Genomic DNA, 127,399 nt, shown 5'->3' with positions numbered 1-127,399 from the left:
TATATTTATCAATTAAAGCCAATCAGGCCGACCAACTTATTCAATTAGAGTCCTGCCTCAGGGACGTTAAGTCCTGGATGTCTATCAACTTATTAATGCTCAACACATCCAAGACTGAGGTTATAATCATAGGTCCTAAAAAGCTCAGGGATAATTTTTCAGATAGTCTGATTACCTTAACTTCTAACAGTGATATTAGGAACCTTGGTGTTATTTTTGATCAGGATCTGTCCTTTATTTCCCATGTTAAACATGTCTCCAGGACAGTTTTCTTCCATCTAAGGAATATTGCAAAAATTAGAAACTTCTTGTCCTTCAAAGATGCAGAAAAAATGATTCATGCCTTTGTGACTTCAAGATTAGATTATTGTAACTCCCTAATGTCAGGATGTCCAAACTCCTCTGTTAGGATCTTCCAGCTAGTGCAGAACGCTGCTGCAGGTTTACTAACCAGAACTGGAAGAAGAGAGCACATCTCCCCAGTCTTAGCATCCTTACACTTGCTTCCAATTAGATCTAGAATAGAATTCAAGATCCTTCTGATCACATACAAAACTCTTCATCAGAAGGCTCCGTCCTATATCGAGAAACTTCTTGAAGTGTCTCACCCTCCACGAGCCCTTGGCTCTGAGGATGCAGGACTGTTGGTAATCCCTAAAGTCCATCAAAGTAAAACAGGAGGAAGGAGTTTCAGCCATATGGCTCCTTTACTCTGGAATCAACTACCAGCCTCGGTCCGAAGGGCCGACGCCATTAGTTTATTTAAGAGTAGACTAAAAACCTTCCTCTTTGATAAAGCTTATCATTAGGAATAAAATAGGACCACTAAGTTGAGCTGCTATAGGCCTAGACTGCTGAGGAGATTTTCTCTCTCCCGTTAAAGGGAGGAACTCTACATTTGGAGCTTCTGTTTCTTGTCTTTCTTTCTTTCTCTCTGTGTAGCCACCAGATACTGCCGCCGTCTGTTTTTCTCCCTGACAGGAGGGGAGCCGGATCCAGGGGATCAGATCCAAGACTCCCAGAGTGGAGTTACCACGGTCCTACTACCCGACCTAACCACAGCACCGTGACCCCACCGCAACGGCACGGCCCTTAAACTCCAGACTGAGATTGGTTCATCATCAGACCAACGCTCATCATAGACTTTTCTTAGTATTTGTACTTATCTTGCCTGTCTGCCACTCTCTCTCTCTCTCTCCCTCTCTAGTCCTCTCTCTCCCTGTCCTATCCCATGTACTTCTCCCCCCAACTGGTCAAGGCGGATGGCCGCCCTTCCAGAGTCTAGGGTCCGCCCCACGGTTTCTTCCTGAAGAGGGAGTTCTTATGAACTTTTCTCCATTCAAGGGAGTTTTTCCTGGCCACTGTTGCTTGTTACATCTGCTTGCTTTGGAAGGGTTTAGTTGGGTTCTGTTGTCCTCTATCATTGTAAGAGTGCTTTGAGATGTTTGTTGATGTGATTTAGCGCTTTATAAATAAAATTGAATTGAATTGAATTCTCAATGGTGCAAAACCGAGCAGCAAAGGTGACATGGTTGTGTATGCTCCGATGACTGAACCAGAGAATACAGACACTTCAAGAAAACAGACCACGTCTGTACCAGAAGAACCTTGTTCAGGTTTCGAGTCAAAGGTCGAGCAACATTCTGCAAAAGCTGATGCTTTCAAATCGCAGAAACGAGGAGATGCATTCATTGAGGTCTTCCACGAATGTCACACGACCTTCACATGGGACTTGCATGAAAGGGGAAGGGGGTCACAGACCTCCACATGGTGCACATCCCCACTGACCCAAAGGCACCGCCATTTTTTGTACACCAGTACATATTCTTGCAAGCTTCCAACATAGTAAAGTGGTTCTGGACCATGAAAGTGGACCAAATTACCCAGTACCAGCTAGTTTCTTCATTCGGCAACGACAAGTCTACCTGGAACCAGTGCCTAATCAGCTACTCAGACCCAACATAGATGTCCATCATCTTTCTCCACAGAACAATGAGCGACGCTCCCTTTTGCGACATCTCATCTATGTGGACGACTTCCTCATGAGTCACTGCACCTTTGAGGAACATTTAGCTGATTTACGACATGTCCGTTTTCAACTTCTGGTAGCTGGAACCAAACTTGCCCTCAGCAGAGTTCAGGGGTGCTGCACCAGAGTTGAACACATCGGGCTCATAGGTGGCGCTGATGGGATTGAACCCTGAGCAGGGAGAGTTCACGCCATTCAAAACCTCAGAGCCCCGACTAACGTGTCAGAACTGAGGTGCCTCCTTGTGGTCTGCAGCTTCTCCTCACAATCAACCAGCGATTGTGTGGTGAGCTCTGGACCCCCCAGAGACCTCCTTAGCGAAGACAAGCTCTGTGAGAGGGAAACTCCTCCAGAAACATCTTTCTGTCTCACAAAAGAAAAACTCAGTTTCCTGTCTGGCCCATAAAGACCAGGACAAAGAGTTTCTCCTCGAGACAGACTTTCCTACTCATAGTCTCAGTGCTGCCCCATGTCGTGGATATTCTGCTGTTGCTGTCGGTGCTGTTTGGAATAAACTGTTAAAGCAGGTTTCTCAGTCAAGAGTATTTTATTGAGGCCTCGAGGCACAGAATCATTGAGTGCAATCAGCGGTCTGCAAGATCAAGTGTGACCCAGGTGGTGTCTGTGGGTCCTAATGAGAACAGCAGGGGAAGGAGGGGTGAGTAGCACAATAGAACAACAGAGAGTTTGGCCACAACCAGTGCCTCACCTTGGAGTTCATAGTTCTTACACAGATAAGGCTGTTGCTGGAAGAAGGAATCTTTGTTAGTTGAAATCCAGCTGGACAAGGGAGTGAGGGAGTCTTCCCTCGTCTAAAGCCAGGAAGATATGAAGCCTACAAAGTATAACGAGTACAAGGCCTATGATGATAAAATATAACGAGTATAAGGCCAAGATATAATTTTACCATGACAATCCTCACTTTTGGTCATAATTTATTATTGACCAACTAAAGAAAATAAAATTATTATACAAGACTGCAATGAAAACATCCATCATGTTTAGGGATGGGAATCGAAAACCGGTTCTGACTTAGAACCGGTTCCAATTGATCAATTCCATCAGAATCATACACCTTATATGTGTTCGATTCTTCTTAACGATTCATTTCCCAGCACGACCTCAAGTCGCATTGCGGTACGTTGCATTACGTCACACTCTGCGACGCAGAGCTCCTTCAACCACGAGACAACATGGAGAGGAAGAAGCGGTGTAAAGTGGGAGACGATAAACGACAAAATAACAGGATACGTTAATACATGTCCACTCACCATGTCCTGAATCCACAGAGTCCCCAGCCTCTCGCCTCACAGCCACAAGGTCCAGTTAAAAAATTAAAAAAGTCTCAGTGCAAAATCCGGCAGGAGCCTTTCTGTGTGGAGTTTTCATGCTCTCTCCGTGTTCTCTCCATGTTCTCTCCTACTAATGAACTCTGCCGTCAACCTGTCCCGTGTAGTGAATGTCTGCTCCAAGGAGCCGACAGCGTAGACATATGCTAGTAGATCTTATCCATATGTGTGAGCCCCTAGTTGTCACAGTATTAAACGATCTACTAGAGTATGTAGATAACATATCTACACAATCTACATATCAATCTATATACACAATCTAGTAGATAACAAATGTATGTCCATGTATTAGATCATTCTGTGTTGAAAATCCCATCACAAAAAGCACCAACACAATATGAAAACACAGCATTCCCTGCAGACCGAGAGAACTCGTTCCTCCTGCTACGTCACTTCCACACTCCTCTCCAGTCTCCGCCTCCCAGAGAGGCTTAACTTGTCAACAGCACAAAATTTGAAAAAGTGTCAATTCCAGGGGGCATCCAATGAAGGCAAATACACATTTGACTGTCTTTTTTAAGGGAAAAATTATAATTAAAGTTTCATGTTTGGAAAAAATGAATTTGTTCCTTTTGGTGCAGAAGACTGTAAAACTACTTTTTTTCCCTTCAAAAAAATACTCAGGAATCATTAGGAGAATTGATTAAATCTGATCAATTCTCACCCCGAGTAATCCACCTGTTAATTCTCCTTTTTATAATAAATAAATAAAATAATAATAATAATAATAATAATAATTAATAATAAAAACAAACAAAAAGAAAATCGATAAGAGAACCGATAAAGAATTGAATCGTTAAACAGAATCGAAAATAGAATCAGAATCAGAAAAATCTTATCAATTCCCATCCCTAATCAGGACATTCAGGTGCGTTGAAGAAGGGAGACATGGAAAACATGCAGGACCTGAGTTTAACTCCCCTGCGCTAGGCTCTCAAACTGCGCCATGGTGGACTCCATCTTGGCTCTGCCAGACGCCCTCAGGGTACGTCCCTCCTATCTCCTGATCTATCGACGTTACCTTAACCCCTTGGATGACGTCACGGGGTTGATTCAATTCAATTCAATTCAATTCAATTTTATTTATAAAGCGCTAAATCACATCAACAAACATCTCAAAGCGCTCTTACAATGATAGAGTACAACAGAACCCAACTAAACCTTTCCAAAGCAAGCAGGTGTAACAAGCAACAGTGGCCAGGAAAAACTCCCTCGCATGGAGAGAAGTTCATAAGAACTCCCTCTTCAGGAAGAAACCGTGGGGCGGACCCTAGACTCTGGAAGGGCGGCCATCCGCCTTGACCGGTTGGGGGGAGAAGTACATGGGATAGGACAGGGAGAGAGAGGAACAGAAGAGGGAGAGAGAGAGGAACAGAAGAGGGAGAGAGAGAGTGGCAGACAGGCCAGAGAAGTACAAATACTAAGAAAAGTCTATGATGAGCGTTGGTCTGATGATGAACCAATCTCAGTCTGGAGTTTAAGGGCCGTGCCATTGCGGTGGGGTCCCGGTGCTGTGGTGGGGTCGGGTAGTAGGACCGTCGTAACTCCACTCTGTGAGTCTTGGGTCTGATCCCCTGGATCCTGCTCCCCTCCTGTCAGGGAGAAAAACAGATGGCGGCAGTGTCTGGTGGCTCCAGTAATGTTGTTACACAGAGAGAAAGAAAGAAAGACAAGAAACAGAACCTCCAAATGTAGAGTTTCTCCCTTTAACGGGAGAGAGAAAATCCCCTCAGCAGTCTAGGCCTAGAGCTGCTCAACTTAGTGGTCCTATTTTATTCCTAATGATAAGCTTTATCAAAGAGGAAGGTTTTTAGTCTACTCTTAAATAAACTAATGGTGTGGGCCCTTCGGACCGAGGCTGGTAGTTGATTCCAGAGTAAAGGAGCCATATGGCTGAAACTCCTTCCTCCTGTTTTACTTTGATGGACTTTAGGGATTACCAACAGTCCTGCATCCTCAGAGCCAAGGGCTCGTGGAGGGTGATACTCTTCTAGAAGTTTCTCCATATAGGACGGAGCCTGGTGATGAAGAGTTTTATATGTGATCAGAAGGATCTTGAATTCTATTCTAGATTTAATTGGAAGCCAGTGTAAGGATGCTAAGACTGGGGGGATGTGCTCTCTTCTTCCAGTTCTGGTTAGTAAACGTGCAGCAGCGTTCTGCACTAGCTGGAAGATCCTAACAGAGGAGTTTGGACATCCTGACATTAGGGAGTTACAATAATCTAATCTTGAAGTCACAAAGGCATGAATCATTTTTTCTGCATCTTTGAAGGACAAGAAGTTTCTAATTTTTGCAATATTCCTTAGATGGAAGAAGGCTGTCCTGGAGACATGTTTAACATGGGAAGTAAAGGACAGATCCTGATCAAAAATAACACCCAGGTTCCTAATATCACTGTTAGAGGTTAAGGTAATATTATCTAAGGTAATCAGACTATCTGAAAAGTAATCCCTGAGCTTTTTAGGACCTACGATTATAACCTCAGTCTTGGATGTGTTGAGCATTAAGAAGTTGATAGACATCCAGGACTTAACGTCCCTGAGGCAGGACTCTAGTTTAACAAGTTGGTCGGCCTGATTGGCTTTAATTGATGAATATAGCTGAGTATCATCTGCATAACAATGAAAGTTAATGTTGTGTTTCCTAATAATATTTCCGAGTGGTAACATATAGAGATTAAACAATATCGGTCCGAGGACGGAGCCTTGTGGTACTCCACACAGGACCCGTTCATGTATTGAAGATTTGTTATTTACATGAACAAATTGAAACCGGTCAGATAAATATGATTTAAACCAGTTTAAGGCAAAGTTTTTAATGCCGACGGCATCTTCTAATCTCCTTAAGAGTATATTATGATGGACAGTATCAAATGCGGCACTAAGGTCCAGAAGAACTAAAACAGATAGAAGACCTCTATCTGAGGCCATTAGAAGGTCATTCGTAACTTTTAGCAGTGCAGTCTCTGTACTGTGGTTCATTCTGAAGCCGGACTGAAGGTCCTCTAACAGATTATTCTCCTGCAGATAATCATTGAGTTGTTTAGCGACTACTTGCTCCAGAACCTTTGACAGGAAAGGAAGGTTGGAGATCAGCCTGTAGTTTGAGAGAAGGCTTGTGTCTAAGTTTGGCTTCTTTATGAGAGGTTTAATAACTGCTAGTTTAAAGGATTGTGGCACATAGCCTATTGTTAGAGACTGGTTAATAATTGTGAGTATAGAATTATTGATTAGTGGCAGTGCCTCTTTCAGAATTCTAGTCGGAATTGGGTCCAACAGGCTAGTAGTTGGTTTAGCAGAAGAATTAAGGGAATTTAGTTGGGCTAGTTGTATTTGCTGAAAGCATTCCAGATGACTGTTAGGTTTAACCAGTTACTCTGTTATGGGGCTAACGGACGGTAGGGTTTGATGGATGTTATCCCTAAGCGTTGTAATTTTATTTTGAAAGAACTTCATGAAGTCCTCACTACATATATTGATAGGAATGGTGGGCTCGACGCTATTTTGGTTCTTGGTCAGTTTGGCTACAGTACTGAAAAGTAACCGAGGGTTGTTTTTGTTTTCCTCTATTAAGGATGAGTAGTAATTAGTTCTACTTCTACTCAGAGCTTTTTTATACGTTTTGAAGCTATCCTTCCAGGCTATATAATCTATGTCTGTTTTTGTTGAACGCCAAGCTCTTTCTAATCTACGGGAGCGTTGTTTAAGCTCGCGGGTTGATGAGTTAAACCATGGGGATGACTTTTCCTGTTTGATCTTCTTGACACTTCTGCTAATGATTGCTGTCGAGTGAGAGTGACGTCACCGTGGTGTTGGTAAAACGGAGTCTTTTTAAACTATTTCCAGGGCATATTTTTTGTGCCCTGCTGAGGGAAATGGTAACTTAAATTGTCTCTTTTGATCCGAAACCGGGATCTTGATGATCAGTCACTTTGATCGTCAGTGGGACGGATCCGAGGTCTGCTTCCCTCGCTTCGTACAGCGTGAGTGCATTGCGGCCTGACAGCTCGGTGTTTGACAGCGTGGGAACTTTTTGAAATCGCCACCAAAACGAGTTCTGACAACCCGGAGTGGCTCGCTTTTTGCCTGGATCCGGGTGTCAGCGGTGAAGACAGCAATATGCCCCCGAGGAAAGCACCGTCGATGGAGGAACTTTCTGCTGTTAGGAAACAGCAGAAGAGCATCATGGATCTGGTCGGGGAAGTAATGCAACTTCGAATACAGAATGCTGAGAAGGATAAGCGCATTCAGCATCTTGAAAGCAGAGTCGCGGACCTGGAACAGTACACCAGGGTGAATGACGTGATCGTCACCGGGCTCAAAATCAAACCCCGGTCATACGCGCGGGCGGTGACCCCGGAGAGCGAGGGGGGGAGCCCGGTGAGCTGGATGTTAGCTCCACGGAGAAGCAAGTGGCTGGGTTTCTACGGTCCAAGGGGATCGAGTTGGACTGTAATAACATCGAGGCCTGCCACCCTCTGACCAGGAGAAACGCCAGTGAGAATCCAGCGGTAATACTCCGGTTCACAAACAGAAAATACAAAATTGCCCTGCTGAAACAAGCTGAAGGGAACCAATGTTTTCATGAATGAGCACCTCTCCAAACACAATTCTGATATAGCCTGGAAAGCACGACAACTCAAAAAACAGAGAAAAATACAAAACACATGGACTTCAAATTGCAAAATATTCATAAAACTGAACGGGACCCCCGAGGAAGCCAGAGTGATCTGCATATGCAGTGTCACTGAACTAGACAAATACCAATGAATGTCTCTGGATTATACTACATCATCATGGCATGGACTGGATTAGGACTGGATTGCACATGGAGGTAACAAACAAAAACTCAAACATGGCTTCACGCACTGACAGAACTAACTGTACACCTGGGGACATGAACCACATCGCACAGAGGATACGTGACTACCAAGAACTGGAGCTGAAAACTTTTGAGTACACCGATTACAACACTCTGGATGTGGAACAGGATCTAGACCCGGACAATAACTTTTTAATGAAGAGATACTCATGCAATGACATCCAATCATACTTCATATACCTCTGATAGCAGTGACCTAGGATTACAGCAAAGAATCTTGGACTATGAGCTCTTTGAGCTGAAAACTTCAGAGTACACCGAACATAATGTATTAGATTTGGAAGATCAGTTAGACCCAGATAACCTGTTCTTAACAGCTAACGCAATTAATTGCAAATACTACACTGAGAATGAATTTAACAACTCTGTTAAAATGGAAGGGAAATTCTCAATTATTCATTTCAATAGTAGAAGCATGTACGCAAATTTTGACGCAATCAAAGAATACGTACAACAGTTTGAGCATCATTTAGTATCATTGCAATATCAGAAACATGGTTTAATGAGGATAAAGGCATTGTTTTTGAGTTAAATAATTATACGTTAAACTATGTAAACAGAACCAATAAAGGGGGAAGAGGAGTTGCTATATACGTCCTCAAGGAATTTAAATTCAAAATATTAGAAAATATGACAGCATCAATAAACAACTTACTTGAATGCTTATCAATAGAAATTATCAATGTAAAAAAGAAAAATATAATAGTTAGTTGTCTCTACAGGTCACCAGGCTCATCCGTGGAAATATTTACAAACTGGGCAGAAAAAACATTCTCAGAATTAAGTAACAAAGTATTATTTATCTGTGGGGATTATAACATTGATTTGATCAATCCAAATAAACATAAGACTACTGATGAGTGTATTAATAGGATGTACAGTTTGAGTTTATACCCGACTGTCACAAGACCTAGCAGAATAACAAAGCACAGTGCTACCCTCATTGACAACATCTTCACTAACAATATGCAGTTCACAAATGTCAGCGGCCTAATGGTTTGTGATATAACGGATCATCTGCCCGTATTTACTGTGTATGATGATAAAGGGTTAGATCAAAAATCACCTCAAAAATATTGTTATAAACGCGCAAAAACTGAGGACTCAATTTATTCACTTTATAGTGACTTAATAAAACAAGATTGGAGAGAGGTATATAACAAGAATGATGTAGATAGTGCTTATGATACTTTCATGGAAATCTTTAGTGTAGTATACAATAAAAACTGTCCAATTCGGCAATTTAGTAAAAACAGCAAAACAATAAAATGACCTTGGTTAACCAAGGGTTTACAAAATGCATGTAAGAAGAAAAATACTCTATATAGACAGTTTATTAGACTAAAAACAGAATACTCTGAAAGAAGATATAAAACATATAAAAATAAACTGACCGATATATTAAGAAATACTAAGAAACTATATTATACCAATCTATTATATAAAAACAAGAACAACATGAAAGGGGTATGGGGAATACTAAACACTATAATCAAAGGTAATGCAAACAATAATTCATATCCAAACTATTTCACTGATGGGAACAATGACAATCATAATATGAAGGATATTGTGGAAAGTTTTAATAGATTTTTTGTAAATGTTGGACCGGATCTGGCAGCAGAGATTCCGGAGTGTAGTAGCAACGAAATGGAGTCATTGATTGACATTAATTGACATTTAGTTTTCTAAAATCTTAGAGAAACTTTATAACAGTAGAATGGACAATTCCATAGAGAAGCATGAACTAATTAATGAAGGTCAGTTTGGGTTTCGAGCAGCAAGGTCAACTTCAATGGCCATCATCGATGCAATAGAAGAGATTACCAATAGCTTAGAGGGAAAGAAACATGCAGCTGGAGTATTTATTGACTTGAAAAAAGCATTTGATACACTTAATCATTCTATATTATTAAAGAAATTAGACAGATATGGCATAAGGGGAGTGGCTTTGAGTTGGATTCAAAGCTATTTAACTGGGAGACAACAGGATGTGAAGATGGGTTAATTTACATCAGGATATTTGGACATTGGTTGTGGGGTCCCACAGGGATCTGTCTTAGGCCCAAAGTTGTTAAATTTATACATTAATGACATTTTTAATGTGTCAACATTATTAAAATTAGTTATTTTCGCAGACGACACAAACATTTTCTATTCTAATGACAATTATAGTAATTCAGTAACTAATCTAAACTGTGAACTAAGGAAATTAAAAACATGGATGGACATTAACAAATTTTCCCTCAACTTAAACAAAACAAAAGTAATGTTTTTCGGTAATTATAATGGAAAACCAGACCCAGTAATTATAGACGGTGTAGTTTTAGATACAGTATCAGAAATTAAATTCTTAGGAGTCACCATTGACAGTAAATTAAGCTGGAAACCACACATAAGTCACATACAAGGTAAAGTCTCCAAAAGCATCTCAATCATTAATAAAGCCAAGTTTTTCTTAAATTACAATGCATTATTTCTATTATATGGTTCGTTAGTTTTGCCATATCTAAATTATTGTGTAGAAGTTTGGGGCAATAACTATAAAAGTTCATTACACCCCCTTGTTATACTCCAAAAACGGGCTGTAAGAATTGTACACAAAGTAGGATATTGTGATCACACTAATATATTATTTTTGCAGTCTAAAATGTTAAAATTGCATGATTTAGTTGAATTCTCTACTGCCCAACTTCTGTTTAAAGAAATTTAATAAAAATGTGCTACCTGCAAGAATACAAATGCGTTTTGCACGCACAGAAGGGGGATATAACCTGAGGGGGTGTGATAACTTTAAGGTTCAAGCAGTGTCTTCCACTAGGAAAAGTATGTGTGTGTCTGTATGTGGAGTTAAACTCTGGAACAAATTGGGAGTAGAGCACAAACAATGTCCAAATATTCATCAATTCAAATCAAGATATAAAAAAATAGTATGGTCAAAATACCAGAAGGAGGATACGGGCACTTGATTACTACTGGGTGTTACAAAGTGATGTATACTTTAATACTTTAATGGTCAGATCTAGCTAATGATGAAGTCTATTGTTGTTATTACTATTATACTATTGCAGTTGTTATTATTGTTATTATTGTTATTGGTATCATTATTTTTTAATCATTATGGTTGTTATTATTGTAAGAGGATATAACATGTAATTCAGTAACAAGAAATAACTAAGTGATTATATTGTATTAATAATATCTTACATTATCTAATAGACTATATGTCTTGGCTGTTTTTGTTGTTGTTTTATTTTCTGTTTTATTTTAACAGTGTTATTGTAGCAGCCACATTATCATTATTATTTAAGTTTATGAACAGGGGTGGGAGTTAATAAGCTTGTCTTCTTCCCACTCCTTTTCGAGCTAGAGTGTTGATATTATTTTTTCTTTTATTGTATTTTTTTCTGGCTTTTATGCCTGTGTTGTGTAGCTCGAAATAAATTTGGAAATGAATGAATGAATGAATTTTTTGAGGAGCTATGTCGTCTAACGTTGTTTTTAGCATATCTGTCAGACTGTTTGTTAGGTATTCAATGTCTGAGCTAGCAACAGTATACGGGTCAGGAAGATTCACTACTGATTCTATAGCAGAGGGAATTCTTTCCTTGAATTTAGTTACTAAGTTATCAGAGAGAGACCTGGTTAACACGGCTTTAGCCGGAGGTTTATAACTATTCAGAACAAAGTCAAAGGTTATTAAGAAGTGATCTGACAGGAAATCATTGTGAGGAGAGATGGTCAGATGCTCTATATTCAAACCATAAGTTAGAATAAGGTCTAGGGTGTGTAGATGTTTATGGGTAGGCCCGTCTACTACCTGAGAGAAACCTAGAGAGTCAAGTGTAGATTTAAAGCTGGCACTGAAACTATCATTTTCTACGTCAACATGAACATTGAAGTCTCCTACCATGATAACCTTATCTTTAGTCAGGGCTAGATCTGACAACAATTCAGAGAATTCAGTTAGAAAAGTTGAATAAGGTCCAGGAGGACGATAAATGATTACAAATTCTACAGAATTTACTATTTTATTTGACGGGTGTGGCATGGTCACGCTCAGACTCTCAAAAGAACTAAAGTTGGATTTTGGGTTAATATTAATTAGTAACTGAGAGTTCTAGATGGCTGCCACGCCCCCTCCTCGACCACTTTCACGAGCTATTTGAGTGTTAATATGACTTGGAGGGGAGGCTTCATTTAGACTAACATACTCATCTTTACGTAGCCAGGTTTCTGTTCATCCAAAGAGATCAATGTTGTGTTCGGTTATCAGATCATTGACTAGAAGAGCTTTGGATGATAAAGATTGAATGTTTAGGAAACCACATTTCATTTGTTTGTCTTGATTTTGTCTAGTTTCACACTTGATACGGATTAAGTTTTTGTAGTCATTAGAAGTAGTTTTCCTAGGTTTAGATAGTTTTACACTTGTGCTGGTCCGAGGGATAGACACAGTCTCTATGGGATGTTTAACTAAGTTAGCTATGGTTGGTGACTGCCCAGAGGGAAACTCAGAGAGGCGTGTAGGACTGCGACTCTGTTGCCTGGTCCCCACTCTGGTGCGTCAGGATGGAGGAGCTAAGCTTTTAACTATGTTTCTAGATAAGAGGTATGCTCCATCCAACGTGGGATGGATGCCGTCCCTCCTGATGAGACCAGGCTTGCCCCAGAAGGACTTCCAATTATTAATGAAGCCTACCGAGTTACTGGGACACCACCCTGACAGCCAGCGGTTAAAAGATGAGGTGCGGCTAAACATCTGGTCACTGATGAGGTTTGGGAGGGGGCCAGAGAAAAATACTTCGTCTGAAATGGTCCGCGCGTATGTGCACACTGACTCTACGTTAGCTTTGAGGACCTCAGACTTCTTCGGGCGAACGTCGTTTCCACTGCAGTGGATTACAATCCGTTTAAATCTCCGTTTACTCTTGGTCATTAGCTTTAGCTGGGACTCAATGTCGCCTGCTCTGGCCCCAGGCAGGCAGCTAACTGTGGCCGCTGGTTGTCCTAGGTTAACGTGTCTCACTATAGAGGAGCCAATAACCAGCGTGTCCTTCTCAACCAGTGTGCTGCTGAGTGGGGCAAACATATTGGAGACACTGACGGAGGCCTGGGGAAAGGTGTTAGGAGGCTTCCTAAAGGAGTTAGTGAAAGGTGATCAGTGTAGCATTCAGATGTCATAATAATGCGATGGTGCACAGAACTACAAGGGTATTTCCTAATTCCGTCCATCCATCCATTTTCTTCCGCTTATCCGTTTCCGGCTTGCGGTCATATCGCACCGATTAAGAACCTTCCTGCAGGTGGTGAGCACACGAGAAGGTGGCGCCCAGCGTGGGACACGAACCCATTACCTTGAGATTGTGAGTCTCATGCTCTACCAACTAAGCTAGCCGGGGCTCTACGTCCAAATGGTCCCTCCTCTCTACTCTATGGACTTTTCCTTCACCCTGGAAGTGTTTTGTGTGGCGGCATAAATAACAAATTTATTCAAATTGATAAATTTTCATTAATAGCTTTTTTAAATAATGTAATAATTTAAATAATTGATACATTACTTTCAAAATTGTTAATGAGTAAATGACAGTTTACTTCGATTCATAATTCAAATTTTTCATAAATTACTTCCAGTGATTTATTACTTTCAGTAATCTATTACTTACAGTAACTTAATGCTAATGACCAAACATAAATCCCAACATGACCCAAAATTCATGACCACCGGTGGAGGTGACAATGTTGAACGACCAGTAAACAGAAGTGTAGTTTTACAGCTCTGCTCCACTTCACAACAGCAGTTCAGTACAATGAACGCATTACTGTCAGGTTCAAAGTTACTTTATTTGTACCCGTGGGTGGATTTGTTTTGCAGATGTTGTGATGCATATTGTAACAAAGAAATAACACAAAATGAACCAGATAGGCAGATACTGGCTGAGTGACGAAGAAAAACAAGACAAGACCAGACAACTTCTTAATGTTCCGCCATTCACCAATAAGTAAATAGTTAACATTGAAACAGATTAAAACAGCTCACAATAAAAAATAAAATAAAATAAAAAATGACCTTACAGAGATAAAAGCAGTCTGACATAAAACCATACAAGAACATACATTTTGAATAACGCTGTCCTGCACCTTGGGACCAAGAACCTCTGTTCATTGTATCTTAAATACCTCTTAGTCCCATATTACAGAGCAGAACACTTGGTTCTCAGAGTGCTGCTTACTGGAGGTTCCTAGGTTTTCTAAAAGTAGAATGTGATGATCAGTTTCCTCAGTTTAAGTCCTTCCAGTCGGTCTCCGGTAGATGCAGAAGGTGTGAATTTGTTTTTGTGTTTACAGGGAAATGCAATTGAATCAATGGAAATACATTTTATTTACTTTTTTCGTGAACAAAAAGTAGGACAAACATTTTTCATACAGAAAGAAGAGAGAGTAGATCATTATTGAACATACAGATTTCAGATGTTATCAATTCACACTCCAGTACAGACCTGTGCCCGTACTCATGAAGAGTGTCAGAGTCCTCTTAGGAGAGCTCCTATCTTAGCCTACAAGTTCCAAGCAAAGAATTCTGAGCTTAAAAGTGATTCAGGAAGTTTCTAAGAGTAACTCTTAGTAAGGAGTTGACAGCAACTTTTATATTAGTGAGGAGGAGTGTTTGACCGCCATTCTAAGATTTTTTTTAAGCGCTACGTCACTCAGAGCGACTTTTAGCCTCAGGATGCTTTGTGAATATGCTTTATGTTGCTCATCGTTTCACATACAGTTCTTCAATTCTTTGTGAATGTGAAGATGTATTCATGTGTGGGTGAAGTTTGTTCTTTTGGGCCCCTTCTCCAACAGAACTAACAATTAACTACCAACCAATTGCAATTTTGTGCTGGTTGATTGATGGATGGACGCAGTTTTACGTTTCAGAATCACTTTACAACTTCCTCATAAAATCAAGCTCGATCGATTTCGTCAAACCGGATTCTACATCTGTGGCTGTGGCCAGCATCTCCAAGAAGCCAAACTTGAGCTTCAGAAGTGACGTAGATGGGATGCGTCACTGCCATGTCCTGGAAAGCTACGTCGACCCAGACACGTTTAGTGATGGGTGACTCGTCCTGAGTGAAGTTTCTGATGTTCATGCTACACTCTTCCACCTGAAGTGGCTTTCCTAGGTCACGCATGGTTCTAGCAACCTGTGTGAAGGTGGGGGAACACAAGAAGGTGATTTCGGACTGCTAGTGTCACACAGACAGTTGCTGCCATGACAGGCACCAATTGCGTATTGGCACTTTCACAATGGAGGTCTTGAACTCCACTCAGACCCCAACCTGCTCTGGTACAGGGGAGACATTCTCAGCAGGTGGAAGAGGAAGCAGGGTTTGAAGCAGACTTAGGAACATTACATGACTAGAACAAGGAAGGATTGATGAAGTAAAGTGACCACTATGAGCTCTGTGATGAATTTGTTTTTAACAATGAAATCAAGGAAATGCAATTTAATCAATAGAAATATATTTTATTTACTTATTTGGTGAACAAAAAGTAGGACAAACATTTTTCATTAGGTAAAAACAGAAAGAAGAAAGAGTAGAACATCATTGAATGTACAGATTTCAGACGTTATCAATTCACAGTCCAGTACAGACCTGAGCTTTACGTTGCTCATCGTTTCACATACAGTTTTTTAATTCTTTGTGAATGTGAAGATGTATTCATGTGTGGAACAAGTTTGCGCTTTTGTGCTCCTTCTCCAACAGAACTAACAATTATTGCTCCATTCAAGTGAAGTGTCGGCTTGTAGTTAAAAAAGAAAGACGGATCCAGAATTGAATTTTCAACATACAGTATGTGGAAGTCGAAGGTATGATAGTGTGCTTAGTCTTCAGAGAAGAGGAGTCATTACCAGACTAAACACCCAGAGAAAGACAAGAACTTCAGTGATGAAGAAAGAAGATTTTGATGAAGAGATTCGTTCAATTCAGCAGGAATAGGTTCAGCTCTCCACAGCTGTCATAATGTTCCTTCATGCAGAATGGAGATCATTTACTGAGAGAAACCACCAGTAAACGTGAAAACAAAGCGGAGCAGCTGTGCAGTATTCATTTGGATTATTCCCAACATTTATAGGCTAGATCCTTTTTGTTCTTGATAAGTCTACTTCTGACTGTCCTCTGCAGCTTTGTGCTGGTTGATTGATGGATGGATGCAGTTTTACGTTTCAGAATCACTTTACAACTTCCTCATGAAATCAAGCTCGATCGATTTCATCAAACCGGATTCTACATCTGTGGCTGTGGCCAGCATCTCCGTGAAGCCAAACTTGAGCTTCAGTTTGACCTGACGTTTCATGCCGAGTCTCGTGTCGGGCGTGCTAACCACAAACGAACCAATTTTCTCCACCCCTTCCTCGTCCACGTAGAACGGACTTTCTTTCTCTGTGCTGTAAAACGCAAAGTGCATCGTTAAATGATCAGACCCCGATGGAGTTAAGATATGTTCTCTGGTATCATCCCAGCCCACGTTCTCATTAATGGCCACCAGCTTCATGAAGATATCATCACACCACTCGCCATCTTTGTTTGTGTATTTCTTGTCTGCTCTGTGCTTGGACGCATCAAACCGATTACCGACAGCAAGTCCGTAAGTGAAAGCACTTTGGCGAGAAGCCACCACCTCTGGGGTTCTTCCAAACATCACCGCTCCCTTTACGATTGCCTCTTGAGCTCTGAAAGGACACAGAACTTTACACTGAGCGGAGAACTGACGGATAACGTGGTGTTGTAGAATCTGACTCTCAGCGTAGCCCCCCACTAACAGAATGAACTCGATGTTGAAGCCTTTCCTCAAGATTTCTCTCAGACTGTCAGTGATGCTGTGTAGACTCTCTTCAAAGAAAGACCTCAGTTTCTCTTTAGAGATTTGGATGGAGCCCTCATTCCAAGAAGCACCGCTCACACTCTGAAAGAACGCTTCCACGTCCTTCACTCCTTGAGCTAATTTCCCCAGATTATAAGGACAGCTGATCTCCACCTCCTGGTCTTTCTTTTTGAACAGAGTGAAGTCGTACATCATTTTCTGAACCTCACTGGGGTACTGCCTTTCATATTCTTCCCACACGCCATCACAGAAGACCATCTTCAGCAGTTCTTTGAACTTTTGGTCCACAGTTTGTCCGCCCATATTGTTCCCCGAGGCTTTGTGCAGCTCCATCAAGGCTCCTCCGTCCAGAACCTGGTGGACAGTGATGTCAACGGTTCCACCTGCAAAATCCAAAGTGCTGAACTCTAGTCGTCCACAGAAATTGGACATAAAATGTGATTTGCATCTCAGTCAATATTTGGATGAACATAATGTACGTATTTGAAGAATTCTGATGAGAGTGAGGGGTCAGCTGACCTCACATCCAATCATTACATTTAGAGCTGAGCCAACTGTAGATTTATGGAGACACTGAACTGATTGACCCAGTACTATGAAATATGTGTTTGAAGGAGCTGCTTGTAAAGAAAACTCTCTCATAGGTAATCAAAAGTGTCATGTATACCTCCACAGTCCACAACGATGTATTGTGTTCCTGGAGATTGTTCCAGAGTGTCGTCTCCTTGACTCCGTGCTGTGAAACCTTCCGCTGTGAGCTTCTTACACCAGATGGAGGCGGCCTCTGGTTCCAGGGCTATTATCAGCTTGGTTTCATTCCCTTTGGTCACAATACCAGCCTGCAGGCACAACAACAGTATTAGGGCACATTTTAAAGTACAGATACGACTCCTGGGCCAAAATGTGTGGAACTCACAGGATTTGTTGGTGAAATGGACCTGAAAGGAAGTTTGTTTACTGAAGAAAAAGAGTAGTTTGCTAAACTGGAGGTGCTTTGATTTCTTTGTTCACATGATTGCTGCCAAGGCAGAAACAGTCCTGTGGCTGTCGTTAGGATCCATCTGATTTATATTTATGAAACTGGGAATTCTATTAATGATGAAAGTTGGAAGAAAACAGCTATACCAACAAGTTGTTTTTTTACCTTGAATATCAAAACTTAATTTGTGAATGTTTCTAAACTTTGTAAGAATCTATACATCCATCCACCCACCCATCCATCCACAGTCTCTGTTACCTGAGTGGCAGCTTTCCTCATGAACTGCTTTGCTGAAGGATCCCAGATAGCAGGTACAGTCAGCACCCAGTTGAAGTCGGCTGCAATAAACTCCCTCCCCGACGTGTTGTTGATGGTTTTCAGGGCGGTGTCCTTCAGGTATCTCAGCGCCTCAGTGAACACTTTCAGGGCCTTCATCGACTTCCCATTGGCTGCTCTGATGGTCAAATCACTGCCCAGTTTCTGGTGATGATCAAGATCCTAATTAGTATTTGCACGACTTTAACTGGACCTCATGATCATGAACGCAGATGCTCATGTGCTGCTCTCATGCTGAATCAGCTATTCTTTGCAGAATAACAGAGTGTCAGATTATTTTAACTTGAATTCTTCTATGTAGTCTGCCATTTTAGCTTCACTGTTAGAGACGATAGGATTGCATCCTCCCATGTATTATTACCTACATTTTCCTCCATGTTAGTTTCACTGATACTTGGACAACAGCCTGTTGATGTGTAAACAAGGAAGGGACTGCAAACTGGAGCCCGCCTCAGAGAACAGAGTCCATTGTGATTGGTACAGAGTGTAAAACAGGAAGTGGTCACAGGAGGCGGTTCAGAGACGGAAGGAGAACCGCCTCTCTGATTCAAAAGTCAATGTTTGGGTAGAATCTCTCTTTCCATCCTTAAGCTGGGGAGAGCACGACCGTGACTTGTGCAGCTGACCATGTGGTGAGAATGTCTTTGTTTAATAAATACTTGTGTAAATTAGTAACTCTCTCAGATCTGTTGTTTCCATAGTCAGCCACAGTTGTGGAACATGCAGAATCTAGACAACTTAAATATAAGATTAAACTTAACAATAATGACGTTGAAAGAAAACGTGAAGGTTAATCCAGCTGCAATCTACAAATCTATAAATTAGCAACCAAATACACTATTCAATGTCCTATTGAACAAAGATGTTAGAGGAAGTGCTATCAGGGTTTGTATAATGAAGCTGAACACAGATTGACCATGTCAGTTGACTTTTGTAAACATGTGAAATAAAATGGGTGTCACGTTGATTGTGAACGATCTGATGTGTTTCAGGGGGAGGTTGTCAAAGGTTGAGTATGCTCTCTGCATTTCAGCCATCTTTCAGGACCCATAAAATTGTAGTAGATTCTGAGCACTAGGTGGGGCTATAACCTTGGTTGGTAATCAGCTGCACAGGCGTGTTTAAAATCAGTGGTGAGGCTTTTTACAGTCACTCTTTTTCTTTCAAGATCAACCAGCAAAGATTAGAGAAGATTAACAAAGGAACTCCACAATGAGGAATTAGTAATAGTTTTTTTGTTACTATTGGAATTATTGAAACAAGAGTAACAAGCATTCCTGAGCACTTCCAACAAGGAACTAATAGGATCTAGTATTGGATCGTCTCCACTCAGACTGTGGATAAGTGACCTTGGCTACAGGAGCAGTGGACTGTTGAGAGTGAAGGGCCTCGCTCAGGGAGGTACAACGGTTCAAGTCTGATAACGTGCAGTCACAGGTTATGTCACTGGGTTCAGTGCGCCTGAGCAGACATGAGATGGATTGACTGCTACTGACTTTGTGTTTTAACTGATCTATGTAGTTGTGTGTGTGTGTGTGTGTGTGTGTGTGTGTGTGTGTGTGTGTGTGTGTGTGTGTGTGTGTGTGTGTGTGTGTGTGTGTGTGTGTGTGTGTGTGTGTGTGTGTGTGTGTGTGTGTGTGTGTGTGTGTGTGTGTGTGTGTGTGTGTGTGTGTGTGTGTGTGTGTGTGTGTGTGTGTGTGGTGAGTTCACCGTGCGTCCCGTGTCCGGATTGGAATCTTCACTCAGTTTACATGATGCTCACATCAACACTGTTACTGCACGAATAATTAAAACATCTGATCATCAAACTGCCGGTTAAATGACGCCTATGGATAATTTTCCTTTGACTGTGTTAACACACTCTTGAAGTAAGAATCTGCCAGACTTTGGAGTGATTAAACATTAATACCCAAGTAGTACTAGGAATTCATTTAAAACTCAAAATATTTTAAGATCATCTGAAGAGTTGTGTGGAGAAAAACAAGGATTATCACGAGACAAATGAAAATGTGTGTTGTTGGTTTTTTTTACGGCATTCTTTTACCGGGCCAATTGGATGAAGTTCCATAGGTGTGTTATATTATCAAGTACACATTTCTATGTCTTGCTATGCAGAAATCGTTTAACCTCAATGATTTGTGTAATGTTCTCCAATTTATGTTGGGCACAGCATTAAAGACTAAATTCAAAAGTAGTGTGCAAAACAAAACAAAGCAGTGCTCTACCATCTGGTTTATCAATAACTCCTAGCTCCATATACAGCAGGTAAAATAAGTATCGAACACATCACATGACATTTTCACCAGATGTTGGTAACAACCCAGATAATCCACACATCTTGGCTTTCCATGCGTTTCTGCACCTCCCTTTCGTCATGTTCAATGCTTTTCCCCGTGTCATTTGAGATTATTACACTCTAAACATCACATTACTCACAGGTTGTCACCAACATCTGGCAGAAAAGAATCATGTGAAAAGCACCTTGAGAAATATGTTCACTGACATGTTCAACACCTATTTTACCTGCTGTGTATTGTATGTTCTATATGCGTGTGTGTATAATATCTCATAGGGATGCACTGATACCACTTTTTTAAAGGACATGTCCTAACCAAGGTTCTCACCAGGATTTTCTGACAGCGTAGCAGCGGGGGGCGGGTACCACTGTGAGTTAGGCGGGGGGTTCAGGGGCAGCTCAGGCTCTCGACAGGGTGCAGCGGCAGCACCCTGTTGTGGGGCCCCAAAAACTCTGAGCTTTTAGGCTATTAAGAAGGCTTATTTGCCCACTGGAGGACTATAATCAGTGGCCGATATTTAAACTACTGTACAGGGTTGATCTCAGTCAGCAGGACCTCGACGTCACGCCACACCCTGATGCGTCCTTGTCTTGGAGGCTGATGAGCAATGCAGATACTGCACAGTATTCCTTTAATAAAAAACATTACATGAAGGTAAAACACTAGATTGATGAATCTTAAACTATCTCTTATAAAATATCAAGTCAGTTGAATAAACTCACATGATTTTGTGACTATGGTAGTTGAACATATATTAAGATCAGTCTAACCCTAACCCATCAGTTAGGATGTATCCTTTATATTAGGCCCTCGTTCTATATTAAAAACAAGTTATTTTATGCTGTTCATTGGTGTAAACAGGTTCATGGATCATGAAAAACAGAATACCGAAGAAAATAAAGGCTCAGGCTAACGGCCTCGACATAGTCCCACCAGAACAAGAAGAAAAATTCTTGTTCGGCAGGATAGTTCATACTCCGAGAACAAGCTATCGAACTCCCAGGCCACGCCCCCTCACCGCAGACGCCTCCTGTGAAGCTACGTTTTAACTTTTCAGAAATACATTTCGCAGAACTGTTTCAGGAATAAAAGAGAGTTTGTGTTCTGGCGGCCATGTTGGTCCGATTTTAATGGCAGAAGTTGACAGCTTTGATGCGTTAAGGGACATCAGGTAACTCCGACCTGTGCTCCACGCTAACGTGTGTGTGTGTGTGTGTGTGTGTGTGTGTGTGTGTGTGTGTGTGTGTGTGTGTGTGTGTGTGTGTGTGTGTGTGTGTGTGTGTGTGTGTGTGTGTGTGTGTGTGTGTGTGTGTGTGTGTGTGTGTGAGAACATGAAAGTGACAGTGTGAGGTTATCAATACAATCAGTTGGATTCACACTTCATGTTGGTATTTCATTCCTTTGCTGTGACTAAACTGGTTGAACGACTGCACTCTCTGTCCACGACCTGTTTGTTGTTACTTAGTGTGGTTGTGAAACTTTGAGTGTTCATTACATTTTCTTTGTTACTGAGCAAGTATGAAGAGCTGCACAACAAAATCTCAAAGTTATTGTTATTGCAATATCAACATGCAATATTCCAACAGATTGACTGAATTGACTTTATATGTGCTGCAACTCATGTCTTTGTTGCAATACCCAAAAAGCAGATGCCCTCAGCTGTCAGTTCACTGGTTTGACCCCCACTCTATGCTCATGTGTGAAGGCCTTAAGCACCAACCAGTGTAGTTACTGGTAACAATGACCAGGGTGGGTTTAATGTGGAGGGATGCTCTCTGCAGGGGGTCAGTGAGGTATGGTTCACTATTTTATGATGAGCTTCAAGAGAGGCTGTGATTTGTGCTGGTTTCTGTTGAGTCAGGTGTGACCCTGATCCTCACACCCCGCCTTCAATGCTGATCTGCTTCATGAACAAAGTCCAGCAGCAATAAAGTCAGACCTGGATTATAGATAATAACCTATTATAACATTAACAGAAAGCTCTGCCTGCAGGCTGTTGACAGTCAGAGGAATGTGAGCCCGCAGAAACAGAAACAGAAAGTAAAAGAACAGAGAAAACGTTTCCTTTAACTGAATCCTGCAAAATCATGTCTGAACTAAAAAGTAGAGAGAAGTAAATACAGGGCACACGGGGTCGATATGAGTATTGATCAAAAAATACACTCACTTTTCCATAGAGGGACATCTTAAAGCATTCAAAGAAGAACTTGTTTCGTGCGTCGTCCCCACGCATTTTGACGTAGGCCACTTTGGCTTCATAGCCAAAGCTGAGAAACTGTTCGTGCTCATCAAACAGGATGCAGGTGGGGGTTTTGGGGGTCTCCAAGCCGACCTCTTCACCCCAGGGTGGCAAGTGAGGGTCGATCTCCTCGTCCCGGGGTGTCATACTGAAGGCATATCCACTGTACGAGGTGCCAAAGTCGATGGCAATGATGAAGGAGTCACCCATGGTGGAACCAGGACGAAGCGCTGTGCGTAAAAACAGGACTGTTGAACAAGCAGAGTCTGCAGAGGGAGAGACGGACACTGCTGAACAGCAGCAGCTGTCACAATATGTTTTTTTATGAAGTGCACAGGAGGAGGAGCTGATAGAGGAAGGAGTCGCTCATGTCGGCGGAACCACAACGACGTGCTGTGCGTAAAAATGTGACCAGAGTCTGAAGAGGGAGACACCAGACGTGTTATACAGCAGGAGCAGTGAGTGTGTGTGTGTGTGTCTGTGTGTGTGTGTGTTTATAAATTTATTTATTTGTCTTTATTATTTTGCTCATCTGGGAGAGAAACAGTTTCACACAAAGCTAAAAGGACGTTATAAAAAGAGTCTTTGAACTGAAATATGGTCTGTGTGTGTTGAGTCGACATTAATTCTGTGGTTTTCCCTGAATAATTTTCCATTACAAGCTTCAGTCTTCAGTAAAAAAACAATGCAATTAATTACAGAAAATTGACAATTAATTAGTCTTTTTTTTTTTTTTATCAATTGTCAGCACTGATAAAAATATATTGTTAATCTCTTTAGTGTTGAATCATTTTTTGAGGTGATTTTAGTTTTGTGTTCTTAATTGTTGCCGTTGGTGAGGAAGTGCCGCTCCAGCTACTTCTTCATCACGATATAGGAGGCCTCTTTGGGCTCAAGGAGCCAAGTGATGATGAGCGGAAGAGCATCTCCTCAACACTCTTTATTTTGTCCTTTTTTCTAAAAAACATGTCTGCAAACACGACGATCACAACCAAACACAAACAGATGAAGGAATAAAAGATACAAACTTGTGCTCATTGAGAACTGCCCCTGACAAATCTGTTCACGATGGACCTCAGCTGTGCAGGTATTAAGTCAGACTGAAAGCTTTCAGGTCGGAGGTGGGGAAACCCATTCAGCAGTCCAAATGAGGATTAATGGAATCAAATTTGAAATCTGAGTTACTCAAAGAAGCTGATTAGCTGCTCTGCTAAAAGCTTGATGTTAGTTTATATTGGCTTTCAAAGATCAGCTGTAATTGTACTTTAACTCTTTAAGATTTCTTGTATTGGACCTGTCGTGGATATTTTGTTGTTGTTGTCGGTGCTGTTTGGAATAAAGTGTTAGAACAAGATTTTTCTGTCAGGAGAAGTTTATTGGGGTCCCAAGGCACAGGATCCTGCAGAGTGCATTCAGCTGTCTGCAGGATGAGTGTGCGTCTCACAAGTTGCACCTGTGAGTCTTAACCAGTGGGGAGGAAAAGGAGGGGTTTGAAGCAGAACAATTGAACTGTTGAGTTTTAGCAATAGCAGAGCATTGACCTTGGTTCCCAGGCAGAGAAGGCCTTGCTGGAGAAGAGTGAACCAAGAGTTGCTAGCTTAAAGCCAGGAAGGTAGGAAGCCTATGATGATCAAATATAATGAGTATAAGGCTAAGATATCATTTTACCACGACAGACCCAACACAGAGATCAGTGCAAACATATCTAACAGTTCAGTTGTCTCTCTTACTCTAATTATAATTTAGAAGATTGAAGCATTGCTTTGAGGTGTCCACCAACGTTATTATGGTTTTCCCAATAAAAAAACAACCTAGACAAAGACTCCAAAGCTTTTCAACACAATGTTCCTTATTTAAACTTCACAGAAACGTAATTTTACTGCTACAAGGCTGACGCTGCCATTCCAACACTGATAATCACTAAAGGAGCAAACCGACACCAAACAGACCTGAACATCATCTGAATGCTGAATGGACTTTTATATGGACTTATAAAAGATTATAAAAGGAAGATGTAAAAAAAAAAAGGGGTGGACTGTTATTGGAAACCTTATTTTCTCCTCCATGTAATAATCTTAATGTGCGTTATGTGTCTATTCCAGTGAAATATTACTGCAAGAAAAGTGGAGCAGTCCACCGGAGCGATGTGAGGGTTTGGGCAACATGACCCTAAATCTGTAGGGCTCATGTCAAAGTATTTTGAGAAATCATATTTTCGACAGTAGAGTTGATTGTTTGTAGATCAAAGCTGCACGGTGCAGTAGCGATGAGTGCACTCACCTCAGAGACAAAATCCCCTTTTCAGTCTTTTCTGTGTGAAGTTTGTACGTCTTCCTCGTGGCTGTGTGAGTTCCAGAACAGCTGCTGAATAAACTGGTGTGTTGATGGTGATTACCCAGGGTGCACCATGCCTTTAGCCCCCAGAAGCCCTGAATTAATTTAATAAAGCAACGCAGAAGATGAATGGATGGACGCAGGTTTCTAAATGGAGTGACGCACACTCCATTTAGAAAAAGTGTGAAATCTATGGATCGACTAAATTGGATTAAATTGAGTTTAATGAAGGGACAGAAAGAGCTTCAGAAAACAAAGATGACAAACTTTGTATTTGGAACACGATTTGCGTCCACCTCAATAATAACCAGAGGCCAAACATGTTTCCACAAGGCTGCGATGAAGGTGAAGAGTGCTGCAGGTGGGTGTGGCGACACTGCATCCATGAGAGGAGCAGCCTGCTGTCATCCAGCGGAGGTCAGGATCATATGATCAGATAAAGGTGGAATCACAGTGATATTGTAGTGTTTACACCTTTTCTCTGGTGACACTCTTTCTTCTTGCTGCCATCTCCATCACTTTCCTCCTCTTTTGCTGCGGCTCCTTCGTCGGCCTTCTCCTCGCCGTTCTCCTCTCCGCTCTGCGTGGGTTCAGTGGAGGTCTGGCTTTCCTCCATCGCAGCACAAGAAGGTTCCTGCTCCTCAGCAGCAGAGGTCAACTCTTCTGAGGAGCCCTCAGGGTCTGAGAAGCCAAGGGTAAAGTTTCTAATATTTGTGGAGTCACGGTTTTCTAATGGCTAAAGCTGAAAATCATGTTATATAATAACATCCATGTTGGATGATGGTATTGTGTCATGAATAATCTTCATATTCACCATTATCTTCATGTCAAATTAAATGACGATTTTTCAAAGTATTAGATAAAATAAAGCAGTGGCTGGCCAATAGAGGGCGCTAGGGCGCCAACCTCGCTGATAAAAAAGAAGCAGATAAATAAATTATAAAAAATATAGTAATAAACTGTAATACTGTCAAAATATGCATATGCCCAGTGGGTAGCCCAGTGGTGCTACTTCAGCGAGTGTCGACGCAGCGTATGTGAGACCCGAGCTCAGCTGCCTCCAGGTACTGACAACCCAAATGCCCCCCCCACCCACTCAGGGACACGAGTGCCACTGCCTTGTGGGTGGAATACTGTGACACCTTCCGGAAACTCCTGCAGCTGCGCTGACACTAACTGTATCAGCTCGTCCTTTCTGTTGGATCCTGCCAGCAAGGCTGAGAGGAGGATTCTGACGACTGGGCACCCCAGGATCTCCATAACCTTCGCCCAGGCCTGCGCCCTGGAGAGGTCACTCCAGTGTCCCAGCAACAGAAACAACACGGGAGACAGAAGTTACGGGTTATAAACCCAAAGCAGATTGGCGTAAGCTCGGGCACTACGGGCTGTCTTCAACAGTGGGATGGACTATCGCATCTCACTGGTCAAGCACCACCCGCCTCAAGCTGGGCAGCCCCCAGCCAGTAAGGGGTTGACCCGCCACAGTCTGCCTGCTCAGTGGGCGCTTGGAGCTTAGGGTAAAAACTAATGAGCAGACTGTAAACCCTGCACCAGGCATAAATAAAGTAAAACCACCACATTACGGCTGGCTACCTGGAATGTCAGGAAGATGTGTCCTGGCCTTTCTGACGACCTCCAGAAAGTTGAGAACGCCAGGAAGACAGCCATCATCAGAGTGGGAAAGGACAGCTCCTTCCTCTACCATCTCCACGAACTCCTGCTGCAGTGCTGGAGGAAAGGGCAGTGCCCCAGGACATGTGTGATGCCAAGATCATCACGCTGTACAAAAACAAAGAGGACCGTAGAGATTGTAAGATCTATCGTGGAATATCCCTCCTCAGTGTTGTGGGAAAAGCCTTTGCCCGAGTTGTCCTCAACAGGCTGCAGCTACTCACTGAACGCGTCTATCCAGAGGCACAGTGCGTCTTCAGAGCCACAAGATGGACGATCGGCATGGTCTTCTCCCTCAGGCAGTTACAGAAGTGCCGTGAGCCTTCATCGACCTGACCAAGGCGTTCGACCTGGTCAACCGAACAGGCCTCTTCATCCTTCCCCACGGGATTGGGTGTCCCCCCAAGCTCCTGAAGCTGATCATGTCCTTCCATGACGATGTGAACGATGCTGTGCAGCACGACGTATCATGGTCGGACCCCTTCCCAGTTAAAAGCGGTATTAAACAAGGGTGCGTTCTCGCTCTGACACTCTTTAGCATCTCCTTCTCCCTGCTGCTTCGCTACACATTCTAACAGTCCAAGGATGGCATCTTCCTCCATGCCAGGAGCCACAGCAGCCTTTTCAACCAGGCACGCCTACGAGCCAAGATGAAGGTATGCAAAGTCATCATCAGGGAGTTGCTTTTTGTAGACGCCGCTGCAGCTTATGTTGCAAGTTGAGGCACGATTCTAAAATGCTTTCAAAGATGGGTTGAGGTGTTGGCTAGAATCTGAGGTTGATTGACTTTTTAAATAAACTCGCCCCAAACACATTCACTCCCTAAAAGAGACTAATGAAGCCTCTGCTTGAATTTGTTTATTATTATGTTAAAGGGGACATATCATGCTAAATCCACTTTTTTAGCCCTTAAATGCATTTTGTTGTATATTTAGAGTGTTTAGAAGTACAGAAAAGTTCAAAGTAGTCTCTTCAGGTGCTCCGTTGATATCTTTATATTCTGTTTTGGTCATATTTTGCGATCGGTTTCGATTTTTCTATTCTCTATTACGTTTTTTGAACAATGACGTCACAGTATTCTCAGCGGAACTGCCAAATTAGGACATCGACACTTCGAGCAATCCGCCATTTTTGTTTCTCGCTGCGATTTTGTAGTCCAACCGAAGTTACGAGAGGATAAGTCGAAATGTTCGGTTGTTGGATGTAGTAACCCACAAGCTTCGTTACACCGTCTCCCAGCATCAGAACCTTTTCGAAGTGCCTGGTTGAGTTTTATTTTTCACAGAAATGTACCCACATCTGTGGGTAAGGTCATTTTTGTGTGCGCGAATCACTTCAAGAATGACTGCTTCAGCAACCTCCGCCAGTATAAAGAAGGATTTGCCGAAAGACTTCATCTGATTGAGCGGTCAGTTCCTTCTATCTATGGAGACGACGAACAGAGCACTTCGGTAAGCTGTATATAACGCTAAAAAGTGTGATGATAAGACGTCCCTGTCATTGTTTTGTTAGCATTAGCAGTTGCACCGTCTTCATATGTTAGCGCTGTGTGCTCGTTTTAGATTATAATGTAACTTCTGTGTTAAATAGTCGTTGTAATACAGGCAGTATTGTAGTAGTGGGCATGGATGGAGAAGTTAGTGTAAATATAGTAACACACCATTGCGTTACATCCATATGAAGACGTTGTTCTGTAGGTGCATCATCGTCATTTTCATCTCGCTCCGCCGGGTCCGACTCTGGCTCCAACATGTATGGCTGGATGGACAAATCTTCCGTTGTTGACATTTTGTAAATAATGTGTGAATATAAAGTTTCTGCGCCGCTAGATAATTGTATCTGTTCTATCAAACTACAAAGATGGCCGAACAGGGTGAAGTTGAACCGAGTGTCACCTCTGCAACCTGGAGAGGAGGCGAGGTATGAAGTGTCTCATTTGCATTTGAAGAGACCGCCCCAAAACGAGTTGCTCTCAGAAGCACATCAGAAAAGGGGTAGAAAAGTTGCCTGTGGAGCTCTAATAATGAGGAATTCAGACCCAAGCATTGCAGTTCCGCTTTATATAGACCACAACTGTATGATTTATATGTAAAAAGGAAGGATTTAAAAGCATGATATGTCTCCTTTAATAAAAGTGACGTCTTAAGTGCTCTCTATTCACTGATTAAAAGTACAATCATTTATCACTGGGGCCTCTCTCAACGTAAAGAAGAGGCAAAATTGTAGATTATTAAAGCAATGTATTTATATTAACACTGGCTGATATTGAAGAATGAAGATCCACCAGCTGCTTCTGATACATATGCAAATATTTATAAGTAGGGAAACTACATTTGTTAGAACATTTTTTGTAGGATCAATGAACAAAATTTTCAAAATTCAAAAAAAACAAGTAAAACTGAAAATGTGAAATTAGTTTGGATAAATGGCTTAAAGATTTGTTGTTACATAATGTTGAGAATCAAACAGAAAATAAACTAAAATCAAAGGCCCTGTTTATATGACAATGTTTCACGTGACAACACCCAATCTGCTAAAAAAAAGGAGCGCGTTTGCACTGCAGCAGCGGACACAGAGACAACGGTGTAGTTAGTATGCCGGGCCACTGGAGGGCGCTGTTGCTTGATTTTGTAATGAAACTACACAGACATGTGTGCAGAGAACAAAACACGAAAACGTGAAGAAAATGGAGAGCATCCGACATCCGTCCATATGGACACATCGGATGCTATCAGGGGAGAGTCTCAACTATTAAACTATTGATCTGGACGATAAAACTAGAATATGGACCGCGGGTCGTACCACTATGTGGCCGCCATGTGTGTTTACAACTGGATGAGCAGGAGGGAGGGGGAGAGCTGTGCATGAGCAGTAACAGGCTCTGTAGCCTCCATCAGTCTCTGCAGGAGGGATTTGCGCCGTGAAAGAATCTTTCCACCTTGGGAGCCGGATTAAAAACTTTGCGGACACAGTGCATCCGCAAACTGGTGCCGTGTAAACGGACCCCCCAAAAGTGAAGAAAGTTTTGCGTATACACTCGAATTTATTGTCGTGTAAACGGGGCCTAAATCAAATGTTCAAAAAAATATATTTCATTTACTATCAAGCTAATTTAAAATGTCTTTTCTTTGTATGAAACTGAATTCCCCATTTAAAGTATTTTTTTTTCTAAATTTAAGAGCGAATATGATCAGAAGAATAAAGACAAACTGAAGTGAACTTGATTTCATTCTGGGTCAATTGAAGGTTTTTCTGTTGAGTGAAATGATCGAGTCCAGAACAAGTCTCCAAGTTAAACATAAATGTTTTAATGGTACTATTTACAAAAAGAAGAAAACAAAGATAAACAACATTTGTTTTGGTTAAATGCTGCAACGATCAAACAGGTACATCGACATCTTGCTGAACTAGAAAGAAAAAGACCAAAGAAAGAAGAAGAAATGGCTGAACGGCTGAAGAGGTGAAACCAAAACTCTTTTTTCATAGCATTTAGTGGGGGGTGGACGAGGAGCAGGAGTCCCCGGGTGAACCTGAGCTCGCGGCGGCTTCTAGCTGAGAGCTGCTACATCTGAAACATCTTAACAGGAAAGGGCGGGCCTACAACAGGAAATGACATCTGCTTCTTTTTCATCTCTTTTTTTTTTTCTTTTAACTTTTTCTGTTGATCTACGGTGAAGAGACTCCACGTCTGTCAACATGCAGAATGCACACCTGATGCAGTGGTGAAAAGGAACAAAGTAAAAATACTTTGTTACAGTACTTAAATAGTTTTTGGGAGTATATATACTTTATTTGTGTTTTTATATTTATTGCGACTTTCACTTTTACTTCGCTACATTAAGAAGAAAAAAATGAAACTTTTACTCCGCTACATTTATACTGGACACCGTCGTTACTCGTTACAAAATAAAATGTGAATATAATTGTCTCATCACAGTACTGGCACTTTGAAATTTCACCCCTCAGCGGGACTTTTTTCGAGCGTACGGAGCGTATTGGAACTTTTCGGAATGTCCGGACTGTAAGCAGCTACTTTTTTCACACACTTTGAATCCAGCGGCTTAAACAATGAGGATCATTTATTTTTACTGGTAAACGAGATTCATGCCGACAATACATGGGTGATGCGTTCAGGTGCATCACGTAAGTCTGCACTCTGTGGCTGAGCTTCGTCCTCAAAGGAAAATCTATCCTCAGAATCACAATCAGCAAATACTTTATGACCAGAGATAGAACCCTCAGTGTGAGTGTATTTTTGCAGTAATTTACTTGGCCTCACTTCCTCTCTCTCTCTTTCCCTCCAGTCCAGTCCGTAGCCCCACCACGGAGTGTTTAAAACTCTTTTTTTTTTTTCTTAAAAAAAAAAGAGAGAGAGAAAAAACCCACAATCCCACAGAGAAATTCATGCCCCTTACAACGTGGACACATGTGCTTATAGACAAGTGCGGCCTATACTGTATATTTACAAATATATTTTTTCTTTGTAAGTATGGTGGGTGCAGCTTATATTCATTTTTTAAAATAGTTTCCACTGTACTGTCTGTGGCCCATATTGAGAAAAAAATATTTCTGGCTGTTTTGTCTCTTTGTACTTTTACTTTTGATACTCAAGTATCTTTCATATGACCTGCTTTAAGACTTTTACTCAAGTGATTATTTTATGGGTGACTTTTACTTTTACCTAAGTAGATTTCAAGCAAAGTATTTGTACTTTTACTCAAGTATGACTTTCAACTACTTTTTACAGCACTGGTTAAGATAAGGGCTGAGATTAGGATTAGGGTTAGAATAAGGGTCAGGATTAAGGTTAAGATCAGCATTAGGATTAGGGTTTTAGTTATGCTGATCATCTCCAACAGGGTGTAAAGATTCTCACGGGACTCCGATGTTGTTACACTGCATGCTGATTCTTCTGTTTCACGTGAGCAATGCAGGACAGGAAGGAGCCCTGAGGCATGATGGGAAATCCCCCTCAACGATTCTGCACTCACAAACTCGTCATCTTCTTCCGTTTCTTTCTCTTGCGTTCGTCCCGAGGCTGAACATTTGTGCAAACATGCGATTGTTCTTGTTATTGTGCATTTGATCAATAATTGGTTTATGATGATTCCCGTTGCTGGATATGTGTATTTGAAAATAAATGCTATGAAGTCACATGACTCCCGAGTGATGTCACTTCAGCCTGTTACCTCAGGTTCCTGGTTCGATTCCCGTGTCAGATCTACTGAAGAATAAAGATATCTGGCAGGAGTAGTAAGGCGCAGGGGCAGGGAGTCGGCAGGAGTAGTACGGACCAGGGTCGGGCAGAGGGCAGGAGTAGTAAGGAGCATCGGCAGGGAGTGGGCAGGAGTACTACGGAGCAGGGGCAGGCAGTGGGCAGGAGTAGTAAGGAGCAGGGACAGGGAGTGGACAGGAGTAGTAAGGAGCATCGGCAGGCAGTGGGCAGGAGTAGTAACGAGCAGGGGCAGGGACAGGGAGTGGGCAGGAGTCGTAAGAAGCAGGGTCGGGCAGTGGGCAGGAGTAGTAAGGAGTATGGGCAGGCAGTGGGCAGGAGTAGTAAGGAGCAGGGTCGGGCAGTGGGCAGGAGTAGTAAGGAGCAGGGGCAGGGAGTGGGCAGGAGTAGTAAGGAGCAGGGTCGGGCAGTGGGCAGGAGTAGTAAGGTGCAGGGGCAGGCAGTGGGCAGGAGTAGTAAGGAGCATGGGAAGGCAGTGGGCAGGAGTAGTAAGGAGCAGGGGTAGGCAGTGGGCAGGAGTAGTAAGGAGCAGGGTCGGGCAGAGGGCAGGAGTAGTAAGGAGCAGGGGCAGGGAGTGGGCAGGAGTAGAAAGGAGCAGGAACTGGCAGTGGACAGGAGTAGTAAGGAGCATCGGCAGGCAGTGGGCAGGAGTAGTAAGGCGCAGGGGCAGGGAGTCGGCAGGAGTAGTAAGGAGCAAGGTCGGGCAGTGGGCAGGAGTAGTAAGGAGCATGGGAAGGCAGTGGGCAGGAGTAGTAAGGAGCAGGGGCAGGCAGTGGGCAGGAGTAGTAAGGAGCAGGGTCGGGGACAGGGAGTGGACAGGAGTAGTAAGGAGCAGGGGCAGGCAGTGGGCAGGAGTAGTAAGGAGCAGGGTCGGGCAGTGGGCAGGATTAGTAAGGAGCAGGGGCAGGGAGTGGGCAGGAGTAGTAAGGAGCAGGGTCGGGCATTGGGCAGGAGTAGTAAGGAGCAGGAACTGGCAGTGGACAGGAGTAGTAAGGAGCATCGGCAGGCAGTGGGCAGGAGTAGTAAGGCGCAGGGGCAGGGAGTCGGCAGGAGTAGTAAGGAGCAAGGTCGGGCAGTGGGCAGGAGTAGTAAGGTGCAGGGGCAGGCAGTGGGCAGGAGTAGTAACGAGCAGTGGCAGGGACAGGGAGTGGGCAGGAGTCGTAAGGAGCAGGGGCAGGGAGTGGGCAGGAGTAGTAAGGAGCAGGGGCAGGGTCAGGGAGTGGACAGGAGTAGTAAGGAGCAGGGGCAGGGACAGGGAGTGGACAGGAGTAGTAAGGAGTATGGGCAGGCAGTGGGCTGGAGTAGTAAGGAACAGGGGCAGGGAGTGGACAGGAGTAGTAAGGAGCAGGGGCAGGGACCAGGAGTTGACAGGAGTAGTAAAGAGCAGGGACAGGGAGTGGACAGGAGTAGTAAGGAGCAGGGGCAGGGAGTGGACAGGAGTAGTAAAGAGCAGGGGCAGGGACAGGGAGTGGACAGGAGTAGTAAGGAGCAGGGGCAGGCAGTGGGCTGGAGTAGTAAGGAACAGGGGCAGGGAGTGGGTAGGAGTAGTAAGGAGCAGGGACAGGGAGTGGACAGGAGTAGTAAGGAGCAGGGGCAGGGAGTGGACAGGAGTAGTAAGGAGCAGGGGCAGGGACAGGGAGTGGACAGGAGTAGTAAAGAGCAGGGGCAGGGACAGGGAGTGGACAGGAGTAGTAAGGAGCAGGGGCAGGGAGTGGGCAGGAGTAGTAAGGAGCAGGGGCAGGGACAGGGAGTGGACAGGAGTAGTAAGGAGCAGGGGCAGGGAGTGGGCAGGAGTAGTAAGGAGCAGGGGCAGGGACAGGGAGTGGACAGGAGTAGTAAGGAGTATTGGCAGGCAGTGGGCTGGAGTAGTAAGGAACAGGGGCAGGGAGTGGACAGGAGTAGTAAGGAGCAGGGGCAGGGACCAGGAGTTGACAGGAGTAGTAAAGAGCAGGGGCAGGGACAGGGAGTGGACAGGAGTAGTAAGGAGCAGGGGCAGGGAGTGGACAGGAGTAGTAAAGAGCAGGGGCAGGGACAGGGAGTGGACAGGAGTAGTAAGGAACAGGGGCAGGGAGTGGGTAGGAGTAGTCAGGAGCAGGGGCAGGCAGTGGGCTGGAGTAGTAAGGAACAGGGGCAGGGAGTGGACAGGAGTAGTAAGGAGCAGGGGCAGGGACAGGGAGTGGACAGGAGTAGTAAAGAACAGGGGCAGGGACAGGGAGTGGACAGGAGTAGTAAGGAGCAGGGACAGGGAGTGGACAGGAGTAGTAAGGAGCAGGGGCAGGCAGTGGGCAGGAGTAGTAAGGAGTAGGGGCAGGGAGTGGGCTGGAGTAGTAAGGAGCAGGGGCAGGGAGTGGGCTGGAGTAGTCAGGACCAGGGCAGGCAGTGGGCTGGAGTAGTAAGAAACAGGGGCAGGGAGTGGACAGGAGTAGTAAGGAGCAGGGGCAGGGACAGGGAGTGGACAGGAGTAGTAAAGAGCAGGGGCAGGGAGTGGACAGGAGTAGTAAGGAGCAGGGGCAGGGGCAGGGAGTGGACAGGAGTAGTCAGGAGCAGGGGCAGGCAGTGGGCTGGAGTAGTAAGGAACAGGGGCAGGGAGTGGACAGGAGTAGTAAGGAGCAGGGACAGGGAGTGGACAGGAGTAGTAAAGAGCAGGGGCAGGCAGTGGGCAGGAGTAGTAAGGAGCAGGGGCAGGGAGTGGGCTGGAGTAGTAAGGAACAGGGACAGGGAGTGGACAGGAGTAGTAAGGAGCAGGGGCAGGGAGTGGGCTGGAGTAGTAAGGAACAGGGGCAGGGAGTGGACAGGAGTAGTAAGGAGCAGGGGCAGGGAGTGGGCTGGAGTAGTAAGGAACAGGGGCAGGGAGTGGACAGGAGTAGTAAGGAGCAGGGGCAGGGAGTGGGCTGGAGTAGTAAGGAGCAGGGGCAGGGAGTGGGCTGGAGTAGTAAGGAGCAGGGGCAGGGGCAGGGAGTGGACAGGAGTAGTAAAGAGCAGGGGCAGGGGCAGGGAGTGGACAGGAGTAGTAAAGAGCAGGGGCAGGGGCAGGCAGTGGGCTGGAGTAGTAAGGAACAGGGGCAGGCAGTGGACAGGAGTAGTAAGGAGCAGGGACAGGGACAGGGAAATGTTTAACTCATTAAAAAAACCATAATTAACACAGTTTTGTTTACTTTGTTTTTTTTCTTTACTCCCTTACTGGAGCAGCAGCAGGTTGCCATGTTGGCTGACCAACAGCCACCAAACTTGAGGACATCCATCCATCCATCCAATTTCTCCCACTCATCTGTTTCATGGGGGTGTCAGTCTGAGCACCGTCACCCAGACCACATTGCACCGATTAAGAACCTTTCCTGCAGGTGGTGAGCCCACAGGAAGGTGGCGCCCGGCATGGGACATGAACCCTCTACCTGGAGATTGAGTGTCTCATGCTCTACCTACTGAGCTAGCTGGGGGACCTGGAGGACAAACTGGCAGGTACAATATTAATTTCTCCTCTTTTTCGTTTTCCCTGGCTCTCCTGTATACTGTGTGTGTGTGTGTGTGTGTGTGTGTGTGTGTGTGTGTGTGTGTGTGTGTGTGTGTGTGTGTGTGTGTGTGTGTGTGTGTGTGTGTGTGTGTGTGTGTGTGTGTGTGTGTGTGTGTGTGTGTGTGTCATAACTTCCGAGAAGGTTCTGTCTGTTTGTCTGTATCTTACCAACTTTTCACAAAAACGATTTACCCGAATTGCATGAAATATTCAGGGATGATTTGTCATCAACCAACAATCAATCAATTTGATTTTAGGATGTTAACGGCTAACCGTTTCTGAGTAAATCCCAAAAAATATACACAACCCATACAAAGAGGATGATTGAGGCACCTCATGGAGCAGATCAAAGGAGATCAGCGTCTGTTGCTATGGAGACGCTACCTGCTCAGTCTTTCACATGGTGATGTAGCTACTTGACCTATCGAGTTCTACTTAGCATCGACATGAGCTAACGGTTATCGTTGCTAACTCGGTTCTACAAACAACGAAGGTCTGCGCTCAACTGAGTGCTTTAGTTTAGAAAAACCAACAGATATACTGGAAGATTCAATTAAACCAATGGGTATTTATCTGACTAACCATGAGGACTAAGTAGCATTTCTATCAAATCCTCCCAATCCAGTCTCACTATCAATCAACATCATGTGTTCTCATTTTAACAGGAACGTTTGTTTGCTCCAAAGCGTTGTGGTCCCACTGGTCATCACATTACCTTTAACGGTCATTCACAGGCCTTCACACCACAGTGAGTGGAGGTGATTCTTACAGTGACTACATTCAAACCTTTCCAAAACGATCTTGTCTTCCTATAAGTTCAACAACAGTTCATTGAACCTTTATACTGCACCCATTGAAATTTTTGAAAAATTCCCATTATCAATACAAAGGCCATTTGACAACTTCTTCTTTGCCCTTTTCAGACATGTTGAATTACATATATGCTTGTATGTATGTAAGTATGCATAGAGGAAAATAAATATCATTCACTTGTACAATGTGAAAAATGACAACAGTCATGTCTCTTGTCATAAATAAATAAATGAATAAATAAATAAATAAATAAAGATTATAAACAACAGATGTGCTTGATTATTCTGTTGACATTTTTTTTTAAACATATTCTCTCTCAAACGTTTCCAGGAGTTGAGTGTGATTTGTGTTCAAGGGTAGATTGCGCTTCTCTCCGGCAGGGGGCAGTGCAGCCACTCAGCAGTTCTCTGTTGTCCACTCTCACACCCACACACACACACACGGTGTCGTCCCTGTGCTCGACACGCTGCACGTCGCTTCAGGAATATGGAGGTAGGCGGCAGATTCACAGGGTGCGTCCTAATCGTCCCTCCTATCTCCTTTCCTATCTACTTTTCCTTCACCCCCGGAAGTGTTGAAAGTGGCGGCCATGATGAGGAGCGTTGGAATTCTCAATAAGCAAAGGAAAGGAGGTTCAATGCTTCCTTTAGAACCTCCTTTAGCCTAGGAACCACTGATGCTTCCTATATCAAAGGACACCAGCTCATGCTGCCCCACAATTCCTTGCGGCGACAACATTTAAAGGAACCCGCTCATCGGTTGAGGGAAACTCAGGATGACTGAAAGGGGAGTAGATCATGTAAGTTACCAAAGTAATAATCTGACTTGAACAACTTAAAAAAATCTAAAACCCAGATCCCAACTAGGAATGTTCTGTGGATGTTGTAAAACGAAACAACTCAGTTTCATCGGTTATTTATTCACGTGGCAGCAGTTTAACTTTTGTTCCTCTTTTGCTTTGATTTACATTAAAACTTTGTGATGTTTGAGAGTATATCAGCGGTTAGAGCCACAGGGGGAAGTGTTAGAAATGTGCTTTTTGTGATCTGTTTTCGGAAATTTGTAGTTTTTTCACCACGGCCGACGTCACTAACCTGCGCCGCCGTCAGATTATTATTACGCCACCGAGTGGATCGTCAAAACAACGTGAACAACGTGACCCATTTTCCTAACTCCTTTTGGAGATAGACATATACACTGGACGCCGCGCAGCCTGTGTCCGACCAACGTTTCGATAAGTCAGAGCGGCCGCCATCTTGTGAGGGGCAAGTCTGCCCTGTCAGCCTAAACAAGTCTATGTGACCGCCAAGAAAACCACGCAAATATACATTTACATGACTGAAGAATCATTGCTTTCATTTTTTATTTATTAAATTGAAAATGATTTCATTTATTTATTTATTCAATGTATCATACTTATAGAAAGTATTGAGAGGAAATGGAAGAAGTTTGCAAATTCAAATTCAAAAGCCTTCATTGTCATTGTTGTAAAAAATGAACAATGAGATTGAGTGGCCGCTCCCTGGTGAGAAACACAGAATATATACACAACAAAAACACAGAATAAATACAACATTTAAAAGATTAAAAGAGGTAGATCTGTGGCTATAGAGAAAGTCACCAATAACGTGCATGGAGGAAGTGGGAATTAATGAGTGCAGTGACAGCTCTTGGATAGAAGCTGTCCCTCAGTCTATTAGTTCTGGTTCTTAGTGACCTGTGGCGCCTGCCAGAGGTCAACAAGTCAAAGAGATGATGGCCGGGGGGAGATGAGTCCTTGACAATATTCCGGGCTCTACTGAGGCAGCGGGAGTTGTAGAGATCCAGGAGGGAGGGCAGAGGGCAGCCGATGATCTTCTCTGCTGTCCTCACTACCCTCTGCAGCCTCTTGCTCTCTGCCTCGGTGCAGCTGGAGTACCACACCCTGATGGCGTTGGTCAGCACACTCCCTATGCTGGAGCGGTAGAAGGTTACCAGCAGCTGAGTGTTCAGGTTCTCCCTCCTGAGAACTCTCAGGAAGTGGAGCCGCTGCTGGGCCTTCTTCACCACTGCAGTGTTCATGGTCCAAGAGAGGTCTGCTGCGATGTGGACGCCAAGACACCTAAAAGACTCCACTGTCTCTACACGTTCACCGTTGATGTACAGGGGAGCCGGGGAAGCTCTGTTCCTCCTGAAGTCCAGGATGAGCTCCTTGGTTTTGGCAGTGTTCAGTGCGAGATTGTTCACTGAACTCCACCCTTCCAAATGGGACATTAGGACGCTGTCCTCTCCTTTTAGAGCAGCAACATGATGGAGCCATGACAAAAATATGTAAAAGCGTTTATTTACACACAATGGGACATTTATGTACAATGAACATGTACATTAGGGCACAAGTTATAACTTTTTTTGTGGAACAAATGTAGATTTTTTTTTTTTTATATTTACACACAATAACATATTTACCTATTATACTTTAATTTATTTTTACATACTTACCTTTAATATTACATAAAAACTAATTGTTAGATATTTAGTTATTACATATTTATTTATTGTGACACATTTATCTATTATTCCATATTATATGACATATTCTCTTTCAGCTCTTCATTTATTAGATGTTTCACTCTCAGTTCCTCCAGAAGACCCCCCACTGTGCTCTTTGCCCTCCGTTCTCCATCTTTTCATTCCTCTTCTCAGACTCTCCACCTCGGCCATGGCTTCACTGAGTCTGGCTGTCAAAGCATCAGGACATGTGGGCAGTGCATAGGAGTGGTCCCAGTGAAGAAAAAATGATTTACGTGTTCAGAGTCCTGTGTTATCACATTCATTCACTGCTCGTGCAACGTGCAATCAATTGATCTGCTATCCTAATCAATATATATATAATAATAATGTTTGTGTACATGTCAGTATGTCTAAAAGGAGTGAGGTGTGACATGTTGCTCAGCTGTTTGAGCACAGCCAGACAGTACTTCCTACTGGGATCAGGCTGAGGTTCTCCTGCTGGAACAGGCGGGGAACAGTACACTGACTGGTTCTGAGAAACTCATTTCTTTTGAAATGTAATATTCTACACACTGCAACTAAAATAGCCTCCGTTAGATGAACTGAATAGACGTTGATATTGTTGTTGTTGTTTGAGGGCGAGCTTCAGCCAGGGAATAGAGAGCATTTCCCATGGTTCCAGCTCATCTATGTCCCAAGTTAATGTTATATGAGCTAAACACAACGACACCAACAAAAACTGTGTTTGTCCTGCCTGTGGAAGGTGATCCCACGCAGTCAATTGTTCTGATTCTGTCTTTGTACAACCAAAAGCAGAACAGTGATGCGGTATCATTGCTGAAGTCCTGACAAATGCCCCTCACAAGATGGCGGACGCACTGACGTATGTTCCTGCCAGTCGGGAGGCGTCTAGTGTTTATGTCTATGTTCTAGTGTATATGTCTATGGTCTAGTGTATATGTCTATGGTCTAGTGTATATGTCTATGCTTTAGGAAACCCCACAACACCTTTCCTTAACCCCACTGTGATAAGGAAAAGTGAATAAGAAAGGTGATAGGAGGGACTATTGGGAAGCACCCAACCTTTGATCGTAACTTCGAGGATGTTTGTGGAGATTTTCTCCCTCGTTGTAATTAAGAAGTAGTTTTAAACACGTTTTTTTTTCCCACACCTGCCTGAGTTTCTTTCTGTGCTTCACCTGGTTTTCCTCTGACTCTGGGAACATTAGTAAACATTCAGTAAAACTCTTCCTGAGTTCATCAGGCTGCAGTTTTTACAACCTCCTGTTGTGTGACCTTCGTCCTCTGTTGTGAGTCTGTTTCTGTGTTTAGAGGTGATCCTTGTTCATTCTGACCAGATGAATCCAAAACTAAAGCCTCAAGAGTTGTGAGAGGCTTGTCATTCACTAAATAAAAACAGCTTATAGAAGCAAAACAAACTGAAAAGTAAAGTTATTAACAGAAGGTTAGGGATCCACCGATCCACGTATTTTCACTTCCGATCCGATCCCGATACATATCTGCCAATACCGATACTATTCCGAAACCAGAGCTCTGATTGCTTTAATATTATTATTATCATTATTGTTGATTTTATATGAGGCTGTAATAAACTCTCTACAGGCAAGTATGAAATATACAAATGTATGTGTAACGGTTGTTTAGTGGTGATTCCACTTGACATCATGTTGTCTTTTTGTTCTACATTTGGTTTATTATTATTATTGTTTGTGGCCCTGTATAATAAGTTTTTCACAGTTTTATTTTGTTTCTTTTTAGTATGATTTCTAAGTTTTCAATTATCGGTGGACACTTGAACGCCACACGGGCGAGCCCCTGCAGACAGCATGGTGCACCCCGTGCTGAGAAGGCCCCTGCATACTCCCTTTTTGAACCCATGAGAACAAGAAGAAAATTCGGCAGTGATGTCAGCCACCTGGACTGTTCATACTCCGATAAGAAGCTGCCGAACTCGCAGGCCACGCCCCCTCGCAGCAGCCACACGTCTGTGAAGCGTTGTTTTAACTTTTCAACTGCACAGCTTATTTCTGGCCTCCAGTGTTTTCAGAAATACATTTCTCTGAACTGTTTCACTAATAAAAGAGAGTTTTTTGTCAAAGTGCGATGTTGGTCCGGTTTTAACTCCAGGAGCTGACAGCTGTTCGTGATGCGTTCAGGTGCATCACGTAAGCCTCCACTCTGACATTTTAACGAGCTGTAGCGCTCGTACAGTAGCGAGGTTACAAGCTAAATATGATTATAATATGACTGATAGTCATGAGCGAGCTCCATTCAAACAGCAACATGTTGTCATGAAAAGTTGGACAGCACAGTGCTACTTCCCTAGCCTGCTCGCTGGCTGCAAACTGGAATGGATTTCCTGACTCATTCCTCCTGGTCTCATTGAGACCCGCCTCCCTTCAGGAAATCCAGTCCACAGTTTGCAGCCAGCGAGCAGAGCAGCAGCAGGGAAACACTGTGGAGTCATTTCAGCACCAGTGATGCAGACGAGGCTTCATGGATCAGAAATCTCTGCAGGTTGGATCGGAAATTCCGATCCGTGAATTACGTTGGTATTGAAACTCGATACCGATACTGAATCAGATCAGCCCCATCCCTACAAAAGGTCAGGAGGCCCTAATGATGTCAAAGCCTTCCTCTCCCTGCATCCTGTCTTTAAGGTTCTACCAAATAAATGGATGTCGGGGTTCAAAAGCTAATAAATTGTCCTTCTCGTCTCCTACGGAGGACAAGGCGTGTCGACGAAAAACAATGTTGTGTGATTCAGGCCTTGTTTACACAACAAGGTGCTCGGAGCCGCTGAAAACGCCACGCAGTACCAGACCTGATACTGGATTCGGTATCGGTGCGTCCCTATGTCAGCACACCTTGTGTGTGCTGGATTTACAGATCTCATAACTAACTCCGGCTTCTCTGTCTGCTTGCAGATTTTCACAGATATCAGGCTCAGCATCGACAAAGCTTACTTCGATCCTGAACGGCTAAAGAAAATACTCCGCCGCTACAACGTCGAGGTTGTGGGTTCACACTACAGAGTGGAGGGAAGTTACCTCGAGCTGGTTGAACTTGTAAACACCCTGCAGGGTTCCAGTGGCCCAACAGGCGGAGCGACGTATCCACGGGGAGACCGCCATTCCTCACAGGTCAAACCTGTCCAAGTGTCTCCGCTGGTGATGGAATACATCCAGCAGAAATGTGGAGATGAGCTCCGGACCATTCAAGGGGACAGTGTGGTCATTGAGAACCAGCCTGACCTCCGGGCAGGTCACAGCAAGTCCAGCGGGACAATGTCGGTGACATTTAGATGGCGGCGCGACTCGCCGTACCCGGCGGACGGATCCCACTGCCTCTTGGTCAGACAGCGGTTCATCACGTTCTACCAAAGAACCGCTTCTGACCTTCAAACTGTTTCTGTCCACTTGAGTTCACAAGACCAGGCGTCCCTGCAACACAGATTTCCACGGCTTCTGTTTATGTCCAGCGCCAACCGGCAGGAAGTGACGGTGATGGGACCGTTCGGCTACGTCGCGCGACTGCAGCAGTTGGTCTCGCAATGGCCGCAGAGCTCCGCCCGCAGATCAGGAGGCGGAGCTCCAGCAGAATCTCGGAGGGGCAGAACCTCGGCTTCACCTCACAGCAAAGACCCCGAAGATGAAACCTGTGCCATCTGTATGGACAAAATAGTGGCTGCTGACAAGGAGACGCTGAGGTGTAATCACTCGTTCTGTAAAGACTGTCTGAAAACAGCTTTTGCGTACAAGCCAGTGTGTCCCACCTGCGGACAGGTGTACGGGGTTCTGAAGGGCACGCAGCCCGCCGGGGGAACCATGACGCTCAGCAAGAGCCTTGCTGGTTTACCGGGATATGAGGGATATGCAACTATCGTCATCCAATATCACATCCCAAAGGGAATTCAAAAGGTAGGAAGACGGAGTGAAAAAAACAGTTTTTTGTTTCAGAAGAGATATTTTGAATATCAGTCTAGCTGATCCCGCGGTGCTGCACCCCGCTGAGCTGATCATGTGATCCATTTGGATGTGTGTCTGCAGGACGAGCATCCCAGCCCCGGTCAGCCATACGACGGCGTGTCCAGGAGGGCCTACCTGCCAGACTGCGCTGAGGGCAGAGCCGTGCTCGGCCTGCTGCAGCGAGCCTTCGATCAGAGGCTCATCTTCACCATCGGCCGCTCCTCCACCAGCGGCAGGAACAACGTCATCACCTGGAACGACGTTCACCACAAAACCTCCACGCACGGAGGACCCACCAAGTAGGACCGCATTCCGATTGTATCAGTGATAACTCAATGTACAAACACCGTCGTAAGATGTCGATGCAAAAAACTAAACAAATTCCATAAAGTTTTAATAGTTGCATTATATTGCCAAAAGTATTCGCTCGCTCCAGGCGCATATGAACTTGAGCGACATCCAGAAAACCAGAGGATTTAATATGATAAATGAGCTCCAACAACTTCAACTCTACCAGGAAGGTTTAACAAGTTTTTATGGGAATTTATATTTTGATGGGAACTCTTTTACCTTCTGAATCATTTCACACGTTATGACTCAAAGTCTGAGAAAATCATCTGGACGCTGCTGTACAGCTTAAATGTTTTTGTTTTGTTTTCTCTGGTTGTAAATATTCTGATTGATCACATGACTCCTGTCTCTGTGTTCACAGCTATGGATATCCAGACCCCGACTATCTGCGGCGAGTCCGAGATGAGCTCAAAGTCAAAGGAATTGAATGAGTTCTTCTGCAGTTTATAACTAATCATCCCCAAAAAATCCTTCAAGGCTTTCAAGTATTAAAATTTTGTCCATCAAATATAAATGTAATGAAACGTGTGACCTGATGTGATCGACGACTACAAACCAGAAATCAAATCTAACGTTACTCCAATTTATTTAGTTGTTTACCGGTGCCTGCTGATTCCTGATTTCTATTGGATTATCTGTAGATTAGGGGAAAATGGAATGAGAGAAATTGCTGACACGGCAGAGTTTGTACTTTCAGAGATTTTCTTGAACTTTTCTTTGTCGGGACAAGTTGTATAAAATTTTTTACGTTTTCTCATAAGGCATCAGTGACTGGCTGGCAGAAGTATAGGACAAATAGGCAGAAAATGGAACATTCCCAACTTTTACAGTAGAAATGCTTTTTACAGGATGTAAATTAAATTTTGGTGTGGAATTTATGAAAAAAGTTGTTTAATTTTAGTTAAATAGAAAAGAATAAATATAGTTCTGTATTATGTTTTGTTTGCTCCGTATCCAAACTAACTTTGTCTGTGATTCTGGAGTCCTGTCCGTACAAGAGCGCCACCTTGTGAAGTTTTCTTTTCTGGAAATACTAACAGGACTACACGAACACTGATCTTCAGTTATGTCTCACTTTAATGGATTGTTTAGGGAAGACTGACCAGCTGCATCCTCATGTTTTAACATGTTTATCATTAGAAATGTCTGTTTTCTTCAAAAACACATGCGGCGCTTCCATGTGTGAAATGTTACATAATTTTTGTAGTTTAGTTCAGGATCCATTAAACATTTGGTCCAGATGCCAAAACCTGCCTGCTGAAGGTCTTTTTCTTTTTTTGTCCCCGAACATTCTCAACATTTATACTTCTAATGATTACAACTTTACTGTGGACAGTCACTCTGTATTTATCCAAAAATATTTTCTCTCTGGCATTTTTACAAACATTAACAATATAAATCTATTACATCATTTGGAGTTGTTATTCCAGCATCATTTATTCTGTTGTAAACATTAAGTTATATTTTCCAAATACATTTTGGTTTATTTAAGCTTCATTCTAAACATTTCAGCTTTTTGACATTTTTTCAAACATTCTGACTTTAATCTTATTCAATTTCCACTAAAATGTAATTTATGAAATTATGACTTTTTTATTTCAGAATGAATTTAGACAAACTTGTTTCTTTTTGACATTTAGACTCATTTCATTTTTTGTCCAGAACAATTTGCTTTTGAAACACAAATCCTCATTTTATATCTTCACTTTTAGACATTCTGTTTTTTCTCTTTGGACTTTAAATTAATTGAAAAAACATTTTTTACTCAACCGGCTGAATGGAACTAAATCACAGGTAGCCATTACCGTGTGTTAAAAGACTTTTATACTATTTCAATTTATTTTGTGACATTCTTATGATTTATTCTACAGAATTATATGATTGATTTTGTAATTTAATCTTGATGTTACTTTAGTGTCAACACTTAAAACACCTAAAATGAAGTCTTCTGTCTTTCAATGATTCCTTCTCTCACAGTAAAGGTTTGCTTCACTGCTCCTTTTCTCTTCAAGGTTAAAAGTAAAACATCTTGAGCCGAGTTCAGAGTCCAGCTGCAGACACAAGTTGAATTCAGGTGTTTGATCAGGCACTTCCAAACTCTCGCTTTATTACAGGCTCAAAGAAAGTACACAGACTCGAGGTCCCTTTATTTAGATAACATATATAATCTCTCATATTTCGATCTGCAACTGGAGGCGACTTTCTGCCCCCCACTTCTCCCGCTTTGCTACATGAACAACATCTCCCAGAATGATCAGAGGTGGAGCAGCAAAACTTCTGTCAAAACAAACTTAAAGGAAATGTGGAAAAAAAATAAAAGACAACGCTCACATCGAAGCAGTCATGAACTTAAGAGCAGAGGTTCCGTTTGTTCGTAAAAAGAAAAAAAAAGGCTTCAGAAAACAAAGATGACGAAACGCGCTTGAATTTGATCACACGAATTTCAGACACACGAGCATCTGGAATGCAAGTCCACCTTTCAACTCCTGGTTTGGCCACAGGGGGCGCTCAGCGTCACAAGAAATGGAGAAAAACCAACGAAATCTTTAAAAGAATGAATCTGATGTGAGAAGTGGAACGAGACTCCCTGGCGCAGGCTCTGAGACCCAGTGGCTGACCCAACCAGATCTCTGGTTGGCTGGTTTATCGCTGCTCCTCTCCGGATTAGAACCATCATCCAATCCTCAGTCAAGTTTGAACATTTATTCAGAACTCGTGAGGATCTTCAGCCAGACGTCTGCAACCTTTACGTTTTATCACTTCCCATCAAATTTAAGAGCTGAAAGACACGTTTGCCTTGAAAATGAAGCAAACGGCTCAGAGGGGTTCAATAGAGCCGCTTTTCAACTTGATTTTAGCCGTTTCACTTTTTAACCATTTTGACTCTTAAGTAGTTGTGCTCATTTCCCCCTCTTCTTTTCATGATTCTAGTCATTATCATTTAACTGTTTTTCCACATTTTACAAAGTCCTTTTTAGTCCAGAGTGAAGAATCCTTTTATAGAAGTACATTATTCAGGTATAATTAAGTGGAAGCTCCAGGGGGCCACTTCAGCAGGGCTAAGGAGCCACGGGTTGCAGCGGCGGCGAGTCAGCCGAGCTCGGCACTAAAAGACGAAGCAGAGAAGGATTTAAAAACCTTCGTCACCAAGCCGAGCGCCCAGTTCTGAGTTTGAAGGAAAAACAAAAAAAGTACTGGCGCCAGGCTGACGTTTCCCTCTCACTGCTGCTGAGCAGAAACAGTTTGATGAACTGTGCGTGTCACATTATGAAGAGAAGAAAGCTGAGCAGAGGAGATTTACAGCTCAACATTCACTGATTTCAGAAGTTGGATGAGGATTATCATTCTGCTTCTATCGGCTGCTTCACCTACTTTAATGCATCCAGAGTCTCTGCAACTAGTCAGGAACACTTGATCCTTCCACGACTGGATGTTACAAACAAGTTCCTGCCACCTTGAGGAAAACTGAAAAATAAAAATAAAAACCTGCATTTTGAAAGTCAAAATAAAGAATAAAGGGATGGAATGATTCAAGAATAACTCCTGATACTGAGATTAAGAAGGAATTCAAGTCTAAAGACAAACCAACAGAACAAAACGCCAAAGGAGAAAGAAAGATGCTCCAGTTTAAAAGAGAAAGCCAACCAGCCGAGGTTAAAGACAAACCGACAAGCACTGAAGGCAAACGGTCTAAAAACGGTCATGATTTTAGTGTTGAAGTTTAAATTCAAGAGATCAAAGAAAAAATTTCTACGGATTGTGTTTCAGCCCGACTCCATAAGGTTTTATTAAATCCCACCGTCTTTTCAATCTTAGGCTTATTTGGAAACTACCGCCACACCTCAAAGTAAGGGAACGGACGGCGTGCTGGGCGACGCTGCAAAGCCTGCTGGGAGCTGAGAGCCTGCCCAGCGCTGCCAGGACAAACACATGGAGGGGAAACGTGAAGCGTTTGGTACCATTTGGTCGCCTTCTCCAAGCACTTGATACGAGTGAAAAGGCTCCGACAATCGCTTTTGGTGGAAAGTCTCCCCATGAGGAGGAATCAGAACTGTAGGCTAATCTGTGGACATCATGAGGTCACTTCCTTGAGTCAACTGCAACAGAACACAGCGGACCTTGAAAAATAACTGATGATATGAATCTGCATCCTGAATTATGCCCAGCCCAGAATCACACTGTTTAAAAGTCCATACGATTATGTTTTTTTTTTTTTTAGTTGTGTTAAAGCAAATTTGAAAACATAAATGACCACGAGTGGAAGGGCGGAAAGGACAGGTTGTCCTTCCCACCGTTGCTCATGCTCTGGAATTGTTTTCTTTGTAAAAGTGATGAGAACTGACTGTTGCTGTATATGGCGCGAGACAAACTAAATGGAATCAATGACAGTCAGAGAAACTGCGAGATGGATGAAGTCAAAAAGAAGCGATGAGAGAGAGGGCAGTTCATTCCCAACACCCAGGCAAGGAGCTTCATGATGTGTCGCCATGTTAGAGTTCGTGTTCCCGTCCCGACCCCCTAAAGTACGATGCTGCCCGGATCCCGGAGCCGCTGGCCGTGTTCTCGTCTTGGTCGCAGCCTCATTTAGTGAAAGCAGCCACCACGGCCCAGAGCAGCTCGTTGGCGTTGGTCTTCATGCTCTCGCCCTCGGGCTCCAGCTCCAGCAGCTGCCGCACTCTCTTCATGGCCAGGTCGTACTGGTCGTCCAGCAGCGGCGCGAAGGCGTTTTCCAGGACGTCCGACGAGTGGGCCAAGAAGATGAGCGCCAGCAACCGCTTGTCCATTCGGTGGGCGTCGTTCACCCACTTGTCCAGTACGGCCTCTTGGACCTTCTTGATGAGGCGTTGCTTGATGTTGTTGTTGGTCAGCGGGTGTGTGGTCATGTCAAAGAGCAAGAAGTTCTGCTTCTCCGTGGTCAGGACGCCTTTCTCCACCAGGTTTTTGGCCAGACGCTCGCGCACGTTCCTCAGCTGGTAGTGAAGCTTCAGCGGGTTCCATGTCTCTCCTGAAACAACAAGCAGACGCACCGAGAGGCAGAACAGAGAGTTTAGTCATCTGATGACAAGTCAACGTCAAGACTCCACCTCCATGCTGAAGTCCAGCAGTTCCTCTCTGAAATATTCAGCCATGCTGGCGGTTTGGGGCCTCTGTAATATAACTGAGAATTACAAAAGTAACACGATTAAAGTATGACTGATGGAACTTGGTCTACAGTGGAGTATAAATGAGGCTGTCAGTCACCAGGGAGCATACTCAGAGGCTTTCAGTAAGGCTTGTTAAATAGAACCGTTACAATGTCTTTCAGTCCAGCGGTTACACACGACTTTTTATGGAGGCACATTGCGCAGGAGTGCGGCCTTAATCCGATTCACCTGCAGCCTTTGCTCCCGCACGACCTCAAAAGGTAAAAACCGTACGCGAGACATCACAGTGTACTTTCAGCTGATTGGTCAGATTTTTCTTGTTTCCTTCCATATTCCACAACACGCTTGTGTGAGGAACACACACACACACACACACGCACACACACAACAAAGCAAGCATATGCACGTTTTCAAAACTCGTGTGAGGCTCTGCTGACTTCTGTTTATGTGATTTTCAGCTGCACTTTTAGCAAAAAAAAAAAAAAAAAAAGCTGCTTGTGCAGGTACGTGCACGCTTATATTCAGACATACCTGTGCATGCTCATGTGCAGGCCCGCAAGGAAAAAAAAACACACACACACACACACACACACGTTAGCGTGGAGCACAGGTCGGAGTTACCTGATGTCCCTTAACGCATCAAAGCTGTCAACTTCTGCCATTAAAATCGGACCAACATGGCCGCCAGAACACAAACTCTCTTTTATTCCTGAAACAGTTCTGCGAAATGTATTTCTGAAAAGTTAAAACGTAGCTTCACAGGAGGCGTCTGCGGTGAGGGGGCGTGGCCTGGGAGTTCGATAGCTTGTTCTCGGAGTATGAACTATCCTGCCGAACAAGAATTTTTCTTCTTGTTCTGATGGGACTATGTCGAGGCCGTTAGCCTGAGCCTTTATTTTCTTCGGTATTCTGTTTTTCATGATCCATGAACCTGTTTACACCAATGAACAGCATAAAATAACTTGTTTTTAATATAGAACGAGGGCCTAATATAAAGGATACATCCTAACTGATGGGTTAGGGTTAGACTGATCTTAATATATGTTCAACTACCATAGTCACAAAATCATGTGTTTATTCAACTGACTTGATATTTTATAAGAGATAGTTTAAGATTCATCAATCTAGTGTTTTACCTTCATGTAATGTTTTTTATTAAAGGAATACTGTGCAGTATCTGCATTGCTCATCAGCCTCCAAGACAAGGACGCATCAGGGTGTGGCGTGACGTCGAGGTCCTGCTGACTGAGATCAACCCTGTACAGTAGTTTAAATATCGGCCACTGATTATAGTCCTCCAGTGGGCAAATAAGCCTTCTTAATAGCCTAAAAGCTCAGAGTTTTTGGGGCCCCACAACAGGGTGCTGCCGCTGCACCCTGTCGAGAGCCTGAGCTGCCCCTGAACCCCCCGCCTAACTCACAGTGGTACCCGCCCCCCGCTGCTACGCTGTCAGAAAATCCTGGTGAGAACCTTGGTTAGGACATGTCCTTTAAAAAAGTGGTATCAGTGCATCCCTATGAGATATTATACACACACGCATATAGAACATACAATACACAGCAGGTAAAATAGGTGTTGAACATGTCAGTGAACATATTTCTCAAGGTGCTTTTCACATGATTCTTTTCTGCCAGATGTTGGTGACAACCTGTGAGTAATGTGATGTTTAGAGTGTAATAATCTCAAATGACACGGGGAAAAGCATTGAACATGACGAAAGGGAGGTGCAGAAACGCATGGAAAGCCAAGATGTGTGGATTATCTGGGTTGTTACCAACATCTGGTGAAAATGTCATGTGATGTGTTCGATACTTATTTTACCTGCTGTATATGGAGCTAGGAGTTATTGATAAACCAGATGGTAGAGCACTGCTTTGTTTTGTTTTGCACACTACTTTTGAATTTAGTCTTTAATGCTGTGCCCAACATAAATTGGAGAACATTACACAAATCATTGAGGTTAAACGATTTCTGCATAGCAAGACATAGAAATGTGTACTTGATAATATAACACACCTATGGAACTTCATCCAATTGGCCCGGTAAAAGAATGCCGTAAAAAAAACCAACAACACACATTTTCATTTGTCTCGTGATAATCCTTGTTTTTCTCCACACAACTCTTCAGATGATCTTAAAATATTTTGAGTTTTAAATGAATTCCTAGTACTACTTGGGTATTAATGTTTAATCACTCCAAAGTCTGGCAGATTCTTACTTCAAGAGTGTGTTAACACAGTCAAAGGAAAATTATCCATAGGCGTCATTTAACCGGCAGTTTGATGATCAGATGTTTTAATTATTCGTGCAGTAACAGTGTTGATGTGAGCATCATGTAAACTGAGTGAAGATTCCAATCCGGACACGGGACGCACGGTGAACTCACCACTGAGCAGCTCGATCCAGCTCTGCACCGTCTCCGGCGGCTGCGTGTCTTTGATGTGTTTTAAGGCTTCATCCAAAAGCACGTCACCAGTTGGAGCGTCTGACTTGCAAATCACCTGTGGATGCCATTAAGGTAGCCAGTTATACAGTGATGGAGTCAAAGCAGCTACAGCAGTTCATCTAAACTCAATCGTCATTCATGAAATCAGCATTGAATGCAATTATACCAGAAGTAGAGTCAAATCTTTTGGATTGTCCTTTAAAACTCCACTAAAGCTTCAGAAAAACTGTTGCATGCGAGATGCCAGTGAGCATGTTGGGCCACTAGTTGTGTGTTTTTGTAATGAAACCACACAAACATGGGCAGAGAGAACATTACGCTATAAACATCAACAATGGGAGTACATGAACATTTGTATGGACAGACGACAAATTAGATGCTATTACGAGTTACTCAACTATAAGACTAGAATATGGACTGGGAGTCATGACACTCTGGAGGCCGCCATGTTTGTCTATCTACTCGTGCATTAAGATGGACGAGTGTTTCCAGAAAGTGTCGTTTTTGGCAGTTTGCACAGCAACTGAACCCGAGCGATTTTAAAAAGTTCCACCTTAGAAGTTGTTGCGTTTTCAGTGGGTACGAGCACCATTGCCGTGTAAACACTCAAAACACAATAAAAGTTTTGTCACTATTGCAAGAGTAGATAGCCTGCTTTGCCCCAAAGCAAATTCCCTCATTCATGCCACTCTGCCCTTCACTTACTAGCAGCCGTTAATGAAACGAAGTCATAAACCCAGTGGGTGTCACGTGAAAGATTATTAAATACAGAAAATCATGATGTTAGCATTGGCATAATTGGCATTATGGAACTTGGGTCAATCAGTTCAGCTGTTTTTATAATAAACTTTCTACAACACACTGTAATCATCCAAATTACAAACCCACTATAACAACAGCTGAAATGTCAACAATGTAAAAATATTTTAAAACAAAAATGAAGATTGTCCATTGGCTGCTTGAAATATCCATAATAGTAATGTTCAAGTGGTGGAAGCATTAGAGCTCCGTTCAATACAACAATAAGTCAACACTCAGGTCTGGGCTGCCACACACTCCAGCTCACTTTTAATGAGTGTATTAGTCACACTTTAATGTTTAGCATGTAGCATCGCTGGTGTGTGAGCCCTGAAACTCTTTAGCCTGTAGCATCGCTGGTGTGTGAGTCCTGAAACTCTTTAGCAAGTAGCATCGCTGGTGTGTGAGCCCTGAAACACTTTAGCATGTAGCATCGCTGGTGTGTGAGCCCTGAAACTCTTTAGCATGTAGCATCTCTGGTGTGTGAACCCTGAAACTCTTTAGCATGTAGCATCTCTGGTGTGTGAACCCTGAAACACTTTAGCATGTAGCATCGCTGGTGTGTGAGCCCTGAAACACTTTAGCATGTAGCATCGCTGGTGTGTGAGCCCTGAAACACTTTAGCATGTAGCATCGCTGGTGTGTGAGCCCTGAAACACTTTAGCATGTAGCATAGCTGGTATGTGAGCCCTGAAACACTTTAGCATGTAGCATCGCTGGTGTGTGAGCCCTGAAACACTTTAGCATGTAGCATACAAGTTACTTGAATCGGTACCTTCTATTCTTTATGTTTCAAACACTCAGCCGCTCTGTAATGATCTTTTTGGCACCGATCTGTTGCCAATGAAGCTATTTACTTACAGGATGTATACAGGTAGTAATTAAGAAATGTGACCCACCTTTCTGGCCAGCAGACTTTTCCGCCTCATGCCACACGCCTCGAGCTGAAGGCGTCCCCGCAGGGCCAGTTCGATCAGCATGCAGCCTCTCAGCCCTGACGAGATGCAGTCATTCCAGAACGAGGTGTAGCCCTGCACAGAAACACAATCCTGTTTGCTCAAAGAGTTAGCATACCTATGCAAAAACAAACAGTGCAAGTCCAGGTGCTGCCGCTCGGTAATGAAAAGGCTCAGGTGCTTTAACTACGTTAGGGTGTCTGAACACAGTGACTAAATGTTGAAGCAGCCACTTTTTGACTTTTCACAGCTCTTCTTTCTGCAGGAATCCCACTACACACTGAAGACAAATGGATAAAAGTTAGGCTTGAAAAGTTCAATGACCAAACCAAAGCCGCCAGTTCGATCAAGAAGACGATGCCAGCAATTTTTTGAACAAGTAACCCTTTAGCTTAGCTGACTTGTATTTATAAATATCATTACAAAGGTTATATTATCATTAAATGACCATGCCCAGACTTCTTCCAACATGAAAAGGCGACTGGGCTGAAGTTCAATATAAAGTAGGCTACTTACATACACAACATTACCACACAAAGCAATGTTTATAATATAAGCAAACCAGCCACTTACACTAGTTGAACTACTAGTTGGGATTTTCAAACACAACCATCTTCAGGGTTTCCAGAGAAACAGATCTCCAGAGGAGAATCGAGAGATGATTAAAAAAAGATGTTAGAAAGGCAATAGCGACTCAATGGACCACCAAGGTCTGCAGAGAAGCATCTCTGAGCTTTTCCAACAGGGTTAAGCTTGAAGCTGATGAAGACAACGCCGGGTAACACTGCTTTCATTTAAGAACAGGAAAGTGAGGCTGCAGTTCACCAGAACTGGACCAGAGAAGACCGGAAATGTTACCTGGTCTACAGGTCTCTATTTCTGCTGCCACATTCAGAATGTGATAGAAACAACATGGAAGCTTGGATCCAACCTGCCTCGTCATCATTTCAAGACGCTGCTACCGGAGCTTTAAGAGTGTAGGGCTCTTTTGCAGCCAGTAAATCTAGAATCTATTCTCATCTTAAATGAACAAGCCCAACTCCTTACCTCAACCAGGGTTTGAATCCCTTACAACAATCTGTCTGTTATATGTTTTCCTCTACTTCTCATACAGGATAGCAGAAAGTCTTCACCTCGGAGGCTAGTTCTGCAAGTTTCTTCCTGGTAAGAGGGTTTTTCCTTTCCACCAGCACTTACGCTTTCTCGTGTGGAACTGAATGCCAATACTTTATTCATTCCATAGGGAAACTCTTGAATTGTTGGGTCTTCTCTGTAAAAAAGCCTTGAAATGACTGCGTTGTATTTGTGCTATATACATCAAAATAACTTCACATCAATATGGACCACCTCCATCACAACTTGGAAGAATTGAGGCAATCCTGAAATTCGGTAAAGGTGGTCCAACCTGGTACTGACAAGATGTACTGAAAAAGGGACTTGTGAGTGTGTTTAGCATTTAGATATTATAGGATCATAAAACTTACACATACGTGTCCATAGAAGACTTGCGCTGAAATATGACCAAAGCAGCTGCTGCACTTTCGCCCAAACACCATATATAACTTCTGGAAAGCATGTAGTTGATTCAGACGACCAGCAGGCTCGAATGATGCAATTTCTCTGGTTTGGAAGTTATACTCTAAAATACGCTGCCAGTCATTTTCTGTCTTCAGATCGCCAGAGACAAACAGCTGCGACACAATAAATACCGTAACACCGGTGTTTAAAGTTTACTGGCCGCTGCTAGAAATGCTCTCTTTAGCAACACAACGACGGACACGAAAATAGACAAAAATCAAACAGAAACTGATTCTTTGACAGCTGTTTGTGTGAAGTGGTTCAGTTTTTGCAAATGACAAGACTCCGCAGGACTAAAAATACCAAAAACTAGCCGAGCCGGGCCTGGCTGTTGTTAGCCACAATTAGCATTGTAGCATTGGAAGACGCTCGCGGCTCGTCGAGCCTCTTCTCCCGGGGAGCGGGTTTAATTACCTCCCGGTCCTTCAGACCCAACAGCAGGACCTCCTCCATCAGGGTCAGCCGGGTCTCTTTCGAGTCCCCGCTGTCGTCGTCCTCCTGCTCGTCGCCCCGCCGGGGCTCGTGGTCCTCCTGGTCGGTGGGCCGCTCTTTGTCGGCGGCGTTGCGTGAAGCCTCGGTCCGCCGCTGCACCAGGCCGGAGCTCCTCTGAGTCAGGGAAGTCATGTCTGCCTCAGCCGTGACGATACGCCACACGTCCCGGACTGCACTGCCCGAGAGGTTCCACTCGGTGACCGGTCAACCATACAGCCGCTATCTGCAGGGATTAGGTCTTATTTATTGCCTGGTACCCTTGTCACCTGGAGATCCGGCTCCCCTCCTCCACGTCGTCCGAGGCGTCTGTCTAATATGGCGCCGTGCGGAGGCTGTGGTACCGGACTCATCCAGCAGGTCGAGGCCGAGGCAGCTTCCAGCCAGGAAGCCAACATCTGTCTGCAAATAAAAAACACGTAACACAGCTTCAACTCAGAAAAAGAACACAACAAACAAACTTCTGGCTGCTAAAAAATAAATTATTAAATAAAAAATCCTCAACACAGCCTGAATCCAGAAAATGATCCACGTCTCGTGAGAGAAACTCCTCAACACAAGTTCAACCCAGGAAAACCAACATCTGTCTGCAAATAAAAAACACCCAATACAGCTTCAACTCAGGAAAAACCTCTCAGCACAGCTTCAACCCAGGAAAATCATCTGTCTGCTTATAAAAGAAAAACCTCAACCAAGAGAAACTCCTCAACACAGCCTCAAATCAGGAAAACCAACTTCGTCTGCAAAACGAAAACTACTTAACACAGCTTGAACCCATATAAACCTGGTCTGCTAATAAAAACTACTCAACACAGCTTCAACTCGAAAAAAAAAAACTCCTCTGTCTTCAAATTAAAACTCCACAGCTTCGACCCAGGCATATGAGGTTTTTATAAAAGTACAACTAAACTTCGTGTGTTAATGAAACGAACACCTGAGCTTTATGTAGACATTTGCATGAAATTTAAGTTAAATTTCGCTTCATGAAAATGTGTTTAATGTTATTTACATGAATTAATGATTAAAACATTGCATTTAATGTTATCTTTTATTTTGAACTTAGGTGGTGGAATTATTTGGAAAATTTTCATGTAATAAAAATACATAAAGTCCAAATTTTATTTAGCTTAACATTTTTCTGAGTGAAGGATGGACTCATCTTTTTTTGGTGCTTCCCCCACCATGCATTATAACAACACAAGCAAAATATTGTCTGTCAGACAGTTTAAACAGAACATGCCTTTAAGATTTAGACTTTAAACTTTAGACTTTGCTTTATTATTGCCACATGATATAGATACCAAAACCAAATTCCCCTTCTTCCCATTTTTAAACCGAAGGATTCAATATTATTTCAGTCCACCCATTGCAGCTATAACGACGTCAACTCTTCCCGAAAGGATTTCCACAAGCTTTAGGGGTGTTTATGGGAAGTTTGGACCATTTGTGAGGTCAGAAACTGCAGACTTTTCACAAAGTTGACGACGTCTGCACACTATGCTCCTCAGCATCCATTGACCTCACTCAATGCTTTTTCATGAGTTGCTGTCGTACCTAATCGCTTTACAACACTCACATTTAAATGTTAAACTATTCAATTTCAGTATACAAGGTTCTGTTACTTCCCCAGAAGAATAGTTTCTTTTTTGGTGAATTTAAAAGCTGCATTTAAAAACATCCTTTGACATCACATTGTTTCTTTAGGACTTTAATCCAAAGAAAGTACCATAAAAACACCAACAACTGGCGTACTTGAACCATTTCATAGAATATCACCAGAGATTGTTGCTGCTCTGGTTTACGACTGACTTTAAATCAGGGTTGTCAAAATCATTTTAGTTCTTTTGCAATGTACCGCCCAATTTGATGTTGAACCGGACCAGAAACAAGAGCAGCATATTAACTCTTCAGTACTAATTCTTTGACATTTTTTTGCTCTTCTTATAGTGCATTTTTAGAAAGTCTAAACAGATTCCAGTTGAAACCTGTAAAAACAAATATAATAATCCCAAGAGATTCTTACTTGTACAAACTGGAATAAAATAAAATAAAAAATAACATTTTGGTATTTATGTTTTTGATCTTCCTTGTGAGTGCCTTTTGTTGTTTGTATTTTTCATTTAATTCATTTATTTTTTTACTTTGAGCAAAGTAAAGACTTTTACATAAACTACTATGGTTTCTGAGTTGTAAATTTGAGTCCACCAGTTTAAGTAACATGTACGACTCTACATCCTGAGAGCCTTTGAAATAGTAACGACACAAAGTACAAACATTCAAAAATGATGAACATGTCGTTACAGTATAGACAAAATCAAAACATGTAACTGAACAACATTCTTCTACAGTAAATAGAGCTTGAACAGTGGGGGTTTTGCTTCCGGCCACCTGAGGGGCTTTTATCGTCCCGGCCTGCTTGTAATGTGGTGGGAGGAGTTTGAAAAGACGAGAGCAATCCCAGAAAATGGACTGTGGTATTTAAACGGAACTGCTCCCCCCAAAAAGCCACGAAGGAAGCTTTGGGGGGAAGCAGGCAATGAGCGTGGTTTTGGGGAGAGCACTCACTGAGATTCACTACCAATTACTGAGGGGAGGAGGGCAGAGCAACAGGACGACACACCCTGCAAACCTCAACTCATTTTTACTCATTTTTAGATGCACACTCACTGTAACCCGTCGCTTGGGTCAGTACCACTGCTGTTTTTGTACTTATCTGTTTGCATCCGTATCACTTTGGATTAAACTGTGGAGAATAATAGTGTCCTGTTGAAGCCATGTGGTCTAAAGGTTTGCTTGGTTTTGCATGTCTTAGTGGCAAAAAATGTTTCTCCTGCTGCTGCTGTCACTTTTGATATGAACGCTTCAACAGTCAATTTGTGACATAAATGAATTAATAAAGGTCGAGCTCATTTTGAGTGGACCGGGTTGGTGAAAAAGTGTCATAATAACCTTTAAATTTGAACGTTAAAGTTTTTCTTTGTTGTGGCACAGAGTATACCTGATGAAAATGTCGATTTTATCACAAATCCAACCAATTACTGCAGAAAACGACTACAATCTCAACATGATGCCAATTTTAATGAAACCTTCTGGTGCAATATGCAGTGAAATGTCCAAAAAACTTCTCCTAAAGCTGTTACTTTATGTATGTATGTATTTTCACAAACTCACCCTGACAGCATGGCTTTGAGACTGATATGGACCTGAAACAACTTACCAATCACCTATAATCTAATTTACTCGATTAGTTGATTAATAACAATATTTTATGGTAAAGCAGCCAGTTTTATTTTCTTCAGTCTGAACCAATCTGTTCTAGCAGCTACCACAGTGTGGCAGTAATGAGCTACCTGTGGCTGTAATCTACCAGCACGGCACATCTCATTAAGCATTAATTAAGCTTGTTGTGTTAGTTTTAGATTGGTTTTACAGAAATCAATTAAATTTAAAAAAAAAAAATAATAAAATGCTATATAATGTTCTTTTTTTATCATGAAAATATAGTTTGTTAATAATTCACTTTGGCTAAAAAAAATGTTTGTTCAAAAAAGCCTAACTAATTGAATAATGCTAAAAATAATTTACAGATTTATCAATTAGCAAAATAATCGTTGCAGAGCTAGTTTGCTATCTTCCCTGGGAGCCTCACCGACATCTCAGCTCGGGTCTCAGAGTTTTGTTGTGTCCACTACTCTTAAGAAATTTGTTAAAAAATAAATAATAATAACAATTCTGACCAAGTCTTTGGTGGTTTGGCCGAATCGGAGCTTCATGTTTGACACCCCTGCCATAAATATCAAGAGGGTTGGTGGGATCCCCCCACCCCCCACCCCCCGGTTGGGAATCGGTGATGTGGTACGTCCACTGGAGCGGGGCTGTGTGCGCCCGCGCTCCTGCTGCGGGAGCCGATTGGAGGACGACGCGCCTGGCAGGCGGAGTTCAGGGCAAAAACAGCCGTCTCGACAAAATCTGGACATTAGACTCCTCCCTCCGCCTGCAGAGGAGAACAGGGCGGCTGAATGAAAGCTCATCAATTCCACAAAGCATTTGAGACCGATTAAAGGACTCGCGGTGCGTTAATGTGCGCAGTTTGGACGGAACTGTGCGCGTCTTAGATGCGTCTTTCTGCAGCTCAGCGCAGTTTTCAACTGTGAAGCTACACTTTTTTTTTTCTTCCACGCAGCTTTGCAGGATTGTCCCTGCACGCAATCTCCCGTTAGAGCGCTTTAAAAGTAGTAAATAAGTGCTTTAGGGGGGAGAGAAACTACTCCAACATGGATTATCGCTCGGAAGAAGAAATTGGAGTCTTCGGAGCGCATGTTGATGTCCAAAGGTACAGCGGTGTTTCTAATGTAATGGATCATTTCACACAGAGTCTGCGCTTGTTAATCGGTTTTATGGTGTGTTTTTGATAGAAGCGATCACGATCATCAGAGAGACGGTTTATTTCTCTTCACAACTTCGTGCGCTTCAATTCCTTCCAAAAATGCTTTTTAAAATGAGTTTCTCATTCCTTCTCTAACGAGCTTTATTCTGTTTAAAAGAGACCTTTCGAAATTCATCCGAAGGGTTGATGGAAAAACTAAAACTGTTACTAAGCTGTTCCAATTGATTTGAAAAGGTTTGAAATCTCCACTCTTGTCTTTATTTTAGTTTTAATGTTTGAAATGCTGTCTCAGCAATTTTTGTACTAAAAGTGGGAATAAATGCAACAAAACGGTCAACAGAAATACACTATATTGCCCAAGTATTTGCTCTGCTGCCTGAACTGAACTGAACTGAACATCCCATTCTTCAACCATAGGATTTAATATGACGTGGGTCCATCCTCTGCAGCTCCAACAGCTTCAACTCTTCTAAGAAGGTTTTCCACAAGGTTCAGGAGTGTTCATGGGAACATTTGACCATTTGTGAGTTCAGACACTGATGTGGGAAGAGAAGGCCTGGCTCACAGTCTCCACCCTAATTCATCCTGAAGGTGTTCTTCTACCAGGTTGAGGTCAGGACTCTGTGCCGGACACTCAAACTGGATCACCCAGGTCTTTCTGCACCTCGCTTTGTCACGTTAGCACAGGAAGGGACCGTCTCTAAACTGTTCCCACAAAGTTCAGAGCATGGAATTGAGTTTCTTTCACTGGAACAAATCACAACCCCCCCCCCCACTAAACTTTACACATTACACTTTCCACTTGGTACAATGCAGTCAGACAAGTACTGTTCTCCTGGGAACCTCCAAGCCCAGACTGTCCATCAGACTGCCAGACGGAGAAGTGTGATTGGTCCTTCCAGAGAACTCGTCTCCACTGTTCTAGAGTCCAGTGTCGGTGAGCTTTCCACCACTGCCTCCGGCGCTCTGCATTGCTCTTGGTGATGTGAGGCTTGGATGCAGCTGCTTGGCCTTGGAAAGCCTCCATGAAGCTCTGCGCTCTGTTCTGGTGCTCGTCTGACGATCTCTGGAGGTCTGGAGCTGTGGACTCTGCAGAAAGTTGTTGACCTCTGCACACTATGCTGCTCAGCATCCGCTGACCTGCTCTGTCAGTTTCCATGGACGAGGTGATGCTGCTCACAAACACTTGCACTTTGTTTTCGTACCACTTTCGTACCACCAGTTGATTGTGAGGAAATTTCCCGGCTGGACTTGTTGCGCCGCTGACATCTTATCACTGCTCCATGCTGGAGTTCACTGAGCTCCTCAGAGCGACTCTTTCTCTCACTCATGTTTGTAGAAATAGTCTGCATGCTGAGGTGCTTGATTTTATACACTGTGGCCATGGAAGTGATTGGAACACCTGAAATCAATGAATTGGAAAGCTGAGCAAATACTTTTGGCAATATAGTGTATGTAAGATACTTCTAAATGTTTTTCTTGTGGTTACACCAGTGATTTTCCAGTTCTATTGTACAATTTCTTCTTATATTGACTCCAAGTGCACAGGAATAACATCTATGCATATTTGTTGGAGAGAAAGTCAGTGACTCTAATATGTTTAGTGTTTTTCTCCACTTTATTTCAAAAGTAGCTGAATGAGAAATACAATGCTTAACTTTGATCATTGAGCTGAAGTGTGTCTTGAAAGCATGGATTTGTTTATAAATTGGTTTAAATGTCATTTGTCTGAGTATTTTTTTCAATGTTGGAACCACAGGATGGAGAAAAACAATTTATATTGTGAATATATAAAATATAAACATACTTGTAGTTGTTTACGTTTTTAACTGTCGTCACACCAGAATTTTGCAACTTTCCTCTTCCATTGTCAGACCACACTACACAGAAATGATAAGTCATTTTACCAATGTTAAAGATATAGATGCATTCCAAAGCACAAATAGTTCCATTTTTTTAGTTGTTACACCATTTAACATTTTTAGGGTATTTCTAATCCCTGGTTTGGGGAGTTTCTTCTCATTTCTCATTCTAGATCTGTGCAACCAGATGTAGTTTACTGAGAGTTCAGGCTCCTTAGTTCAAATGCACTGGTAAAAGTATATATTGCTTGTCAACGCTATCAAGTACTAATTTATGTAGTTTGTCTTGAATTTACAGTGTGATCAGTAATTGTGAATTAAAGAGTTTCTGAGAGCTCCGAGAAACTAATTTGACTTCATTGAACATTTATTCAATATTCACGCACGCACCAATTAGTATTTCCTAAAGACGATGTGCGGAAGCAATGTGGTCAATGTTGTCTTTACAAGCATCGTTTGGCAAGTTGCCTTCTTCTCAAAAGGTTGTTGGTTTGATCGCCTATCATGCACTGCCCATGTGTCAAAGTATCCTGAACCCCACATGGGTCCCTGTGGAGTTCATTGCTGTGTGAGTGTGTTTGTGAATGGATGAACGTGACGAACGGTTTAGAGCGCTTTAAGGCCCATTTACACAAAGTTTGACGTGAAAATGGATCATTTTTGTTTATGTTCTGAAAACGATGTGGGATTAGACAGCTGAAGTGGTGCAAACATGCCCGGAGGTGAAGTCCATTAACTCTAATTTCCTCCGTGTGATAGCTCATAAGGGCGATGACAACACTACTTGTAATTTATATGTAGATTTTTTTTTTTAACTGTGTTTCTTGCCTGGGAATGCTCCCAACTCTTTTGTAATGGGTAACTTTCCAGATCTGCAGCTGCAGAGTCGCACCCAAATATTCATGTTTTTCTGGTTATACCATCCAGCATTTCCAGCTGTGTTCAATCTTACTTTTGTTCACTTTTCCTCCATGTTAGTTGCCTGCTGTGTGAAATTACATCTGAACAATTACTGCGCTCGCTGTGGAAGTTATTGTGCATGAAATGCTGATCAGTATCACAACAAAATAAATAAGAAGCATTGATGATTTTACTACAACATATCATATATTAGACCATGGTGACCCTTGTACAGTTTTTCATTGTGATTTCATTTCAAATTCTGTTTTTGTAACTTAGGCAGAAATTGTGAAAGTTTACAATGAAAGCATTAGAAATACTTTCATGTGTATAACACGTTTCCAAAAGTCAAAATATCTTTCCTGCATCCTGTGTTTGCATTATGAGGCAATTTCATTCACATTCACTTGTTATTTGTGCAACTGTCTCATGTTGTTTGAATTGACCTTGATTCAATTCTGCAAAGTATGACCATGCCTGGAAATATGAAATGGTATGACTAAAAAAACGTGAAAAATACTTTTAAAACATGTCAATCATTTAATATTACGGATTGCATGTGCATGAAAGAGATAAACATTTAAATACAAATGTATTTCTCATTTGAATGGTTTCTCTATTTGTTATTTACATGTGGAACATGTAAATGATTTGTGTTGACATGGTTTTCAGAACATCGCTGTCTAAACAAGAACGTTTTCTGAAACAAAGTTGATGCGTTTTCGCTTCAAACGTTGACGTGTAAACGGGGTCAATTTCACAAAGAGTTGGAATTTCTTTCAAAATGGCACAATAACCACAGAAACGTGAAAAATATAGATTTTTTTTTTTTACATGTGTGGAGACGATTGTTTGCTCATGTTGGTAAAATCAACATTGGTGCATCACTTGACTGGCGTTTGAAAGTGAAAAGCACACATGATGCCCCCCCCCCCCCCCCCCCTTTCTGTTGAGCACATCTGTCTGTCAGACACATCTGTTTGATTTGCCCTCCGTCTCTGTCAGGATTAACATGCTTTCAGACCAGTGTACCTTCTGCATTCCTGCGGAGGAAATCTCTGCTCTCTGTTACTCTATTCAGTGTTTTTTTCCCAAGCTCTTCTGGCTCCGGCTTAAAAAATGACCTCAGTATGAAATAATGTGATCGCTTTTACATCTCGAGGCTGCCATCCAGACCACTCTGATCATTCCCAGCTTCACCACCTTCACGAACCAGTCAGATGTAGGTCAACAGAAGTCTAAAGGACTCTGAATAAACGTCACGTTTCTTAACGTATAAGGAAATCACAGGAACACCAAAACCATAAATTTTTGGCTTGTTTAAGTCACTGGGGCTGCTTCTAATGTCTCTGTCGTCACTGTGGGAGATCACAGTTTGGAGTAAACAAAGAAAAACATCCTTTGTGAAGTACATGGAAATTAGAAAGAAGTACATGGAAATTAGAAAGAAAAATAAATATTAGGGATGCACCGATAGCACTTTAAAGGACTAGTACTAACCTTCAGCTACCTGCCGATACTGAGTACCAATACAAGTACTTATTAAATGCCATAAAGCCTAATTCATACTTCATATGCAAACGATGTGCAAAGGTTATGTATCGCCACAAACCTCCACACAGCGTTGATAAGCACACCTCCAACAGCCTACAACATACACGACACTTATACTTTAATCATGTTTAGCATGTAGCATCGCTGGTTTGTGAGCTGCGAAACTCTTCAGTATTGAGCATGAAGCACGGCTTGGAGTCAAGTGCTGAGCAGTTAAACTGCTGAGCGACATCCCTCTCTGCTGGTCGAAATCTCTCTGGAGGTGAAGTTGCTGGTGTTTTATGAACTATCTTTCTCCTCGATCTTTTGGCAGAACGTAATTTACAGTGTCTTATATTTGTCATTCTCAATAATGAAGTATCTCTTTATGGATGCCGTTACAGGTGACTATCAAACTATCAATATGGACTATAAAACTAGAAAATGGACAGGGAGTCATGTCTCTCTGGAGGCTGCCATGTTTGTTATTGTCCATCTACTATTTACGGCAGCCATGGTGAGCATGTGCCGCAGCAGCATTTCCACCATCAACAAGGAGACGGTCAGATCGTTTCCAGAAAGTGTCTTTCGCTTGTTTACACAAACCCCATGCGTTTTCACAGAGTTCCCCTTTGGGAGTGGTTTTCCAAAAGTTGTGCTTTCAGTGGCTCGGAGCACCGTTGTCGAGTAAACGTAGACCCAGAACGCAGCTAAAGTTTTGTGTTTTCACTAGAAATTGTTGCTGTATAAATGGGGCTTAAGGGACCTTTCACGTTGGGATAGTCCAGGACTCGGTTCACTTGAGAGGGAGGGGAGCTGAGAATTTTCACCCCTTCATTTGGTTCCGGTGGCGCTCACATTCACTTTAGAGACCGGATCAAACCGCCTGGAAAACATCACGCATTTACAACAGATGCTCGTTTGGGGGCGCTGTCACCTGAAACAAACTGACCAGAGAGGAAGTGAAGAAGAAACACGGATCATTGATTGGTCCAGACCGAAACCGGAAGGCCCGCCGCTTTAGCCCATGGTGGCTAGGCTAGTTAGCTCGTGGCTAATGGGTAGCCACAAATAACAGCGTCTTCAGACCAGATATCACTCAGTCTTCCTCACTACTTCTTTCCAACTTTATGTTTTTGTGTCTGCTTCTTCTGATTCATGCCGTTAGCTTTGTTTGTTCACTAACCCAGAATGCATTGCACACTACGTCACTTCCTCTCACCCAGCCCGCCAGAAAGATCGTTTGTAAACGAACCGAGACCCAGGTTTTCAAGGGGACCAGAGATCCCTTGTTAGCGCCAGTTCAGAGTTCGTGGGCGTGTTCTAGTCGCCCAAAACGAAACGCTTTTTCTTTGAAGAGACTCTGGTCCGGACCAAACCGAGGAATGTGAACTCGCCTTAAGGCTCATGCTGAAGTCAGGTGCTTATTTGTGATGATTTAGCTTAAGGTTATTGGTTAGGCAATGCAATATGTCAGTGGGTGGGCCACACAAGTAATTCTATGTAAACGTGTCTGTTCGTGGGACAGAAAGTGGTTTTCTTGCTGGAAGCATCTAGTACTGACAAAAAGAATAAAGATGTTTAATGATTTGCTTCCAAGATGAGCGTCTTCATTTCTTATCTTGGGAGCCTTCATATCCTTGCATTAACAAAACATTTTTTGAAGTTCATTAGTAAAAACCACCAATCAGAGGCGAAGCCAGTTCTCATGACTGCCATTGTAAATGTGAATATTAATTAAAAAAATTAAATGAAATGCTTTAAAACCACTTGGGCCAATAAAAAGTGCCTAGCAATGCACTTTGAAGCTTTAAAAGATGGCGTCGGCCCCTTCTGGGATCCCAGAGTGGTTTGTTCCACAGCCTTTTCCAAACCAACACGACACACAGCACCGAAATGTGGAGCAATCTTTGGAAGTGTGTTTCGCATAAGAAAGCTTCATGAAGTAGGTCAGCTGTAAAGTAGCTCCCTTTCAAAGGTTACCTAAAAACAATGATCTGTTCAACAGTTTCCTCATTAGGAACCAGGCTGTTTTGCTCCTTGATAAACTCCACAAACCCAATTTATTTCTGTGTGTCAACCTGATGGTGGCAAAACAAAATATGTTGAAATGATCAGATACGTGCTTAGAATTCGGGAAACTTGTGTTTGACACAAATACTTTAAGCTGATCTGCTTCAAAGTCACAATATGATAGGCCAAGAACCAGACCAACTATTCTGGTGTGACAGGCCTTTATTCATCAAAAGCATCAGACATTGACAGTGCTACTGGAGAAAGGACGTAAACTCTAGATTCACGATTCAGATACCTGAACCTAAAGGCATCACCTGAACCGAGCTCTTCCACAAGCTGATGCACAGAATCCAAACTTCTATTCTGTTTTATGCAACTGACGGCCGGTTTCCACGGCAACAATTCAAGTGAAAACGCAAAACTTTTGTTGTGTTTTGAGCGACAATGGTGCTCGGACAAACTGAAAACACAACTTTTTAAAAACGGCTCCCCCTGCTCGTCTCTCCAAAATCCTAACTGGCGCCTCCCCAATGAGTTCCGAGTGCAAAATGAACATTGGAGACAATGTGTATTGTCTTTGGTACTGTCCCAAAATACTGGGAATCTTTTGTTCATGAACTGCAAAAAATGCTGGGGATAAAACTTGATCTTGACCCGGTGACCTTTCTCCTTGGTCTCCACAACAAACGTGTCAGAAATACACAGTACACAAAGCTGTTCAATGTGCTGATCTTTGTGCCAGAAAGTATATAATACTTCAGTAGATTTCTCATAATACCCCCACAATCTGTGGCTGGTACAGGATAATAATGGAGCATATTATACTTGATGTTGTAACTAGTGTGTTCCCCTCCAGAACAGCTCAATTTGATAAGATGTGGCAACCCTTTCACGGACACATGAACACGAATGTATCTGTTGTTTTATGCTCCCTGCATAGTATGACGACTGCCGTATTAGTTGTGCATTATGTGAAGTGACGTGCAGGTCTGTATTAATAACTGTCATGATTGCTATTACTGTTTAAAAATCTATTTAGTTTAATTCATTTTTCTTCTCTTTAATGAAATTAAATGAAATTATTATTGTGCTGAGGAATGTAGTTGAGATGTTGGTTTTGTAAAAATTTAAAAATAAAGAAAAATATACTTCGGGAGTAAAAAAACTGCTCCCAAGGTGGAAGTTTTTGGGCTCCGTCGCCATGTACACGGGTGAAAACTACACTTTCTGGAAACACTTGTGCTCATCCTCGAGTCGACAGCGGAAGTTCTGCTTCCCTGCACCATTCTACCTTTTACCATCCGTCCACGTGATTGTCCGTGTACTTTTGATTGTTAATGTTTTCAGTGTATTGTTCTTTGTGCACGTCTGTGATTAAGATTAAGAAGCTTTATTGTCATTGTGCAAAATATAACGTAATTCCGTTTGTTGCATCACTAATAGTGTGGTTTCGTTACAAAAACAACCAACCATGCCAACTTGTGGTCTGTCATCGGTTTTCAGAATGTTGCTGTGTAAACACGAAACGTTTCTGAAACAAAAATATAATATCGATGCGTTTTCACGTGAAATCGAACACGTTCACACATATAAACAATTTCACTCACCAATGAAAAAAACACGTTTTACCAGAGAGTCGTAGAAAACCCTCACAAGCACAGGAAGAGCATGCAAACGGCCCACAGGAAATCCCCCCTTAACGCTTCTGGTGGGACACCCTCAATTGATCATATATGATACTCTCATACTCATAAATACCTACTTTTCCAGGTCTAGAGCCAGTGAAAAGGTCCCAGAACATGATGCTGCCTTCATCTTTTTTCATAATGGGGATGAGTGGAGACCTGTTGTGTTCATTTATATCAATCCCACCTTAGTTTCTTCACTCCATTGAACATTTTTCTTGTGCTGTCACAAGTGCCAAGTTGCTCTGTGGACAATATCAGACGTGAAAGTATTGGAGAGAACTTGCTTTGTTTGTTGTGTCCTGCCATGGATTAATAGCTGTTCATTGTTTTGTCTAAACGGCCGCGAGAGAGATTCTGCTTTATGTGCTGTTCCTTTGGAGTTCAGTCTGATTGACGCTCACTTCCTGGGAGGCCAGTCACAGAACTAAATGGGCTCTTTTTCAGGCATGTTTTCTAAGTGTTGGCTGGTAAAGACCTCGGAGACCTTTGTAGCTCCTTCAGTCTGATGCAAATCATTTACTTTTGGCCACTTGGTTTGCTAACCTCTAACTCCAGTGCACACTTTTTGAAAACATTAGCCCGAGGGTTCACTTCCTCTTTCAGCAGCACTCTAAATGGCTTTGTTCAGTGAAGACCTGAACGTGTGGTATTAAGTTACATGTTTTTTTACATAGCTATCACAAGTTATGAGCAATTCCCGCAGAAAACAATCCATTTTAAGTTGTCGTAAGAAAACCTAGATGTGAAACAAATACTGAAGGAGTAACCACGTAAGCACATGTTGTAATGGCAGATATCCTTCATGAGCAGCTTGGAACTGCTTGTACAAAATATAATGATTACTGCCAATGAAACCTGCTACTGTCCAACCAAACCTTTGGATTCTGAGTATTGTTTTCAAAACTTGAAAATCAGGCATGTGCATGACTCAGGGAGACTTTTTATTGGCAGCTGTGTTTGCCTCAGACTTACTGTTGTGATGCAAGTTATTACAAGTTGGTAGTTGGATCAGATTAGTGGAACGTTTTTCACTCTTCCAAGCATATCACATAAAACCATTTCACATCTCTTTTTCTTTTTGTGGCTAAGCGTGAGCCCCTGGGAAGATTGTGAAATCACTGCATTCTCACCATTCTGTGTTTGTACTTGTCGCTTTTCAGAGGTTCTGCAGCTGGCCTGAAAGCAGATACACAGATTAGCCCCAGGTATCAAATGTTGTGACTGTGACTTAGAGGCCGCAAGGTGAAATCAATTCAGTTTGAACGTGAGTCGACTTGTTTTAGTTTATGAAGGGTTTCAGGAGCAGAAAAACTTACCTGTGAGCAAAGTATGAAGAACATGTGGGCACGAGATGCTATAGAAAGTTGTGACACTTGGAAAATGTACATACAAGCAGTGGAACTTCCATCCATCCATCTTTTACACTGCGTTACCCTGTTAGGTGTCAGCTCCAGTGGGGCTGGGCAAAAACTGGATTTAATGGCATTTGGAGCTAAAAATGATTTTTATTTTGCAAATTCAAGTTTTTTTTGCCCAGACAGTTCTTTGGCATTCCTTGTGGGTTTCCATAGTTGCACTTTTCACAATATATCTGATGTCTGCAGTCATTTTTAGTCCATTGAGAAAATCTTTTTTTATCGAAACTCAAATTTTTCTTTAAAAAAATCATAGATTTCTTTTTTTAGGCCAGATCGCCCTAAGCTCCAGTTCAGTGAGGGTCAGGGTCATAGGAAATAGTTGTCTAGCCATACCAATGTCAGTGTATATGCTTATTAATGTCTATAGTGTATATTTACCTTCGGCAATGAAAGTTGGGGTGAAGATTATGTTTTTGTCTGTGTGTATTTATTTGTTTATTGGTTTGTATGTATGTATGTATTTTACCAACTTTTAGCAAAAACTATTAACCCAAATTGCATGAACGGTTCAGGGATGGTTTGTCATCATCAATCTTCAATCCATTAGATTCTGGGACCCGACAGCTCCTGTAGAGGTCAGATATTTACTCTGTTGTCAACACGCTGGAGCTCCACCGTGAGCCATCAGTCAGGGCTGACGCTGCTGTTATCTGAGTGCCAGGACACTGCTAACTCCGCCTCTTCTCAACTTTCAGCCAATCACATGCCAACTCACTCTGACGGCGCATCAAGGATCACAAAAGAATGGGACCCAACAGAACATCATTTAATCTTAACATTCCAACAACATGAAGCAATTCAAATGATGGAAGGTGTGGTGGATCAAATAACCTTGTAATCCATTGGTTTCCATGGTGACAAATGTGGCGTTGGCGATAGTATGCGCTCTACCGAGTGCCCATTTTAGTTCTCACAGCGTTTCTGTGTGTGGTTTCATTACAAAAACAACCAACAGCGGCAACTCGTGGCTGGGCGTGCTAACAGCACCGTTTTCAGTGTGTCTGCTGTTCTGTTGCCGTTTTTCCTCGGCCCATGTTAAACTGGACGCCACTGCCTTGTTCCAGAAAAGTTGGGACGGCAACATGCTGCCCACTGTGGGTTTTTCTTTGCGATGTTCGATATCTAACCAAACTAATTAATTCAGAATCAGTTTAGCTTCCATGCAGCCGTTAACACAGAGCCAGGCTGTTGGAAGAGGTGCCGCATGTGGTTTGGCATCATTTTCTCTCAGACGTCGTCTGCATGGCCGTCCTACAAACCGTGTCTTTATTCACAGATTTTGCAGCCATATAGCACTTTTGTTCTTCACCTCATTCCACCTGAATGTGGCTCAGGGAAGACACTGAATATTGTCAATTGTTAGTCTTCATAATACAGTTTTAACTTGATACATTAGATGCAGCGATGAACGTTTGACCATGTAAAGTATACCTGAGTCTTTGCAGTCTATTCATCTATTCATCTTCAATATCCAAGTTATCACAAGTCCAATTCTCCATAATACTGGATGTTATGTTAAACATGAATAAAAACATCATGCAATGATGTAAACGTCTCAAAACCTCCTAAATAGTGTTTGTATTCCATTATTGTCAATTGAAGATGTTGCTGCTAAGACATTTTGCCTTTTCATGCAAAATATTGTCTCATTTTGAATCTGATGCCTGAAACACATTTCAAAAAAGTTGGAACAGGGTCAACAGAAAGACAAAAATTAGTTGGCCCTCATGAAAAAAGACTGAAGGAGCATTGAACAACTATTTAGACTAACTGGCAACAAGTCAGTAAAAGGATCACAAATCTCTTCACACTTTATTAAAATTGTTACAGATTTTTTAGAAACTGTAAAGACTTTAAAAACCCCATCATCTGCAGTATATAATGTCAAATGATTCAGAGAATCAGGAGAAACCTGAGTGCGAGGCCATAAACTGGATGCCGGTGATCTTTGGGCCCTGAGGCAGCACTGCAGTAAAAACAGGAAAGATCACGAGATTTCCCCACGTGGGCGTGAGGACACTTAATAAATGTCTTTCTGTGGACTCGGCTTGTCGGGCAGATCACAAATTTAGGTAGAATCTGTCTCACAAAAATAGAAGAAAAAGTCGTGATAAATAAATCTTTTCTGCTCTTAATGGTAAAACAGTCTGAGGCAAAACGGATAAACACTGCTGGGATTATTCACTAGTTTACATTTTTAAATGACTGGCTTCAGATTGCACGACCCAATTGTTGATGTCTTTATACTACAGCTGAGAGAGAACTGATGCATGGAGTCGGGGGTATTTATAAATTGTGATTCAGTCACTTGACCGCTCTATTCGGGTTTGTGGCTACCAAAAAAAAAAAAGCTGCTGTGATATTGTTTGCATTAACACGGTGAGTTTCAGACTCTTCTCTTTTGGTTTCGGACTGAGTCGACCTGTTCTGCTCACCGCTCACATAAACTGCTGACAGCAGCTCACCGCCAACTCAAACAATAAATATCTCTAATCCCCGGCATGTTCCAGAGCCCCATCCCACTGCATGGCCCTCCATCACTCTCGCCACTCTTTGTCCACCGTTCATAAAGAAGTTCACACCAAAACAACACTGATTAGATGGCTCAGGCCCCGTTTACACCACTACATTTCAAGTGAACAAAAAAAGCATTGTTTTTTTCATTTTCATTCAGAAAGATTTTTGTTTACACAGCAACGCTCTCAAAACAACGTCCACTTGGAAATGAGGAGTTGGTGATGATGGTTGCTTTTGCAAAGAAACAACACACATGACGGAAACCAGAACATTTGTGCAATTTAGCAACGCAAGTTGGTTAAACCATTATGAAAACGGTACTAGAATACAGGGTGGGCTCAACAATACCTGTAGCGCCAAGATTATGCCTACTGGGAGACCAAACAGAAATACCTAATATTTCAAAATAAGACCTGGCAATGATAAAGGTCGGACTCGTCACGGCTGCCCGGGTCATCCTCAGATTGTGGAAAAATGCATCGTCTCCAAGTATAAAAAAACATGGATGGAACTAATGTTGGAGATCGTATCATATGAACACAGGCTTGTCTTCTTCTTGGTTGTAACACCACTGTGACACTGTGATGATCTAAATGTCTGCATTGTTATCAGTATGATTGTTGAACATCTACTCTGGTTGTTAAGTATGCAAGTATTTATCACAGGCCTTTGGATTTATTGGAATTAAAAGTAATACATTCTGTTTGTAAATGTTTAAAGAAATAAAAACTTTAATGGCAAAAAAACAAAAACATGCACATGTGCACCGATATATACGTTATAAACATTAGCAATTTTTGAAAAGTTCCACCCCTTTCCCAAAAGTGACATTTTCAGTGACTCCGCGCTCCGTTGTCATGGAAACAAACACCCAAAAGGCAACAGGTTTTGTGTTTCCACTTGAAAGGGGCTCTAAGATATGTGGAAGTTTCCCTCTCATTTCTTAGATTATAAAAAAGATAAACTTTTCCATTGAATTACTATTTGTTCAGGGGCATTTGTAGTAAAAAAACCAAAAGAAATATGATGGATATGAGTAAAATCAACTATACAACCTGAGAATCGTAGTTGTTGCTTTAGTCCCACAGTTTTCAGCCAAATGTTTGGCTGTTTCCTCTATTAGTGATGCGCTGCCACCTCGGCTGTAACCCCCCACACACAGGATACTTGTGTTTGTGTGGACGGGCAGTCTTCCAGGTTAAACAAAAATCACCAAATATTTACATTTCTTTGGCGTTTGTGAGCATATCTAACAGGCTGCATCAACACAGATACAAAAGACTTCAAAAATGAATGACTCGACGCAGACGGTCTATGAGCATGTTCATCTGTGAAGTTTGTGACTTCAGCTGTGAATAATTTGCTTTTAGAAAAGCCCACATATCCAAATCTGAGGTAACATCCCAAAATGTCAGATTGTTTTTCATATCCAATAATGCGTTTTCACAAAACTGATGAAGATCCAGATTAACCACCAGCTTGTATGTAGTGAATAAAACATCAAATAAAATAATTAAAAAACAACAGACCTTAGCCTGTGTGCAATGCAGGTTTAACCTAAATAAGCTGTCATCAAGAAAAAGAAGAAATGGGTTAAAAATATTTTGCAGTGACCTTTTGGATCTTTCAAACTAAACATGAATACAATAGAAATAAAGGATGGATTACATAACATTCTTGGTTATTATCTCCCAAAAGTGACCATTTGCCCATAAAAAACGGAAAAAATCTTTTTTTAAATTTAAATTGTTCGCCAATAAAACAATTCTGTTTCCAAAATTGCTCGGGAATCATGTTGTAGAAGGAAACCATGGAGTCGTCAGCACTTTACATCCGAGTACGTTAGTGTTCATTCCATAACAATGTCGCATTTCGGATATACGGAAACTGGGCTTTTTTCCATAATCTTTGGCCATATGGCGGCTCGGAGAAGAGCCGGGTGGAGGAGGGGAGGGGGTTTTGTGGGGGGCGGGGGGGCGTCTAGGTCAGCCGAGAACAAAGAGTGGAGAAACTAATCCTCCTGGTCAAACACAAAGGTAGCATCAGCAATGCTCCGCTCTGTCCCAATTTGAACTGTACAACTGGAGAATCATGTTGCTTTTGTGGAGTGTGGGAGTGGAGCAGTACATACAAACCTATTTCATTGGTGTCAGTAACATTTGAATGTTTTCTCGTATCTTTTAAAAACATGTTTATCGTCCCTTCATCATGTGGCTGATGAACCGTGTTCCCCTGTAGATTCTCCGGCTCTCGGGGTGTCAAATTTAATTGTTTGTACGATGCATCTCGATGTGAACATGGACAATTCTACATCAATGCAGCGATAAAACATAATTGTTTATAACGTAGTAATATAGTTTCTTGATTTCTCTGGCAGTGGGACAAAAAAGTTCTCAAAGTGAAAAACCGGCGAGCACTATGTGATGTCATGCCTCAGCAACGTCGCCCGCAGACACACAAGGGAGCATGAATGATAAACGAATGACAAAAGTAAGACCGACTGTAAATAGTGTTCTGCTAAATTATAAAGAGGAGGCAGAAGAGTTGACAGTGACTTGATCACCAGCAGATGCTGCAGACCGTCGGGCTGCTGGAGACGAGCGTCGCGTCGACACAGAGGCTGTGCAGAGAAGCTTCGCGGCGAATCATAGCCTTTGAGTATCATTCGCTTATGGAGTATGAATGAGGCTTTATGGCATTTAGTTAGTGCTCATACTTGTACTCGTCCTTTAAAAAAATTATACCAGTACATCCCTAGTGAATGCAGAAAAAGGAATTTCCCCACCAGGCAGGTGTGTTTCTTGACGGGAGTCGAATGGGACGAGATTATTTAAAAGGGTTAAAAGTGAAAGTTGAATCTTCGGTCATACAAATAGTTCCTGTTGAATCTAACTTTTGTAAAGAGCAGCTGAGCAGTTGTCTGATGCTGTTGGACTTGGAGTTAAACAGTGATGAATATAAATACTGGTTTATGTGCATTTGCTTACATGCTGTAAAAACTGATCCTACATTGTTAAAATGCCCAATGGCAATATTCTGCTGTGGGACGTGTTGTGTTGTTTACTTCGACGTTCCTCCAGATGATGCGACACATCCAAGTTTCCAACGGCTGCTGGTATTTGTAATGAGTGATTCCTGTGTCGATGAGCAGAAATTCCTTTGGATGTCGGCCCCGCTCTAAATCCGTATCGGTATAGGCTGCAGCTCTTGCATTCTGTTACAAGTGTAGAACAGTGGATTGGAGATTACACACAGAGGGGGAAGGGCTCCATTTAGAGGGATTGAGGTCGTTACTGGAAATGTCATGATAATGCTGTTGTTATTTAACTGAAGTGTGTCGACTGCTGATGAACTGATTTTGTTTCCGTCTCTCACGCCTCTGTTTGAACATTACATTTCACGAAGCGGTAAAAAAAAGTCTCATTGGCAAGGCCTCATTTGCTCACCACATCATTACAAGCAGCCTTTGACCTACCGAACCAGAAATACATGTCTGCTGACTGCATCTGTCCGGGTTAGTAGGGATGAACGATATACCGGCCAACGTCAGTCACTGTTTAAAAAAAAATATGAATCTGTCCGATAAACAAAAGTGGGGTCGAAATGAACAGTAGGTTTGGCACGTTCAGTAATGTTGGTCCAGATCGGGGGTACGATTTGTAAAGACTGGCACTCACCTGTGATGCTGGATGTTGAATTTTCAGAAAAGCTCCTCTAGTGAATGCTGATTGGTTATTAATAGTTGAACTCTGTAAAATGTCTTTCATGTATACAGTCAATACACTCATGATGTTTTGTGTCCCAATGCTACATTTAAAGAAGTAAAATTGACTCCCCATGAGGGAACATCACCATTATGTTCTCATTTTACTCAACATGACAAACAACTTGAACTTTATGTGCAAATGTAAAACAGTAGCGCTTTAAAACTTAAGCATGCTGAAACCACAAAAACTCCCCATTACCTCTTTGACTTGCTTGACGGCCACGCAGACTCTGACTTCCTCCTTTTGCCTTCTGCTATCACATTCTGGAAGCTCCATCCCCCTGAGAATCTACTACACCCAGGCCTGCAGAGCTTCCCAGTAAATGCACACCGTTTCTTCCAGCCCGTGGTTCAGCTCAGGCCAGAACAGGGCAGGCCCTGTTTGCCTTCAGCAGAGTGTACAGGAATAGTAGAGACAGATGGTACCACAGAGCCCAGCAGTTTATTTGAAGCCAGAGCTCTGCATAGTCATTAAAGTGTGGTCTCATGGTAGCCAGAGTTTTTTGTATATATCTGCCACAGATGTGGCTGCACTCAGCACTAAGTGTGTAGATGAAGGGTCAGCCCAGATTCCTCGGCAGGGCTTTATTGTGACTGGGGCCCCTGAAGGATTCTGCTGGGCTGGCAAGTTTCACACGACTGACAACAAACTTAACGTTACCGTCCCTCATTTTAATCACACAACAATATATACTACAGGCGTTATGGATGCATTCCTCGATTTTTATCATCCAATCCATCTCAAGCTAAAAACTGATCCTTGTTACATTTTGGTTTCAGGAAGGTTTCTTGTTCACACGGCAATGTCCTGAAAATGATGCCCCTTTCACATGAAAGACTGAAAATGATGTAGTTCACATGTTGGGCCACTAGTGGGTGCTGTTGGTTGTTTTTGGAGTGAAACCACACACACATGCATGCAGAGAACAATACGCTCTAAACATTAACTATTACACTGTGGTGGACAGACGACCAACTTGAGTTGTTATTATGGTGACTGTCAAAATAAAACTACCAAGTTCCAGGAGAAGATGAACTGGGAGTCATGACAGTCTTGAGGAAACACTGCTGTCCTTGTTCGTCTTCTGAGCATGTGCAGAAGAACGATTTACTATAGCCGTGGTGGAGCCCGAGCATTTTCAAAAAGTTTCACCTTCAGAGCCATTTTCAAAAAATTGTGTTTTCAGTGGCACCGAGAACGGTTGTTGTGTAAAACAAACTCTCAAAATGCAACAAACATTTTGCGTTTTCACTTGAAATTATTGCAGTGAAAACGGTCCTGTTGTTACTTTCTGCTCAGTTGTGCATCGATGACACTATGTTACTGAGGGTCCGACAATTCTTTCCCCAACCAATAATGGAAAAGATGACTCGTAACATAACATAACGATTAAAGATAAAAGATTAAAAGGACATGTTAACAGAATCACCTAAAAGTTTTGTTGTTTTCTCTTCAGATGGTGGTCTCATGTTCACGAGTCCAGAGGAAACTAATCCTGCCAACAAGGACACATTTTCCACTCTGGTTCACCTGGAAATCCCTCGGTACAATTCATCCAGTTCCTCTACAGTCTGCGCCTTGCAAAGATGGATTTGGGGCCGTCAGCCCATCGCGGTTCCTGTGCCTGTTCGAAGCATGAGTGTTGCTGTTGGTGAGAGATCCCCAATAGGCCCAAGGATGCCAGGATGCCCATCACTCAGGACAACGCCCTCAGCATCCTCCCGCTGCTGGAGGACTGGCACAGGGCTCAGACCTCGAGATCACAGCAGGATGACAACCTGAATCAGGTACGTGACCCCCTTCTCCAGAGAAACGCTCCCTCACTCTCACAATTTTAACTTCCCAAGCAGGCAGAAGTAAGAGGGGCTACTTGGCTCGCAGGTTCAAACCAGGAGGACGACAATCGGGGGGGAAAGAATATTTTTACTTTTACGCTTTAGTGTACATCTGAGTCTGACCTTTGTGTTTGCATCTCTTAAATCTGTTCAGTACATGATTACATTTGGACAGACCGGTGTTAATTCTGACAGCAAAGTTCCATTTGGTTTTAGCTTTTTGTCAAAAATTTTATAGATTTTTAGTCAAAATATTGCAAAGATTTTAGATGAGTAAAAATGTAGTGAATTTAGTTGACTAAAATGCAATAATTAAGAGATTTTTAAAAGCGACTTACAGATTTAAATCTCTGCGTTGGAAAATCACTTTAGTTACTTTACTTGGCTGTTTAATGGGAACAAAAAGAATGAAAAACATCTATCTGGCGGCCACCTTAAAAAAATTAGGGCTGTCAAGATTGAAGCGTTAACGCAAATTAATCCGCCATCGCATTTAAGCTAATTAACAATTTTAATCCATCTGCAGCGCAGAATGACTGAAAATCCCCGATACTTCTCTGGCAGTGCTTTTCGGGCAGTTTGTACCATAGAATTATTGCCGTTCATGCACAACTGATCCGAAAGTGACAGAAGCCACTCGATATGGAAGACACAAAAAAAACCCAAGCTGGAACAGTTTGATTCATCGACAGCAACCCTGATTAACCCTGACAGCATTTTTAATTGTTTGACAGCACTAAAAGAAAATCTAAATGACTTCTGATTGGTTTTCATCACAATGTTTCTTATCGTCTCATTTTAATTCGTCTATGAAAATGCAAATGAGATCGGTCTTAGTTTTCGTGCTCATGCATTTGTTTTTATATAGTTTCTGTATCGTTTCAGTCATGTCCAAGCACATTGTCATGAACACTTTAACAAAAAAACCATTTTGTAAACGAAATTAACAACTGGAACAGATTTAAATATTAACTGTATCAATGCTGGTTGACGAAGCTCCCATCCACGATGCCCAGACATTCCAGATTGTGTGAAGAAATTGGATATTCAGTGATGTTTGGTTTAACATCATGTTTTTATTTATTTAGTTATTTATTTATTTTAGAACAAATCTGTTTCCTTGAATGTTCATCCACACATTTGCCTCCCTCTCTGTCGTCCAGCATGTGGATCAGGACTCTTCCCAGAATGGCGAGGATGACAGCGTGTGCAGCAGCAGCAGCATCAGCAGCGTCCACATTGAGGACATGTCCCTGTGTCTTGCTGCTATTCACAAGCTGGTGGAGTACATCAAGTTCAACTTCTTGGAGGGTGACACGCCCCTGGCGGCCGGCCCGTCCTGCAGGGAGGGGCTGGACGTGGAGGTTCACGCCGTTTCCCTCAGCAAAGACGAGGCGGACGCCCCCGAGTTCGGCCTCAGCTTTGGCAACATCCCGATCTTCGGGGATCCTGACGGTCGGAAAAAAGGAGGCCCGAGGAGGAGGAGGGACCAGGGCCCCATCATGGACGTGGGCTGTATCTGGGTGACGGAGGTTCGGAAGAGGAGCCCGGCAGCTCGCTGTGGTGGAATCAAACTGAGAGATGAGCTGCTGTCGCTGAACGGGCAGCTGATGGTGGGAGTTGATGTTAGTGGAGCAAGGTAAGAATGATTAAACTGCAACGGGCACTCGATAGAGCACATTCCTAATGCCACATTACATGTCACCATGGAAACCAACGGATTACAAGGTTATCTGATCCACCACACCACTCCTTCCATCATTTGTCATGGTCATTTGAATTGCTTCATGTTATCATTGGTTGGCACTGATTTTCCAATTTCTGTGACCCCCCGACCTTTGACCCCTAACTGCTAACCAGCATAATGATCTCACTCTCATGTGGCATATCAGAGGATAGGGAATAGAAAAAATGAACATTTTGGAATTATTTTAACATCAATTGGATTACAACTGACTGCATTATGAGCAAAATAAGTTTTTGACATTTTCGTGACCAAGACCTTGACCTTTGACCCAATTGCTCTCAGAATTAAGTGGAACCATTCTTGGATTGGGACGAATGTTCCCTGAAAATTTCATGCAATTGGTGAATACATTTTGCAAAAAGTTGGTGAAATACATACCTTCAAACCAATAAATAAATACACACAGACAAAAGCATAACATTCACCCCAGCTTTCATTGGCGAAGGTAAATATTTCTCTCATGAACCAGTCCTGTCCAGTGCAGTTAGATTTAGTTTCACGGCAGTGTGGCATCATCCGGTCTCATCATGACCTCCTCACCTCTCCTGCTTTTAACCAGCATCAATCCAGACCAGCACTAAGCCTGGGCAGAGCGACAATAAATACCCCGACTGTCCTCCATGACATCCCCACCTCAAGCAGCGTGGGCCCTGTGGAAAGCCGCGTCATGGACCTGCTCCAAGTTGGAGGGACTGGAGATCATTTAGCGAGCTTTTATAACTCTTAAGTGGTTGAACATGATATCCAGCTCTGTCTGACATGCATTTGTTTCCCATTGCAAATTTAAAGCTGCACACAAACCTATGATCTGGCTGAACTTAGTGGGTTCAGGATGCAGTAATAGCAGATTTCCCAGTGTGTGTGTGTGTGTGTGGTTTGAGGATTCTCCAGGGACTAATAAAGAAACCTGTTTCCATTTACTTTATACTGAAGCAAGTCGCAGTCTGATAAGTACAGCTCTTATCACCACGAAAGTTGATTCCTATTTGATTTCCAACCTGCACACACTTGTGAATTAAAGGGTAAGAATCATTTATTTTGAGCCAGTTTCTTACTGGACTGCCAGAAACAGAATTAGCAAAGGAGTTTATAACGTGGACAATATCTCAGTTGTCGCCGAACTCTCAAACCTGTCTCCAACCATTCTTAATTTAGTTTCTGCAACTACAAAAGTTTGAAAAACAGCAGCTGCATGAAGGGGATTTGTGTGTTCCATTTCATTCAGGGCCTGTTTACGCGCCAACAGTTTCAAGTGAAAACACAAAACTTTTGGCTGTGTTTGTGTGTCTGTTTACATGATGCTAAATGGTGCTCAGAGCCACTGAAAGTGGGCCCCCAAGGTGTGAAATGCTCCGACTCTGTCGTCGTGTAAACGTTCAGAAACGACACTTCCTGGAATAAATAGTTCATATGCACATGCTCAGTAGATGGACAGTAGCAAACATGGAGTGTCCTGACTCCCAGTCCAGATTCTCCTGGACTTGGTGCTTTTATTATTGACAGTCACTGTAATAACAATCTAACGTGGTCGTCTGTCTACTAGAATGTCGGACCGTATGCTCCCATTGTTAATTGTTATAGCGTATTGTTCTCTGCTGCATGTGTGTGTGGTTTCATTCCAAAAACAACCAAGAGCACCCACTAGTGGGTCAACGTGCTCACTGCATCGTTTTCACAGATTCTGCCATTGCAAAGTAAATGTGCAACTTGTTGCGTTTGCACTTGAAATGTTGTCGTCTAAACAGGGCCTTAGTTTGTTTGCATTTCCTTTGGATTCTTTTAATAACATACCTTTTAGTTTGGCCTTTTTTGTACTTTTGACTTTGTACTTGACAATACCTGCCACATCTACTGCTGTATTCATTTGTTTACAGTTTTTTTTCAAGTGCAGACTTGAGGAGAGAATTATCTGTGCATGACATTTACAATGTCATGCCTGTATTAGTAGAATTGGTTTTGCAATGACGAGCTTTCAATCCTTGACAGTTACCTGGCTGACCAGTGCTGGAGTGGAGGCTCAATCTACCTGATCCTGCTGCGGAGGGTCAAGCGAAAGGCTCCCCTCCCCCCCGGTAGTGACGGCTGTGACGACCAGCAGCAGGGCAGCACGGCCTCCGAGTCCTGTGACGCTTCTGCAAACTGCAAGCGAACACGCAAGTTTGGCGTCATATCACGTTCGTCGTTTAACCGCGACCACCAGGACAGTACGGACTCTGACATCCGGAGCTGTTACAACGGCTTCAGCTCGTCTCTGCCTGCCGATGCCGACGTCGGTTCTCTGGGAGATGATTCTGGGTGCGTCCTCTCCACTCCTACAGAGGAAAGCCCGAATGGCTGTCCTCAGGGGAGGACCGGTCCACAGCGAGTACACAGTGGCGGCGGTGCCGCCACGCTGCCTGCAAGATGCCACAGTCAGTTGTTGGAATGCAAAATGGATTCTTTCAGCAGTGACTCTTCCAGCCAGGTGAGACACACTGTTGACACCAAGGGTGCAAATGTTTCACACATAACCTTTGAACTAGAGATGCAATAATACCTCTTTTTTAAAGCTTTAATTACTTGCTAATACTGAGTACCGATACGAGTACTTCTTAAATGCCATAAAGCCTAATTCATACTCTATACATGAACAATATACGACGGCTGTGAAGCAAATCTGCACGGCCTCTGCGTCAACGCTACGTCAACCCTCTGAGTCTGAACCTAAATTTGTTACACACCATAATGCTGACCATAGTTTATTAATCCTCTTGTGGAAATTCCTTCTTTCTGCATTGACCCATCCGATTTCTAGGAATCGGTGGACAGCCACACTAAGGCGTTGCAGAGAGCTGATGGGGGTTAAGGGTCATGACCCGTCTGCTGTGGGAATCAAACCTGAGAACAGCTGATCCCAAGTGTGTTTCTCTAACCTCGAGGCCACCATTTCCCAGTGTTGATGTATCACCTTAAAGCCTTATTCCTTAACAGCTATACACCTACACAGCAATAGGTCGACATGAGAGTGAATCCTTAGTGCCCTTTGTTGGATCAAGAAGACAAACTACATCAAAGTGTCTGAAACGCCACAGAGACGTACAGAACAGACACTTTTCACCTTTTCACCAAGGAGGCTGAAGGAAACACTCATGATACTGATGATAACAACAATAGCTGTAATAAAGTCGATTTTTGGATCCACATTACCATTTTAATGTTGTTGTTTTAGCTTTTTCTTTGAATGTAGCTGGATGTCATCTTCATTTTTGCTTGGATTGTGTTGTAATTAACATTCACCCATGCAACAGCTGAGACTGTGGTTTTAGTAGCTTTTCACTGTGATTGAGATATGTTTGGCACTTCCATGAGAGCATAACAAGTATAAAAAATGACGTCTACTCATGGAGCCTCTTTGGTTTTGTTGAGAGGAATCGGAATGCTTGGTATCCTTGAACAGACTATGAAACTGGATTAGCATTTGGACATTACTGAATGTCATTTTGAGCCACTGATTGGGTTTGTTCCAAACTGTGATGAGCAGTAAGCCTAAATGATTTGTTTATCCAACATTAATGTTGTGCTCGCTGTATGAAAGGCTTGATAATTCTTGTTAATATGAAATCAACACAAGCTGTCCATAGAGGAGAGGACGGCATCCCTGCGGCAGGAATTCCAAAACTATTGGCCGTTGAACGTCCAGCAGCCAGGTGGATCTGTGCACAGCTGTCTGAGGGGATAAATAGGATGGCCGGCTCGTGACAACTGATATGAAAATACCAGAGAGACAGTGATGGGATTGCGGTTTAACATCTGGGTCAGAGGATTGAGACCGACAGCTGGCGTATCGTGACCACACATCAGAGGGATTGTAAATGAAGAATAATGTCTGGAGCCGGCTTGTTGGTGCCCCAGATGCCGGTGACCTGTCTTATGTAAATCTTCCTATCCCCTCAAGTTGTCAAAATGGCTGATTAAGCCGTGAGCAGTGAGGCTGAGGAGGTTAAACAAAACTAAAAGCGCTGCTGTAATCTCATGAGCGTGACGACCAGCACAACAGTGTCGGTCCGGAGCCCGTCGGCTGTGTGGGCGTCCTGATTCACGGCTTCTGCTTCCGCAGAACATGATTTACAGTGTCTTACTCCTGTCATTCTCATTACTATTGAAGAATCGCTCATGCTCTCTTGCACACAAGCAGACGACGTTGCTGACGCATGTCATCAAGTAATACTCAGCAGGTCGTACCAGGGATCTTCCTATGAGTACAAGTACTCCATGCAGCATCGGCTTTGTACCTGATGCTGGAGTCGTTATCGCTGCATCCCTGGTTAGCAGATTCGAGTCTTCTTTCCTGATTTGATTCATGCTTGTGCTTCTTTTTTGTAGCCAAGAGAGGGAAGCCACATCTGGAAGATGCACATGGTGAAAGGTCAAGAAGGCCTCGGGATACAGATCACAGGAGGCCGTGGCTCCAAGCGCTCTCCCCACGGCATCATTATAGCTCGTATCGAGGAGGGCGGAGCCATTCACAGGTAACATGCTGATTCAGCACTCATTGTGGGCCGCCTTCAGTGTGCTGGATGGTTTTGTGTTGTGTTTCACTGTCAAACGTTCATGTTTTCCAGGGATGGTCGCCTTCATGCTGGTGACGAGTTGCTGATGATCAATGGTCAGTCTCTGGTGGGTCTCACTCATCAGGAGGCCGTTGCCATCCTCCGCACCACGACCGGCCTGGTTCAGCTTGTGGTGGCAACCAGGGTACGAGAGCACAGTTACACCCGGGACAGGAACAAAACACATGCATCGACTCGTGTCTAGGACCTTTACCATGCGAAAAACTAAATGGAGTTTGTGAAGGGCTGCTACACTCTCTTTTCTTTATTGGATTTAAAACATCATATATTCATGCATATGTCACTTTTGCAATTGCTTATGTCACCTTATTAGAAGCACTAACAGCAGATAAGAAGAGTTTTCATTCTTGATGTCATAAATTAACGATCCCGGAGTCTCTGTATTTTCTCCGAATAAAACATTCCATCCAGACTGAAGGCAGGATTATCTCAGATTAATATTAATTACCTGAGTGTGGGAGCCCTGGTTCGAATCCGGCTGCAGCAGGAACATCATCCGAGTAGAAACTAGCCAACTTGCTGCGTGGAGCCCGGTACAACAGAGCTCACTTTAGTGTGTGTGTGTGTGTTTGTGTGTGCGTGCGTCTTCATAGCGCGACAACGCAGGAACATGATCGTCACAAAGACTCTCAGCAATGTTTGATCAGACTTTTCTCGGCCTCCCTGTAGGAGGAGTCGGACGTTGGTTTTGAGCGCTTTCCCTCCACCAGCCTGCCGGACCTGGTCAGCACCTCCTCCTCATCATGTCAGGCGGCTCCCTTGCGCCCCCCTCAGACCTCTAACAGCAGCACCAGCCTGCACAGCACCTACCTGGTACACACACATTTGTTTGGGTGTTTGTGGGGTTTCAATGTGTCTGATACGAAGTGAAATGAATGACTGATGGGATGGCGGGTAATTAGGTCAACAGACTGGACGCCGTCCCTCCCCGCTGGTATTTTCCACTCCTTCCTGAGGATTCGGAGCGCTTTCTGGGCCAGATGGGATGTATAATCTCTCCTGTCTTTCCTCCTGTTTAAATGCATCTAGATAATCGCCATATGGTGGAGTCAGGATATCTCAACCACGACAACCAACTTCCAGCAGCGTAGCAGGAAAGAACCCGACATTACTTGGAGCTAATACACCATCATATATCCAGTGATGTCAGGGAGGCTTACTGAAGTGGAGCAATATTTGAAATATTTATATGTGCGAAACTATGTGACAGCATTGAATGGATTATACTTTTATTCAAGATATTAGGGATGCTTTCTACTTTCTAAAGTACCAAATAGCTGATTCTGGCATCGTATCTATGCATCCATCGACTTGGTTGGTAGAGCAGTCAGCTCCCAATCTGAAGTTTGCAGGTTTGATTCCCATCTCTGCCTGCCTACATGCCGAAGTGTCCTTGTACCACAACATTAGTTTCCTATGTGAGAATGTCAAAGGTTTGAGGTCGGTCAATATAAATGTTTACTGCTCTGCACACTAAACTTGGAGTTCAGATAAAGAGCTTTTAGTTCTTTGTAATTTGACAAATATTCACAATAGAAAATCCATGACACATGTGGGTTTTTTACTGTATATATTTTAAGAGGAAATCATTATAAAAATGCAAAAACTTACCATTTTATCAAAACAATGGAATAATTTTGTTGACATTAAAACAATAAATGTGACACAGACAAATTGAAAAAGATAAGAAGTTATCAGGTTTAAGGTTATAAATACTGTTCATTGGTCATTGCTGATGCTTAAAAAAAAAGCCTAAAGCTAGTAAGTCAGCAAATAAGTAAGTAACATTTATTTATATAGCACCTTTCACAGACAAAAAGCCACAAAGTACTTCACAACACAGTTCAAAAATACCAGAGAGTACACAGACTATAAAAGGCCAAGACAACACAATATCCTAGCAGCCCAAAGGTAGTTAATTAAAAGCCTGAGGAAATAGATGAGTCTTAAGTTTGTTCTTGAATTGAATTGAATTGACAGAGTCAATTGAGTGCAAAGAGGGAAGAAGATCATGTCAAAGCCTCGGAGCAACATCCTGGAAGGATCGGTCACCTCTAGTGAGAAAATGAGAGCGTTGGAACCTTCAGCAGGTTCTGATCCACACACCTCAGAGCCGTTCAGGGGTGTAAGGCTGGATCAGATCACTGATATAAGAAGGAGCCTGACCATGCAAGGCTCTGAAGACCAGGACCAGAACTTGGTCCTTGTCCTATATGACACTGGCAGCCAATGAAGTTCTTTTAGAACAGGGGATATGCAAGTCCTCCTATTAGTACGGCTCAGAATTCTCACTGCAGTTTTGCACTAAATGCAGTGGAGAGAGCTCCTTCTTGTTCAGACATGAAAACAAACTGTAACAATAGTCTAAACACGAAGACACAAAAGCATGAATGATAAGCTCCAAATCATTCCGTGAGACCATATTCCTAAGTTTAGATATTTTCCTGAGTTGAAAGAAGCAGTTCCTCGTCAGCTGCTTCCAGTGCTGCACTAATGACAGGTCTTTGTCAAAGATAATGCCCAAGTTTCTAAGAGACTTGGCTGAGCAGACTGGCCTCAGTCACCCAGGTACTGTTTAATCCCAGCAATTGAATCATCAGGGGCAATAACCAGTGTTTTTGTTTTGTCTGCATTGAGCTGCAGAGAGTTATCACTTAGCCATTGTTGGAGCAAGGAGTTTAGCTTTCGGATCTCAAACGGCTTAAAGGAGCATTAAAGCTGATATCATCAGCAAATAAGTGGAAAGAAACATCACCGAACCTTTGGATGCTCTTTCCCAAAGGGATCAAATACAACAAAAATAAAACGGGGCCCAAAACGGAACCTTGAGGCATTCCACACAACAAATCCGCAGACTCAGACCTTATTTGGTTAGCTGTAACACTAAAGCTATGCCCGGATAAATATGAGGAGAACCACTGTAGAACTGACCCTCATAGTTCTACTTGATCCTGAGGACCTGATGGTCAATGGTGTCGAAGGCTGAGGACAGATCCAAGAGAACTAGAACAGTCCATTTTCCAGAATCAGCAGACATAATGTCGCTGGACACTTTCAGTAAGGCCGTTTCCGTAGAGTGTTGCTTACCGGAACCAGACTGAAACGGCTCATGGATGTTACTTTGGTCCAGTAACAATGTCAGCTGTTCACAGACCACCTTCTCAAGGATCTTAGACAGGAACGGGGGCTTAGAAATAGGCCTGAAACTATTGAAACACTTCGGATCTAAACCTGCTTTTTTTTTTAGTAATGGCTCCACTATGGCATGTTTGAAAGCATTGGGAAACACCAGTTGACAAAGAGAGGTTAACCATTTTAGTAACACACAGGCCAATTTCCTCAGTAACAGGACATGCTCATTATTGCTTCTGGATCAGCCACTGAATGCAACAACTTTTATATTGATTCTAGACTCGTGTTGAGCAGAACTGTGGATCCTAGCGCTTTATCCCTGCTATCGCCTCCATGTCGGGTGAAAGTAGTCTGAGGAAAACAAACGTCTGTCGACGTGGCGCGAAATTAACCCAGTGACAATGAAAAGTGCTTGAGCTTTCACTGTCCATTGTTTACAAGGAAATGTAAAAAGAAATCTGGGTGTCTCTTAGCAGTTGACGAGCCCAGAGAAACTAGAAGAGCAGGGTCAGGGAGGGGCAGCCAAAGCAACCTGCTGCAGCCCCACACCTATGAAGCTCTGCAGCCGATCCCAAGGTAGGCGCCTCTTCAGGACCGGCTTGTTTGTCGCACCTTCAATTGTTGGTCAACTTTCTCCCTTGAACTTTACAAATCCAAAGAAAATCTGCGTGTGTCCTGAGGAGGTGTGTTTTCGTTGTTTCCCTGCTCAGCGGGGAGCACTCGGCTGGAGTCGGTGGGTGAGGATGACGAGCTGTTTGTGGAGAACGGCGTGAGCAGCTGTGAAGTGGCGGAGAAGCCTCCGCCGGGCCGACGTAAACACTCCTTACCTCAACAGCTAGATTCTGCTGGAGTGAGACAGGTCGGTGAACGCCTCGTCCTCAAGTCAAAGGTCAACTCCCACAAAGTCATTTTTGGTCTAATAAAGGTCCTGTTTTCACAGCGGCCATTTCAAGTGAAAATGCAAAGTTTCGTTGTGGTTTGGATTAAGTGGGTTTACGTTTACACGACAATGGTGCTCAGAGAAACTGAAATGCCTCCCGAGGTGGAACTTTTTGAAAACGCTTGGGCTCGTCGCCGTGTAAACAAGCGGAACCAAGGTTTTCTGGACACGCTCAGGCACGGTCCGGAGTTGACGACGGATTTGTTGCCATGAAATGGGCCCTAAACATTACATTAATCGTAAGATTTTGTTTTCTGTCAGCTATGTGATTTAGTATCACAGAAAACTCCATATATCAACACGTAGCTCAAGACATTAAACCTAAAACTGCAGGCCAACAAGAAAGATGTCATCCTGAAGTGTGAAGGCGTCACACAAGTGTGCCGTGAGAGAAAACAGAAACTCGATCAATGGGAAGCCTCGCACAAGTGTATTATGACTCAGTATAATTTATACACTCAATGTTCCAAGCATGAATTTATTTAACCCTTTTTATATTCATGTCCCTTGTAGGAATATCAGATAATTAAGAAATCCGCTCGCTCTCTGAGCACCGTTCAAGTGGAGTCTCCATGGCGACTGGCACAGCCGTCCATTATCTCCAGCATCGTGCTGATGAAAGGCCAGGGCAAGGTGAGTGTGCCCCTTTGACGTGTATGCATGAGTACTGCTCAATCGCATTCGTGGGGCTTCAGTATGTCTTGATGGTGATTACTTACTTGAGTTTCTGTTGCATTCTAATCACAAGTTGGTGGGATGTTTTCCTGTGGTGGATCATCACATAATCCATTGTACACCCCAGAAAGCATATCCGTGACCTTTTTTTTTTTTTTTCCACACTATGCAACAAAGACAAGTTTCCTATTTTATATATTGAAAACACTCAATAACCAAATGAGCACATGACAGATGCAGACATCCAGATAAAACTGGAAGGAAAGTATAGTGCAGACAAAATGTCCAAAGGTGACTTTTTAGTTTTTTCCAAGCCAGAATCTGTTGTGAAAACAAAGGAGGACAAAGATCATAACAAAAAATAAAAACCACTGAAAACCAGCTATTGTCACAGTCGTGTCAGCAAACAACCCCCCAGTGACTTCAAGGCAAGATATTCAAACCCAAACAGAGAGAAGACAACATCAAACCAGAACACTTCTGAAAACTGGCTACTATTACAGTCCTGCCAGCAGAAAACTTCCATCTATCCATTTTCTGTTCCACTTCATCTTGTGCAGGGTCCCAGGGCACCTGAGCAGGTCAGGGCAAGTTCACCTGGACAGGTGGGGCAGGTGAGGACAGGTTGACCAGGACAGGTGAGGACAGGTTGACCAGGACGGGTGAGGACAGGTTGACCTGGACGGGTGGGTCAGGTGAGGACAGGTTCACCTGGACGGGTGAGGACAGGTTCACCTGGGCAGGTGGGTCAGGTGAGGACAGGTTCACCTGGACCGGTCACCAGTACAAACAGTACAACTTCTCAATGCAAAAAAAAAAGACCAGCAAAGGCAAACAAGCAATTTTTTTCTCAAAGTGTTTAAAAAAAGAACAACATATCACAGCATAAATGAACCATCCAGTGCAAACAAAACCTCAAAAAGCACAATCAATCAGAATCTCTTCCCTAGAAAAGACGAGAAACAACACAATGAGGAAACGATACAACCTCAGTGGTCCTTTAACCTGAGCAGTATTACTGTCTTGTGCAGCACTAAACTACCAAGACTACTTTTAAACTACTACAAACCGCAAACAGAAGCTCTTTGGTGGAGACGATTCAAAGTGCACGATGCGACAGTAGAAGCATGAAAATGGGTCATGATACTTGAGACAGAGCATGAGAGAGCTGAGACACTTCTCGGACATCTGGGGGACAGTTTGAGGTCTTGTAGCATTGATGGTATTTTCATCACACAGGATCAGAATAAAACTCACATCTCAGCACTGAGCTGCAGAAAACAGTAAGTCCATGTTACATTCCAGAGCCAAGTGCAAAATCTTTTCTTCCACCTTCTCATGCTGACTTCTTTTCATCCACTGTCAGTCAAACTGCATCATACCGTATCCACACAGCCACACAATTAAACACAGCACAGGAGCAGACTTACATTTCTGCTCCTGATATCTGGAGGACAGCTGTGAACACTTGAAGTTCTGAAGACGATAACATCCGAAAGCACCTCAGTTTAACAAAGTACGTCTTCATTATTTCTCACATTGTGTCAAACATGCTGCAGTGGCGTGTTTTTCTCTCTGTGCTCGTACGAGAGGACAATCAAAACCTGAAGTTCTGTTAGAAAACCACTGTAGTTAGAAATGGTGTTGTGATTATTGCTACTAGTAAGTCAATATGGTGCACCCTTACTCAGGTTATCACACCGAACTATAATCACAATTTGTAGAAGGTATAGCCTGAAAAAAGACGTTAGAAAATATTACTTTAAAGAAATCATCTTGTGTTTTTTCACAGGGCCTGGGATTCAGTATTGTTGGAGGACAAGACTCTGCTCGTGGTCAGATGGGAATTTTTGTCAAAACTATTTTCCCTCATGGAGCCGCCGCAGCTGACGGAAGACTGAAAGAGGGTAAGTAGTATTATCATGATATGATTGTTTTTGGTTTTCCAGAATTTCCAACGTTTCATGTGAAAAAGCACCACTTTTGCGTTTTAGTTTTAGAAAAGTTTTGTGTTTACATGGCAATGTTCTGAAAATGGTGTAGTTTGCATGTCTGTCCACTAGAAGGAGCTGTTGTTTGTTTTTTGTAAACAACAAAAAACAAACTACACACACACATGCGCAAAGCACAATACGCTATAAACATTAACAATGGTGACATTCGTATGGACAGACGACCAAACTGGATTGATATCATGCGTGACGGCAGCAGCACCACGTTACAGTTAACAAACATTAAAACATCATAAAACACACCCAAACTGGGAGTCATGACTCACGTTGTTCTTATTGTCCATCTACTGGTGCTCGTGCACAAGAACTATTCACTACGCCTGTGGTGTGCATGCACAGTGGCAGCGTTTCTGGAATCTACACAGACACTGAGAAAAAGTGTTTCCAGAAAGTGTAGTTTGTTTTCTCCACATTTACTCCACGACGGAGGCAGAGCATTTATGAAAAGTTCCACCTTGGGAACTGTTGTCCGATCGTGTTCTTTGTCGTGTAGGAGACGAGATCCTGGAGGTGAATGGAGAGTCTCTTCAAGGACTCACACACCAACAAGCCATCCAGACCTTCAAGGTGGGCTCCAAGTTTACTTCAACAGTGTTGGGAGGTTAAAGATAAACTTTGGCTAGAATCCGTCTTCTCTATCACTTTATCCACTTTGCAGTCATCACGCAAAGTGACTTTACTCTTTTCGTCCACCGGCTGCTCTGATTGAAGCTCACCTGCAGAAACATGGCTCCATATTAGAGATGCATCGATACCACTTTTTGAAAGGACGAATACTGGTCCGACTAACCTTTATGATTTCATGACGCCTTCATGTTCTAAACATTCACCCTCGTTTATCTTCCTGCCCAACAGCAGCTGAAAAAAGGTGTGGTTACGCTGACGATTCGAACCCGTCTGCGCAGTCCCAGCCTGACGCCGTGTCCGACGCCGACCCTCCTCAGCCGCTCCAGCTCACCAAACTCCAACGCCAGCGGCGGCACTCCCCTCCCACCGGGGTGTGAAGAGGGCGAGGGCCGCAAAGGCCCCGGTCCGGGTCCAAAAGACTGCATCATCATGGAGGTCACACTGAACAAAGGTCAGCTTGGTTTTCACGTCACCGCTCCCACGTATCATAATGAACATCTTGAAATTTCAGCAGAACTTCATTTACGGTCGGTATTACTTTTGTATTCCACATTTATATTGAAGAATCTCCAAACTGCGGACATCACTCATGCTCTCTTGCTTCCCTGACACGTCACGTAATACTTTTTTTTTTTTTTTTACTGGTACTTTATTTTCAACCACTACTGGATCTTTATAGATAAACTAACTTTTAGTGCTACCTTTCTGATAGTTTTTAACTTCTACTACTACTTCAATGATAATTAACTGTTACTGGTAATTTATTGATACCTCTTCCACTATTACTGCTATAATTAAGCATAAATATTATCCTCTCTCTCTTTCTCAGACACACACACACACACACACACACTCACACACTCACACACACACACACACACACACACACACACACACACACAATGATAGAGCTGTTGTTATTTGAACCTACTCACTAGTGGCAGTATGGAGGGGATAGTAGTCGGCAGCGAGCAGCAGGGACACTCAACATTTCATCTCAAATGTTCTAGTTTTATCTGTCCTCTCAGTGAAATTGAACCCGCTTCTAAAGCTCATGAGACTGAGCAGACTCACTACTCCACCTGCTGGTATGAAGTGGCATTACTTCATGCACAATTCAGCTCAAATATTTCGCCGTGGCGTTTTAACTGTTGTTTTTCCACTTTTTGTTGAGGCTTTAATTTACTCTGCTCTATACAAATATGAAAAACAGCATGTCCTCATCGTGTCCATGTTTTTCTACCTTTTTGTGGGATGGTTTTAGAGCCCGGAGTTGGTCTGGGGATTGGAGTTTGCTGTCTGACTCTGGAGAACTCTGCTCCTGGAATCTACATCCACAGCCTGGCTCTGGGATCTGTGGCCAAGATGGACAGCAGGCTCAGGTGACAAGGACACAAGTGGACACAAATTTGATGCCAAGATATAAAACGATGGGCAAAGATTTCTGAAACGTTTGTTTGAATAGCCGAGGGGACCAGATACTGGAGGTGGACTCGGTCAGTCTTCGCCATGCCGCTCTTAGCGAGGCCTACGCTATCCTCAGTGAATGTGGACCTGGACCTGTCAGTCTCATTATCAGCAGGCACCCAAACCCCAAGGTAGGAGGTTGTCATTTTTAAAATAAGAAGTTAAATTCCCTTCAAATGTATCCACCATCAATCCCATATTATTGTTCCATTGTAGGTGTGGAGCTGGATTTTGAATTGTGTGTATTATTGATTTGTTGTTTGTTTGTCTTGTGTTCTTCATCATTTTCTTAACTTCAAGGCTTTTTACTGTTTGACCAGGACAGGATGCTACACAAGCAGATAGTTTCCATGAGCGTAGACGCAGTTTCTGGCCAGTTTTGACGAGTTGATTTCAGGTTGGAAGAAGCAGCCCATGATTGTATTTTTCTGGATCAAAGTCAACTGACTGCAGACGAAGCAGCTTCCATGTGAACTTTGACCTTTCACAAGCCGTCCAGCTCCGAGGTCAAAGAGACCAGAGCAGAGTGCAGCTGCTGATTCTACATGTGCATTCAGTTTGACTCTTCAGACGTCTTTCATGCACCGAAGCGTCCATCTACAGCCGGGAGGCTTTTCAGAGTCTGGACCATCTTATTGTTTACAATTGAAACAGTTGAAAGACCAACGAGAGGTCACTCTCTTGCCCAAGCCAACAGGATTATAAATGAAGTCAGTTCTTGGAATGATGTTGCATTGTCGATACTTCAGCTTCGTTTTACAACATGATCGCTGATGCATTAACCCAGTTCAGAAATCTTCTCTAAAGAGTCACCATGCTGCTGTAAATACTCCCTATCAGAGTGCCGCAGATACATTATCTTTAGAATTCTGTCTTACGGCAACTGGCAATGCAAAGCATTATGCTTTTGGATGAACATGCAGACAAATCCATCTCGCCAGCATCACATCTCCACAATGCCCTCCGGGAACAGTTTTGAAATTTGGTCCTTAAGTATTTTAATGTTAGTCTGAGGTGAAGTGATGAGATGTTAGAGGTGAAGGTCAGTGTCACAGAGATACTTTTCATTTCTCTGGAAGGAATCTCTTCACATTCTACAAATATGTTCACCCAGAAGAGCAGTGAAGCCACTCAGACGTCATGTTGGCGAAGGTTTAAGTTACCACCACCTCGAATGTGACCGTCCATCCATTTGTCCGTCCATCTGTCCATCCATCTGTCCGTTCATCGTACCAATTCCTGGTTATATTTCCTAATACATTTTGATCACTAGTCTTTCACCTTTTCACAAAAGCTCCTCCCGGGTAACTTCTAAAAGCTTTTGCTTGTTTGTGTTGATGTTGAGGAATCAGAAATGTATCCACACTGACAGGAGTCGTGAGAGCGGCCGATGCACTGACCATGGTCAGTAAGACTTGAAGCACACGGTTTACAGTCAAATCACAAACTTAATGTTAGAACTACGATTGTCCCGAGAGTTAAGACATTAAAACATTTTTCTGTCTCGCTGGGAGACTCAGTCCCACATTCATGGATTTAGACAAGAGTCATGTCTGTTTGCTATTCCAATCAGCATGCGTGTAGCTTTTGTTCAGCCCATGTTAAAAGGAATCTGATTACTTGCTTCCGTATGAGAACAATTAGCTTTTGGTAAGAATCTTGGTTTTAGTTCCTCAGACTTTTCAGTAACAATTCTGTTAGTTTGTTGGGGAGGTAACCAGATAATAATAACTCCTGTTCCATTTTCATTCCACAAACTGTTCATAGCATCATTTTACTTGAGACTGAAAGTCTTACAGACGTAAAACAAAAAAGAAAAATAATATTTTCCCTGCCATAAGTTTCTTTTTAACATGGTGTTTATTTCCAGCCCCACAGTGTTTGATTGTGTTGTTTCAGGTGTCAGAACAGGAGATGGATCACATTATTGCCCGATCCACACTCAGGGACAAAATGAGCAGGAACAAGCACTCGTCTCACACTCAAGGTTTGATCTTCATCTCACTTTAGCTTTTACTTGATGGAACCTCGTAGACGCTGATCAGCTGGGGTTGACCCACACCAACAACTTAAGGATTTTGGAGGTTTCACTAGAGTTGTACCATCATTTTCGTATTCTCATAAACAAAACAATATTTGTTTGAATTCAAATTAAAAACATTTTGTCTTTATTTACCAATAAGTTCGCTCAAATGAGAAAAACAACAAAGCCACTACTTCTGCTTCTCTGCTGCTCGAGAGGCTGCACAGTATCAGGTGAACATGTAGTATTGTAATACTGATATGACTCATGATGAATACCAAGACGTCGATGGTGTTAACTTCTATGTGTCTTGATATTTTGGTGATTGGTTGATTACATTTTTAAAAAAATGGTTAATTGGCCAATTCTTTTGAACTAATCAGAAATAAACACTTTTCTTTTATATTTAAAATTCTGTCACCGTAAATTTGTAAAGTATGAATGTTGGGATGCACTATTACCACCGTTTTACTGGCTGGGTTGTATCAGGGATCTTCTCCGAGTACTCCGTGCAGTATCAGACCCGATACTGGTTTCGGTGCATCCCTACAGGAATACCCAGTGCATGGAAATATAATTTATTGTAACATATTGTAGTGTTTATGTCACAATCACAATACTGTTTTACTCTATTGTGCAGCCCTGGAGGATAAGTGCACGTATTGGTTAAAGAAAAACATGTAATGATTTGTAAAATGAACGTCGAACATTGGTTGCTTCGCTGCATTTGATGTAAAAGTTGATGTTTCTTGATGCTGTGTGTATCTGCAGGACTTTCCTGTAAGAGCCCCCAAACGTCGGTGAAGGAGCGGCAGGGCGACGGCTCCCCGGCGCTCAGCTGGACCATGAAGAGATTCCTTGAACCTGCCAGCAGAGTAAGAGTTTACTTTCCTCCTTTTTACCTGAAACAATGATTCACGCTGTGAGGGGTGTCACAGATGTGCTCACCTTGTATTGTGTTCACACAGATAGATGTGCCGTCACTCTCCCATTGTCTTGCAATCGTTGTTGATTTCCCTTTCTGAAGCAGGGGTCTCTGAGCTCTGAGACGGAGTTATCTCAGTACTTCTCCCAGGACAGCTCCAGCCCCTCCTTCCTCTCCGAATCCATTCTGACGGGCTCCACCAGTGAGGAAGCCCTCCAGCAGAGCTTCAGTGCCTCAGTAGAGGACAACTCTTCTCAAACGCATGGTAAATCTCATATTTTCAGACATCGCATAACGGGACCCAAAACTGACTGTTTTTCTAATGAATTGTCGCGTCCCAAAAGGAGAGGCATCTTTTCAGTTCGCTCCTTCAAATTGCTAAAAGTTGTTCCTCAACCACTTGCGCCCCATTTACACAGCATCGAGTTTAAGTGAAGACGCGAAACTTTCATTGTGTTTTAGGCGTCCGTCCACACAACACTGATGCTCGAAGTCAGGGAAAACACAACTTTTTGAAAATGGCTCCCAAAAGTGGACGGTTTTGAAAACACTCAGGCTCTATCGACATGTGGACGGGCAAAAACGACACTTTCTAGAAACATGAGGCCTTCCTGGTTGGGAATCACTGCTCCAAACATTCAGCCATGCATCATCTCCGCCCTTATAGGTCTGGTCTGGATGGAGAAGCCTACTGCCTCTTTTTGTTGTCTAAACTGAAATCTTTGAATATAAATGCCTCTTTTAGGATTAACTATATTTTGTTGTAATGTGAAAGAGGGTTGGGTTCAAAATTGATCAGACGGATAATATCTGTCTTTATTGAGCTATAAAATAACCTATTGGTTGCTTTAATTACGTCTCATGTGCTGTGTCTGGTTGACAGCGTTCACGTCGCGTCTGACTGGAGTGGAGAACGTCTCTGAAGACAAGACTTCCTGTCCCCTCACTCCCACCGCAGAGACAGTTTGCCAGCCCCTCACTGTCTCCAGTCCTGCATCGGTGCGGAGTCCACTCCTCCGTCAGCGACGGGTGATGTGCTTCGATCAGGACCTTAGTGATGAAGAGGAGTCGGATAACGGTGCAAGCACCGGGCTTTTCCACAAGCCTCCTCCTCCTGATCCCATCAGCATCAGTGACGCCGCCAAAAGCAGTTCAGCGGCGGTAATCGCCACGTCATCGCTAGATGTGGACAGTGAAGCTGGTGGAGACGTGCAGAGGTCTGGAAGCAGTGATTTCACAACGTCTGTGTGTGGTCAGGGTGAGGAAGAGGCTCATAACAAGTCAGACCCTCCTGGGTCAGAGTCTCCCTTCATGCCTATCCGCTGCCCGTTTGACCTCAAGGCGAGCAGCGCATGCTCCGCTTCCAGCGGTCTGACGTTAAACAACGGTACAAATCATGACGATGGACAGGTGGAGTCAAAACGCTCCCCGAAGCTTGAACATAAAGCAGTGACGCGGGTCAAGAGTATGATGAGCATCGAGGCACCGGCCCTCCCGTTGTGCCTCCAGGTACAACCCGGCGCCGCGGAGTGTGGGCGTGTCCGCCGGACCGCTGCCGGCTCCGCCCTTCACCAGGTGTGCAGGAGAGGGGATTCCAGCGAGCTCCTGGGTGTGTGCACCATTGACACTGTGACCCTGAGGAGAAGTGAGGAGGAGTCGTTCGGGCTTGACCTGGAGATCATGTCATCGCCTCTGAAGGTTGTCATCACGGAGCTGAAGCCCGGAGGTGCAGCAGAGCGGGTATGAGCGACTGTGTTCGTCTTCGTTCGAGTCCAGTCATCGTGTGAACGGATATCGTTTTCAGCACGTTGCACGCAAACGCATAACTTCTGAAACGAAAATGCAAAAACAACGCGTTTTCACTTGAAACGTGTACACAGAGCACCAGTTGCAGCAGTTCTGTGTTTGTTGGTTGCAGTGAATCACTGCAGCTTTCAGTCTGTCCTCCGTTCCACTGCTGGTTAGTCGTGGCCATTAAATCAATCCACAACTTCTTTCATTGGAGATGGATTGTAAGCAAGAGAGCCTCTTGTGGTACAATGTAGTATTACAAATCTAAACTGAGAAATGCATAATTGTTGAGCTGATGTTTGAATTGTGTATAAACATGTATATTTAATTCTATATTTAGAATTGTACCACACCAGACGCAAGTTATTTATATCTGAGAATTGACTGAATCCAATAAAAAGCAGATTTTCATTTGGATTTGTTTGTACTTTCAGGAATCTACAGGCAGGCTTTGTCCTGGAGACGAGATTGTCAAAATTGGAGAGAAACTAGTGTGCTCCTCTACTTACCAGGAAATATGTGAGCTCATGCATGACCTTCCAATGACATTGTCTTTGGAGGTTAAGAGACCAGTCTCAGGTAAGACCTTGGTTTTCAGTCATTTTATTTCATGTTTATAAGTCACCCAGCATAAGTTTAACTTCCCTTTTTAAACTTTGAGTGGAACCAAACCGGGGTCCTTTCTGCTGTGTGTCACAGTAATTTGGATTCTTTGCACATTGGTTTAAATGTGCAGCTGCATTGGGATTGAATCTTGTAAATGTTGCATTGCTCCACTATTTGTTAGCCAATTAGCACACCTAGAAGATAAACGCAAACGCTGTTTTAACTTCCATCCAAATGTTGTCAATGGTTGTAAAGCTTTAGGACCAACATGAACAACTACATGGGCTGGATGCAAGTTGAATGACGGTCTCCTGTAAAAAGGCTCAAATAAGTGGCACAGTGCATCCGGGTATATTCCAAGTCCAGTTTTGCCATTTTAACTTTGGATAATTAGAGTGCAAAGTGCCGTGCCTGGTCCACAGAGGGTCTGTTAAGCCTCTGAAAGCTGAAGGTGTTTTGGCTGTAATGGTAAATAAATCAGCTGGTCTCACTCAGGACTCGGGTGGGCTTGTGATGTGCAACACAAACAGTAAAACTGCCGTGTTTAGAATTATTGTGTCGGTCCATTCTCTAAAGCGGATCACAGAGTACTCATACTTGTAAAAGATCTCCCATGATCTCACATGACATCCTGCGTCAGCAACGAAACTCGGTGCTAAACATGATTAAAGTATGACTGATACACTCAGTAACAGATAAAGAGTAATAGATTATGAGATATTTTGCAGAAAAGCAAAGCCCATGTTCCTGCCCTGAGCTATTCATCCAGTGGCTCCTCGGATGTTATTCAGCCTGCAGCTGATGGTTGTCCTGTAGGTTTTCCTCCTCAGTGGCCACAGGAACACCAGCAGCTTCCTGAGCTACATTTGTCCTTGGAGACAGTCCCGTTTCCTTTGTGTCTCCATTGTTTCTGCTTCCTGTCACATTTGATTCCACTCCTCATCTGTTTACTCCCGACCATATAAATAGCTTCTAGCATCACAGGCACAGCTGTCCTGATGGGAACCCGCAGGACCGTAATACTGCAATACAGCAGTTTGAACTTCCTTGGAGGAAAATGCGACCGCAGTAAATGACGGCGTCACACATGAGACATGGCCACTATGTTTCAAGTGAAAACGTTTGCGTTTCAGAAATAATTTGTGGAAAGTTTTACAGTTTGATGAATGGAAATGACAAAGACCTTTCTGAACATGAACCTGTCTGGAAACACCTTGTCGCTGCTGCTACACATGCGGACCGCGGCCGTAGTCAATAGTTGGACAATAAAAACAAAGCTTTCCTCCGTCGTGTCAAGACTCCCAGTCCATATCCTCCTGGACTTGGTAGTTGTATAGTTGACAGTCACCGTAATAACAGTCCAACTTGGTGGTGTGTCCACTAGAATGTCCAGCCATGTTAATGTTTATCGCCTGTGGCGGCTGGTGATACATTTCTTCTTCATTATAATTCAATTTCAGCCAATGTTAACTTAATTTAAATGCAGTGCGTTTATAAACCACATTACAACATTGTTGTCTTTTTTAGATTGAGCGAGGCCCCTGGTGGGGATTGATTATACGTAGTTATTGAATAGAGAGCACTTATTAAGACTCTTTTATTAACATACAGTATGTGTAAACAAATTCAAACGGACGCTTCATTAATCCCTTTTAGAAAATTAACGTGTTTTGGGGCTGGTTTACTGGAAATGATAGTTAATCTGAGTTTAGGGGGAAAAAAAGGTATATCAGGTATATTTTTAAACAAAACATCAGCACATACAGTTCAGAGCCCTTTGTTAGTTTGTTGGCATAACCTGTTGGCGCAGCCATGCTTACACCAAAGAGCTATGGAGATGCTGGTAAAACGGAGGAAAAACTCAGGATCAAGTAGATGCAAATGTGCTGGGAACTTTGTTTCCCACAATTCATCATTTCTTTCATCTCCGTCAAAACATAAACGGTTCCATCGGCTTCCAAACTCTCTTCTGGGCCCATAACCTGTTGGCGCAGCCATGCTGACCCCTAGGAGCTATGGAGGTGCCGGTAAAACCGAGAAAAAACTCAACAAAGCCTTCATTGCATTTGTCCTGCGTGCGAACAACCTGGCAAATGAGCAACAGACATTTATTGAATTACACACCTGCGTGTAGCCACACCCACACCCGAAAGTAGGTCACACCCACTAGATCAATTAAGAACACAAAGTCCCATATGTCAGCATAAACAGTGCATGACAGTATTAGTTTATTCATATATTAAACTTTCCTCTTGGTTCCACCAGTGGGGCCACACCCCAGCGCCCTGTATTGACCAGCCGCCACTGTTTATAGCGTATTGTTCTCTGCAGTGTTTCTGCTAGAGCCGTGTGAACAGACATCATTTTCAGAACATTGATGTAAACGTGAGACTTTTCTGAAAGAAAAACGATGCGTTTTCACTTGAAACTTTGTAAACGGGGTCATAGAGACATGAGGGATTGTAAACGACAGATTCAAACAGTGCTGTAGTCTTTTCTCATCATGTCCTTGGTGTTTAAAAGCTTTTGGCAGACTTGTTACTATTCGTAGCCTTTCTGGAACCACCATGTGAAAGATAGAAAACAAATTACTGAACATGTAATCTGAGCATCTCTTGAAAAGTGTTTTTTGGGCTTTAATCCTTGTTTGTATGCACTCATTGTTCTCCATCTCACCTCTGTTTACAAGCTGTTAGCGGCAGGTCACTGTGCTGTGTGCCTTTAAATAGACTCCAATGTCTTTCCCTTTTATGCCAACTAAGATGTAGGACCAACCCTCCTTCACCCACTCCCCCAAAGCAACCTGCAGGCAGCTGGCTTTCTATCCATGGTGACTATTTCATGCAATATATGCTAGTTTACTAGTAGTTTAACCCCTTGTATGCTGTGTCCCAATACGGTAGCTGCGTAGTTTAGTAGTAGTTTGCCTTCAGCTTAACCTGGACATTGCTGTGGTTTGTTGACTGTTGGGTCAATCCTAATTTCAATCCCCATGCTACTTCCTGTTCTGTCGGGGATGCTTTAAAGTTGCTGGTGGAGTGTTAATAGATGAAGGGATTTCAGATCGACATGGTAAAAGAAACAAATGTTTCCCATATTACAACCCAAAATTTTATTATCAAGCTTTGATATTAAAAAAAAACCACGTTTCTTAAGATGTAACTGTATCACAAGACACAGCAATTGAAGGAATATTGAGGGGGAGCAGCCACAGCAATGTCTCGATCTCAGTCTTCTACCATCTGCAGACTGTTTTTTCCACTAGTCTTCAAGTTTTTCTGTCTCCATCAACAAAGATATGTACATAGTTACTTTTAGTCTTCGGTTGTAAGACTGAAAAATATTAGTCTAATCTTACCTTTCAGACGCAATGTGCTGTGTAGTCTGTAGTCATGCAATATGCCTTCATGCACGGTCAAATAATTCCTTTCCTCATCTGCCTTTAAGGTCAACATATTGTTAGTCTATGACATGCCACATATTTCATCTTACTTTAACCATTTGATTGATGTTGAAAGCTATTTTAGTGACACTGCTCAGTAAAGATAAACCCAAATATGAATTATGCAGGTTGTCATTGTGTGAATTTGTTTGTGATTAAACTAATAACAATTGATGTTTATGAGGGTTTTGTCTAATTCTTATGCCTATCAAGACACCATGAAGGAAATGATCAGAATAAAATGGACATTTCAAGAATAAGGTGAAAAGTTTGAATAAGAAAAAATAAGAATTAATCTGAAAAGGAAGTTGAAAAGTTCAATAATTAAACATGAACAATAAATTTAAATAGCACTTGGAGCCAAATGTCAAGAATGCAAAAGCCCTATGTTACATCTCCTGATGCAACATTGAGAATAAGGTTGAAAAATCAAGACTACTTCTTGGGAAAAAGTCAAAGTATTGGAAATGGAGTAAAAATGTAAAGAATAATTTTGAAGTGTTGAGTGAAAGAGTAATCATTATACTGATAAAAAAGTAAGAATAAAAATGTAATAGTAGTAATACTATCATCTTAATAAGACTTAAAACATGTTCATAAACAGACCTCAGAAGAATATTTACACTGTATATGTCAAAGTCTCGATATATATTTTAATTAACAATCTCTGATTGAAGATTTAAAGTGGTATAAGATGAGCATTATTCTGACTGCATTAGCATGATGTGTGTCTAAACTCCCTGTATTGCATGATTCAGTAGCAGCTTTCATTTTTCAAAGAGACTTTTGAAATCAAAAGTACTTCTACATGCCCGCTTTTCCTCTCTGTTTCCAGCTGTAGATCAACTGTCCAATCTGAAACTGACGTTGGGGAGCTGTGATGGAACAACCAGGCTGAATCCGGCCACTACTGCTCAGGAAACATCTGACGAAGGACAAGTAACAAGCATCAAGTCTGAGAATTCCAGTCATTCAACGCCAACAGAGTTGGACTTTGAAATACCGATCACTAATATAGATGACATTTTGTCCGAAGTGAGTATCTGCTGTGATACAAATGCACCCATCAAATCCACAAACGGAACTTTATCTGATGACTCATCTGGATCTTCGACCCGACAAACCACGGCCTCGTGTGAAGGGGCTGGCAGGGAGCTTCCAGTTCAGTCCCTTCCCATAAACGGCTCCGTTATGGACGGAGGAAGTGAAAAAGAAAACAACTATTCTGTTTTCAATGGATCATTTGAAGACGGGCCTGAAGCTTCCTCTAAACACATGTACCCAACTGGAGATGACAGTGATTCAAACTGTGACTCCTCCACTGACCATAGCGTGCTGGTCGCTGACGCAGTCCATGGCGGCGAGCGGTCCTCAGACGAGGAGGAAGTGGAACTTTGTTCCCCTGATGCCAAACTTACTGCTTCTAGTGAACACTGTCATTTACAACAGGCGGCCAGTGGATCTTCTCCAGACCAACTTGTGAGCAACAAGCATAAAAATCTTGACCAGACCTTGGATGTCTCGCAGAACATTCCCGACGTCTCGTCTGCAAATGAAGAAAACTCTCAGCATTCCCCGTTACCAGCTGGATCCCTTGGACAGCCACCGTGTCAGTCCTGCAATGGGACAGAACCTTTGACAGTCGCAGGCTCTGTCAGTACGAGGGGTAAAGCCTGTGTGGCATCCAGCTCAACCGTCAGGAGTTACTCTCCATCAGACACACACAACGATGCTTCAAGTTCTATCACAAGTATCCATGAAGATGCCTCACAGACCTCTTCCTCCCAGAGGAATCTGAACACACATGCGACAGGATTTAATGCCTTAAGTCCAAGCAACGGATCGGATAAAAGTGTGCCGGCATCGATGATAAACCAACAAAAGGTCTTGGAGTCCAGAACCTTTTTCAGCCCTGGTGCAAGCTTTTTCCCAAAGGAGTCTGGTGCACTGAAGGTCCTTGGCCAATCAGACGGTACTGTGTGGAGCAGCAACGTTAAGATCCAAATAGAAAGCAGTCCCCCGAAACTTAAGGGCCTCAGTATCAAGAGTAGGAACAAACTGCAGGAGGAGCTCCTCAGGAGACCCATCAGGAGTGACGGCCTTGTCTTTTCTAACACAATACCACAAACTGCCTCTTTGTCCAGCTGTTTGAAGTCCAGTCATCAGTCTGATACAAACGCCTGCCTTTCACTGCCCAGAAAGCAAATTCCTGCAGAGCTCGGGCGTTCTCTCAGCTCATCAGAAACTCTACAACTCGCTAATGAAAAAGACACCAATTCAGGTGCCAAATCTCAGCCACCGATTACTCAAAGAACATTCATAGAGGTTCGACTGTCTTCTTCTGGATCGTCACCACCACTTTCAAAACACAGTGAATTAACTATTTTGAAAAATATTAAACACCCTCACAGTGGTATCGATGTGAAATTAACTTCTATTCTTTCTCCCACCCTTTCCGTATCAGACAAAGCTAACGGTATGGTCAGTAGCTTAGTGTTTAATTCACTCTCGCCTCCTAAAGCAGCTTATTCAACCTCAGTTGATGGGTCCAAGGTGAATCCAGGTATGGAGGCCGGTGAGGCCCTGAAGTCCAGCACGTCCAGACTGTATGTAAAGACGGTGGAAAGGCGGAGTCTCCCCACAGACCCCGCCATGTCTGCAGGCTGCAATCCCTTCTCTGTCCGCCATAAAATAAAATCCTTCGAGAACTTGGCCAACTTTGACAAGCCTGTGGCTCGAAACAGTGACATCCAGTCCTACGCTTTGGCATACAGAGCCTCGCTCAACCAGAGGATCGCCGGGTACATGGGCCTGGTCAACTCGGTGGACTGCAGGGCGCGGCAGAGGAGCTTCTGTTCTTATGTGGAGAATCTGATTCCTGCTGCATCCTGCTCACCCCTTCTTGATAAACCCACTGAGGCACGAGTTCTAAAAGCCCTGGACGCCACTGCACCACAGACGCCCCCGGTGCTGCGGAGGAAGCACGGCAGGCTTCCTCACAACAGGCTGCGGCAGCTCAGAGCTCTCAGTATGCCCGAACTGGAAAAGCTATGCACAGAGGACTTCACCGCAGGAGAGAGTACCAACAGAGATAAAATGGAACCTGACATAGAGACCCATTTACTTAAGAAAACCACAGCTACTGAGAACTGCTCACCCTTAACAACCCTGATGAAGTCTGAGGTGAACAGGGTGAGCCGAGGAGATGCTGATCCCGCCCAGGAGACGTCTCGGGGAACACAGGACACCCGAGGACAAGCACCTGGCTGGTCTGTCAGGTGGGGATTTCATTATCCTGATGTATTTTATTAGATCTGAAAAAGATAATCTAGGGATGCACCGATACCAGTATCGGGTTCGAGTACTCTTACTGGCAAGAGCTCCCTGATACAACCCGGAGAGTACTATGTGACATCATGTGTCGCCGGTACGCAAGACAACATGAGCGATGATTGCACTTTGGAAAGTCTTTACAATTAATGAGAATTATAAAATTTAGACAGACTGTAAATTATGTTCCTCTGAAACATCAAGAGAAGGAGTAGAAAATGAGTTGGTACAACACCAGCAACTTCATCACGCGAGACATTTGGACCAGCAGTTAGCCCGATGTCAGTCAGTAGTTTAACAGCTTAGTAGATCTAGTAACTCCAAGCCGTGCTACATGCTACATGCTAAAGAGTTTCTGGGCTAACACACCAGCGATGCTACATGCTAAACATGAATAAAGTCTGACTGATGCTCATTAACAGCGAGCTCGGTCCCTCGAAGTGGTGTCGGTGCATCTCTGATATTTACTGATCATTTGTGATTTGCTTCGTATTTCAATGTCAAAAGTTCCAAAGATATGGAGACTCTTCATCAGTCATGTTCTTATTTCACTGCTGTGGTAATCTTAAGTCATGAGTGCACCATGAGAAAGCTTCTTTTTTTATATCTATGTAAATTGACGTGGCATGTTTCCTACTATCTGAAGCTGAAGGGTTATCTTCTAAAGACAATGGTTTCATAAACGGATGGTTTCTTTTCTTCAGTTTGAAGGAGCTACGAGCTTTTCCCAGGAATCAATGCAAGCTGCAAAGTTTTCTGTCCTCCACGACTGCCAAAGCGTACGTGGCGGCCCTGCTGCAGGAGACTCCGATGCTCTCTGAGGTAACGACAGACTGCTAATTGAGTCTTCTTCAGTTGATGATGATAGACCGTGACAATGGACCACAATTTCACTGAAAAGTCAAAGTGGAGAGGAGATGGTGAACAAAGACTCAGGAGATAGGCAGAGTTCAATGCAAATAGTTTATTCTCACAAAGACAATAAACCCGACTGACTTTATGCATCTCACATCCTCTTTATGTCATATTCTCTCCCTAACCTTCCAAGGTCGGGCACACAATGTTCCCACCTTTCCAAAAGAGGACAATTCCAGGTGTAATAGTGTCTTCCCAGCTACATAATCCATTCTAATCTAAACTTATTGTTAACATCAGTACTTCCAGCAATGTTGACCTTTCCTTTTTTTATAAATACCTCATTACTTGTATTTGTAATAGATTAAACATAATCCTTTTGAAATAGCATTAAAAACAATATGTCTTTATTTGAACTTTGATTTTATTACCTAATTCTGTCAAGCCATTATATGAAGACAGAAAAATGTCTTCTAAACCCTTCAGTGGGTTTTGAGCCATAGTGACCATAGTGTCTGAACTTTGCAGGTCGGCACAAACGCTCACCTTGTTGTTCTGGGTAAGGAAGAAGGCTCTGGGCTTGGTTTCAGTATTGCTGGTGGAATCGACCTTGAGCAGAAGGAAATAACTGTAAGTACAATGTTCAGGCATTAAAGTATCGGCTGATGATGAATAAATGATTTTGAGATTTCACCTTTGTGTGCAGGTTCATCGGGTCTTCACGAAAGGTGCGGCCAGCCTGGAAGGCACAATTCACAGGGGCGACGGCATTCTGTCCATAAATGGCACCAGTCTGGAGGGAAAGACCCACGGTGAAGCCGTGTCCTGCCTTCATCAAGCCAGACTGTCCAAGCAAGCCTTAGTAGTCATTCGGAGAGAGGAGGAGACTGAACTGGGCAACTCTGAAAAACAAAACGCTGTCGGCCAACAAAACAGTCTGTCGTCTGCCAGAAAGAAGCCTCTGGAAGCTGCCGCTGGTGAGGCTGATGCTTATGTCTGAGGAAGACGATGTAAAAACCTTGTTGAACTCACAGAAACAGTCTTCTGACGCACTTTGACATAATTATTAATTAGTATTTCTCCTGAAGCACTGGATTAAATCATTTTAATTCCAGTGTTCATTATGTGTAAATTTTATTAGTAACATTAGAATGTTCCAGAAGCGAGTCCTAAAACTTGGTAGATCTTGGCTTTGATGCCTAAAACAAAGTTCATTATTCACATAGACTCTCAATTCAATTTTATTTGTAAAACATCAAATACAACACCGTCAGAAGACACATGCACTGAGAAAAACCAACTCCTGATGAGCAAGCAGAGGAAACGGTGGAAAGGAAAAACCTCTGATTGTCTTTGTGGTTGAACTGTTCTGCAGTGGTGGAGGTGAATCCTGACGGTGTTCTAATGGTGGAACTTCACAAGACTTCTGCCGGCCTGGGTTTCAGTCTGGAAGGCGGGAAATCGTCCAGTCAGGGAGACCGGCCTCTCATTGTGAAACGCATCTTCAAAGGTGACTTGTTTTTGTCTAATGAAGTACAAGTGAGTACGGAGCCCCGGAGTGGCCACGAGATTGTAGTTCGTTCCCTCACGTTATCAACGTGAGGGAACGACTTATTATCTCGTTCCATCGCGTTATATTTGTATATATTGTTATCGCCTCCATCTTCGTCTTATTTGCTGTCATGGACACTTTGAGATGAAATGATACGGAGCACATTAGATATTGGTGTTTTCTAACTAAAGCATGTGAAATACAGACGTGTTAAACTCACCTTGATCCTAAAAGAGAGGATCTTATCCTCAGCAGCTCTGAATCACGTATTCCCTCTTTACCATACATAAATGAACTTGGGGCTTATTTTTCAACATTTCAGCATTACAGAGTGAATTTCTGCTCCTTTGACTTTATTTCTGGACGTGTCTGAATCAAAAGCTTCAACATGGAGGAATGGAGGTGTAGAATGATAGAACGCTGCTCTACAGCTGTTTCCATAGCAACCTACATAAACACACGCTGGTCGACAATAAAGGTTCTTTATCACATGAAGCCATTAAAAGGCTCCTTTTAATGCTAAGAACTCCAGCTTTCATTTATAGGACTCTGTACTTTGTGTGTTTTGTAGTTACTGATGAACCAAGAGTATCGCTCCATTATCAAGAAGTACTGTGGTTTAGAACATAGTGGAGCGTCTCATAGCGGAGCGCCCCCTGCAGCCTCATACTGACCTCAGCCTGTGGTCATAACGCCATACAACACCTGGACGTGAAGTTAGTTACAATAATATTACGATGAATGGAAAACTGCTTGTTGAATTCTACATCTGACGCAGCTGACTTTGTGTGACAACGCAGGTGAACTGCAGCACGACGAGTACTGATATACAGGTACTTCTCAAAAAATTAGCATATTGTGATAAAGTTCATTATTTTCCATAATGTAATGATAAAAATTAGACTTTCATATATTTTAGATTCATTACACACAACTGAAGTAGTTCAAGCCTTTTATTGATTTAATATTGATGATTTTGGCAAAAAAGTAAAGAAAAACCAAAAATCCCCATCTCAAAAAATTAGCATATCATGAAAAGGTACTCTAAATGAGATATTAACCTAATCATCTGGAGCACCACACCCACCCTTGAATCAAAGAATTAACTCTAAACACCTGCAAAAGATTCCTGAGGCTTTTAAAACCTCTCAGCTGTTTCATTACTCAAAACCGCAATCATGGGTAAGACTGCCGACCTGACTGCTGTCCAGAAGGCCATCATTGACACCCTCAAGCAAGAGGGTAAGACACAAAAAGACATTTCTGAGCGAATAGGCTGTTCCCAGAGTGCTGTATCAAGCCACCTCAGTGGGAAGTCTGTGGGAAGAGAAAAGTGTGGCAGAAAACGCTGCACAACCAGTAGAGGTGACCGGACCCTGAGGAAGATTGTGGAGAAGGACCGATTCCAGACCTTGGGGGACCTGCGGAAGCAGTGGACTGAGTCTGGAGTGGAAACATCCAGAGCCACCGTGCACAGGCGTGTGCAGGAAATGGGCTACAGGTGCCGCATTCCCCAGGTCAAGCCACTTTTGAACAAGAAACAGCGGCAGAAGCGCCTGACCTGGGCTACAGAGAAGCAGCACTGGACTGTTGCTCAGTGGTCCAAAGTACTTTTTTCGGATGAAAGCAAATTTTGCATGTCATTCGGAAATAAAGGTTCCAGAGTCTGGAGGAAGACTGGGGAGAAGGACATGCCAAAATGCCTGAAGTCCAGTGTCAAGTACCCACAGTCAGTGATGGTCTGGGGTGCCATGTCAGCTGCTGGTGTTGGTCCACTTTGTTTTATCAAGGGCAGGGTCAATGCAGCTAGCTATCAGGAGATTTTTTAGCACTTCATGCTTCCATCTGCTGAAAAGCTTTATGGAGATGAAGATTTCCTTTTTCAGCATGACCTGGCACCTGCTTACAGTGCCAAAACCACTGGCAAATGGTTTACTGACCATGGTATTACTGTGCTCTATTGGCCCGCCAACTCTCCTGACCTGAACCCCATTGAGAATATGTGGGATATTGTGAAGAGGAAGTTGAGAGACACCAGACCAACACTGTGGATGAGCTTAAGGCCGCTATCAAAGCATCCTGGGCCTCCAGAACACCTGAGCAGTGCCACCGGCTGATTGACTCCATGCCACGCCGCATTGAAGCAGTCATTTCTGCAAAAGGATTCCCGACCAAGTATTGAATGCATAACTGAACATAATTATTTGAAGGTTGACTTTTTTTTGTATTAAAAACACTTTTCTTTTATTGGTCAGATGAAATATGCTAATTTTTTGAGATGGGGATTTTTGGTTTTTCTTTACTTTTTTGCCAAAATCATCTATATTAAATCAATAAAAGGCTTGAACTACTTCAGTTTTGTGTAATGAATCTAAAATATATGAAAGTCTAATTTTTATCATTACATTATGGAAAATAATGAACTTTATCATAATATGCTAATTTTTTGAGAAGTACCTGTACAAGTATTTATTAAATGTCATACAGGCTGATTTACTCCATACGCAGACGATATCTGTATCTGTCCTTGTCCCATCCTAACTGCTTGGGCCTGTTGAAGCATGATGCTCAAGTAGGAAGCACTACAGTACTTACAGTTGTGCTCATAAGTTTACATACTCTGGAAGAATTTATGATTTCTTGGCCATTCTTCAGAGAATATGAATGATAACACAAAAGCCTTTCTTCCACTCATGATTAATGGTTGGGTGAAGCTAACAAGCAAACAACTGTGTTTACGCTTTTTGAATCAAACTGACTAAAGAAAGTACCCAAATGACCCTGATCAAAAGTTATGTATTTTTTAAATCATGTTTGCTATTCCAAGAGTTTATTATCGTAGATGAGAACAATATTAGGTTTTGGTTCCAGTAAAGTAAAATTGCCTCATTTAAGCACATTAAATGTCAGCATTTATCTTTTCTTGTGTTTCAGCTCAGAATATCTGCAGCTGACCCAAGTCTGGAATATCAGCCAACTGTAGTCAGTAAAGTTGAATCCAATCTAAGTACGTAAGAAAAAAGACCGTTGTAACAGGCTTCAAGTGGAGAATCTGAGTTAGTTTTCACAATCTTTTTAGTAGTTTTTTTATTTTGACAATTACATATAATTATATTGAACAATTTTAGCTCAGTTTCTTTGCAATCGGAAATTTGTGTGTTTGTTTTCTCCTGAGTTCCATCCATCCATCCATCCATCCATCCATCCATCCATAAGTTGATGAGGCTTTCTTTCCTTTTCTCTCTCTCTCTCTCTCTCTCTCTCTCTCTCTCTCTCTCTCTCTCTCTCTCTCTCTCTCTCTCTCTCACGGCTTCTCCTCCAGGTGGCGCTGCAGAGCTGTCTGAACTTATTGAAGTGGGTGACGAGGTGCTGTCTGTCAACGGCTGTTCTCTGGAGGGCCTGATGCACCACGATGCCTGGAAGATTCTCAAAGCCTCTAGTGAAGGGCCCAACCGCCTCCTCGTACGCAAGCTGAGTAAGAAGCTGCCTGCAGGGAGCGAAACGCTGCCAAGAACTTGAAAGCTCTGCTGTGAAGGAGCCCTGCACTGGAGGGGAGGAGCGAGGACCAAGGAGGACAAGACCTTACAACTGTTGATTTATGGACTTTGACATTTTGTGCTTGGTCTGTTTCTATGTTTCTGCTGGGTCGGTCGGATTGGACAGACGACTATTATGGTGTACCATGATGAATTTATTTGAATCAGAAGTGCCGTTTGTTTACATTAAATCTTCTTTGGAACATTAAAAACAACAACATGGGTGTGATTTATTTCTTTACGTCTGTGTTTTCAGCAATTACGTTCGTGGTGCACCGATACCAGTATGGAGTTGGATACTGCACGCAGTACTCTTCTTCCCACAGTCCAAAAACACTTTTTAACCTAATTAAGGTGAAACTCCTCCTGCTTTGTGAGGTATCCTCTCTTCAGCCAGCTCCAGCTTCTGGGATTTAATCTTCAATCTTCAATCTTCAATGAGTTAGAACCTCGATCATGTAAAGAACTTTGAGATCGCTGCAGCGGCAACAACAACAACAAAGTTTAATTCACTACTCATATTTTGGGTTTGGAACATATCCCACTGTTTTCCAACAACTAAATCTAAAGTGGATTATACCTGAGTGTAAGGTTTTTGGGTTATTTGATTTGATTTGATTTAAAAAAATGTATTTTGAACATGTAAAAAAAAAATTAAACGACAAAAAAACAAAACAAAACTGAACATCTAATTACATAAACAATTTACAAAGGTCGACCCCATATGTGCCCGTGTTTTTCACATGCACGAAAAGGAGTAGGAAGAAGATGTACTCATTCAATCCTAACTCTTATTCTTTCCATTCTGTGGCAAAGAATTATAAAACTTTTTTTTCCTCCTGTTTTCCAGTCTCAACATCACCGTCCAATAAAGTGCAGCGTGTTGGTCTGTCTGTGTGTCCAGACTCCCTGGATACCAGCAGAAGCTTTGTCTCATCATTTAAGAGCTTCAGCTCTGTGTGTGTGTGTGTGTGTGTGTGTGTGTGTGTGTGTGTGTGTGTGTGTGTGTGTGTGTGTGTGTGTGTGTGTGTGTGTGTGTGTGTGTGTGTGTGTGTGTGTGTGTGTGTGTGTGTGTGTGTGTGTGTGTGTGTGTGTGTGTGTGTGTGTGTGTGTGTGTGTGTGTGTGTGTGTGTGTGTGTGTGTGTGTGTGTGTGTGTGTGTGTGTGTGTGTGTACGTACTCCCTGCTTTCTTTGGTGTGAACAGAACTGCTGGCAGTGTGTCGACCAGCTCAGATCATGTTTGCCACCGTTCTGTTTGGAGGTGAGTTTCTTTAATCCTGCTGGTGAAGTTTGACAGCCAGCGTTGACCACCAGAGGATCGTGCAACAATTCTATGCACTCTCTACTTTATTTTACAAATATCTTTTTGTTTGTGCAGACGGACAGATGGAAATTGTGAATCTCAACTGTAAGCTGATAAACTTCGTCCATCACTTAAAGGAGCGGTGCGGCCTGGACTTCAGAGGTACTGAACATCTGGTAACACTGCTGGAAGTATTTTGTACTTGTGTTCTCTGTTTCTTACTTAAACTTGACCGGACTGTCAAATCGTTTTTTTACTCCACAAGATATCAATCCAGTGTAAGAAGACGCTTTCATGAAGTGTTGAAAAAACAAGTGTTAGAGGTCAGAAAAGGTTGGGCAGAACTGGTTCACACTTACAATAAAAAATTAATTATCTCCCAACTTCATTGAAAAAGTTATTATGTTGTGAACAAGCTGAGGGCCTGTTTACACGGCAACGCTTTCAAGCGAAAAGACAGAACTTCCGTCATGTTTCTGGGGTTTGCTCACACAACAATGGTGATTGGAGCCAATGAAAATGCAACTTCTTACAAAGTGGAACTTTTCAGAAACACTCGGACTCCGTTTAGTGTGAATGAGGAAAAAATTTCTGAAAAAGTGCTGCTGTGCATGTCCACCACAGCCGTAGTGACTAGCAGTTCTGCACATGCTCAGTAGACTGACAAGAACAACAATGGTTTCCTCCAGTGTCATGACTTCCAGGCCAGATTCTCCTGGACTTGGTACTTTTATTTTGACAGTCACCGTAATATCGATCAAACTTTGTCGTCTGTCCCTGTGAATGTTTGCGTTCTCCCATTATTAACATTTATAGCTTTAAAGCTCTGCTGCATGTGTGTGTGGTTTCATTACAAAAACAACCAACCGCTAGTGGCCCAACATGAAACTACATCACTTTCATGGTTTCTGCCGTTTGCCATGTAAACCAACATAGTTTTGAAAATGTTGCAGCCTAAGCATGAAATTTTTCTGAAACAAAAACACAAAACGAGGCCCTTTCCCCTGAAGCGTGGTGTAAACGGGGCCTTGGGGTGGGATCATTACCAGCGCTGATAAATCTACAGTTGACACGTTTCTTTGCTGATTACTGAAGAAAGAAATAGAAGGTTGTTAGAAAAAAAACTAAAAACGTGTCTTTTCTAATGTCAGTGTATTTAAAACTGTGTTAATGTGACTCCACTGTGAGAAATGAGCTGAGCTTCAGAACGTCGGCCAGACTGACGACCGATTCAATAACTTCAGCTGAAGTTACATGTTACCTGATATATTAATAGTACATAAATATCTAGTAACTGCATTTCTTGTAAATAATTTTTTCCAGGTTTTGTGCAGTTTGTGTATCAAAAATGGATAAAGTGGAGCAAGTTGTTATGTTATTGACTTTATTACATTCTAAATGGCCCAAATGGTGAAACTACAGGTAATTACTAGTTTATTGGTTGTTACGTGGGGCCATCTTTGTAAGAAACATGGATTTTCTGGGTGAATATGTGGAACTTTCTTTGTTATTGCCTGCAGTGTTGAGCGATTTGTGCTCCCAGGTGTTAACATGCAACTTATCATCAGCATGATGTGTGCAGATTCTGCTTATCGCACTCAGAGCGTGAATAATACACATCAAACTCTTTGCTGACTGTGTGTTCCACTGATATCTTTTGGTGGAGGCTGTGTGATAGTGTGTGGAGGCATCTCTCTCTCTCTAGAAGTCCAGACCCATCAAACACTTGTAGGATCAGCTTAGAATCGGGCTCTGCAACTTTTAGGACCAAAAAAGCCACTTTTGTGACTTTCCGCTGAGTCGGCTTTAACCGGAGCAGCAAAACACATTTAACCTTTAAAACAAGGTGAACGCAGCTTCTAAACTTTCATAGTTTTGATACACGTACTCCATTTATCAAATTCCAATTATAATTCAGAATAGTAAACATGACATTTAACCTGTTTTTGTTCCTGATTTTAGCAGTTGTAATTCTTTTTCAGCATTCTTTTTCCAGACAATTTTGATATCTTAGCAGTTTTAAACATTCTGGGGTTTTTTCAGGAGTTTTGGAAGTTTGTTTCCCCCATTTGGAACTTTTTCCTTCTCGAAATTTGACTCTTTTTCATTTTTTTAAATTGCTATTTCATACTTTATACTACTATAGTTTATGCCCCATTTCTTATCTATTTTTCCTCATTTTATTTTACTAGTACTCTTTTTAGCCAAGAGTTAAGAGTCCTTTTGAAAACCTCTCTTGTGTGTAAATAGAATAAAGCTAAGTTAAATGTTTATTGAGGTATTCTTGCAGGGGTGGGGAACCCTGGTCCTCAAGAGCCGCAGCCCTGCATGTTTTCCATGTCTCCCTGCTCAAACACACCTGAGTTATCATGATGAAACGCTGCAGAAAGCTTGATAACGAGCCAATAATTGCTGTCAGCTGTGTTGATGCGAGGACACATTGAAAACGTGCAGGACTTCGGCTCTTGAGGACCAGGGTTCCCCACCCCTGCTTTAGTGGATGCTGCACTCCAGAGCAGACCTCTGGCTCACAGGGAACCACAGTGACCAAACAACCAGGTTAAAAAGGACGTTTAGTCCAGTTTGTCACACATCAGCTTTGCTCCTCATCCCACAAATACATTTCTCTTCACAATTGATATAACAGGCAAAGAAACCCTCTTGGTGATATTAATGTTTTGCAGAATTGACTTTGACTTACGGCCTCCACACTGGCCCTGTTTCCCTGTGTGTTGACTGATGGTGTGTCCCTGCTGTAGAGTGTGTGGATGTGATGGGCAGCAGCGGCAAGGTGATGAATCTGGAGGAGAAGCAGCACAGCTGGGCTCCGGCCAGCAGCGTCCTGGTGGAGCGGCAGTACTACGTCCTGCTGCGAGTGTGCCGTGAGCGTCTCCATCCATCAACAAGACCTCACAGAAACAAAAGCTGCGATCAGAAACACATTTTCCAAACTTAATCAGCTCAACTCAACAGAGGAGGATTGGGCTGTAAGCCAGGTTGTATTTTAAAAGGTGCATATGGGTCCTTCCTGGTTTGTGGTTATTGGAACCCTAGACACATAATGTGGTATCATCTGTGTTAAAGGAGTCTTTTAATAACTCAATGTACAGTTCACAATTCCCTTATATTCTAAAATACAACCAGACTTAATCAATTCAAATAAGTAAATCAATATCATTGCAGGAAGGCTGTCCTCTCGCCTCTGCTCAAATGAAGTTATTATTCTACTACTACTCTTTATTTATGTAGCACTTTTCACACATGAAAATCACAAAGTGCTTGAAAATAGGACAAAACAAAGCAGACTGCTTCACAATACAGTTTTTTTATTCAAGCATGAAATAAGAAAACTGGCATTATTGTAGGTATGTACTGACATGTACGTCTAACAGGCTTTTCCCACTGGAGCTGAGCCGTCATCATGATGTTTTCAATGGCTTGGGTTTGGAACACATCAGCATTTGACTAATATCACATTACAACTGATCAGCATTTGGCTATTATCACATTACAACTCGAGTTGAAATCACATGAGATCCAGATCTTTCCTCGTCTTTGCATTTTACAAGTTCTCCACCATTTTTGCTAAATTTTCAACACGATCAAATGGCTGTAAGTCCTTGAAGTGGCAGGATGGACCGCTGGACAATGCCTTGTACTGAGTGTTCACTAAATACCTTATGGAGGTGTTTCAATGGAGCTGACAGGGTAGAGACTCCCTATTGAGCCACATTTTAATATGAAGCCATCATAGTCCACTGGCAGCCGTCTAAATGAGAGAATGAGAGATCTAATTCGGATTGAATGAATCTTCACCTCTTTTCTTCCCCTCAGGCGATGGTGATACTGAGAGTCCCCAATATATCTCCCTCCTGAACAACTGCAGCCAGAGTCATCCCGAGCTAACAGGTGAAGAAGTGGACAGGTTTAAACTGAAGGGGCAGACAACCTCACAAGGGCTCTCTGATGCCCACTGGTGGCCAACACTCTAACTGCAGGTGCACCACATGAATATCGCTGACCGATCGGGATCATTTGGTTTGTCGCTGTTTGTCTTGTTACAGAGCTGCTGAGGAAACTGTCAAACCCTGACAAAGAGCCGGAGGGAAAACGACGAAGAGGGAGGAAAAGGATGAGCAAAAATCATCAAAAATAAAAACAAAGGAAATGGAACAGATTCTGTGATCACTGATTTCTTAACCCTTTATGGGGAATTAATTGAAATTCCTACAAAGTTTAACCCTATAGTGAGAAAGAAAACGTGTCAAGGCCTCAAGACAATAAGATAGGTGTAGGCAGGTCTCAATTTTATACAAGAAACTCTTTTGAACAGCATTAAACAATTTTCTACAAATTTCTACGTTCGAATGAAATTGGGATAAAAGATTGTCGACACATTTTCATTACCTCTGTAATACTATTTTGTTTCTTTGTAGAAAAGTACCTGTTACAGGACATTTCACTACTTTTATGTATCCATGTCAAATCACATTTCTGATGTAACAGGTTTTAGTTCAGGGGCCACATTTAAGGTTGAGTAGGTCGGAACAGTAAACTTCTGCCATAATAGCGTGTAAATGTAAACTTGTGTATTTGAGCAGAGTGTATGTGTATCTGTATTCGTTTGTATTAGAAAAGAAAAGGACCGACAATAGAGTTGGACCTCTTCTTCAAGCCAAGTCCAGTAAAATGTCAAACTCTTATATTAGAAAAACATTCTTTTTGGAGTACAAATGTGTTGGAAGTACATCTGAAAAATCATTCAAACGGTCATAACTTTATCAGCAAGCTAGAAAAGTTAGTGTGTTACATTGACAATCAGAGCAAACATGGACAGACAGACATTGGAGAAGTGGGAGGACACATCAGACCAACCAATGACGAGCTGCTCTTTCACAACCACTGCACATTATGTAAGAGTGAGAGTGAAGAAAGCAGAGACTGTGAGCTCTGCTGCTGCTGTGAAGCTGTAAACCACCAAAACACTCTGCAGGAATGTCGGCGTGTGAGTTTGAATCGCTGGAGAAAAGCCTGGAGTCTCATCTGCCTGAGGCCGAGCTGAGGGAGGTCAAACGCATCCTGTTCGGGAAGGAGACACAGTGAGTGCAGTAGATTAAACAATCGAAACTCTTATCTGAGTCTGCACTTCAGCTTATATATATGTATCATCAGGTTTATGCGTAACTGCAGGAATCGTTTGCCCTTTGTGTAGACTTACAGGTTCACTGTTGCCAGGCTGTGTATTGTCTGGCTTGGGCTGTGTCTCGGTAGATATCTTACTAAGCAGTCATTTCAAGCAGAAAGTTACAGGACCTGCAAAGGACCTGGCCTGACAAAGATCATCCTGCAAGTCCAGAGTGAGGGCAATGACTACATGAGAAAACACTACTCTTGAAGTTGTTTCTGTGCTCAGTTTAATGTATGTTAATGTGTGCATGACCAGACTTGTGCACCCCTTTGGGCTTTTGTGTCCTGAAAGTCCACTTGCAGGCTGGGTACTCTCTCTCTGCAAGGCAGCAAGTCTCCACTGAGGGCACGTGTAAGGTCACAGACTCCTGTTGTAGGTACCAACTTCATCTTCACTGAGCTGGAGGTTTATTTATAGATAGGTGCAATACATCGCAGTATGCACTCACACACACAAAATCAACTACATACAAACACGTCAAATGCAGTACAGACACAGATCTCTACAGACACGGGTCAGTTAGTCACAGCAGTCCCATCGTAGTTTCCTTGCTGGTAAATAATTGCTTTGCTGACTGGACTTCGTTCAGTTGGACAGGAATGCAGGGGACCACACACACACACACACACACACACACACACACACACACACACACACACACACACACACACACACACACACACACACACACACACACACACACACACACACACACACAGACACACACACACGAGCACATAGATTTTTAATACAATTAAAAAATATATATATTTGTCATTCTTCATAACTAAGAGCAGAGTTATGAAAAAAAAGTCCTTTTCATCCATTTAAAGTATTTCTGGATGATTTGCTGGAGGAATTTCTGAATCAAATTCTGTGTGAAGTAGTAATCCTCACTTGTCTTCTAGGACGTTGGACCTGCCGGCCTGTGCAGTGGAAGCAGCTGCTGAGCGTGACTTTGAGCTGAAGGGTCACCGGTTCGATGCCATACAGGAACAGCTCCGGCCCCCCCGGAGGATCCGGGTGGGCCTCGTCCAGAACCACATCGTGCTGCCCACTGATGCTCCCATCCTGGACCAGGTCAGGATCGGGCCAGGAAGTTAAAATGGAACTTATAGTTCTTCCTTGATGTGTGTTTGTGTCGACGGTAACCAGATAGGATCACTTCCAGCTGCTCGCTGTGAAAATTAACTCTTAGAAGTTTATAACATTTACAAAACACTCTTATGATCAAGCCTTTCCTTTTGCAGGACACCAGTACTGATCAGAGCAACACTTCAAGACTGTGAATTATTTTACAACTCTTGAAAAAAATAAAAAATAAAATAAATAACTACAGTTTTTGAAATACCAGATTTTTGGATCGGTTTTTTCCAACAGATTTTTTTGTTCTTGCATATAAAACAAGAATTTGTTGATTTATTTTTTTCTTTTCAATTTAACAACACCTGTGTGTTGAAATTCTTTGTTTTTAAATATTTCAATACCAGCCCAATATAAGGTTATCGTTACCACTACAAATATTCAGTCAAACTTTGGTTATTGACCTTATTTTGCACCTGTAAGTTATTGAAAACCAGTTTAACTTCCCCATAAAAACCATTATGAAGCCCCGACTCTCAAACTTAGGCCTGTTAGAGCTCGATATGTGACAACGACCCAAATTGTTATAAAACATAATGTACTCAAAGCCAAAATGTAATCACTGGTGGATAATGTATGAAGATTTAATAAGAATTTTAATTTGATCTTAATATGTTTAATGCATATAAATTATTTTGTACTGATGAGTGGAGAAATCCATTACAGGTTATAGGGAACAGAAGAATATAAATGACTAATACCATAAACTGAATATATCTATACGTATAAACAAATAGTCCAAACCTTTAGAACTCATTCTTTCATTGTTATTCAAAATTAAAGCAGCCCAACTCTAAACCATAGATCACTGACTCACTTAATGAAGTATTCACATTATTACAATATCAGGGGGAAAATATTGTCTTGTTACATTATTAACCAGTTATTACATTTTGGGTTTATTACATTACATTTTAGAACAGTTCTGGTCGTTGATCTACATCGGGCTCTAACAAGGTCTTTTGAACCTTTTGGCTCTATTTTTTTGCACGAGATTAATAATTCAGCGGTTCTGTTTAAGACCTGATTTGTTAAAAAGGTGAGCAGCTTGAAGAAGAAGTATAAACCTCACAAGCACATTTTAATATGAAATCAATCAAGTTGTTCAGAAGCTGAGGGACAGGAGACTCCACATTGCTTGTGAGAGTCCGTGCAGTGAACGAATATGTTCAATCATTGTTTGCAGTAAAGTTCTTTCCGCTCCTCTGACAGGTCAACGCCATGCACAGCAGGGTGGGTGAGATAGTGGAGGTCGCAGCCATGTGTGGTGTGAACATCATCTGCTTCCAGGAGACCTGGAGTAAGTGTGGTCATCAGCCACGTCCACAAACGAGACGAGTCCATGAGTAAAACACACGGTTCTTCCTCTGTGGTTCCTCTCAGCGATGCCGTTTGCTTTCTGCACCCGTGAGAAAGACCCGTGGACGGAGTTTGCAGAGTGGGCCGAGGAAGGAAACACCACGCGGTTCTGCCAGGAGGTGAGGCCTTCTGCTGGTTTCACCTCACGGGATACTGTGCAGAACTGAAGCTTGGTGGTTTGTGTCGACAGCTGGCCAAGAAGTACAACATGGTGGTGATTTCTCCCATCCTGGAGAGGGAGGAGCTGCACGGCACGCTGTGGAACACAGCCGTGGTCATTTCCAACTCTGGCACTGTGCTGGGGAAGAGCAGGAAGAACCACATTCCCAGAGTCGGAGACTTCAACGAGGTCAGTGGGGAAAAGATGAATTCATTTGGTTTCCATCAGAAGTACATGAGTATTCAGGAAAGAGGTGGAGAAGATGTGCGTTCACTGCGTTCCAATCTTCACAGTCTACATATTACATGGAGGGCGATACCGGCCACACCGTGTTCCAGACGCAGTTTGGGAAGGTGGCCGTGAACATCTGCTACGGACGCCATCATCCTCTCAACTGGTTCATGTTCAGCCTGAACGGAGCCGAGATCATCTTCAACCCGGCCGCCACCGTGGGGAACCTCAGGTGGGAAGCAGATGGTCACTGCAGTCACTGGAACGTTCTTCCTGACACAACCTGAGCCCTTAAAGGTCAGGGGTCAGAATGTCTGTCCTTCAGTCCTGAGCTCAACATTAGGAGGTCAGCATGACAGTGACACGTGGAGAGAGAGGAAGTCCTCATTTCCTTCATCTTTAAACAATAAGTCCTGATTTGTCTTCAGTTCTCTCAGCTTGTGACCCGTCTCTTTCAACTGATTCTCGGTATATAAATTATTTTTATAATGTCCAGTATTTTTATGTCATTTGCAAACTAGTTCTGGCTGTCAGACAGACGTCCAGATTACGGCCTGGACGGACGGACAGACGTGTTTTGGACGTTGCTTGCTCAGTGGGATGTTTTTATGACTATATCCCAACTTTTAACTGAAATATTACAAGATTAAGTTCTGTTGTTTGTTGCACATAGTGACAATAAAGGCATTAATTCAACACTAGTTAGTTAAAAAGTGTTTAAGACACTTTCTTTATTTTTATTTCTATAAAAAGAAGAAAAATATTGTCAACATAACAAAAATGCAGTGATTCGGTAAATATGACTTAATGGATCTTAGATTACTAAACGGCCATCATTGGCCTTGTTGATGGTCTGTAATCTTCTTCTCTTCTTCCAGCGAGCCCATGTGGCCGATCGAGGCCAGAAACGCAGCGATAGCCAACCACTGCTTCACGTGTGCCATCAACCGCGTCGGAACGGTGAGTCCACCGAAAGACATGTGTCTGATCACTGATCACATAAAAGAAACAATAATCAGGCAATGAAGATGTGTTGAATGTATTCATGTGAAACGTCTCTGAAAGCTCGGAATGAATTCATGTTAGTTGGTTGTTATGAATCTTGTTGCAATAAACTGGAACTCAATGACTTGGTTCTTTATAAAAATGTGAGACTGTGGAGACACAGGAACAGGAACGCAGCATGAGAGTGTGAAAGCCACAATTCTCTACAGTGAGACACTTTTTATTTATCTTTGGTCCACAAAAATCAGACAGTAAAAGTGAGAGCTCACCTCTAAAACTAATAACACCAAAACTTGCAGATGAAGGCAGAAATCCTGAGTTATTCTTTCTCTCAGAGTTCAATTTAAACATTTAATAAATCAGCATGTTACCATCTCCATAGTTATAATGGAGATCAGATGGGAGTGTGTCCACTCAGGAGCGTCACACACTCATCCTCTAAAAACGAGGAAACGTTTTAACACCTTGTTCCTGGTTCAGGAGGAACAGAATGCCTCACACATGAATGTTTTTCTCTTATTATTCACACTTGGAAGAAACTATTAGAACTTCATAGCTTTAGTATTTTGCTCACCATCACAGCTGTCTTTGAAATGTTGATCTCTCATTGTTAAAGCTGGTTTAAACCTGTGATGATTTCCTCACTTCTGTGAGACGCTTTGGGTTGTTATGTGCTGGAATCATTCTAAAACATTGCTTCCTGCAGGAGCACTTCAAGAGTGAATTCACGTCTGGCGACGGAAAGAAAGGTAAGAGGTTATTCACTCATGAGCTCATCTAAATCTGGATTAGTTAAGTTATTTGTTAGGATTACCTGGAGGTTGCCGAGAGGTCAACTGTCCCTGCATTGTCCTTTAAAGACTATAAAATGAAATACACATTTCCTATTTTTATCTCATGTTTGTGGCCTTCTCTGTTTATTGATCTCTTTATCTGGCAAATAGTTGTCAATTTCTTTTGTTTCCTATGTCAGCTCAAATTGGTGGATAAGCTTCTTCCAAGCATTACTATACTGGAGATACATCAAGAAACCAGGTCACCCTTGGATGTGTTTCTTTAAATCCGATGTGTTCGTCACCATAAGCAGAGCTCTGTTTGGTGTGAGTTTGGCTTCATGGTTTCCTCTGCAGCTCATCATGACTTTGGACATTTCTACGGGTCGAGTTACGTGGCGGCTCCTGACGGCAGCCGCACGCCGGGCCTCTCCAGGACCCGGGACGGGCTCCTGGTGGTCCAGATGGATCTCAACCTGAACCGACAAGTCAGCGACAAGTGGAGCTTCAAGGTACACTGACGTTTGTACTTCAATTTATGCTTCCTGATCGGATTAATTCTCAACAATTACAAGGAGGAAAGAGAAAAGGAGCACCTGTTTCCCAGCAGAATCCCCCCTCTGGGGGAATGTACGAAGGAAAAGACTGGAGTCGATGCTAATGGGACTTGTTTGCTGTGCAGATGACCGGGCGCTACGCCGAGTACGCAGAGGAGCTGACAGACGCCGTGAGACACGACTTCAAACCCAAAATAGTCAAAGAGTAACAGACGATCCACGGTCATCAATTCTCCTTTTGCAAGGCACTCACTGCAACACCTAGTGGTACAAAGTGGTATTACAAGACTCTTTGAGCCCGGAGCTTGATGATTAGTGTTGTTAGATTTCTCTGCTATTTAGATTATTTTTCACAAAAAATGTTCCAAGCCGTACCTGTGAGCTTGATCGACGTCAGTGTTTTGGTGTAATGTTGATGAGGTTGTCACTTTCTTTGCAGTCAGTAACTTTATTGGAGGAAGTTGTAAGATTTGTGTTAGATTTGTTAACATACTGGCAGTAAATAAACAAAGTACACTGAATTATCGATTTGTAATTTTCATTAGAAAAACAAACAGCACCCTCTAGTGGCCCAACATAAAAACATTTTTCCATGGAAATGTAGTTTTCTGAACAATAACGATGGGTTTTTACTTGAATCCTTGTCGCCTGAACAGGACCTTAGGTGGTAATAACATAATTCCATAAATAAACCACAGTAACCAGAACAGTTTCTCTGGTGTGACCACACTCTTTGTTTCAAGTTTCCATAACTCAGGGTGCAGACCTCTTCACACTCTTGTAGAAGAGGAGAAAAACTGTAGAGAGGCTCTGTTCAAATGTTTTATTCACAACATACACTTTACTAATACACATGTGCATTCCAAAGTGACCAAGTACAACCGCTCTGAAACTACATTCTGCTTTTACAAAGGATTTCATTCTGGAGGTTTGAGCTGAGTGAGGCGTTCCTAATATTCACTAGTAGAAACACGTCCAGTTCGATCTACACGCAGAATATTCACAATATAGCTACTTCATTAAAACCTCACGAGCCAAACGGGTGAAGACTCCCTTTATAAAGGCAGATCTGCTGCCCTGGATCACATTAGAAATCCACAAGTGTGCCTGATAAAGTGGCTGGTGAGGGCACAGGAGATACAGTTCTATGTTCAATACAAAATACAGGTTCAGCTATTTTAAAAACTTTCTTTTCAAGTTGAAGCACAGCCAGAAAGAAATGACATTTCATTATACTCAAAAATAAAAAATTTAATTTAAATAACAATTCTGCCTGCTATGAAAAGTGTAGTGCAAAAAGATAATACCAAATTAAACATGAGGAAATCACTGCGACCACGACACGACTCACCCGACTCGTTTCCACCAGGAAAAGCAAAAGTGTTGAACTGTTCATGTGCTTCTGGCGGAAAGATAGAACTCCGTAGATTCACTACGGAGAGTTGCATTGAAATGTCACTTAATTACCTGAGTCTCTCGAAACCCCACTGCTTCCTGTATTCCCTGTTGAGGGAATCCTCCGGAGCTGAAAACATGACGGTTTCTTCCCTAAACAAAGTAAAAGGCAGGTGGAGGCGATGCTGACGACACAGACCAGCAGCCACGTGCTCGTCCAGGAATCCCATCCGCCCTGAATCACATGCAGTGTTTCATCCTGATCCCTGTTTCCACACATTTCATCCAGGTTCCTCTCCTCGGCCCACGAGCCTCCACAGTCCATAAAATTCAACCGAGAACAAATATAAAGTCCACTTGAACAATCTGCTCATTAAAAAGAAATGTCCTTCCAAGTCGTAGCGTCGGCGTACATTTCTACATAAATGTGAAAGAACTGTGCAGCACCGCCGGGACGCCCCGACGGGTTTCCCTGTGTGTGTGTGGGGGGGTCCGTGACAGCAGGGTGGGGCGGGGCATAAGAGAGAGACGACCTGCAGCATGAGGATGTTACTAAAGGGACCGAATACGAATCCACCGACTGTCCATCAACTCTCCTTAAAGACCAACAGGATGTCCTCGTCTGTCCCGTAGCTCCGCCGAGCCTCCTCGAAGTTCCCCACGCTGGTGCAGCACACCCCTGAGCACGAACACACACACACACACACACACACACACACACACACACACACACACACACACACACACACACACACACACACACACACACACACACACACACACACACACACACACACACACACACACACACACACACACACACACACACACACGTATGTGACTTTAATCTAAAATGAATTATTCAACAACTTATGAGCCTCGAGGGAGATTCTGTCATTCTGACCGCCATCACTCCTTTTTCAAAAGCTCTACATGGATCATATGTGCAGCCAGGCCATGTGGTCAGTCAACCAAGGATGACTATATCCACTATTTAAAGTCTAATGCATATATACTATAGGATGACGTAACAAGATAATGAGATGCATTTACTTCAACGTGTCATTTTAAGGGTATTAACCCTTTGAGCATGCAAGTGAACATATTGGGTTTATTACTTCTTGAGTTGTAGAATGTGTAGCATATGTGAGTTCTATAATGTAAAAATAGGAAATGGTATTTAAAGTAGCGTCGTATGAAGGGTTACAAGACTTCTAAATGGATGCAGTTCGTGCTCAGGACATATCGAGTACTCACGGTCTGAGTAGGCGGGGTTGTTGTAGAAGATGCAGCCGGTGCTCCGGTTGAAGCCGCACACGACCACAAAGTGGCCCTGGTACTCCGGCTTCCTGCAGAAGCACTTCTGGCCCACAGGCAGGAAGCAGCAGTATTTGACGGGGAGCGAACAGAGCTCACAGGTCAGGACCACGGCGTTAACTAGAACGATGGCCACGTGACCCTGCTCCAGGTGGGACTGGATTTCCTGAACTGTCACCGAACTGCAGGGGGAAAACACACCCCACACACACACTAGTAGATCGACTCTGGAAGAGGTGAAAGTTGTCTATCGATTAATGATTAACTCACCATTTACTCACCACCACACCTTTGCTCTCCGCTTTTAGGAAGAGCTCGTTCACTCGGTCTTCTTCTGTGTCAAAATGCTTCTTATAGAAGGACTGCAAGCAACAGTGAAAGATCAGAGATGTGATCACAAGCACACAGCTTTCAATCCGGTGAGACAATCTAAAACTTTCAGCCACAGCGGGAAGTTTGCTGTGTGCAGACTGTTGGTTTTGGATAAAGAGGACTTAGTGCCAATGTGGAGGATCTCCGTTTTATTGCCGTTTAATTTAAAGAAGTTGAGGGTGAACCAGGTTTTTTTTTCTTCAGAAATGTAATCAGTGAGGGAGGTGGGTGTGAGGGTTTACTGGTGAGGTAGAGCTGGGTCTCATCCGCGTAACAATGGAAATGTATGTTAAATTTGCTGAAGATATGACAGAGGTGATGGAGGTAAATGGTGAAGAGGGGGGACCCCGGGACAGAGCCCTGGGGTACACCGGTGGCAGGGGAGAAAGGGATGGATTCACAGAATTTAATTTGAGTGAATTGAGTGAGAGAATAACACGTCCTAAACACGCAGAGGAATGGAGTCCTCGCCGTTCTGGCATTTATGTGTTTGGAGAGAAATCCCAAAAATAGGAGGAGGAGGTGAATATGGACCCGTGGCGAGGAAAGAGGCCAACTTGGGATGATAATCTTGCAAAGGGAACATGAAGCAAGTACTTTTTAGCATCTACTAGCATTTTAGGTTAACATTTACTGTTATGGTCTTTCATTTTCCAACAAAATACTACATGTAAACATAACAAAGTCGTCGCTGCAGCAGTCACCATCACCCCAAATATCTGACACGGTCTGAATTCAATCACAGGTTGTCTTTGGTGACAAGACCAAAGATTTCGCTCAGATTCTCCAACGATTGTTGTCTTTAGTCTGGGACAGACAGAGATCACAGTGTGTAGGGGTCTTCAGTGAGAGCTCACCTGATTTTTAAAGCCTTTATCTACGCCCAGAGTCTGCGTGCAGAAGCAGTGTTTGATTCCTAGATGACTCATGAGGTAGGCCAGGTCAATAGTCCACACGCTCTCTGTGAGCTTCAGATCCCAGCACGCTCTCTGAAACTCCTCATCACCGACGGGGTGGACGTACCTGCAAAATCAGACACAAAGTCAATCCCTGAAGGACAACAATAGCCCGATCATGCTACGCTGCCAACAAATAAATACAGAAAAGGTTGGGAAAAGTTGCTTTAATCTACCACATACTCTGTCAGGTTTTTAACATCACATTTACACCACAACCGGATGGACATTTAAAGAGGTACTAGGTAGTTTAGTGTTAAAATGCAGCTTTGACATAACTTTGAAGTAGTTGTACTTGTGAAAAGTCCAAGAGGACGAGGATCTGAAGTCTCAGAGGAGAAAACAGACACAAGCCACAACAGAAATACACAAATAGAAATGAGAGCAACACCTTAAGCAGAGGACAGCACAACACACATAACAGCAAAATACAAAATGACCCCAAAGAGAAACAAACTGACAGATAGGGGTTGACCACTAAAAAATAGAAGTTCTTCAACTTGACAACGTCCTTTCAGCAACTTGTTTTCATCTGAGAGTTTTACTTTCAGCTTCAGGGCGTTGGGATCTAGTTTCATATACTTTGACACAGTATTGAGAACATAGATGTTTTCAGGACACCTAAGATGATCTCTCCCACCGCTTCAACGATTTCAACGTTGACAGAATCTAAATACTTTACGGTGCACTTACTTGAGGACCATCCTGGAGCAGGCTAAGCCACAGTCCCAGTGGTACAGCTGCCGGATCACAGGCACGTTCAGCAGGACGGCATCCTCTGAGAAGAGTCCACAAGTTAAAGTCCAAACATCCCCGAGCTACTCACTACACATGATCAGCACACTCACCTGTCATTCTGTTGTGTGATCTTTATTTGAGGCGGATGGTAGCTAACTCTTCACGAGCTGGTTATCGCTGTTTACCACCCTGGTTGAGGGGTTTTGGTTTCCTCATCGATACGAAGTTAAAGAAAAGTAGCCTCCAAGCAGCTAGTTCTGGTTAGCCTCCAGGCTAACTGTGTTTACTAGTCTGTCAGCACGTCCGCTGTTTATCCGGAGAGACCAAATCCACAGCACGTGCAAGAACTAAGGCATACAGTTATCGTCTAGAAAATAAGATGATAAAAATAAGAGAGAAAGGTCATTTTTAGCGAGTTCTTAGGGGCACTCGCTTGTCCCGAGAGGCTCCTCTTCAGGTGTTGTTTGTTAGCTCTGAGACGCTGCTTTTGTTGTCGTTACAAAGTTACTCCGCCGCCCTGCGGTGAGGAGGAGGCACTGCAGCGCGTGCAACAGTTCACACCAACGATCATGCTCCACGGTCCTAATTCAGTCTGTGCATGTTTATTGCAGTAGCGGCTGGTGATACATTTCTTAGGTGGGCCTCTTCATTATTCAATTTCAGCCAAAGTTAACTTATTTCAAATACAGCGCGTTTATAAACCACATTACAACATTCTTGCTTTGACAGAGGCGCCCAGTGATGACATATTATAGTTATTTTAAACAGCTAGTGAATAGAGAGCCCTTGTTAAGATGACTCCTTTATTAACTAACTTGTAAACAAATACAAGCAGAAGCTTCATTAGTCCCTTTTAAAAAGTTAACGTGTTTTGGGGCTGGTTTGCTTGAAATGACAGTTAGTCTGAGTTTA

The 127,399-nt window shown here is 42.8% G+C and overlaps 7 protein-coding genes across 8 annotated transcripts; 4 read left to right on the top strand and 3 right to left on the bottom strand.

The window, feature by feature from the left end:
- Positions 1–15,757: 15,757 nt before the first annotated feature.
- On the bottom strand, positions 15,758–23,318 carry LOC308111737 (heat shock 70 kDa protein 12A-like). The gene is made up of 4 exons (XM_080466749.1): positions 22,922–23,318; positions 18,380–18,601; positions 17,810–17,981; positions 15,758–17,525 (listed from the first exon to the last, which is right to left on the bottom strand). The coding sequence occupies exons 1-4, from the start codon at positions 23,201–23,203 to the stop codon at positions 16,495–16,497; spliced, it is 1,707 nt and encodes a 568-aa protein (XP_080322875.1). The 5' UTR covers positions 23,204–23,318; the 3' UTR covers positions 15,758–16,494.
- A 13,675-nt stretch (positions 23,319–36,993) lies between these two features.
- LOC308112452 (uncharacterized protein) lies at positions 36,994–44,795 on the top strand. Of its 2 annotated transcripts, none has more exons than XM_080467975.1 (4): positions 36,994–37,047; positions 41,994–42,986; positions 43,116–43,333; positions 43,747–44,645. In XM_080467975.1, the coding sequence occupies exons 1-4, from the start codon at positions 37,042–37,044 to the stop codon at positions 43,814–43,816; spliced, it is 1,287 nt and encodes a 428-aa protein (XP_080324101.1). In that variant the 5' UTR covers positions 36,994–37,041; the 3' UTR covers positions 43,817–44,645. The 2 variants fall into 2 exon arrangements, with proteins under 2 accessions (XP_080324101.1, XP_080324100.1); XM_080467974.1 differs by having other exon boundaries at positions 37,001–37,354; positions 43,747–44,795.
- A 711-nt stretch (positions 44,796–45,506) lies between these two features.
- On the bottom strand, positions 45,507–55,541 carry golph3a (golgi phosphoprotein 3a). Its single transcript, XM_080467976.1, has 4 exons — positions 54,723–55,541; positions 52,674–52,805; positions 50,917–51,031; positions 45,507–48,390 (listed from the first exon to the last, which is right to left on the bottom strand). The coding sequence occupies exons 1-4, from the start codon at positions 54,930–54,932 to the stop codon at positions 47,966–47,968; spliced, it is 882 nt and encodes a 293-aa protein (XP_080324102.1). The 5' UTR covers positions 54,933–55,541; the 3' UTR covers positions 45,507–47,965.
- A 3,292-nt stretch (positions 55,542–58,833) lies between these two features.
- pdzd2 (PDZ domain containing 2) lies at positions 58,834–110,197 on the top strand. Its single transcript, XM_080467576.1, has 26 exons — positions 58,834–59,130; positions 76,342–76,672; positions 77,884–78,359; positions 80,454–80,931; positions 82,830–82,975; positions 83,069–83,201; positions 83,747–83,890; positions 86,683–86,785; positions 86,920–87,068; positions 87,663–87,782; positions 89,617–89,731; positions 90,330–90,403; positions 90,692–90,914; positions 91,728–91,845; positions 91,929–92,061; positions 93,830–93,917; positions 94,725–94,828; positions 94,984–95,143; positions 95,762–96,618; positions 97,104–97,248; positions 101,553–103,995; positions 104,752–104,869; positions 105,431–105,532; positions 105,609–105,879; positions 106,278–106,412; positions 109,777–110,197. The coding sequence occupies exons 2-26, from the start codon at positions 76,571–76,573 to the stop codon at positions 109,971–109,973; spliced, it is 7,134 nt and encodes a 2,377-aa protein (XP_080323702.1). The 5' UTR covers positions 58,834–59,130; positions 76,342–76,570; the 3' UTR covers positions 109,974–110,197.
- A 1,029-nt stretch (positions 110,198–111,226) lies between these two features.
- c8h22orf15 (chromosome 8 C22orf15 homolog) lies at positions 111,227–115,449 on the top strand (the record flags this gene model as incomplete). Its single annotated transcript, XM_080467461.1, has 5 exons — positions 111,227–111,251; positions 111,369–111,455; positions 114,053–114,175; positions 115,128–115,202; positions 115,358–115,449. 5 exons carry the CDS (start codon positions 111,227–111,229, stop codon positions 115,447–115,449), a joined length of 402 nt encoding a protein of 133 aa, XP_080323587.1.
- Positions 115,450–116,199: 750 nt separating this feature from the next.
- On the top strand, positions 116,200–122,690 carry upb1 (ureidopropionase, beta). The gene is made up of 10 exons (XM_080467017.1): positions 116,200–116,392; positions 117,390–117,561; positions 118,837–118,924; positions 119,008–119,102; positions 119,174–119,332; positions 119,437–119,606; positions 120,253–120,334; positions 121,086–121,128; positions 121,510–121,664; positions 121,835–122,690. Exons 1-10 carry the CDS (start codon positions 116,289–116,291, stop codon positions 121,916–121,918), a joined length of 1,152 nt encoding a protein of 383 aa, XP_080323143.1. The 5' UTR covers positions 116,200–116,288; the 3' UTR covers positions 121,919–122,690.
- On the bottom strand, positions 122,145–126,982 carry gucd1 (guanylyl cyclase domain containing 1). The gene is made up of 6 exons (XM_080467018.1): positions 126,598–126,982; positions 126,443–126,527; positions 125,651–125,816; positions 124,692–124,783; positions 124,362–124,603; positions 122,145–123,783 (listed from the first exon to the last, which is right to left on the bottom strand). Exons 1-6 carry the CDS (start codon positions 126,602–126,604, stop codon positions 123,692–123,694), a joined length of 684 nt encoding a protein of 227 aa, XP_080323144.1. The 5' UTR covers positions 126,605–126,982; the 3' UTR covers positions 122,145–123,691.
- Positions 126,983–127,399: the final 417 nt, after the last annotated feature.

The sequence above is a fragment of the Lipophrys pholis genome, assembly GCF_963383615.2.
Source record: "Lipophrys pholis genome assembly, chromosome: 7".
In the NCBI taxonomy this organism is placed as follows: Eukaryota; Metazoa; Chordata; class Actinopteri; order Blenniiformes; family Blenniidae; genus Lipophrys; species Lipophrys pholis.
Note: the sequence above shows the minus strand (reverse complement) of the source record. Positions and strands in the feature narration are given on the sequence as shown.

What these genes read in the sequence shown, in the direction of transcription:
- LOC308111737 (XM_080466749.1), bottom strand. Translation starts at nt 23,203, where the DNA reads ATGGGTGACTCCTTCATCATTGCCATCGACTTTGGCACCTCGTACAGT. An exon ending in AGATGTCCCTCTATGGAAAA is followed by an intron (nt 18,602 to 22,921) that starts GTGAGTGTATTT and finishes GATCATCACCAG; the next exon opens with AAACTGGGCAGTGATTTGAC. An exon ending in CATCGTTGTGGACTGTGGAG is followed by an intron (nt 17,526 to 17,809) that starts GTATACATGACA and finishes TGGATTTTGCAG; the next exon opens with GTGGAACCGTTGACATCACT.
- upb1 (XM_080467017.1), top strand. Translation starts at nt 116,289, where the DNA reads ATGTCGGCGTGTGAGTTTGAATCGCTGGAGAAAAGCCTGGAGTCTCAT. An exon ending in ATGCTCCCATCCTGGACCAG is followed by an intron (nt 117,562 to 118,836) that starts GTCAGGATCGGG and finishes CTCCTCTGACAG; the next exon opens with GTCAACGCCATGCACAGCAG. An exon ending in GCCACCGTGGGGAACCTCAG is followed by an intron (nt 119,607 to 120,252) that starts GTGGGAAGCAGA and finishes CTCTTCTTCCAG; the next exon opens with CGAGCCCATGTGGCCGATCG.
- pdzd2 (XM_080467576.1), top strand. Translation starts at nt 76,571, where the DNA reads ATGCCCATCACTCAGGACAACGCCCTCAGCATCCTCCCGCTGCTGGAG. An exon ending in CAACTCTTCTCAAACGCATG is followed by an intron (nt 95,144 to 95,761) that starts GTAAATCTCATA and finishes TCTGGTTGACAG; the next exon opens with CGTTCACGTCGCGTCTGACT. An exon ending in TTGAGCAGAAGGAAATAACT is followed by an intron (nt 105,533 to 105,608) that starts GTAAGTACAATG and finishes CTTTGTGTGCAG; the next exon opens with GTTCATCGGGTCTTCACGAA.
- LOC308112452 (XM_080467974.1), top strand. Translation starts at nt 37,331, where the DNA reads ATGACTGAAAGGGGAGTAGATCAT. An exon ending in TCCCAAAGGGAATTCAAAAG is followed by an intron (nt 42,987 to 43,115) that starts GTAGGAAGACGG and finishes GTGTGTCTGCAG; the next exon opens with GACGAGCATCCCAGCCCCGG. An exon ending in ACGCACGGAGGACCCACCAA is followed by an intron (nt 43,334 to 43,746) that starts GTAGGACCGCAT and finishes CTGTGTTCACAG; the next exon opens with CTATGGATATCCAGACCCCG.
- gucd1 (XM_080467018.1), bottom strand. An exon ending in ATAAAGGCTTTAAAAATCAG is followed by an intron (nt 124,784 to 125,650) that starts GTGAGCTCTCAC and finishes TGTTGCTTGCAG; the next exon opens with TCCTTCTATAAGAAGCATTT. An exon ending in GGTGTGGTGGTGAGTAAATG is followed by an intron (nt 124,604 to 124,691) that starts GTGAGTTAATCA and finishes TTCCCCCTGCAG; the next exon opens with TTCGGTGACAGTTCAGGAAA.
- golph3a (XM_080467976.1), bottom strand. Translation starts at nt 54,932, where the DNA reads ATGACTTCCCTGACTCAGAGGAGCTCCGGCCTGGTGCAGCGGCGGACC. An exon ending in TGGGTCTGAAGGACCGGGAG is followed by an intron (nt 52,806 to 54,722) that starts GTAATTAAACCC and finishes GTTTCTGTGCAG; the next exon opens with GGCTACACCTCGTTCTGGAA. An exon ending in CTGGATCGAGCTGCTCAGTG is followed by an intron (nt 48,391 to 50,916) that starts GTGAGTTCACCG and finishes TTGTTGTTTCAG; the next exon opens with GAGAGACATGGAACCCGCTG.